The following is a 128,416-nucleotide window of genomic DNA, read 5'->3' on the forward strand; positions in this document are numbered from 1 at the left end:
CAGCCAAATCTTGCGATTGCGACTACGAAATTCATTATTTTGGCCTCAGAGCCTGAAGCGAAAAATACAAGCATATTTATTTCAAAAAGACTTCAGGTTTGTCGAACGGTGTTATGAGAATTTTGATAACAGTACTGCATAAGTTTTTCAGTGATGCCGCAAAAGTGTTGTATCTATCTTCTTTTATTGTGCAGTCGGCGGGACCGATTCAAAATTGAGTCATTGCTACTAAAATAGCAGCATATGGCGACAGATGATGAACAGGAAAAATAGTTGCGTAAATTTAGACATAAACCACCCCCAAACCATGAATATCTTTTGAAGGCACTATAGACGACCATTAACTAACTAGATGTGATGAAGATCAAATGTAATGAATACGCTCATTTTACAAAATTACATGCAAGTACCAAAAAGTGATGTAAGTACTTATTCAACGGTCATTTTCAGCGCTCCCCGCTAACGTGACTTCAAGTTGAGATATTTGCGGCAAGGTACCGAATTGAGCAAAATGGTTTTAATTTACATTGGCCGTTTTCACGACGGAATAGCAGGCATCTATTTAATCCCCATTTGATCCTTTGGTTCCTCAGGAATTTTAGTAGTTCTTTTTAGTAGGTTCCCCAGCTTTCGAATGAATGGCGCGTTAGTTTGCTATTTTTCTATTAAATATCACATCGATTTACTTTATCTAAGGATTTATCACTAATATCAACATAAAGCGTAAGCACAATTATAAAATTATGAAATTATCAAATACTAGTACAATAGTTAAAAAAAGATACTGAGTTGCCAGGCTACAAAGAATATATTCATTTATGGCGCACGACAGACATTTAGAAAGCAGCGCCCTGTTTTATTGCACGCTGCTAGCCGCTTCCATTGGGTTTTGCAGGCCGACGTCATTGGTCGTTACACGTATGATGTCACGCGACTTGTGGCCTGTCACGGCTCTTTAATGATCTCCACTAACCCCGCGTTCGATGTCTCTCGGACGGCGAAGATTCTACGCCGTCCGGCCAATCACGTTTCATAACCGCAGCCGAGCCCCCGCTGACCTTGGACGTTATTGGCCGGACGGCAAAGAATCTTTGCCGTCCGGGAGACATCGAACGCCGCCTAAATGAATGCAACATTGGCCTTTTAAGTTGATCTCTGTGGCCATCTGTCTATGGAGCGACCAATATGAAAGTTGGGTGAATTTACCGGGGTTACATGACTATGAGCAAGCAAATGTGTATCAGGAATGGATTTAGGTGGAGAATTGCGCTGGACCATGAGTGCTCGAACGCTCCCAATTCCACGCCGGTTTGGCTTTGGAGCCGAGACAGACGATGCGGGTCAAGGTCACCGCTGGGGTAACGGTGGATTGGCTGCGCCCGAGCACCCGTAACGCGGCACAATTCTCCATCTATGGATTTTCCTATTCGCTCAGCATTGTGATAGGCGTTCGTAATAGCATTTACTCTGCTCATGTACCTATCCCCGGTTATTTAAAAGAAGTTTTTGTGGGGGAATATCACGGCTTTAGGTACTCGGTGGCCCTATTCACGACTTTCAAAGAATGCTCCGATAACTAAACACCGCACAGACCTACTGCATTAGTGAATCTGACAGAAGGTCTGTGGAATTACATCCCCCCTCACCACACCCCTAAAAACTCATCCAGTGTCCAAAACCACTTTTATCGACTCGCCAAAAAGAAAAAAAAACACACACACATACACACACAAAGCATGGGGCATGTCAGCTCTCAGTTCATTTATCATTGTCTTTACCATGGTTCAATGGCATTGCGCGATTTAAAGCACGTGAGTGCCTATATAGTATATATGTAGAAAATAATATCTACAGCGAAACATCCAAAATTACAAAGGCTACAATGCTTAAAAAGTAGGTTCATCAAGGAAGCCCATTTTTACTTGCGTTGTGTTGCCAACCATGCGATTCCAACGCGGGCTATTCGCAACGTCTGTTAAGGCACGTTAACAACTGACAAGCCGCCACCGCTGCCACTTATTCATAGATGGTTGATATCGCAGCTTGGGCGTCAGCAGCGCGGCCCACAACGCGTCGGCGCCAGCGCACGCAGCTGTTGGCACTCGGCAGCCGGTGTTGCGACTTAACGGCCGGCCGGCTCCATGAAGGAGAAGCTCTTGGTGAAGCTTTGTGATCGCCTCATAGCCGCCTTGGATGTCATCTTTCTTGGCAGATCCATCCGTTCAGATGGTACGGTGCAGTCTGGATAAAGGACGAAGTCCAACGCCGCTAACCCCGCGACCGCCACCCCACAACACGGCGTGAGGGCCGTAAGGGCCACCCCGCCATCCGGTAGGTGGCTGAGCAGCCGGGCGCAGCGGCGCCTGGGCGGCGGCCGCGCTGAGATGAAGTCCCAAACCGCCATGTCGCCATCACCGCCATCACCATTGCTGCAGCTGTTCCCAACCGCCTCAATCGCCGCCGTTTTGCCAGCAGTCGCGCCGCGGAATGGCAGAAGCTCCAGAGTAGCCTCCAGCGCCCCTCTCCGCACGTGTGCAGGTGCACTGCGGCCGCCGGGTCCGACGTCTAGGCAGAACATGATATTTCCATGCTGCTCCGACGGTGGGCTGGTCTTGTTTGGGCGTTCCTCCACTGCGACGTCGGTCACGCCTGCCCCGGCCAGGGCGCAGAGGCCGACGTGTCACCATCCGGTTGCAGTCCTCAGTCGGGTCGCAATGTGTACCTCTTCCGCAGCGTGGAGCGCGCTCCCGCTGGGCAGCGATACAGCCAAAAGTAGCATAGCATGCGGGCGGCCAGCGCTGCGCCGGACAGCGGACCCATGCCGGGGGTATGCCGGTCTCGGCCATTAGCGGGGTCGTCGGGGCCGAGGCTGTACATACAGCTGGTGACCGCGTGAGCCGCCAATCGAAGCTCACGGCTTATAAGCTCGACGCGGGCATCACACGCCGTCCCGATGGGAGCTCCACGACGCCGCCGCGAACTCCAGCGCGGCTCGCAGCGCGAAGACCAGTACGGACGGCCGGGGCAAACGGCGTGCGGGAGTCGCAGGCGACGTTCTGCGGACAGAAAGGGTTGGGCATAAGCTGGTCGGCAGGACACTCTTGAGCCGAGCCTTTGATGTAATTACAGATGATCCAGAAGCATGCACAAAAATTCATGACACACTATTCTCATTTATGTATTTGCTACATATGATATGATATACCAGCTCATGATCAGTGACGCATTCTGGGCAATATGTTCTAAAGTGAAGTAACTGAAGTTACAGCTTAAAAGCTTAAAAAACAGCTTAAAAAAACACACACACATTCGATAGCTTATGAGAATAACATGCCTTGTGTGCTTAATGCAGGAAAATATTTTTTTTTTCACTTTTTTAGAAACAGCAAAAGAGTTGTCAACAAGCCATGTCAACTATCTAAACAATTTTTTATGGAAACTGCTCTAGCTAGCTTAAAGTTCCACAACGTTTCCGGAGCACCGTACCCAAACTCAGTTCATGTTACAAGAAAAAACAGTAATAATGCCTCCTAATATTGAATGAAATATAGGTATGAGTAATTTGATTTGGAAAGCAACAAATTTCCGCACATCATTTTAGCAAAATTACTATTTTCTTCAGCCATCAGGTTACACAAAACTATAGGTAGTAAACTTTATGATCTAGTTTACACAAAACCAAAGCCCCGATTTTAACAAATGTAGATAAAATTTAAACAATTTTAAAAAATGTATCGTGGAGAAAATGAAAAGTGTAGATTTGTAAAGCCGGGATATTTCAATTTCACGGATTAGGCACTTAACCCGCGCCCTGGTGGGGTCTGTTTATAACGCGACCTGGTGGGGGGGGGCTATTTTTTGCCCCCCCTCGTATCTCCGAAACCACTGGACGGATCCGCAAAATTCAAACGGCGTTCGAAAGGCCTGTCAAATTTGTCGAGGAAAACCAAATTTCATTGACCTCGGGGTCACCGATGACGTCACAGGTCAGGTCAAAGATGAAATGTTTCACCGTTCACGGGTCTTCTAGGGAATGCGCTATAACACCGAGGAAAACGCATTTTGTCCAGAATCAGCGATAGGGCGTCAGTTGCCTAGTAGATATATTACTATTAGAGGTCACTGACAATACCAGGTCAGGTCACAGGTCAGGTCACCAAGGGTCAAAGGTCAGGTCACATGAGCCCAACTTTACTAAGGTTGTGTGATGCATGTTTTATGGCCAATTTTTCATTTCCAACTCAATGGTATTGGTTATAAGACTATCAGGTACGGCTTAGGTCACTTTCTGGTGAAGTTCAGGTCAAGGTCAGGTCAAGGTCAGGCCAAAAAAGGTCAAATTTTAAAGTTGATAGTTTTGCATAAAATGGGTATTGATTCGATGCAGCTCGTCACGGGGAGTCTAATGGTGGTCTTTGTTTTGCGCTACGGGGTCTAGAATTGCTAAAAATTGAGTTTGAAAATTTGACGTCATCAATTTTGAACAGTTTTTTCGCTATAACTTCGCCAAAAAAAGAGGTATCGATCTCAAATTTGGTATGTGGATGGAAGGCGGTAAGGACTATCACATATATTCCGGTTTTTGCGAAATTCAAAAAACTTTTTGGATTTTTCGATTATTATATGCAAAAAAATTATTTTTTGATTTTTGGGGGTCAAAATCCAAAAATTTCAAAAATCATAGATAGCAGTTTTGTAGCCCTGTTGATTCTACAGCTTTTATGTCATTATCATTTTTCTGTATTTGCAAAGCTATAGGCCTGACAGCTCTTCCCGCGAAACCCTTTTTTGGGTCGAAAACGGCAGAACATGACGTCACTCTGACGTCATTTCCGGCCAACCTATCATAGCCTTTGGAAAAATTTTTGGTCACAATGTGTAAAATTGATGTCCGGGAGGGTACTGAAAGTTTGGTGACGATCGGCGCAGCGGTTCTGGAGATATATCAAAAAGTCTGGAGGGGGGGCAAAAAATAGCCCCCCCCCCCCACCAGGGCGCGGGTTAAAGAAATATCTTCACCTTTCTTTGAGCCACCAGCCTTCACCCAAGTTTTACACGAATGTAGTGAAGCAGACAATGTGGCAACTCAAAATTGTGATGGTTTGAGATAATTATGACGGTAAAAGAAAAAGCAACACAAGGTTCCTTACCCTCGTTTTTTCACATGGGTTCAGATGAGGCTTCAACTGTTGCCGACCTGAGGAGCTATAGGGACTTGAGCTTTCCAAAACTCAATTTCTAAGGGCACTGAGCAGTGTTTGGCTTTCACACGAATGCGATAGTAAGTTATATGAAGTTGACAAAGCAAGCAAAGCAAAGCATGATGCCCCCGCGCGTCCGCCCGCGACCACGCCCCGCGTCCGACTCCCGACCGCCGCGTGACCCGAGGCGCCCGGCGGTCACGTGACCTACCGGCCGGGACTGCAAACGGCCCTCACCACCATTCTTGTATGACGTCATATCCTACTGAGGTGCTGATTGGTCGGAATTAGATACCTGAAGGTAATGATCTGCCGTAGTTATTTTTGTTTCATTGTTTTGCGTGTTTTCTTATATGAAATGTAATTAAAAAATTTGTCATATTTTAATCACCATTAAAACATAACTGAATAGGTATAAAAGAGAACTCGATATATACTTTCCTTGTTTTTAAGAATTCCGGAATTAGATACCCGAGGGAGCAAGTTGCCACGCTGATTTAATACCTCATAGTCGAAAGATGGGCTACTAGAACCAAAAATTGCTGTGTTTGTAAATAAATAAGTGATTTGAGGGCAAAAAATGCCCGGATTTAAACTTCTAAAATTATTTTGAACATAAAATATTTCAGTTTGAGGGATGTTAAGGCCTCTAAGGGTAGGTACTTTTTAGGTATCAAATAAGTTCCTCTGCGAAAGTTCCGTCGTGAAAACGGCCATTATAACTTGTTGTGTTTTGTCAGAAAATGGTCCTAACTCAGATTTTGTGGAAAAAGGTCATAATCTCCCTTTAACCTGTGACCCACTTTCCGAGACCATGTTTGGCCAGAATCGTGGTTCGGCGTATGCCGGCTCGCATTAGCCGCGCGTTTGCAGTCCTTTCGTGGTTTCCAGCGTTCAAACATGTGATTTGATGTTGCTCCCATGCATGAGGGTGGATGTCAATGTCATAGGTCAGGTCATTGACCTATGTTGACCTCGGTACACTTTTTCAAGTTATGCATTTTCCTAGGCTAGTCTTTTGGAGCTGAATTCGATTTTAGCAACCATCTGAACATTTAAGAAGTAGTTCTGGTGCCCTCGTAACATGTTACGAAGCTGTCAGAGGCGGTTGACACGTACTACGAATACCCGGCGGGACACCTGCTGGTTGACCTGACCTGATCTGAGCCGACCTGGCCTAAGTGCATAAAGACATCATCTGTGATCAAAACTAACATAATATTCGTGATCAGTAGGTACCCCGAAAAAACCCTACAGCCACATTTTACGACGTTCTAACAGATTCCAATTTTCCCGACTTTTGGGTCATGGTCCTGACCTGGAGGGTCAACCAATGACCTAGGACCTTTAGATTGGAAGTCATCGGCTTCCTCTCGTCGCGGGCAATACGTTCGTTTTTTTCCGCGAAGCTCTAGCTCGATCATGGGCTAAACGCGCGAAGGGTTTGGCCCATGATCGGCCATGATCGGCCCATGATCGACACAGGTCGTACCCTCCTCCCTTGTGCCGTCGAAGGACGCAAAATGGCCTGTGCCGGCGAGGGTTAACGCGCTCACATGGGACATGTATTGCCTTGGGCCTGGTTTGTTGTGGTGTGGTGATGTGGTGACGTAGATTCTGTCTGTTACCGTGGTCCCGGCATGGTGTTACTTAGCGCGGGGTAGGTGCAGGCCAGACCGTTGCACCATAGTGCACTGAAATTTGCGCAACTTATAGAACAGGGATGGGCAACGTGCCTTTGAGGGGTCTCAGCTCGATCGGGTCGGTGGTGAGCACATGGCGCGTGCTCAAAAAGTGCAAATTCGCGTCATAGACTTTACATGTACTAATCGGCTTGCAAAATCGGGCGAAAGTGGCTAAATTTGCCCGACATGGGTCCGGTCCCCGTGCAGTATCTCGGTAACCGTGGGTCCGATCGGCACGGGGAACACAGTATCGTGTATGAGAATCGAACGGGCTATCGAATGGTGTGCGGTGCAGGGATGGCACGCGCCACGTGCACCCGTGAGGGCACTTATGCTTGAAAATTGGCGTTTCGGAAGGATATTGGACTATTTTGGACCACCCGACTATTTTCGGGTGACTGTCAGACGGAGCCGGTTCAAACAACGCCTGTTGGCAAGAGAAATGTACCGCCTCTCATGGAGAAATAAGAAATTGTGAAAAGCTAATTTATCAAAAACAAGGTGGAACAAATCGCTGGAGAAAATGGTGTTTGTTCATGATTTAATTACACGGGTTTTGCTGCATAACCTGGTACGTTTGACAATTGAAAATGGCATACGAAAGAGCATTCAATTTTGTCCAAGATCCAATCATCGCTTTTGCATGGAGCAAAAATATTCTTAAAAATATAAATGTTTCAAACCTTTACATAGTAATTCATCGATGGCTTTCATTTTCCAATAACCTATGTTATAAAATACACTTGGCATGTTCTATAGTAGAACGCATGGTTGGTTATCACACACGAGCACCTCGATGCGGTGGATATTTTTCCCAAACCAAAATGCTTAGCCGTCAAAAGGCAATCGACCGAAATGGATACATACCTAACCCACGGACACAAGACCATGACCAAACGCCCACCAATCGAAAATACCCCTTATTCGCGTTGCGGAACAAGCGGGTCACCCTAGCGGGCCCCATTCACCCGGAGGCCCGGGCCCTATCCACACGGAGCTCCGGGGCCCGTCCACCAGGGGGCCCGGGCCCCATCCACCCGGGGGCCCGAGCCCCGTTCTCCCGGGGGCCCGGGCCCCATCCACCCGGGGGTCCGGGCCCCGTCCACCCGTGGCCCGTGGCCCGTACTCCCGGGGCCCGGGGCCCGTACTCCCGGGGGCCCGGACCCATCCACCGGGGGCCCGGGCCCCATCCACCCAGGGGGCCCGGGCTCGTTCTTCCGGGGGCCCGGGCCCCATCCACCCGCAGTCCGGGCCCCGTCCACCCGGGGCTCGGGGCCCGTTCTCCCGGGGGCCCGGGCCCCATCCACCGGGGATCCGGACCCGTTCTTCCAGGGGCCCGGGCCCCATCCACCCGCAGTCCGGGCCCCGTCCACCCGGGGCTCGGTACCCGTACTCCCGGGGGCCCGGACCCATCCACCGGGGGCCCGGGCCCCATCCACCCGGGGCTCGGGGCCCGTTCTCCCGGGGACCCGGGCCCTCTCCACCGGGGGTCCGGGCCCCGTCCACCCGGGGCTCGGGGCCCGTTCTTCCGGGGGCCCGTTCTTCCGGGGGCCCGGGCCCTCTCCACCTGGGCCCCAGGCCGACTCCTCACCCGTGGTGTCCCAGTAGGTACTTTTCGAAGCGGGCTCGTCCGATTAGATTAGGACCTCTCTCTCCTCTCTCTCTCTCTCTCTCTCTCTCTCTCTCTCTCTCTCTCTCTCTCTCTCTCTCTCTCTCTCTCTCTCTCTCTCTCTCTCTCTCTCTCTCTCTCTCTCTCTCTCTCCCTCTCCCTCTCCCTCTCTTTCTCGAGCGGGCCCCTGACAGAAATTTCGGGGGGGTCAGCTGACCCTCTGACCCCCCCCTGGCTGCGCCACTGCCTAGGTCATCTAAGATTAATGCGTTTTAGGCAAGCTGAATTTACTTTTTGTGAAGTTTTTTGACTGCATTTTTGGTAAAAGCTTCTCAGATCATGATTTCATGTAATATGGACCCAAAAACAATCGGTGCACACATCAGTATACACACAGACACACACAGACATACAAACACATATAATTGACCTTGACCTAACTTGACCTGAAATGACCTCAGCAGCAAAATTCTGGTCGGGTAGTGTGACAAAGAGGTTCTAGCTGGCTTGGCACCAGAAAACAGCATCGTCATCGGTATTTGATAAGCAGCGCACTTGATATCCAACGGTGACCCAAAACAGCAACATTTTTTAGTTTGACCTGACCTGGAAGGTCAATGACTGACCTGAGAAGGTAAAACTGGGTATCATTGAATTCGTCTCTTCCCAAAGAATCTTTTTGGTCTTTACCGCTAAGCTCTATCTCCAACAGGAACGAAATGGCGCGGGAGGGTGGCAACCCCCCCCCCCCCCCCCCCATGTGCGTTCTAGGATGGGAAAATGGCATGTGCGGGCGAGGGTTAAGCGTTCAAATCAAACATGGGATATGATGTTGCAGAGGTGAAAAAACTCCAAAGCTGTCACCTACGCGATGGCTAGCTGTCACCAGTTTTTACACGGGTCAGCTTTAAACAGCACCACAGTTTTCGCCGTTTTTTCATCACTTGGGATCAAAATATTACATTTGTAAATGGGGCTAGAATTGAGCAGAAAGAAACTGACATTCGAAATTTCTGCCTATAACGCATCACCACATCCAGTGATACACCAACAGACAATGAATCACTGTCATTAAACTTACCTAACCGGCCTGATCGACTTCCTGGCTGGTCATGGATTTCTGGTCCAGTTGAATCAGAGCTCACTAATATTTAAGTTGTCACTGATTCAGTTGTCTTTGCTTCAGTAGTCACAGTACCAGTTACCAACGATCCTACCAAGTCTTTGGCTCCGACCGTGTGCTGGAACTCGCCCCAACTAGTGGCCCAGATGTGCCGTTGTCCCGTCCCACCCGGCCCGTCTCGTCTCCGGCGGCCAAGGCCACACAGATGTCCGCAGCTACAGGCCGGCGAGATGAGCTGTCGCGCTGTCGCCGTTTTTCCTGCGGTGTCTATGGGGATTCACAACGCATCGGCTGTCGCACCGGCGGGATTTTCAGCAACAGCTGTCTACACAGAGATGCCGCTGTTAAATTATTTTGCCGTGGTAGGTAGTAGCTCTCTGTGGCTGACAGTTCTGAGTTTAGCGGAAAACGGCTAGCATCAATCATCGATTTTGAATGCATCAACTGAAATACTCGAAGCTGTCTAATTGCATTCCTATGGCTGTCACCTACGCACGCAGGCGAGTAGCAGGTTTTTTCACCTCTGTGATGTTGCTTCCATGCATTAGGGTGGGTGGCAAGGTCACCGGAAGGTCAGGTCAGGTCATTGACCTTTGATGACCTCGGTTCACTTTTTCGAGTTTTACATGTTTCTATGCTGGTTTTTGGAGCTGAATTCGAATTTAGCAACCATTTGAACATTTACGATGTAGTTTTGGTGCCGCCTTCGTAACATGTTACGAAACTGTCAGAGGCGGTTGCCACCTACTACGAATGCCCTTACTGGTTGACCTGACCTGACCTGACCCGACCTGGCCTAAATGCATGAAGACATCATCTGTGATCAAAACTAACATGATATTCGTGATCAGCACCCCGAAAAACCCTGTAGCTGCCACGCTTTACGACTTTCTAACAGGTCCCGATTTTCCCGACTTTTGGGTCATTGACCTGACCTGGAAGGTGAACCGATGACCTAGGACCTTAAAAATGGGTATCATCGGCTTTCCCTCGTCACGGGCAATACGCTCGTTTTTCCCGAGAAGCTCTAGCTCGATCAGGAGCGAAACGGCAAGGGGGGGTCCAACGGACACCCCCTTGCCGTTTCCCTTATACGATCGCGACTGGAAAACACCAATAGGTACTGAACTGAACACCAAATTTTGAATAACTCCCACATTTTTTACCGATTCTTCTAAAAATATTGGTATGTAGGTGCACATAGACCACTTCTCTAACATATATTCCGGTTTTGTCGATACCTATAGGCACTCAAAATTTTGGATTAACCTTCGCCCTGGCAGGGGGGGGGGTCGATGCGACCCCCCCTAAGGTTTTTCGAAGATAGCGTAAAAACAGCGGCGCGCAGCGCCGCCAAATTTGGCACAGCCTATGGGGCAACCTTTCTACATATGACCTGAAAATTTCAGGTCCGGGTGACCTTGGGTCAGGTCCCCAGGTCAGAAAAACCGGTACAAGGTCATGGTCAAATTTCAATTTTTTTTTTGCGCCTGTCCAACTCACAGTTTTGGACTGATTTCCTTCAAACTTTCAGGATGTGCCAAGTTCACCGTGCTGTATAACATATAGTTCGGTTTTTTGAGGTCACTGACCTGAGGTCAGTTAGAGGTCATTACGTCGTAATGTTAAGCCTGTGGGAAAATACTAAATTCGGAAAATACTGGAGATATCCGCTTCGTTCTATCATTTTTGTGCTTTGAAACCACAGTACTTAACCCTCGCCCCGTTGGGGGGGGGCCATTTTGGCCCCCCTGTGGTTTTTCCTGAATAGCAAGAAAACGGCGGCGCGCAGCGCCGCCAAATTTTCAGTACCTTCCCGGGCATCAATTTGACACCTTCACACCAAATTTCAAGTCTTAGATCACCTTAGGTCAGGAGTTATTGAGGTCAAACTGAGGTCATGTTCGAGCAAAAATGAGCAAAAAACATGCAATCTTGAAACGCTCACCAAATCTACAGTTATCAAGCAATTTCAAAGTTCTTTATATGGTCTAGTAGACAAAAAGCGGCGCTACAAAACTGCTATCTCGGATTTTCAAAATTTTTGGTTTTTGACCCAAAAAAATTCAACAAATTGATTTTTTTAGAAAAACTTTGAAAAAATCCAAAAATTTTCCGAATTTCGAAAAAACCGGAATATATGTGATAGTCTCAGCGCTCTTCTATATACATACCAAATTTCAGATCGATATCTCGTTTTTTGGCCAAGTTATAGCGAAAAAACTGTTCAAAAATGATGACGTCAAATTTTTGAACTCAATTTTTAGCAATTCTAGACCACCTACGGCAAAACAAAGACCACCATTGAACTCCCCGTGACGAGCTGCATCGATTCGATACCCATTTTATGCAAAAATATTAACTTTGAAATTTGACCTAATTTGACCTGACCTTGACCTGACCTTGACCTGACCTTGACCAAAACGTGATCTAAGCTGGCCCCAAAGGCTGCCTGACCCATATAATCGCATTTGTCATGTAAAATGGACCATAAAACATGTATCACACGACACTTTCATATTGTAACGCCCCCGTGACCTGACCTCTGTGACCTGACCTGGTATCAGTGACCTCAAATAGCAAAATATGTGTTTGAAGAACATTTCCCCATCGATGATTTTCAATGAAATGCATTTTACTCGGTTTTACAACGCATTTCTTGAAGTGCCTGTAAACGGTGAAAATTGGACCTTTGACCTGACCTGTGACGTCATCGGTTTGACCTGGGTCAATAAAATTGGGTCACAAGGTAGTTCCCCGTTGGGGCTATTAAAAAAGTGGTGTCATTGTGTTCCTGGTGATCAGCCGAATCGAATGATATGCGATATGATGCAATTTGGTTAATTTTAACTTAATTAATTAATAAAAGTTTACTTAAAAATTAAGAAAAACTTTAAGTACACTTAAGTAAGCTAAAAAGTATACCTACCATTCGACGCGCCTTGACGTGCTGAGTTCACTGGTGATTTTCTTTTTGCTGTATCTTAATTAGATCAAAGGTTATAAGCGAAAAACTTTTGACCTGTTTTTAGCGAAATTTTTACATTTATACCCCCAAAACCCCCCTAAATATTGACCTAGAGCAACCAAATTTGCACAGGGGCGAGAACTCCAGGGGCCCTCCTACCTACCAAATTTGGTGTTTCTAGGTGCCATAGGAGCCAATCGCGAGGGGGGGTCGCATCGACCCCCCTGCCAGGCCGCGTTATGAAAAATGCCCTGCCGTGTATTTCACACACTTATTTCACTCTTTATGTGGATATACAGGTCGGCCGTATCACTTCCAGATGCAGTGTGAAATTCTCCTTGCTCTCATCGTCGCCCCATTTCCATTTCAGACTGACTTCATTGTCGCATTTCACTTCGGCATCATTTTCAATCCGCCATGACACCGTCCCAGTCTCATGTTGATTCCGTGCCATTTTCATTTCAATAGCCATCTCATTATCATTCCAGCGCCAACCAATTCCCATTCCGTCGCCACTTCATTTCAAATTCACTGCCGTCCCATTCCCACTCCATCGAGGTCCGTTGAGGGATGGGGTTTTGATTCCTAATCTCCGCTTATGTCTTACCGCTAAGCCAAAGCTTCCCTAAACTAACCCATCGGCCACCATTGTCCCAGCAACGTTCCATCGCATTCCCTCGACTGTCCCATCAACCCTACCGCCCCAGTGCTATCCCACCGTCTCTCCTCGACTGTCCAATCGACCGTCGTTGTCCCAGTCCCATCGACCATCGACCAACATTCATCCCACCCCGTTTCTGGGAACCCGCCGTGACTGCCCTGTCAGCAGTGGTACATGAGGCGAATGGACCGAACCGGGAACCCTAACCCTCGCCCGCACATGGGGGGGGGGGTTGCCACCCCCCCAGGTAGTCTTTCTACTCTGCACTCAACATTTTTAGAGCTAGAAGGCTGAGTTTTCGTATAGCTGCTCCTCTATCCTTTTTTGATGTTCACTGAAAATTTCAAGTTTCTGTGGTTTTTTGTTTCGGAGATATGACCTTGTTTTTCAGGTCATGTCATGACCCAAATGGCCAATTCTCAACATCTTGCATTGGCTATGGGCCTTGTGAGCTTTTGACACCTTGATTTCGGCCTTTTTTGCCAGTCTTACCTCCTACCTATCATGGAACATGTTGTTCGACGATGTACAGATGTCAAGGTCAAGGTCAAGGTCAAACTAGGTCATCTAAGATAATTACGTTTTAGGCAAGCTGAATTTACTTTTTGTGAAGTTTTTTTACTGCATTTTTGATAAAAGCTTCTCAGATCATGATTTCATGTAATATGGACACATAAACAATCGGTGCACACATCAGTATACACACAGACACACACAGACATACAAACACATATAATTGACCTTGACCTAACTCAGTGGCGGATCCAAGGGGGGGTCACATGGGTCATGGCCCCCCCCTTGAGGCCCGGGGGCCCAAAGACCTGCCAGAGGCACCACCGGCCTATCAGGGGTATCACAGTCCTGACAGGGGCACCACAGGACCGCCAGGGGCACCACAGGCCTAGCAGGGACACCACGGGCCTGGTGCCCCTGGGCCCTGACAGGACTGTAACGCCCCTGACAAGCCTGAAGTGTTCCCGGCAGGCACGTGGTGCCCCTGACAGGCCTGAGGCGCCCCTGCAAGGCCGGTGGTGCCCCTGGCAGGCCTGTGGTGTCCATGGCAGGCCTGTGGTGCCCTTGCTAGGCCTCTGGTGCCCCTGACAGGCTTGTAATGCCCCTGGAAGGACTGTGGTGCCCCTGGGCCCTGACAAGCCTGAGGTGCCCCTGACAGGCCAGTGGTGGCCTTGCTAGGCCTGTGGTGCCCCTGGCAGGCCTCTGGTGCCCCTGACAGGCTTGCGGTGCCCTTGGAAGGACTGTGGTGTCCCTGGGCCCTGACAAGCCTGAGGTGCCCCTGACAGGCCCGTGGTGCCCTTGTTAGGCCTGTGGTGCCCCTGGCAGGCCTCTGGTGCCCTTGCTAGGCCGCTGGTACATACCCCTGCGCCCGGAGAGGACTGGTGCCCCTGAAAAGTCTGAAGTGCCCCTCGGCAGGCCCGTGGTGCCCCTGACAGGCCCAAGGTGCCCCTGCAAGGCCGGTGGTGCCCCTGGCAGACCTCTGGTGCCCCTGGCAGGTCTGTGGTGCCCCTGGCAGGTCTGTGGCGCCCCTGGCAGACCTGTGTTGACTGGTGCCCCTGCTAGGTCGCTGGTGCCCCTCACAGACCTGTGGTGCCCCTGGGCCTTGACAAGCCTGAGATGCCTGGCTATGACAGGCTCGTGGTGCCCCTGATAGACCAGTGGTGCCCTTGCTAGGCCTGTAGTGCCCCTGGCAGGCCTCTGGTGCCCCTGCTACCCCTGCGCCCGGAGAGGACCATGGTGCCCCTGAAAAGCCTGAAGTGCCTCTCGACAGGCCCGTGGTGCCCCTGGGCCCTGACAGGCCCAAGTTACCCCTGCGAGGTCGGTGGTGCTCCTGGCAGGCCTCTGGTGCCCCTGGCAGGCCTGTGGTGTCCATGGCAGGCCTGTGGTGCCCTTGCTAGGCCGCTGGTGCCCCTCACAGGCCTGCGGTGCCCCTGGAAGGACTGTGGTGCCCCTGCCCCTAGGGGTGCTCATGGGCCCAACAGCCCCGTTGTGCCCATGACAGGCCTGTCGTGTATACTTGCTAGACCTGTGGTGCCCCTGCTTCCTGGCAGGCCTGTGGTGTCCCTGGCGGGCCTGTGGCGCCCCTACAAGGCCGTAGGTGCCCCTGACAGGTTTGTGGTGTCCCTGGAAGGACTTTGGTGCCCCTGACAAGCCTGAAGTGTCAAGGACAGACCCTTTAGACGCCAGGGTCAAGTTCGTCGGACTGACGATTTGCTTACCTGATAACGTTCCTGGTAAGTACTCACTACTCAGCGTCCGTACACATAGCACATTCATATATACTTGCTTACAATTGGTATATGTGGTTGTGGCTAAGAGTTAAGATACTGACTAAAAATAAAAAAAGAAAAAAAACTGAAAATGGGGGCACCACCAAAATGAAGTGGACGAAATCCGTTGAGTTTTTAATTTTGGGTATAGGTAGGGGCACCACTTCGATTCATGACCCTCCCCTTGGAGTTTTCCTGGATCCGCCCCTGACCTAACTTGACCTGAAATGACCTCAGCAGCAAAAACCTGGTCGGGTAGTGTGGAAAAGAGGTTCTAGCTGGCTTGGCAGCAGAAAACGGCATCGTCATCGGTATATGCTAAGCAGCGCACTTGATATCCAACGGTGACCCAAAACAGCAACATTTTGTAGTTTGACCTGACCTGGAAGGTCAATGACTGACCTGAGAAGTTAAAACTGGGTATCATTGGATTCGTCTCTTCCCAAAGAATCTTTTTGGTCTTTACCGCTAAGCTCTTTCTCCAACAGGAACGAAATGGCGCGGGGAGGGGTGGCAACCCCCCCCCCCATGTGCGTTCTAGGATGGGAAAATGGCATATGCGGGCGAGGGTTAAGTTAATTAATATACGATGCTGTCTTTGACTACCGGGGGCCTCCTGCCCACAGAGGGCCTCTTATCCACGATTACTTTACTAACCCTTAGGTATCTACAGAGGGCCTCCTCTCAGTACAGATTGCCTCTTATCTACAGAGGGCCTCCACTCTGCTGACTGCTGAGGGTGTCTTTCTCTTCAGAGGGCCTCCTTTACAGAGGGCATTCTCTCTACAGAGGGCCTCCTCTCTAGTAGGTACCTATCTACAGGGACCTCTTCTCTACAGAGGGCTTCCTATCTATATAGGGCTTCCTCTCTTCAAAGAGTCTCGCCTCTACACAGGACCTTCTCTATACCTACAGAGGACCTAATCTCTGCAAAGGGCCTCCTCTCTTCAGAGGGCCTTCACTCTACAGAGGGCCTCCTACCTACAGAGGATCTCCTTTCTACTGAGGGAGTCCTCTACAGAGGGCCTCCTCTCTTCAGAGGATCTTCTCTCTACAGAGGGCCTCCTCTCTTCAAAGGGCCTTCTGATTTCAGACGGTTTCCTCTCTACAGAGGGCCTCCTTTTTATAGAGGGCCTCCTTTTTGCAGAGGGCCTCCTTTCTAAATGGGGTCTCCTCAGACCTCACTACAGAGGGCCTCCTACACACAGAGGGCCTCCTCTCTACTGAGGAGTCAGAGGGGCCCTAGCGGTCAGACAGAGACACTAGTGGTTATTCACAGGAGGTGAGAAGGACCCTAGAGCTGTCAGGCTGGTCAGAGGGCCCTCGATTGTTCGGACGTCATTTTTTAGACTCCCGCGTGAATTTCGTTCACCTCCGACGTGATTTTGGCCTGATTCCATCCGGGGGCCTACTAAAACCCCAAGGGAGGGGCGGGCGCCCCTTCAGCCCCCCCAATTGGCTACGTCCCTGGTCCAACTCCATACCTACTCAGTACTCATAGTAGAGCTTTGCGGGACTCCTAACCCGCGCATGACTGGGGGGGGGGGGGCTCTACAGAGCCCCCTCATGTTTTTCAGCAATATCTTCTAAACCGTTTGACGGATCAACACGAAACTTGCGTTACCCTCAGAGGCATCAATTTGACACCTTGTTTTAAAATTTCAACTTTCTAGCTACCATAGTTTAGCCGAAAATGACGTCAGAGTGACGTCATGTCGGCCGATTTTCATGCAAAATACTGAAATACGGCAAACGCTCTCAAGAGCTCAGTTTTAAAGCTAGATCCATTTTCTTTGCATGAGTGGACTACAAATACACGTAGCTATCGAACTGCTTTCTCGATTTTCAAAATTTTGAAAATTTTGAAAAATATTGATTTACAATTACAAAAATATATTTTTTGATTTTTTTTTCAAAAAGTTTTTGACTTTTCGCAAAAACCGGAATACCTATATGTGATAGAACACACACTGATTAACTACATTTGCAAGTTTTAGCCCAATATCTTCAAAAATAGCCAAGTTTTTCGCATTATTGTCAAAATTTTAAAATTTTATGTTTTTTGAAATCCATTTTTCAGTACGTTTTTGACGTCGTACAGCAATATAAATGGCACCATCGTGTTCCTGAGCTCAAACTGCATCTGAAAGGCACCTTTTGTTGAAAAATTTCATTTTCAAAATTTGACCTTTTCTGACCTGAAAGTGACCTGACCTCCAGTAAATTCAGCTGACAATGACCTCAAATGACACAGACGACACTATTTTCGAAATCTACGAGTAAAATGGACCATAAAATATGCGTCACGTGACCGATACATGATATACAATTTTCGTGACCTAGGATGACCTGGCCTTGACCTTAAAAATTCGAAGTAAAAGTTCGGTAACCTCAGGGTATTTAAGGCATCCGTCAAGGAGTGCGTAAACCAAAAATGAGCCTGATCGGACCGGCCCCAGTAAACATGCCGACGTCGGCCCAACGTCGGTTCAACCTCGGCCCGACATCGGCTGGACGTCGGATATGCCCGCATGTTCCGACGTCCAGCCGAAGTCCAGCCGACGTCGAGCCGAAGTCCAGCCGACGTCGAGCCGACGTCGGGCCGAGGTCGTTTGCCGAGGTTGACGAGAACGTTGGTCGTTGGACCGACGGGGCCGACGTCGGCATGTTTATTGGGACAATGCGCCAAAAATATCAACCGGCGGCGGGATTCGAGCCCCCCAGTCGCCGACGTCGGCATGTTTACTGGGACAACACGCTAAAAGCATCATCCGGCGATGGGATTCGAACCCCGTGTCATTTGAACGCGAGATTAGTGCGCTAACCACTACACCACGCAGCCAGATAGCGATTTTGGTTTGTTTTGTTGGTTTATGCCCTTTCGGTCTGACAAGACCATTTCAGAGCCGGAAGGATGATAGGATGGAGACATTGGTCTTCTTGGCGAGCACCCTGGGTCCAGTTCATATAGAGTCCCTGGTCCCATTGCTGTTACGTGACACTTATTGGAAAGGGCGACCCCACAATGGATTCATATAGCCACTCTTACACACCTGCACCAACGTTTCCCAAAGTGTCCCTTTGATAAGCGGCACTTTGGCAAAGTGACACTTGCCGACTGGCCTTTCTATATGAACTGGGCCCGGCCCTGGTGAGTTGCCGGGGCTGAGCCTGACCAAAGGATAGGCCGAGCAGCCCCCAAGCACTCACCGCACTCGGCTACGGGCGAGCTCAGCTTACGGGCAATCCCAAATGGGATAAAGTTTCCCGTCCCGTCCGGATCAGGGGGTTGCGACGTGGAGGAAGATTTGAGTTTCCTGAGGATATTTTGAATACAGAAGCTCTTTATGAAACATGAAACATGCATTTTATATTATTTTAACGGTCAAAACAGCGGCCGATGTCGGTCCGACGTCGCCCCGACGTCGGCCCGACGTCGGGCCAACGTCGGCATGGTTACTGGGTCCGGCGGTCAGAGCCTAAATTGTGAACTAACAAAAATGTTGATAATTTTTACTTTGACCTGACCTGTGACGTCATCGGTGACCTCGAGGTCAATGAAAATAGGTTTCGCTCGACAGTGTTTCCAGGGCTATCAGACGCCGTTTGAATTTTGACGATCGGTCCATTAGTTTCGGAGATAGGAGGGGGGCTCTGGAGAGCCCCCCCCCCCCCCAGTCACTCGCGTTATGGAAAATACCCCAGTCATGCGCGGGCTAAGGAACATATATGGGCCTCGGCACTCAACCACCTCCCTGTCGGCTCTAGGAATCGGAATGGGCTCTTAGTCTTCCAGATCACCATGGGCATGGACGTTAGGGTGTGTCACTAATCGCAATGCAAGGTGCTCCATCGATTTTATTGTGCTCCACTCATGTGGAAAGGGCGTGGCATTGTTAATTTCCCGCAAATTTTAACCCCCAGGCGGCGCCGAGCGAGAGAAGTTTGCCCTATCTCACAACATAGGCGACCCTAGCGCCCCTGGCGGCTGTTTGCTAAACAAACAGGCCGTTGACTGTATGGGCTTATCCCTGCTTTCTGTAAGCGCGTCTAGGGACAAATAATAGTATGGGCAGATTGCAGAGAGTGCAAGCTAATGACGAATACCTATAATGAATACAATATATTGTCACAGGGGCCCAGGAACATTCTTCAAGTTGGGGTGCAAGCCCAAAATACCTGACATGACGCATATGAAATAGTAGCGTAGTCAGGGGGTCCCAGGAGGCACGTGCCATCTAGTCCCCCCCCTATCGCATTCAGAGGACCCCTCGGGTCGGAGGGGCTCTGTGGCACCAGTTTACCGCTCAGGGTCTATGCTGGCCATATTTCGATTCAGAAAGAATAGGGCTCGTAACAGCACCTCGTGAGTCCAAAGAAGCCTCACTAAATTGTCCATGAGGGTTACACGCCGGCTTCTGAAGGCTACTGGCGGCCTCTGAGGGCCCTTTACCGGCCTCTTATGGCCGCTAGCGTGCCTCTGAGAGTCCTTGCCGGCCCAAGAGGGGCCATATCTAGGGCCTTACGCCAACCTGTAATCAGTAATGGCCTCACACCAATGTCTCAGACGGCCCCATTACGACGACTGTGAGACTGAGGGCCCTCACTGGTGCTTCTGAGAGCCCACCCGGCCATAAAGACCCCTGCGGTACCAACTGACCTCTGAGGGTCCACGCTGACTATATTTCAGCTGAGAAAGACCTCACAGGTCTCGTAAGAGCACCTCATGAGCCCCTAAGTAGCCACACTAAGATCTCCGTCAGGGTCTACGCCGGCTTCTGAGGATCCCATAACGGAGACCGTGAGGGCCCTCAGCAGGGCCTCTGAGGGTTCACAACCAGCACCTCTGAGAGACCCACACCAGTGGTTCTAAGGGCCCATAAGGACACCACTGAGGGTCCCCCAAGCCAGTGCCACACCATTTATGCAACCCTATATTGGTGGCTCTGAGGTACCCACACCTGCGCCTGTGAGGGTTCGGCAAAAGCATATCTGCCGGCCACCTACCTGCAACTCTGAGGGCCCTACATCAGAGACTGAGGGCCGCACTAGCGTCTCAGAGTACCTTGTCGGTATCTAAGGACCCCACGGGGCTTCTGAAGATGCCGCCGGCCTCTATGGGCCCCTTGCCGGTCTGAGGTCCCCCTCCCCGGTCGTTGAGGGCCCCCTGCCGACTTTTAAAGGGTTCGCACCAGCAGCTCTAAGGGCCACACACCCACATGTAACGGACCCACACCAGTGTCTCTGAGGGTCCACAACGGCGTCTGTATTCTGTGAGGACCCTCACCGGTGCTTATGAGGGATTCACACTAGCACCTCTGAGGGGCCACACGGGCGTATGTGAGGACCCCACACCAGTGCCTCTAAAGGCCCCTAATTGGAGGCTCTGAAGGCCCTGCATCGGTGATACTGAGGGTCCTACCAAAGGCACAACACAAGCCATTAGTCTCCTTCTGAGTCCCACACGCCGCCCTCCCACCATAGGCGGCGGAACGGGGAGGGCACCGGGGCACCGTGCCCCCTCTGATTTGGGCATTTTAACATTAGCCCTATGGGCGTTGCATGGAAAGAATGGGACCAAAAGTCGGCAGTGCCCCCCCCCCCCCCCCCCTCCACTTAATTGAAGGTGTTCCGCCGCTACTGCCTCCCACCGGAGCGAGTAAACCTGTATCAATCAACGACTTTACCACCGTTGTACGTCATAATGTTCTCATCACGCCAAATCAAATACCATCCGGAACCAAAATGGTCCAGTATAAAATCTGACCTACCAAAGTTATGATCAAGTTCAGATAAAATCAAAGTGGGATGATAATAGCAGGTGTTCTTAAATCGATGCCGAGTCAGCAGAAACCATTCACTTCACATGCAAGAGAAATACCTTGTGCTGATGTTTATATAAAAACAGACATGTAGGTCCATAAAAGTGAGCAGAGATCCTTCATCGTTGCATCAATGTTGAGGGGGCGGCGCCCACTCGGCTCTCAAGTTGGAGGGGGGGCAAGCGCCCCCACTGCCCCCCCCCCCTGTTCCCCGGGGTCTATGCAGTGAACGACCCAGCAAACATGCCCACATGGTTCCCATATGGGGCCCACATGGGCCCCCCACCTCTTCCATATGGGTCCCACATGGGAATGGCAGTGGGTGACACGTGGGACCCATATGGGCCAGCCCACGTAGGCCCCATATGGGACCCACGCGGCGCCCACATGGGACCCATATGGGTAGCCCATCTGTAGCCCATGTCCCACGTCGGCCCATCTGGCCCATGTTCACCCCATATGGGACCCACATGGGATGCCCATCTCCAGCCCACATGCGTTTGGCCCATCTGGCCCATTTTTATCCCATATGGGGCCCATATGGGTAGCCCATCTGTAGCCCATGTCCCACGTGGGCCCATCTGGCCCATGTTCACCCCATATGGGACCCATGTGGGCATGTTTGCTGGGGACGCTACAAAAAAAAAAAAAACATGTGACACCTAATAGCAGGCACTATAAACATGCGCTCGTACGTATCCCGTCAGACCAGGACGGGGATCGGGGGTAGTAGGTACTATGCAATATATGATTATGTGTAAGCGGATTTCCGCTTACATGTTATGCGAGCGGATACTGGGCCTACCAGAAGTGAAAGTCGCAACTCTAAATTCGTCCTGTGCTGCAATAATGTCCTTGGTTTGTTGTCGCGTGTTTAGTGCTATTTAGTTATGATACTGATTTGTAATGACTATTTTATTATTTGATATTGATCGGTACCAATGTTTCTTTAGTTATGTGTCATATTTCTTGTTAGTTCCGGCATGTCTCCGTCCCAAAACAGGTGTAGTCAAACACAGGACCTTGTATTCATCTTGTCTATAGATCCGTTTCTGCAACACGTCAGAACAATCGTCACATATAGCAGCAGTGAGCTCTTCCCTAACACAACAACTGAGCCACACTCGATCTGACGATTAGACCTTGACATGACCCATACTCGTTCGTCCTTGACACATTTCGACTGCAAGTAGCACATACTAGGCACATACTATCATAAGACTGAAACGACCAGTTCAATCGGTTAAACTTACTGACTGTGTGCACCTCATGCCGGACTAACTGGGGGCTGATTCCCTCTGACACACGGTCGAAACAGTCTCTTCATATTATTCCTGCAGAAACAAAGTTATCAGTTTGGTACTCAAAACACGGACAAACCTGAAACACCTTTGGCTTGGCTATTCACAGCCTTAAACAAAATAACATTCTCAAAATACTTTCTAGTTTCTAGGCCTTATCGCGGACCTTTAGCTCTACATACATGAAATGCGGCAAACAAATACAAATCCAGCGCAGAGTTCAAGTGCTGATATCAGACAGAGATCACGGTAAATCTGCTAGTTTCATATCACCATCAACAACGGACATTTATCTGATTCAATCCACATAGAGTTATGCAAGATTTCACTTCCTAAACTCACTCATTAGCGCCAGGGAAATCAAACCATCCTCAGAAACAATCCTGAACAAGAATGTCGGCCGCACAAAACGGGCGTGGCAGGAACACGACAGTGCCCACCACTATCATACCGAAACTGCTGACACGTCACAATGTTTTAGGTTCTTAGATTCGAAAACGTGAAACACAAAACGCAGAATTATTTGTTTCGGAAAACGTTGTACAAAATATTGTTCATAGCATTCAAAGAAAACCGTGGAAATATTCATCAGAATGGTATTCGAGTATTTAAAGTACCTGCCACATTCGAGTACTTGTAAATACCCACGCGTAATCACACTCGGTCAATATAGATGTCGCGACGATCGAACGCCAAACTGCTGCTATAGCGTGACTATCGGCGCTTAACTAATATAGATGTCGCGACGATCGAACGCTAAACCGCTGCTATAGCGTGACTGCCGGCGCTAGACTGCTGCTATAGCTAGAGGGCAACTACACCCGCCCCCTTGAAGCCACCACGCAACACATGGCTTCAACCTTAGTCTACGACACGAACATGACGCACAGGAACATCTTCCATACAGAGTACACGATCTCGCCTACAGCTTGATCAGCTTAGTCACCGGTCGCTGAAGCGTGACGCCTCTGGTCTTAATCTCTACCGAGCGCACTAATCCGTCTGCTCCGACTCGTACTCGCTCCACTACTCCTAATGGCCACTGGCCTCGCGGCACAGCATCATCAACAACTAGAACCGCGTCTCCTACAACAAGGTTAGTCATTTTCCTTGTCACCCTATACGGTCGTTCCTGTAACAACGGTAAGTATTCTGCTCGCCACCGCTTCCAGAACAGATTCGCGAGATACCTCGCCTGCTTCCAACGTTTGACACTATCTGAGTCACTCTGGCCTACAACCCCGAACGGCATCACCACGCTGCCGGTACCAATCAGCAAATGGTTGGGAGTGAGTGGCTCGTGATCAACCGGATCTAAGGATACTGGGGTGAGTGGCCTACTGTTCAATATTGCCTCTACTTCACACAATAGAGTCAACAGAGTTTCTTCCGTGAACGTCTGCGAGTCCAGCAATGATCCCAGGATTCTTCGGATTGAGCGTATCTGTCGTTCCCAGACACCTCCGTGGTGGGACGCTGCGGCTGTGTTGAATTTCCATTCTACTCCTTGATTCAACAGCGTACGATGCAGCACATCTTCATTGGCTCGCAGTTTCTCCAACTCCTCTCGAAGCTCGCGACTGGCACCAACAAAATTTGTCCCCTTGTCTGATCTGAGCACCTTGACGTGACCTCTCCGTGCGACGAATCTACGTAAGGCGCACAGGAATGAATCTCCTGACAAATTTTCGGCGACCTCGATGTGGACGGCCCTCACCGCCAAACAAGTAAAAACGACTCCGTACCTCTTCACCTGCTTCCGTCCTTGTCGGACAAAAAACGGTCCGAAATAGTCGACTCCGGTTCGAGTGAATACAGGTTCTTCCGCTGTGACTCTGTCACTCGGCAGGTCCGCCATCTTCTGAGATTCTGGTGGGCGATGTCGTCGGCGGCATCCGAGGCAACGTCCAATCACTCGTCTGACGATCGAGTTCCCTTTCACGATCCAGAAACGTCTCCGTATCTCAGCTAACACATGTTGACGTCCAGAGTGTCCGACCTTCTCATGCACCTGTTGAACAGTTAGTTCGGCGAAATAGCAATCCGGGAGTACAATTGGGTGCTTCTGGTCCAGGGTGACATCAGCATTCTTCAAACGTCCGCCAACTCGGAGGATCCCATCACTCAGGAATGGATTCAGCTTACTGAGAGCTCCCTTCACTTCCTTCCCATTGCGGAGTGTCTCCAGCTCATCAGGGAAACTCTGCTCCTGTACCCACCTAACGACACAGTTCTCTGCTTCTTCGAGATCTATCAGCTGGAGTCGAGATGGACGCTCCGTTTTTCGACCCTGCGATTTTGTCGCTCTTTCCTGCAATCTCTTCTTCACCTTCAGCAGCCAAGCCACTGCCCTTAGAAGAGCCTGCTTCTTACTGTAATGACGAATGAGCACTTCGATTGGATCCTTCATCTTCTCTTCTGACACCTTCATTGCACAGACCTTCACCTTCTTCACTTCAGGGTCTTCTTCCGCTATCTTCACCTTGGTTGGAGGCATCATGGGCCACTGCTCCTCTGGAAGCCGAAGAAAGGCCGGTCCAGAAAGCCACCTCTCACTCTGAACACCTCGTGAACTGTCATCGGCCGGGTTTTCTTCACCTCTCACGAACCTCCAGTTCTCAGTCTTTGATCCATCGTGAATGATCGCCAACCTGTTGCTGACAAACGTGTGGAATCTAGTCGCAGTGTTCTGCACGTATGCGAGAACGGTAGTACTATCCGTCCAGAAGAAATGTTCTGTCTCCGAACCGAGCTCCATCGCGTCCTCTATCAGCAACCGAACACGTACCGCCGTCACTCCAGCCATCAACTCCAGACGAGGAATCGTTATTTTCTTCAGTGGAGCCAGATGTGATGTACCTTTCACGAAAGCGACATGGACATCTCCCTGCTGGTCAGTGAAGCGAGCATAGGTGACTGTACCATACGCCCACTCACTAGCGTCGCTGAAATGATGCATCTGGAGCGTCGCCATTCCACCGAATTCAGCTGGCTTCAGATGCCGTGGGACACACAGATCTTGAGTAGCATCCAGATGAGATAGCCATTTCATCCAGTCGCTGCGCTGTTGAGCTGGAATCTCCTTGTCCCAGATTTCTCTCGTCCTGCAGAGATCTTGTAGGATCTTCCTGCCACAGATTATCGTTGGCGAAACGAGACCGAGCGGGTCGTAAATAGAACTCACTGCTGAAAGGATGCCTCTGCGGGTCAACGGCTTCGCCCGCAGACTGGTCGCGTTGACAGATACCCTCAGCAGATCGTTCTCTGTATCCCAGACTACGCCCAGGGCGCGCTCTTCTGGTAGACTTTCACCGACTCCTGTACATGTCTGCATCACCTTTGACCTGTCGCCTGTCTGGATCGAGGACATAAACGCCGAGCTGTTGCTGGTGAACTTCTTGAGACTGAACCCACCTTTCTCCAGCAGCGTCTTCAGGTCGTGAGCCAACGAGATGGCCATGTCAGCGTCGTCAGTGCTCTTCAACACATCATCGACGTAGAAGTTGCTGTTTACAGTCTTCACTGCTTCAGGTGATACCTCTTCTGCGAAGTCCGTCGCCGTCTCTCTCAAGGCGTAGCACGCCACACTTGGCGAAGACTTCGCTCCGAAGATATGGACAGTCATCCGATACTCTACCACACCAGAGTCGGGGCGCCCGTCTCTCCACCACAGAAATCTGAGGAGATCGCGCTCAGACTCTGGCACCCGAACCTGGTTGAACATACTTTCCACGTCAGCCATGAAGGCGACTCGTTCCATCCTGAAGCGCATCAGGACATCGAGTAGCGAGTTCGTCATGTCGGGGCCTTGCAGTAAGCAGTCATTCAGACTGACACCGCCGTACTTCATAGCACAGTCATAGACGACGCGGATGCGATTCTTTGACGCGTGGCGCACTCCATGGTGCGCCAAGTAGTTCACTCTGCCGTCGTCACGATGAATGTCTGCTACTGGTACGGGCTCAGCGTATCCCTTGTCGATCATTTCTTCCACAGAATCTCGGTACTGCTCAGCGAACTCAACATCGTTCTTCATTCGGCGACCTAGACTCGTCAGTCTTCTCTCTGCCAGGACACGGTTGTTCGGCAGTACGACGTCTTCATCCTTCAACGGAATGCTGAACTGGTAGTGTCCTCTGTCAACTTTCTTGGACGCCTCCATCACCGTGAGCCACTTCTTGTCCTCCTCAGACAGGCCTCTCTTCATTGAGTTGAGGTTCTCTTCGTATTCCCGATTATACATTCCTTGTATCATATCTTCGATGTCATTCACCGACGTTCTGTAGACCTTTGTTCCGCTGTCTGTGGCTGAGGAAGACGTCACCCCACTCAGGATCCAGCCGAACCTCGTGCGCACAGCATACGGGCTTCCGTTGCGACTGGGTATCACTTGTAGCGGCTCCATGCTGAGAAACGCGTTGGCGCCGAGGAGAAGTCCAACGCATGTGGCGTCTGCCTGCTCGAATTCTACTCCTGTGAGATGTTCCCACCTACTGACATCGAGCTGGTGGCTGGGGAACTCCTCTGGGTCCACCGGGATACGCTCCAATTCGAACAGCGGAGGCAGCCGGAGCGCGTGCCGCCCACGTAGGTCCGAAACCGTTACTCCCTCTACTACATGTGTTTCCACCTTCGTGCTTCTGTCGACTGTCGTCAGTGAAAGCTGTTTGCGTGGCATGTTGTCAATGTTGAGCTCTTTGATCAACGCTGAGGAGATGAAGGAATGTGTCGAGCCGCTATCGAGAAAAGCGTATGTTTGACACGTACTCGTACCAACACGAACAACAACAGGCACAACAGGGAGAACTGGCTTGCTAGCCTCAGACTCACCCGCTGTTTGACATGTTGTTACTCTGGCGGCGTCGGTAGGCCCCTCTCGTTGCTGCTGCTGGGTGTGATTCAGCTCATGTCCACGTCCATGCTGATGTTGGACAACATGTGATGGGTCATGCTGACGGCCCTGTTGTCCTTCTCGTGGCTGTTGTTCCTCCCTTTGATGCTGAGTGTCGTCTCGATCCGGGTGCTGTCCACTCTGTTGCTGATATTGCCGCACGTACTGTTCAGATCGTTCCCAGTGTAGTGAGGTTGGATGTCGCCTTCCACATGTCCTGCACGACGCTCTTCGCCTGCAGTCGCGACTTCGATGTCCTTGCTTCAGACAGCTCCAGCACAGAGCCTTCTCCCGGACGAAGTTTTGCTTCTGTTGACTCGTGACTGCGGAGAGACTCTCACACTCACACACATCATGACCTCGTCGGTTACAAAATACGCAGTGGCTCTCCTCGGGACGCGGCGTGACATGAGTCGCCGTTACCACTGCTCGACCAGAGCTCATCCGTGGACTTGTTCGTGTCACCGGTGTCCTACTCATGGGGTTCCCGCCAAACATGTCCCTACCGTATGTGGGGTTAGACGCAACTCTCGCTTCCTTTGTTACAAACGCGACCAAATCGTCAAAGTTCGCTTCTCGACCTCCAATCTCTTCGATGTCATCAACTTTGTGTCTCCATTTGTTGATCAGTAGCCCAGGGAGCTTCCCCACGATTGTTCTCAGTGTCCTGGGGTCGCGAAGAGTCTCGTGTGTGCCGCAACTACTCAGAGCGTTCCTGCACTTGGTGAGCAAGATACCAAAAGAATCAAGTCCTTGTACATCATCCGCTCGAATCTGACTGTGATTTTCTAGACGAGCAATGAACGCCGCTGATACAGTACTAGGCCGTCCGTATCTACTATCTAGCAACCGTCGGGCTTCGTCGTAGCCCTCCTGAAGATACATACAAGCAGACACGATGTGGTGCGGCTTTGTACCAGGAACCATGTACTGTTCTAAGTAGTACAACTTCTCATCAGGGTCGTCTAACTTGGACGCGATCTTCAAGTCGAATGCTCGGATGAACTGGGGATATTCAGTGACGTCACCTTCAAATCTCGCTATCTCCACTGATGGAAGACGCATGAACCCAGCGAGAGCACGCTGAGCGCTCTCCCCTGACGAGTGTGAAACTGTGTGTGCGCCGGCCGAGCGGACGACTCGTTCGCCGACCTGGTGATTCACTGGACGCGAGGTAGTTTGATGGATGCTCTGTTCATCTATCGGTGGGAAGTGTGGAATAGCACCATGTTGAACGACATGTTGACCTGCTAATTGTGATGCCTGTGAACATGCAGCATACTGATCCGGGATAGCGTCTGAAAACCTGTGCTGGAACACCAAAGACTGTCCTACTGAAGTGAGTGGTTCCTGACTGGCGACCTGACCGAGAACTGGTCCTCTAGCGCTCACCGAAGTCGTCGGAGCTCCTTGAGCTTCCACGAACTGTCTTCGCTCTTGCATCTGCGGCTGTAGTACTCCATGTGGAGGCTGGGTCGTCAGTACCTGCTGTTGTTGCTGACAGTGCACTCCGGACTGAGGTTGAGTGATGTTCGCCTCTGCTTGCACCTGTTGAGAGCGTTCAATCATTTTCACTTGTTCAGACAAGGCAACTTCTCGAGCTTTGGACACATCAAGGGCTTCATTTATCTCAAGCAGCTCCTTTTCTTCCTGCAATCTGGCTAACTCCCTGCTCAGCTTTTGCTTTTCTGTCATACGCTTGAGCTTGACCTCCAACTCAGCTCTGTTTGCTGCTTCTTTAGCTATCCTAGACCTGACCGAGGAGGTAGAGGAACGGGATGCTCTGGATACATTGGATGCACTATCCTGGGGATGCACAACCTGTTCGTGCGAAAGAACATCACTTCTCACACCTAATTCAACTCCTATACTCTGACCATCAACATCAGTGACAGATCTACCACTATCAACAGCAGCAGGACAACCATCGGTTTTAACACCTGAATCCTTATCAGTCATGTTTGAGTTTACATTGGCTGCCACTACGACATGAGCACCATCAGATTGCTGTACACCTTCCAAATCACGAGCATCAGGGTCAGCACCAGCATCAACAAGTTCATCCCCAACTGCAGCTTCTAGTCTCTCACATAGTTCAGCTTTAGTCCCCTTAGTGTTAAGACCCCGCCTCTCCAGCTCAGCCTTCAACTCACTGGACTTCAGTTTATGCATTCTCAGTTCTTAGATGGCACTCACTGCGTTTCATTGAGTAGTCTCGTGGCAGGTGCACTCACTGCAGTCGGATGAGCAGTCTCGTGGTAGATGCACTCACTGCAGTCGGGTGAGCAGTCTCGTGGTAGATGCACTCCAGTTGCAGTCGGATGAGCAGTCTTGTAGCAGACAGTCAAAACTGTTAGTTCCGGCATGTCTCCGTCCCAAAACAGGTGTAGTCAAACACAGGACCTTGTATTCATCTTGTCTATAGATCCGTTTCTGCAACACGTCAGAACAATCGTCACATATAGCAGCAGTGAGCTCTTCCCTAACACAACAACTGAGCCACACTCGATCTGACGATTAGACCTTGACATGACCCATACTCGTTCGTCCTTGACACATTTCGACTGCAAGTAGCACATACTAGGCACATACTATCATAAGACTGAAACGACCAGTTCAATCGGTTAAACTTACTGACTGTGTGCACCTCATGCCGGACTAACTGGGGGCTGATTCCCTCTGACACACGGTCGAAACAGTCTCTTCATATTATTCCTGCAGAAACAAAGTTATCAGTTTGGTACTCAAAACACGGACAAACCTGAAACACCTTTGGCTTGGCTATTCACAGCCTTAAACAAAATAACATTCTCAAAATACTTTCTAGTTTCTAGGCCTTATCGCGGACCTTTAGCTCTACATACATGAAATGCGGCAAACAAATACAAATCCAGCGCAGAGTTCAAGTGCTGATATCAGACAGAGATCACGGTAAATCTGCTAGTTTCATATCACCATCAACAACGGACATTTATCTGATTCAATCCACATAGAGTTATGCAAGATTTCACTTCCTAAACTCACTCATTAGCGCCAGGGAAATCAAACCATCCTCAGAAACAATCCTGAACAAGAATGTCGGCCGCACAAAACGGGCGTGGCAGGAACACGACAGTGCCCACCACTATCATACCGAAACTGCTGACACGTCACAATGTTTTAGGTTCTTAGATTCGAAAACGTGAAACACAAAACGCAGAATTATTTGTTTCGGAAAACGTTGTACAAAATATTGTTCATAGCATTCAAAGAAAACCGTGGAAATATTCATCAGAATGGTATTCGAGTATTTAAAGTACCTGCCACATTCGAGTACTTGTAAATACCCACGCGTAATCACACTCGGTCAATATAGATGTCGCGACGATCGAACGCCAAACTGCTGCTATAGCGTGACTATCGGCGCTTAACTAATATAGATGTCGCGACGATCGAACGCTAAACCGCTGCTATAGCGTGACTGCCGGCGCTAGACTGCTGCTATAGCTAGAGGGCAACTACATTTCTTATCCGAAGAGTTTTAGACTTCCTGTAATGATTTCGTCCAATGATGTAGCTGCGCGCCACGCGAGAGCCAATCAGGTAACCGCTTATTCTGACCAATGAGAGAGCAGCCGAATTTCCGTTGAGCCCCCGTCGCGTCCAGAGCGGGAATTCGGTGCGCCGCGACATGGCGAGGATCGAGATGTGCTTGGATTGCGCCTGCTTGAACGGTGGGTTTCAACTTTCGTGATAATTACTGTTTATTTTATTTCACATTCTCTAATAACGGGTTTTGATATTTCGTGCCGGCTTTGTATGTGTCGGGATTGTGACAGTTGTTTGTCTTTTCTTTCTAGGGCGTTTCAGTTTGTTGGTTTGTCTGCTGAATACACGCTTGGTTGGCTCCGAGTTCGGCGTGTGCCTCTGACGCCAGCGGCCGGGCCTAGACGCTTACATCTGGTGACAGCGGTGGGATGCTCTGAGCTCGACGGCCTAAGCTTGACGGTCTGCATCTGGCGTCAGTAGGATTCTCCGAGCGCGACGGCCTGCATCTGGCGTCAGTAGGATTCTCCGAGCGCGACGGCCTACATCTGGCGTCAGTATAAGATTCTCCGAGCGCAACAGCTGACTGCTCAGCGTCTACACGCCGGTGAGACCTATCCAGTTCGGACTTATCCGATAGCGGGATGTGCCTGAATCCGATAGCGGGATGTGCCTGAACGTTTGTGTCACCCGATCTAAGCGATCGCCCTTTGACCATTGTTGGAGCGGGTAATCCTGCCTCGCGGTCCGAGGACTACCGGCCACTCCCGATGGAGACTGGGACGAGTGCACTCCCCCCTGTTGCGGACACGAGCACCTTCTGACCCCCCGGAGACTCAGGTGCTTCCCCCCCCCTGCCGAGGACGCCGTGCGTGGTATTCTCCGCGGTGACAATGCGCGCACTACCCCCCCCCCCCTTATGAAGACGCACGTGGACATTTGAAGCTGATGTGTGCCAAACTGGGCTGACGTGGACATAAACATTTGGTGGTTGGGGATATGAGTGGTGACAAGGGTGTTTCATTGATACTGTGTGTCATGTATGTGCTTGGTTTGGGAAGGTGTGATGTTGGTTGCTGGTAAATTGTTGCGGTCTCACTGTAACGAGGTAATGCTGGCTCTACGATTTCTTTTTCCATTGTAAAACGTCCTTTCCATCGCCTTTCTCGCAGTAATTTGAGCATTTAATTTTAGCGTAACTTGTTGAATTACTCTCCGTATTAACGACTCTGCGGTTCCCCTTACATCACCGATTTTTTTTTTCCGTTGGAAGTGTGCCAAATTTGACATTCAGCATGGCGACGCAGTCACTATCGGTCGGTCTGCCGTCTTTCGCCGGTAAGGGCAGTGTCTCTCGTTTCATCGCGGACTTTGACACGTTTGCAGTCCTACAAGGATGGGATGACGATAAAAAAGTAGCTCTGCTGCCTCTGTGCTTGTCCGGAATTGCGAGGGACGCCTACGATGCCTTCCCGACCGAGTGCAAGCAGAAGGTAGGCGACGCGTGCAAGAGATTGGAACTGGCTTTCCCCTCCGGCGACAAAGTCGAGGCACAGGTCCAGCTCCGGTCTTTGAGACTCACAACAGATGACAGCCTTGATGCTTTTGTGGTGAAGCTTCGAGGGCTAGTCAGTCGCGCATTTCCCGACACCCGGCATACCGATCATGACCCCTTGCTGTACAATTACTTCCTCCAATCACTGCCACCGACATATCAACAAGCGCTAATAGGCGAGGGCATCCAGACGTTCGACAGTGCGGTGGCAAAGGTGAGAAACCTCTCATGCGCCGCGAAGGTGGCAGCGAGCCAGACGGTTCGGCAGGTAGCGGCCACAGACGAGACAGACCTACTTCGTCGGAAAGTTCAGGAGCTGGAGTTGAAACTCTCGCGACTGGAGCGTCCGCAGGTAAGCGCTCGTTCTCCCCCAGTGTCCAGCAGCGGCCGTACTTGCTTCTGTTGTGGGAGGCCCGGTCACAACCAGGCGCGGTGTCGGCAAAGGCACCTGCCGTGTCATGTGTGTGGGACCAAAGGACACTTGGCCCGGATGTGCACGCAGCAGGTAAACCCCCAGCGGGCTGGGCCCGGCCCCGACCCCAGACCCGAGCAGCAGCGGACCCCAGTCTCAGGGTTCCAGCGGGGACCAGGTCCACATCAGTGGGATGCCAAACCACAGGACCAGCGGCCGCAGCCGTTGCAGCCGCCCCGGATGGCCCAGTCGTTGCAGCCCGAGCAGATAAGAGGACAGTCCACTTGAATGCTGACATGACATTTGACGCTGATGTGGGAGGTGTGACGTGTTCAGTGACGTTGGACACCGGCAGCAGCATTAATATCATTCACAAATCCGTTTTTGATGTGCTCCCCAAGGCCCCTCCCCTTTTCACTACGGCCACAGTGGCACACACGGTTAGCAGGGACCCCCTACCACTGATCGGTCGTACACAGATTGCCGTTAAAGTTGCTGGAGAAATAGTGGTGGTTCCATTCTATGTTTCGGATAAGATTGACTGCACTGTTTTGTTGGGATTGGAGTTCTTTGGCGTGTGCCCGTGTGTTCTGGATCTCACCAAGAGTCAGCTGATCCTCAGCTCTGCGAAAATGGTCAGAACCATCTCCGCTTCAGTCTTCTCGGTGGGTAAGGTGATTTGTCAGAGAGACATCGCGGTTCCGGCCGGACACGAGGTTTTCTTTCCAGGTTTTGTTCCAAACGTCGACTTCAGAGGGCCAGCACTGTGCGAGCCACTGCTTGAAGTCCCGGGACTCGAGTTGGTTCCTTCCATGGTGCAGGTAAACGGTCAGAGTGTTCCGTGCCTGGTGAGAAACATTACAACTGAGCCGGTCACGATCCCCAAGCGTGCGGAGATCGGTAGACTGGAAGTGGGCGTGGCTGAGTTTCCAGTCCCTTCAGGTGACGCAGATCCCAATTGGCGTGAAAAGATAGACCTGTCAGACACAGACCTCAGTAAGGAGCAGAAGGAGAAGGTGACCGAGCTGCTGACCAAATATAGTGACATGTTTGATGGTCGGTTGGGCTTCACATCCGCGGTGGAGCATCACATCGACACAGGTGACAGTCCGCCGATACGTTCAGCACCCCATCGCGTCCCACCATTCCTGGAGGATAAGGTAAGGGCCGAGATACAACGCTTGGTGGATCTAGGGGTTCTGGAAGAGTCGAATGGATATTGGAGTAGTCCGGCATGCTTTGTCGCAAAGAAAGATGGACGAGTCCGGATCTGTGCTGACCTCCGAAAGGTTAACGCTGTGACTAAGATGCCTGCTTATCCTGTCCCCAGAATAGACACGATTCTAGATTCCCTGGGTGGAAATTCAATGTTCTGTGTGCTTGATCTTCGCATGTGTTATTTTCAAATCGGTGTGAGAGAAGAGGATCGTCCTAAAACGACTATCGTCACCCCGTTCGGCGCTTGGCAGCACCTTCGGCTCCCGATGGGACTCAATGGTGCCGCGGCTAGCTGCGCCCGCATGCTCGATATTGTTTTGCGCGATCTTCCCAAGGGCACGTGTCATTCCTACTTTGATGATGTTTGTTTGGGTGGTAAGACGTTCGAGGAGACACTTGAGAAGCTCGAGCTAGTTCTAGACAGGCTCCACCGAGCCGGTCTCACGATCAATCTGGAAAAGTGCTCCCTGTTCCGTTCGAGTGTCAAATTCTTGGGACATGTGGTGGATGAGAGTGGCTTGTCTCTCGACCCCGACCGTGTGAGCAAAGTGCGCGACTGGCCGATTCCGCGGACAGCCAAGCAGCTCTCCTCATTCCTAGGGCTGGCTGGTTACATGCGCAAATTTGTCAAAAATTTTGCGAGCATCTCTGCACCGCTCTTCAAGCTGTTGCAGAAAGACGTGAAGTTCCAATGGTCAGAGGAGGCGCAGTTCTCGTTCGACCGGCTTCGCAAAGCCCTCAGTGAAGCCCCAGTGCTGACGCTGCCCGATTTCAGCCGAGACGCAGGTCCTTTTATTCTTGATTGTGATAGTTCTGACACCCAGGCGGGCGCCGTGCTGCTCCAGGTTCAGGGTGGCGTGGAGAAAGTGATCGCGTATGGGAGTCAGAAGCTGTCAAAATCGCAGATGAATTACGGTACCACTCAGAAAGAACTGCTAGCGGTAGTGATCTTCGTGCAAAAGTTTTCTGCGTACCTGGAAGGTAAGGAATTCAAAGTACGGAGTGATCACGCGAGTCTCCGATGGCTGCTCAATTTCCGCAACCCGACTGGCATGCTTGCCCGCTGGTTCCAGATCTTGTCTCAGTTCCACTTCACCATCGAGTATCGCCCAGGCGCCCTCCACACAGTGCCAGACGCTCTCTCCCGCAGACCAGACGAGCAGACTGATCAGTCATGTCAGACGGACCCAGAGACTGAATACTGCTTTCAGGTAAGGTCAGACGATTGGTCGACCAGCTACATTCGCTCGGAGCAAGACAAGGATGAGGATATCGCGGAAATATCGAAGTGCGTCTCCGCGGGAAACAAGCCTAAAGCTAAGGATCTACCCCAGTCGTGTCGCAAATACTTGTCGCAGTGGTCCAGATTGCGACTGGTGGGCGGAGTTCTGTTCCGCGTGTACAGAAGAAGGCCTGGCGATTCTGATCAGCTACAGGTAGTGCTGCCCAAGAGTCTGATCTCAGGGGCGCTGACTTCTCTGCACGCCGGACCCACGGGAGGTCATTTCGCTAGTGATAAGTTGTTAGCTCAAGCTAGGTTAAGGTTCTGGTGGCCCGGCATGGCTGTAGATATAGAAAAGTTCTGTAAGTCGTGTCACCGCTGCGGCGAGCGGAACAAGCCGGTTCCCGCCCCGCGAGCGTCCCTGGGCCAGCTGCCAGCCTCATCGCCCATGGAGGTAGTAGCGCTCGACATTTTGTCTGGCCTGCCAGTGACGTCGCAGGGGCACAGACACTTGCTCGTAGTTATCGATCATTTTTCGCGATTTGTAGAGTGTATTCCGTTGAAGACACAAGAGGCGACTGAGGTAGCTCAGGCGTTTGTCAGAGAGTTTGTGTCTCGATATGGGGTGCCAAAGACGATCCATTCGGATTTGGGTGGCTGCTTCACCGGGGAAGTTATGAAGCTCACGTGCCAGTTACTGGGGATAGAGCAGTCACATACCACGGCATTCCATCCGATGGGTAATTCAATCTGTGAAAGAATCAATCGTACTGTGCTTGGTATGCTGTCTAAGTTCCTTGAGGATCACGAGCACTCAGACTGGGACATCCACCTGCCCCTTTTGATGCTCGGGCTCCGCAGTCAGGTGCACCGCTCCCTCGGCGTGTCACCGTACTGCGTACTTTTTGGCAGGGAGCCAAGGCTGCCCGCCGATGCCGAGTACGCCGGTCCTACTCGTTGCAGGACCCGACCCATCACGGAGTATCTAGAGAGGCTGCAGACCAATCTGCGTGCTCTGCACAAAGTAGCACTAGAGAACTCGAACAGAAGTCATCAGAAGAACAAGGAGATTTATGATAGAAAGCTAAATGAGAATAGTTACCTACCCGGAGACAAAGTGTATCTGCATAAGGGAATCGTTCCGCGCGGTCAGTATTATAAGTTTTTGCGTCCTTGGAAGAGAGCAGTAGTAGTAGATCAGGTCGGTCCTCTGAACTATAGGATCAGACTAGAAGGAGCTAGGTCTACGCTCATCGTACACCACAACAGGTTGAAGCCTCGAGTGGATACCGGAGAAGGTGAGTCACCGGTGACCGCACCGACAGCGTCCGTCTCACGGGCGGACCCCGCCGCGAGACCACAGCCGGCTGTCGGGACAGCAGCAGGCGTGACCTTTCCGACAGGCAGAAGGAGGATGGATGGTGTCAGTGACAATCAGAGGGTAAGTGGTGCGCAGTGTGAAGGTAGGCCTAGTTGCCAACCAGCTGACGCCGCTAGTCTTGACGACTCAGGACCGCCGGCCCTGTCCCTGCTGAATCCGTTCGCCATATCTTTCGCCCCGCAGACACCCCCAGTTCAGACAGAGACAGCGCGTGAGACACGTGAGACGCCAGAGGGAGTCGCAGAACCGATAGCAGGTTCAGCTCCGATTGGAGCAGCAGAGGTGCCGCCCGACGTGGCGAACACTCAGGTTACCGCAGATATGCGCAGTCCCGAATTGCGTAGGTCAACACGAGTAGTCATTCCTCCCGACAGGTATTCGCCGTGATTTTCCGTTGTGGGTACCTACTACCTATCACACAGAGCTGCTGTGTGCTGCTGTCGTTTTTAATGTTTAATACTGGGTGAAAGGCAATGACATTGGGCGATAACTTGACTTGAGATTCCTATCGTAGTAAGAACAGCTGCAAGCGAGCCTTAGTGTTACCTCTGTACAATGGGCACCTAGGTAGTTCTCTAGCGAATGGAGAAGCGCACGAGCTGAGCTGCAATACGGAGTTATTCAGTTGAGACCGAACATGTTTAGCCGTCCAGTTAAAAAAAAAAAGTTCCTTTGTTCGTAGGTCGATGCGTTTTGTATGTGTAAATAATCGAGAAGTTTCTTCGCGTTAGGGAGGAAGGGTGTAAGCGGATTTCCGCTTACATGTTATGCGAGCGGATACTGGGCCTACCAGAAGTGAAAGTCGCAACTCTAAATTCGTCCTGTGCTGCAATAATGTCCTTGGTTTGTTGTCGCGTGTTTAGTGCTATTTAGTTATGATACTGATTTGTAATGACTATTTTATTATTTGATATTGATCGGTACCAATGTTTCTTTAGTTATGTGTCATATTTCTTATCCGAAGAGTTTTAGACTTCCTGTAATGATTTCGTCCAATGATGTAGCTGCGCGCCACGCGAGAGCCAATCAGGTAACCGCTTATTCTGACCAATGAGAGAGCAGCCGAATTTCCGTTGAGCCCCCGTCGCGTCCAGAGCGGGAATTCGGTGCGCCGCGACATGGCGAGGATCGAGATGTGCTTGGATTGCGCCTGCTTGAACGGTGGGTTTCAACTTTCGTGATAATTACTGTTTATTTTATTTCACATTCTCTAATAAAACTATAGGATCAGACTAGAAGGAGCTAGGTCTACGCTCATCGTACACCACAACAGGTTGAAGCCTCGAGTGGATACCGGAGAAGGTGAGTCACCGGTGACCGCACCGACAGCGTCCGTCTCACGGGCGGACCCCGCCGCGAGACCACAGCCGGCTGTCGGGACAGCAGCAGGCGTGACCTTTCCGACAGGCAGAAGGAGGATGGATGGTGTCAGTGACAATCAGAGGGTAAGTGGTGCGCAGTGTGAAGGTAGGCCTAGTTGCCAACCAGCTGACGCCGCTAGTCTTGACGACTCAGGACCGCCGGCCCTGTCCCTGCTGAATCCGTTCGCCATATCTTTCGCCCCGCAGACACCCCCAGTTCAGACAGAGACAGCGCGTGAGACACGTGAGACGCCAGAGGGAGTCGCAGAACCGATAGCAGGTTCAGCTCCGATTGGAGCAGCAGAGGTGCCGCCCGACGTGGCGAACACTCAGGTTACCGCAGATATGCGCAGTCCCGAATTGCGTAGGTCAACACGAGTAGTCATTCCTCCCGACAGGTATTCGCCGTGATTTTCCGTTGTGGGTACCTACTACCTATCACACAGAGCTGCTGTGTGCTGCTGTCGTTTTTAATGTTTAATACTGGGTGAAAGGCAATGACATTGGGCGATAACTTGACTTGAGATTCCTATCGTAGTAAGAACAGCTGCAAGCGAGCCTTAGTGTTACCTCTGTACAATGGGCACCTAGGTAGTTCTCTAGCGAATGGAGAAGCGCACGAGCTGAGCTGCAATACGGAGTTATTCAGTTGAGACCGAACATGTTTAGCCGTCCAGTTAAAAAAAAAAGTTCCTTTGTTCGTAGGTCGATGCGTTTTGTATGTGTAAATAATCGAGAAGTTTCTTCGCGTTAGGGAGGAAGGGTGTAAGCGGATTTCCGCTTACATGTTATGCGAGCGGATACTGGGCCTACCAGAAGTGAAAGTCGCAACTCTAAATTCGTCCTGTGCTGCAATAATGTCCTTGGTTTGTTGTCGCGTGTTTAGTGCTATTTAGTTATGATACTGATTTGTAATGACTATTTTATTATTTGATATTGTAACACCCGTCGTGTTCAGATCTTAAGTATATTTCGGCCCGGCTGTCACAACATCCACTGCAAAGCAAGGGGGCCATGCATTAGCATGCAGGAGACGTGCACACTGCAAAGCATGCGCCGGCACACACAACACAGACGGACACATCACATTTCTCCCCGCCCGACAGCATCCGTACCGCGTCGTAAGCACACACACGAAGCGCAAAACATCGAAACGGTTAACGATTAACGAATCCAGTCTCCGAACATATCTGGAGGACGTCGTGACCTACCACTCCTGCGTACCCCACTATCAGGCTCTGCAACTGGCAACAAAATCGAGTGGCTCTCAGGGACAGCCCGCGAATCTCGTCTCTCCTCGTGGGGCACAGCAGAGTCACTTGGGCCTCCAGCTGATTCCCCTTGCTCAGAAGGAACCAGCCCATCCCCAGACTCACCTTCAATGCCTGGGATCGACTCTGTCGCGTCAACATTCTCCGGCTGAGGCGAAGACGGGGTCCCATCAGGTATCGGACCACCGCTATGATCATCATCATCGAGTTCCACATCACGTGGAACAGTCTCAGAGGAAGCACCCGAACCACGGATGTCCAGAGACTTCGAAGCGGAATCCACTGGTAAGACCACATACTCTGGCTCTACGTCATCATGGACGTCGTCACGGCCACCGGGAGAACTCCCGTCCCCCACAGGGCCCCCCGGGGGCGGACGACGATCGACGGGCTGATCGACGATGCTCTCACTCTCATCATTGTAGGCCTCATCCTCTCGGACGACACACGGTTTGATCCTGTCGTGGTGGACCACCAGCGACGTCCGCTTACCGGCGACCGCCAACCTAATTCGGTAGGTTTGCGGTGACAACACCTCCACGATCTGGTACGGACCCGTCCACGGCCTCTGGAGCTTGGGAGACAGTCCCTTCTTCCTTACTGCGCGATGCAGCCAGACAAAGTCTCCCACGATGTACTGCGTCTGGTTCGACACAGACTCGTTCCTCTCCGCTCGAAGAGCGGCAGCACGTTTGATTGCGTCGACCACCTTTTCTCGAATCTCAGCTAGCTCGGACGCCGAATAAACCCCATCAGCTGGGCAATGTTCCGCCCCACAGGCCACGTCCAGCGGAAGTCTGGGCGACCGTCCATGGAACAACTCAAACGGAGTAACCCTAGTGGTTTGGTGCTTACTCGTATTGTAAGCGAAAACAACCTTCGCCAGAAAGAGGTCCCAGTTACGCTGGTTGTCAGCCACAAACATCGCTAGCATGGCACACACAGTTCTGTTAAACCTTTCCACCTGCCCATTCGATTGTGGATGGTAGCCGCTGGTTCGGGACTTCTCAATACCCAGGTGAGCACAAACTTCCCGAAAAAGACGACTCTCAAAATTTCTACCCTGATCGGAATGGATCACTTGAGGGCAACCGTATCTGCAAAACAACTCCTGAACAAGAACCTCAGCAACAGTGCCAGCCTCCTGATTGGGAAGAGGGAACGCCTCAACCCACTTCGAAAATCCACAAGTGACGACAAGTATATACTTGTTGCCTCTGTCCGACTCCGGAAAGGGCCCGGTGATATCGGTGGACACCCACTCCCATGGACGGGAGGGGACCGGCATCCTTCCGAAGGAGGCCCGGTAAGGACGAGTTGGACTCTTTCTCTGGGCACAGAGGTCACAAGACTTGACATATGCCGTAACGTCACTTGCCAAACTTGGCCAGAAGAATCGTTCTTTCACCCTTTCAAGAGTTTTCGCGACACCCAAGTGTCCAGACCAGGCGCTATCGTGTGCCTCTGACAAGACCTCCTGGACCAGCCCAGCAGGAATCACGAGCTTCCTTCGGCCATCGCTGCTGGCGTACAGCAGCCCAGAAGACGCGTCCACCTCTAGGGCATCACGGACACTCAAGAGACGTCTCAGCGACGCCGAAGGGCTAGCTGGAAGGGGCACATCGTACAACAAGCAAACAATCAACTGAAGAATGTCCCGATCACCACGTTGAGCTACAAGCATTCGGAGTTCGTCCGGTCTGAGCTCTATGTGTCGTACACTCGGCTCAACAACCGACCGGGACAGGGCGTCTGCGTGAGGAATGGCACGACCAGGGCGGTACACCATGCGGTAAGGGAACTGCTCGAGCTCGAGAATCCACCGAGCGAGTCTTCCTCGTGGATCTTTGCAGCCACGGAGGAAGGTCAGAGGACAGTGATCAGTCTGGAGAATGAACGGGCGGCCCTGTAGGTAAACAGCAAAATGACGGACAGCCCAAACAACGCCCAGACATTCCCGCTCTGTCGCGCTGTACCGCGCCTCAACCTTCGTCAAGCATCGACTAGCGTACGCCACTGGCCTTTCTACACCACCGATCCTTTGAGACAGAACGGCTCCCAAACCAATGGCGCTAGCATCCGTCGTTAGCACAAATTCCTCGTCAAAATCAGGGAACGCCAGCACTGGCGCTGTGGTAAGTAACCGTTTTAAGTCACTAAATGACGCTTCACATGAGTCATCCCAGGAAAATCTAGCTCGTTCTTCTGTGAGTCTCAACAAAGGTTTCGCCACTGTGGAAAACTCGGGAATGAATTTCCGAAAGTAGCTCGCAAGACCAATGAACCTTCGCACATCATGCACGTTCTGAGGTCTGCTAAAATCGCGCACGCAGGAAACCTTGTCGGGGTCCGGGGCCACACCACGACTGCTGACTATATGCCCCAAAAACCTAACCTCCCGCCGAAAAAAGCTACACTTTTTCAAATTGAGCTTCAGATTTGCACTTGCCACAGCATCCAGAACGTGATCGACATTCAGCAACGCCTCATCAAATGACTTTCCAAACACAATGACATCATCGAGATAAACCAAACATTCTTTCCATGTTAGCCCGGCAAGCACGGCCATCATCAAACGCTGGAAGGAGGCAGGGGCCCCCTTCAAACCGAACGGCATTCTCAGAAATTCCCAAAGGCCTGTGTGAGTCGAAAAAGCAGTCTTTTCCATATCTCGCTCATTTATGTCCTGCTGCCAGTATCCGGACTGCAAATCGAGAACGCTAAACCACACCGACCCAGACAAAGCATCAAGGCAGTCCTCTACTCGAGGCAGTGGGTGGGAATCGCCATGGGTAACATCGTTCAAACGACGGTAGTCTATGCACAGTCGCAAAGACCCGTCTTTTTTACGTACCGGTACGATCGGGGAGCTCCATGGGGAACAGCTCGACCGGATGACCCCATCCCGCTGCATCTTCTGGATGGTGTCCTCCACGTCACGCCTGTCATTGACATTTACCCTCCTCGGGGGCTGCGCCACAGGCTCAGCGCCCTCCACCAGTGGGATGGCATGCTTTACAAGACCACACTGTCCCAGCTCGCCATTCAAAGAGAAAGCACGCTCGTGGCGCATGAGTAAGTCGCGCAACGCATTCCGCTGGCTGTCTTCTGACAAATCAGAGTCACGAATCAACGGATCCACCCAGTCACAAGACGCACCACTCACATCGACACCAGTGTCACACAAGCTCGAATCAAACGCCAAGCGCGCCACTACCGCGTGGCTCGGCAGGCGCACCTCTCGAGACGTAGGATTTAGCAACATCACTGGAATCAAGCGGTCAGGGGGAACCTGTGTCATAGCTCTCGCGCACATCACAGTATGGCGCTCGGACAATAGGTCACTGGATTCCACGACCACATTACCGCTAACACCCGGTGGCACCGTACACAATACCACGCTCTGATGCTTAGGAGGGATGCAGACTTCCTTTGACAAACGAACACAATCTGCCATCTCAGAAACATTGCATCGACGCACGCTGACAGTGCTGGTTGAGAAGTCTATCGAAACAGAAGTACCCAACCTCTTCAAAACATCCGTTCCCAAAATACAGCTAGGAGCCAGGTTACGCACCACGTACAGAGGCTGGTCACGCAATGTTTGCTCACCTACAGTGACATCACAAATAATTACACACATGAGATCCAGGGCGCTCCCATCCACCGTGACTGGCTGTCTCACTGGAGGTATCTTCTTAACATCTAAACCTGATATCACCTCCGATGAAACAACACTACATTGAGCACCCGTGTCCAAAAGCCACTCCACCCTGCGATCGTCCACCGCGCCCGACACGAACACCTCAGCGCCATCACGACCTCCCATCCTCGAAGCTGAAGACACCTGAACACTCCGACCATCAGCAACGCGCCCCGCACGCGTAGCCGCGAGCGCGAACGGCAGCGCACGCAACATCCCCGCGCCCCTAGCGGGAGATGCACCCGGAACTGCAGACAAACTCGCCGCGCAGTCCGCCACAGGCAACGCAGCACTCGCAGACGGCGCCGCCACACACGGAAACGCAGCATCGGCAACAGACGGTACCCCGACCGGCGCACTCCCCGAAGGCGGGGTCCCCGCCGGCGACAGCGCAGCAGCATCCACAATCGGCGGCGGCCCAGCCGGCGGCGGCGGAAACGCGACATCGAGAGGCGGAATCGTGACGCCCGGAGGCCGCAAAACACCCACGATGGCTGGCCCCCCAGCGGGCGCGGGCGCACCCAGCTCCGCCGACGACGACCAGATCGGCGGCGAGGCAGCGCCAACGGGACGCGCCCCAGACGACGGCACCGACGCAGCGGCCCCCGGCGACGCCCCCACCGGCGGCCGCGCACCAGCACCCTCAGGCGACTCCCAAGACGGCAGCGGCGGCATCCCAGTCGGGAGCAACGGAACGGCGACGGCCGGAGGCGGCGACGCAGCACCGGCATGCGGCGCCCCCACCGGCGGCCACGCCATCTCCACCGGGTCACCCCCGAAAGGCGGCGGCTGAGCCGGCAGCGGCGCACCCAGCCCCGCGGGCGATGACCAGACCGGCAGCACCCCCGCAGGCGGCAGCGGGGCAGCAGGCAACACACAGGGCCACAGATGTGGTCCACCGACGGCGGACGGTCCCCAAATCGGTGGCGCCAACACAGAGTCCACAACCGGCGGCCGAAACGGCGGCGCACGCAGTCCCGCAGAAGACGGCCGGACCGACGGCACCCCCGCCGGCGGCAGCGACGCGACGACAGGCGGCGACGCAGCAACAGCAGCGCCAGAGGGCCGCACCCCAGACGACGACGACGCAGCGGCAACAGGCGACGCCCAGGCCGGCGGCGGTAGCCGAGCCGCGACATCGCCGTCTTCCCCACAGCGATGAAAATGTGGGGGCATATCAGGAGCAGCCAAGGGCAGCGCGACAGGCAGCCCCGCACCAGTCGCGCGCACTAGAAATTCGCACAGCCTCTTGCAAAGTGGCCCGGCTGTTGACACTTAAAGCAGACAATCTGCTCCTTCTTCCCACTGCTCTTCTTAGGGCACTGACGACTCCAGTGTCCTTTCTCACCACAGATAGGGCAAGGATTCTGCGGTTTGGTCGCTCCCCTCTGATCGACGCCCCTCTGAAGACTGTCCACTTTCTGTTCCAGAACTGACACCGCCTCAGTCAGTTTCTGAAGCTGGGTCTTCTCTGAGCATGCAACTTGAGGGGTGTCCGACGCCACAGCCCTCACCAGCGATGGAGCCAAAACCCGCTCCAACCTCCTTGCCCGGGCGATCAATTCTCTGTACGATTCATGCTCCCCAGCTCCCACCAACAACTGTACTCTCAGAGCTTCAGCCAGACCACCATTGATGAAATGTGTCTGACACAGCTTCTCAAGCTGTTCAGATGAGAAACTAGGATAGGCCTTGCGACCCAAACTCTTCAATGCTTCACCAAAATCCAGCAATGACTCACCCACTTGCCTCCGTCTGGATGCAAACATTTGCGCATAGTCCGATTCCAGAGCGCATGTCCCATACTCCTTCTCCAGAGCCAACTTCAGTTTTGAAACAGTGTCTCGCTCTTCAACTGGGAGGCTACGATAAAAATCGAACGCTGCACCAGTGAGAGCTGTTGGTAGCTGCAGGCCCTGTACAGCCAAAGTCCAACCATTAGCACGTGCAACCACCTCGAAGTGATCCAGGAACCGATGGACATCATCAATGCCATCAAACTTCTCCAGTCGAGCATGTCCAACAGCTTGTGCACCCAGGTGGGCCACCTCCTGCTTTGAGTCAGGCATTCTAACGTCGTTAGTTGACAGTTGCACTGAGGTTTGCACCAACACCCATGCAACAATCCCTTCGGAAACTTGGGTCCCAAGCCGGGCCGAAGGCTGCCACCAATGTAACACCCGTCGTGTTCAGATCTTAAGTATATTTCGGCCCGGCTGTCACAACATCCACTGCAAAGCAAGGGGGCCATGCATTAGCATGCAGGAGACGTGCACACTGCAAAGCATGCGCCGGCACACACAACACAGACGGACACATCACAATATTGATCGGTACCAATGTTTCTTTAGTTATGTGTCATATTTCTTATCCGAAGAGTTTTAGACTTCCTGTAATGATTTCGTCCAATGATGTAGTTGCGCGCCACGCGAGAGCCAATCAGGTAACCGCTTATTCTGACCAATGAGAGAGCAGCCGAATTTCCGTTGAGCCCCCGTCGCGTCCAGAGCGGGAATTCGGTGCGCCGCGACATGGCGAGGATCGAGATGTGCTTGGATTGCGCCTGCTTGAACGGTGGGTTTCAACTTTCGTGATAATTACTGTTTATTTTATTTCACATTCTCTAATAACGGGTTTTGATATTTCGTGCCGGCTTTGTATGTGTCGGGATTGTGACAGTTGTTTGTCTTTTCTTTCTAGGGCGTTTCAGTTTGTTGGTTTGTCTGCTGAATACACGCTTGGTTGGCTCCGAGTTCGGCGTGTGCCTCTGACGCCAGCGGCCGGGCCTAGACGCTTACATATGTACATTAACACAGAACTATTTCCTGCTTTAAGATCCATAACATCACATTTTCACCAACATTCTGAGTGCCAGACAAGCCAACAGCAAGGCGTCATTTCGGTAAAATGCATTTTATGATGATCGTAAGCTCACAAAGCATAGCGGGCGTGTTAGTTCAAAACATTGCCGCTAGGGGCGCTGAGGTCGCTAATGCTGAGAGATAGGCCAAAGTGTCGGCGGTCGGCGCCGCATGGGTGTTAATATTTGGGGGAAATAAAAAATGTCACACGGTTTCTACGTGTCTGGGGCACGATAAAATCAGTGGAGCACCATGTTTTGCGAAAAAAGTGCCCAAAATGACACACCCTAATGGACGTGTTCCCCAAAAACCAAAAGGGATGAAGTAAGTGAGGCATCAAAGCACAATAAAATGCTGCCAGATACAGGTTTACGAATACCAATCTGATGTCAGCTTCACAATTCCATTGCAAATGGCATGTTTATCTGCGCAGGATATGTCGAAAATTTTCACGCATTGCGACAATGCAAGATTTAAACGAAAGAAAGGTAAGATAATTATGACGTTTATGTAAAAAAGTAGTGTAGCTTAGGCTTAATTTCTACGCATTTATTCGAAAAGGTTGTTTACGCCATCAGAATTAGGATTAATCAAGAATCTTGGTCATGAGAAATCATTTCTTTCATTATCAACGTTATTTATATATCTGACGTCAATCAAACTTCTTTTATGCTTGATATCTGAAATATCAATTCCTTGTCCTTGACTAAGCTTGCGAAAAGAAATTTATAGACGTTCATGATAAATAAGGGCCCTGTTTCACCGGTGATAGCAGCAAGCTACTATCAAATTGCGCGAGCTGACGTAATGTGATGACGTCATACTGCTGACGTAAGGGGCAATTCTGGCGCACGATTGCCGCAATATTGTTTTACGTCATCAGCTAAATGTTCGAAGTTAATGTCAAAATTTTTCCTAAACCAAACTTCTTTTAAATACATCATATTGAAAAAAATATATATCAAAAATATATATACTATCATGACTGCGTAAACTCTTACTTTTAGGCTCATACGTCACTTAATGCCGCCGCCAAGGTCGCGGCAATCGTGCGCCGGAACTACCCATTACGACAACAGTATGGCGTCACGACATGACGTCAGCTCGCGAAACGTGATAGCAGCTTGCTGCTATCACCGGTGAAACAGGGCCAAGGGCCCTGTTTCACCGGTGATAGCAGCAAGCTACTATCAAATTGCGCGAGCTGACGTAATGTGATGACGTCATACTGCTGACGTAAGGGGCAATTCTGGCGCACGATTGCCGCAATATTGTTTTACGTCATCAGCTAAATGTTCGAAGTTAATGTCCAAATTTTTCCTAAACCCAACTTCTTTTAAATACATCATATTGAAAAAATATATATCAAAAATATATATACTATCATGACTGCGTAAACTCTTACTTTTAGGCTCATACGTCACTTAATGCCGCCGCCAAGGTCGCGGCAATCGTGCGCCGGAACTACCCATTACGACAACAGTATGGCGTCACGACATGACGTCAGCTCGCGAAACGTGATAGCAGCTTGCTGCTATCACCGGTGAAACAGGGCCCAGGCTCTCTCTATCGTCTGGATAAAAATAGGCCCCGCCCATCCCAATCAGCTGCTGCATGACGAGTTGATGACGACAACCACTACTTACCAGCAACCGATCTAGGGATAGCGTACGTGACAGTAATGGTGCAGCGGTTGCAAAATATTACATTGTTATTCAAACGGGCCCCCAAGTTTAACCCATCTGTGTTTGATTGTATTTGTATTGAGATATGTGATTAGATAAGGGGTGTTGATTAAGGCAGGTATTTTTTGAAATATTTTTTTTGACAATTTTTTGCCCTTTTTCTACTTAATAGCTGAACCCGGAACCACCTGAAGTCTAAACCTTATTTTAGATAACATGTCAATGCTGATGCTGTCTTGAAATGTGGAATTTAGACAATCAAATGGTAATAGGAATAATGAATAGCAATTTTACTAACAACTTGTTAACTCTAGGAAGCGCAACTAAAATTAAAATCACTGTCTGCCACACTGCTCCGATCCTGGTCATGCAACCAATATTCGTGGGTGGTGTTTCACGGCAGAGCACTGCAGTGCGCTGCGTGTGTCGGAGCATTGGGTTTCCATGGCAGTGTCAACAAACTTCACTCTGACGCTAAGCTATGACAGCATCCCAGATGACCCAGAACGCTAGCACGCTGCGGCGCCAGCGCCAGCAGCATGCTAGCAGTATTTGAACTCAAACCTCTGTTCTTGGTACTTGGTTTTTCAGGACCTCTCACTCTGTTCCAAATGCGATTCATCATAAACTAAGATATCACATGCAACGTCATTTGAGTGACGCTATGGTATGCCGTAGCTACCAGTGCACACAGTGTCTGGGTGGTGAAACAGGGCCATTATTAATCACATTTGCTTTGCTTTGTTTCAGCGGAAACCTGTCTGCACATGGGAGGAGCGCAACAAAAGCCCATCAAGTTCATGCATGGCAGTGGATCTCAACAGGAGAAAACCAGAAAGAACATAGGTGCTTAAAGATTGCAGTTGTACACTGCTGTTATCAACTGATGTGAGTGGCTGGCATTGCTCCTGGCAAGAACCACCTGCAAGTGATGAGATGGCGCCTCAGTTGTTGAGTGTGCTGCAGTGTGAGAGGCGCCCTGATCTCTACTTTGTGATGGGTTTCCATTGGAGGTTTAACTGAGAAGTGACAACTGACTGTGACCATGCTGGAGCATGTCAGTGGAGCTTTACATGCTTAGGGCAGCTTTTGAACAGATGCTGACCATGGCACGTCCCATCCAGTTATCACGTGCACAGAATGGTGGGGGAGGGCAACTCTGGGCTCTTGAGTCAGCCCTACTGCACAGGGGGTACAGATGGCCGCTTACGTTTGGTGTGTCCTGCACTGCATTATCAAGTCCAGTCTGCTGCCACAGGCAATGGGTCGGGCTGCACTATATAAAAGGCAGACTATCTTGCAAAGGAGGCTGGCATCCTCTCCCATAATGACACACCAATTGGCAATAACCGCTGCGATGATCACGAGAGTGTCCGCTTATCTGTCATGGTGAGGTGGAGAGCCAGCTGGCCTGAGGGATGGTTTTACTTCATCTGAGGCCCCCTTTCCCTGCCTGCCAGGCCCGGTCAAACGACCGCTTCACAGTGAACGACTTGCAGTGGATACCGTGCCGTCCCACAGCGCAACGAGCGCGCCGACCAGAGGCGGCGGCCAAGAGGCGGCCGCGCTCCCCCAGTCGACGGTCCCGGTGGACGTCGGCAACGCCCACCGCGCGACCATCAGATCGGCTCGCGACCGCGCCGTCGCCGACTGACCGCATGACTGGTATCTGTTCATATGAGGGACCGACTGCCACCGCCGGTCGCGGAAGGGCATCGCTCATCGGCCATTGACGTCCACCAGCTTCGCGTGGGTCACTGTTCGGGCTGCCACCAATGCACCGAATCGGATGGAACCCTGTCGGCGAATGCCAGCGGTGCCCCGACATCGACTGCGCGGCGGCCAGACGCCAGTGCATCGCGTGCCGGGAGGAGGCTGGCACCCCCGATCGGTCATCGGTCACAAACCGTGTCCCAGCTCATGACTGCATCCAGCGAAGCTCTTTGAGATGTTCTGCTGCAGTCTGCCGCGTGTGTTGAAAGAAGAATGAACATGAGAAAACCTCAAAACTTTATGCCCTATTAGTATTTGACCAGTATTGGAATAAGTTTGGATTTTGAGAATTTGTGTCCCTGTGCTTGTGCCTGTGTGGAAAGGCATGCTTTACGGTGTACCATCTCAATTTGTGCGGCTGCTGACAAGCCACCTGGGTGCCAACGTATGTGCGAATCCGCGAATACGTTGTGTTTCGTCAGTCGGTATCGTTCTGAAAATATTGACTGCAATAGGTTATATAGCGTATGACGGTTCAGCCCAGCAGTAATAACTGACCATTGATTGGGCGAATTTTGTGTGGTGGTTCGCTAATACATAACCTAAAGAGTGTTTTGCCGGAATCGTTTAGTAGCAGAACTGACCGGAATATAAGTAGAATGCAACGGTTTGAATAGTGAATTTGTTGAAATGATTGTTCTCTGAGACCACTGTGTAACTTTTGACCTGAGAACCACCAATTATAACGACAATGGTGGAAGCATTAGGCACTGTAGGCAGCACTAGTTGGCACACTTACGCAAGCACACGACTTACGCAGTGGACATCTGCATCATGCATGTTAAGGTATACTGGGAAGAGTGAGAAATTAGTCGGAATATAAGTGACTAAGGAAAATAGGCTATATTTCCCATTGAGCTGGGGCGGGAAGGGGAGGGGACTATGGTCAGCTATGCCAATAATTCATTCTCGTTATGCAGCTGTGTAAAAGGGCGTCCGTTTTTTTTTTGGTGAGACCTTCCCCATTGGCCATTTCCAAGCTAAATCGTGGTGGAGATTCTGGAGACCTCAGCCTCGCTACCCTGCGCGCTGCGCCACCTTGCGAAACATAAAGCAGCAGTCCTGACATCTACAGGGCTTACTTTTCATGAAAGCGCGGATGTGTTCGCGCTTATGCGAAGAAAATTCTTCCGAGTATGGTTGATAATGAGATTAATTGTTGTCATTTATTTATTAATTCATTGGCAAAAGTACCCTAATAAATCGGTAAAGTAGCTTAAACTGTATCGTATTTCCTTGGGAAAAAATGACGAACTCATCCTAAGACATCCAGATTATTGGATGCGTTCGTCAGTTGTAAGTAGTTCAAGTTTTTGGAAAAATTTGCTTGTGGAAAATCATAATATTTCAAAGATATGCCTATTTTTGAATAATTTATGCATTTATCTGCATTGAAAAATGATTGTAAAGCAAAAGTGCAAAAGATTATTGTCAATTTATTTTCTCAAATCACAGTTTACGAACGCACAAAACTCCAGCTTTTAATTTAGTGCGTGTGCGAATTGCGGTCAAGAAAAAAGATTTAAACTGTCTATATTCCTCTTAAAACAATGAAGGATGAATGAGGAAAATGCTGTTTTGAGCAATTGTATATTTATTTTTTCTCAATTAAGCAAAAGTACAAAATTTTCAACTATTATTACATTTGCTCTCACAAAACCCATCACTTTTAAGCATGACGTCATGTCAGCCAAACTTACTAGCGCCATCTCTGGAGAGCATCTTTCGAAACCTCCAGACGATAGAGAGAGCCATAAATAACATGTGATAGTTCAAAATCAATATCGACGGGGATTAATACACTTTGGTCACTCTAGTTGTTACTACTTGCTACGCATGCAATTTATATGGTGGTTCTACAAAAAGGTAGTTTAATTACAGCTGCAATTGATCTTGTTCTTGCTTCAAAGCAAGGTGAAGGGCCCGTGAATCGACAATGTCAATGTGTGCTTCATCGTCAGTTCTAGATCAAGTTAACACATTGTTCTGATGCTGGCTTTAAACATTTAAATAATTGATATCATTGTGGCATAAGACCACTATTTCATCTTTAGATATTAATGTCACTGATTGCTTATCATGGAAATGCAAAATCAATGAGTCAGAGTGGCACTTGTTATCGGATCATCTGCACCAAATTTAAATGTGGATTGTTTGGATCTGTGTTGTTAGCTGTATGCTTCATAACCTGGGTGACATCAGCCACCCTTTCTCAGTCAAACCATGGATGGGGACCAGACTGGAAAAAGCACATGCTATGCCGAATATTTCCGGCATGGCGGTACTTATTGCGGCAAAAATTTCACCTCGCGTCTGGCACAACTTTGCATGCACCAAATCCAGCACATGGCGGCCACTGAATTTGTCAGCGCAGGGCGGCTGCATAATTTTTCGGCGCATGGAAGTCACTGAATTTTGACAAGCCAGTCAATCTAGGAGCAGTTTCACCCTGTGGGTGGCTCTGGAGACGGTTTGGAATGAGATGTCCCTCACCCCGGTTGTTGCGTGCTCTGACTCGCAAACTGTTCTGAGTCAATTCAGCGGAGGAGCTTCCGCCCTACAGGTGATGCCTTCACCCTCGGTGCAGAGATGGGCATGGAAGACCTTGTTGAACATGGCCGAGCATTGTGAAGTAATCTTGCAGTGAGTTCCAGGCTCCTGCTCACTGTGGGATCGATGGGATTAAGAGCGCTGCCGCTGACGACCTGGTGAGACAAGCGACTGCCCTGCCATCGGACGCCAGCTCTCTGACCTGGGCCCTGTTTCACCGGTGATTATGAAATTCAAATTGCGCGAGCTGACGTAATATGATGACGTTATACTGCTGACGTAGGCGACAATTCTGGCACACAATTGCAGCAATATTGTTTGATATCATCGGTCATCAACTAAATGTTCGAAGCTTATGTCCAAATTTTCCTTAAACCAAACTTCTTTTAAATGCATTATATTAAGAAATATATTCAAGCAGCGTGCTGCTATCACCGGTGAAACAGGGCCCTGGGGAGTTCATTGTGCGGCCACGCGTCAATGGCGTAACAACTTGTCCGAGTCACTATTCAAGCCACTCCTCGGGAGCACCCCGCCGCTCCCTATCCCCGGAGAGGACCGAGAAGACGCCGTTTCGGTGCACCAGATGAGGGCGGGCCACTGGGACCGCTCGGCGCTCGCTCCATTATGTGCATTGAATCGGCCGTCTCCTCTCCGCGGCATGCCAGCAGTGGCCGAACAAGCGGTGCCCTGTGGCTCTCTGCGCCGTGTGCCAAGAAGAGGGTGATTTGTCGGAGCACGTGCTGCTCCGCTGCCTGACCCTTGTTGGTGCCCTCCAGTCTCGAACACATAACTCCGCAAATTTTTGTGGCCCTGAAACTTCCGTCTGGGCATTGTTTCACGGCACGACGCTACGGTACGCATTACGCGTATTGTGGAATTGAATTTCCATAGAAACATCAACTAATTCAAACGTTTAAACCCGGAATGCTCTGCCTGGTTGATATAGGCTTGGCTGGTAGATGTGCACACAAGCTTTATGTAAAAGTGGCTTAATTTTGGCGCAAATAGACACCCAACTTTCAGCTCAAATCATGCAGAAATTTCATCGCAAAATCGCTTGCGCCGAATTTCGGCGCATGAGGGTCTCACGGGTGTCCGGCGTAGTGTGTGGATGTGTTCCAGTCTGGGATGGGGATACTGCTGAATAGGTACTAGTACCTACTAGTGAAACTAGTACTAGTACTAGGTACTAGTGAAAATGCTGATTTTACATCATCGCTTGTCTGTTACTGTTTTCCAGAATCATGGTGGCCGATCCGATAGGTGCCTACCTGCAGAGCTCTCTGTCCAAGCACAGCAGCAATGGAGGGCAGCAGGCGGCCATACTGCAGTCCAAACTGCAGGTCAGTAGTGGTAGCAGTAGCAGTAGCTGCACTAGCAAGTAGCAGGTAGCATCAGTAGCAGAATTCGTAGCAGTATCCATGTTCGTTATCAGTGGTTGCTGAAGGTTTTAACTTTGTGCCGTTTATTCTACGTCAATAATTGACCAACCCCAGCAAAATTGGCTCACTGCCCCGTCTGTTCCAGGCGTCTGCGAAGCGCGCGCTGCTCACCCGAGTTGAGTTTGAGCCAGCCGAGAAGCAGCACAGCCACATGTTGCAGACGCTGCAGAACAAGTACATCGTGCTTGGGGAGCGGGACTACGCGGCGCAGGGCGCCAACGGAGCGGCCAACGGTGCCGCCAACGGAGCGGCCAACGGTTAGTAGTCGAATGTGTTTGCCAGAGACGCGGCTATTGGCGTATTGGATGACTGAGAATCGTCGTATCTGTTTGGGGAGGGGACACTCGGGGGAGGGGACACTCGGGGGAGGGGACACTCGGGGGAGGGGACACTCGGGATAGCTATATGCGTCTTGGCTGATGGGGCGAGGGGTATCAATCCGATCCAGTTACAGAAGTGTTTTGTGTGATGGTGGTACCACCCCACCTATGCAACTGCGCCTGAATGGGGGAGGAGAAGGGGCATACCATGTCAGTATGCCCATGGTCTTAATTAAATGTAATTAGTTTCTTAAATATAATTGTAGACTACTTGCTCTTTACTACATACCAGGTCAGACACCATATCTCTCCCAAACGAGAGGTGTAGGTTTGTTTTTAATGCGGGATTGTCGGTCTTCGGGCCTGTCTCTGTTCTGGCTGAGGTATGTGAGAGTTGACACCTTGCCCTGGACCGAGTGTGTGTCACTCTGTCTGTTTCTGCTTTGAGCCTGGATCTTATCGCCGCGTCCCTCCCCTGACCTGGGTTTTGTCACCCTGATTCTGAACTGACCTGATGTCTCTGTCTCTGGTCCAGGTTCTGTCACTGTGACTGTGTCCCTCCCTGACCTGGTCCCGTCACCCTGTCACTGTCTGTCTGCCTGACCTGGTAATGTCTCTGTCTGTGTCTCTGACCTGGCTCTCTCACCCTGTCTCTGTCGCAGGCTCGGCCCCTCCCGTCGGCTCCAACCGCCCCCAGCCGCCGGTGGTGCTCAGTAAAAAGTCCGACCTGAAGCTGGGCTGGGGCAACAGCAGCTACCCCACCGGCGCCGGCATGGTCAACATGGGCAACACGTGCTACCTCAACTCCAGTCTCCAGGTCAGAGGCGGTGCCAGACGCCCTGAGGCGCTGATGCGAGGTTCGATGGAGACTGTTGGGCAGGCAGAGGGTTGGTGTGGGATACGACCTGCTATCTGGGAAATGCCAAACCAGCAGACAAGCGTTTGGTTCTACGAAATTGTTGTGTCTGGAAATGGTGTTTTGGGCAATTATGATGTGCTACATGCAGCTATCGCGGTTGTGTAACCGTACTTTACCATATACAGCTGGCTTTGCTCCACACTTCATAAGTCCCCCCTCATGACCCATACTACTCCATCGAACGCTGCTTCACACTTGATGACACCCCTTCCCCCAGACGAGACTCATCTCCTCAGGCTATTCCTGGTCATACCTTTTATGACCCTTTACCCTCTCTTCGATTCAGGCACTGTAATTTACGTCTCTAGTGAGTAGTAGCCCCCTCTCCCCACACACGCTGTTCCACGCCCCCCGGCCTGGTGCGCTGTCTAGTACCTCTTATCCCACTAACCTCCAATTCTTACCTCTTTCTTTTCCCCTAGGCTCTGTTCCACGCGCCCGGTCTGGTCCGCTGGCTGCTGGTAATGACCCCCTCTCTTATCCCCCAGGCGCTGTTCCACGCTCCCGGGCTGGTGCGCTGGCTGCTGGAGGACGGTCGACACGCTGCCCGCTGCTCGGGCGCCGACCAGTGTACCGTGTGCTCGATGGCGCGGACCCTCCGCTCCACACACCAGAGACAGGGAGGCGTCGTCAAACCCATACTCATCTACTCCAAACTGAAACGTACGTAACAGTGCCTAATGGGAGGCGTCGTCAAACCCATACTCATCTACTCCAAACTGAAACGTACGGGGCCAAAGGCGTTGTCAAACCCGTACTCGTCTAATGCAAACTGAAACGTACGTGGCTGAATGTATTGAGTGTCCCAATGTCCTACTCGAAACTGGAGTTACGTGGCTTTATTTATTTATTTATTTTTTAGGGGAGGATAGGGTATTGTTTTTCTTGGGGGGGGGGGGGGGCAGGCTGAATGTCTTGTGCTTCTTGAATTAAGGCATGCGTGTTGGTTTGGTAGCGATGGAGTGCCCCTTCCCTAACCGCGAGTAATATTCTTGTTTTCTTCTTTTTCTGTGGTAAATTGTGGCGATCATTTAAAACCTCAAGTTCTTGTTCCCAGACATGACACTTTGTTGGTATGTTACCTATCAGTTATTCTGAGGTGCAGGTTCATTGCTTTATCTCGTGTTAACCTGCCTTGGGGTAGGGCTGTGGGCTTTAACCCTCGCATGTGTGCGGCGTTTCCCAGCTTCTAATGTGTAGGGGGGGGGGGGGTCGGTTGGACCCCCCCCTTGCCGTTTCGCCCCTGATCGAGCTAGAGCTTCGCGGAAAAAACGAGCGTGTTGCCCGTGACGAGAGGAAGCCGATGATACCCAATTTTAAGGTCCTAGGTCATTGGTTGACCTTCCAGGTCAGGTCAATGATCCAAAGTCGGGAAAATCGGGACCTGTTAGAAAGTCGTAAAGTGTGGGTGCTAAGGGGTTTTTCGGGGTGCTGATCACGAATATCGTGTTAGTTTTGATCACAGATGATGTCTTGAAGCATTTAGACCAGGTCGGGTCAGGTCAGGTCAGGTCAACCAGTAGGCGTCGTGACGGGTATTCGTAGTACGTGTCAACCGCCTCTGACAGCTTCGTAACATGTTACGAAGTCACCAAAACTACTTCATAAATGTTCAAATGGTTGCTAAATTCGAATTCAGCTCCAAAAACTAGCCTAGAAACATGTAAAACTCGAAAAGTGACCCGAGGTCACCCGAGGTCACCAAAGGTCAATGACCTGACCTGACCCTCAGGTGACCTTGACACAGACGGGAGTAACATCAAATCACATGTTTGAACGTTTGAAACCACGAAAAGCTTGCAAACACGCGGCTAGTGCGAGCCGACATACGCGAAATCGCGATTCCGGCCAAACATGGTCTCGGAAAAGAGGTCACAGGTCAAAGGTCATTTGGGTCAGGGTCATGAAATTTTCAGGGTAGGTGTCAAATTGATCAATGCGAGGGTACTGAAAGTTTCGTCGCGATCGGCCGCTTTTTACGCGAGTTATTCGCGAAAAACCATGGGGTCCATCCGACCCCCCCCCCCTACACATGCGAGGGTTAAGGTGTGCTGAATGCATGCCTGTTGTTTCCTTTCACGCTACTTGCCTTGTCCTGCTGTTAGTTCCTTTCGTGTTGGCCAGCCTTGCCCAGTTGTGGAACGACTGACGTTTTCTGCTGTCTGCCATTCCAGTGATCTGCAAGCACTTCATCCACGGCCGCCAGGAGGATGCCCACGAGTTTGTGCGCCACCTGCTGGACAGCATGCAGCGCTGCCACCTGGCGGCGCTGCGCGCAACTAAGCTCGACAACCTCAGCAAGGAGACGACGCCGCTCAACCACCTGTTCGGCGGCTACCTGAAGACGCAGGGTACGTGAGCGCAGGGGGACAGCCGATTCGCTGCCGGCACCACTATCCGCCACCTTCTGAGTGGTGTGTCACCGTGGGCCTTATCTGAAAACGTCTTATAATTTACCCAGCTCATCAGTTTCTTCGATTAACTCGTCATACTAACATGCCGTACTTCATCCAGACCTAGTTCTTGCTGGTTCCTTCTATTCCTCGCATCTAGTCAGCCGTGTCTCGCTGTACTTCTGTTTCTTTTTTTTGTCATGGTCGCAAAATGACCATGCCGGTCGGCGCGCCAATATGTCCTCATTGGTAAACAAGAGCGCAGGGGATGTGCACACTAGGGGTGTCAGGAATTGTTGGTGTTTAGTTGCGGCTAAAAAGCGTATACTTAGGCAACAGCCGGTGGGTCTTGATTGACTGCTGGATCAGCGATCGGCCATTGGCCACCCAATGGTGCGGCACCCAACCCAACAGCTGTCAGCTGTCAGCTGCCAGCTGTCAGAGGGACCAAGCTGTCAGTCGGAGCGAGTCGAACAGCTGGGACTCGCTCTGAGTCTGACAAGGCGCGGGACAGCTGAAACACGCGAGCATGACCGTCCCACTCGAGTGAGGGCGAGATTTGTCAGTCAACGTACTTAACCCACTGAGCGCTGAGACCTTAGCCCTATCTAAAGACCAGTAACACATATTTGTCACTTTGCCATGGGGCAAAAGGAAGGTATATAGGCAAGATATCCCCAATATTGAAAATTATTGCATGTCACCTAATAAAAGGGTAGATTCACGATTGTGAGTGCTTGAGAGTTAAGTGCAAAAGATGCTAAATGAATACTATAACTTGTACAAAAACGGCCTGGCCCGGAAAACCTGCAAGCTGCAAATAGATTCACCATATCACAACCGATTTCGTCCAAAACATCATCTTGAAGAAGAAAAACAAATGTATTTTACCAAAGACGTTTGTCTCACCCTAATTATACGATATGCTCCTATCATCAAATGATGTATTCGAGGACCGAGGACAATCTGCGAGCGAGCGGCCCCAAGTGAAAGCTGGCGACGCGTACTCGCGAGAGTCCGGTGGCTGCCATATGGCAGGGGGGCCAGCGATCTGAGGCATCCACGTGCTAACGGCAGGTCTAACACCTTTAGGATACAGTAGCGGAAGCCGGTGAAGGAGAGAGACGGCAGTGCGGCAGCGGCGGCGAGGCTCTGGCTGTTGGGCGCCAGTCTAGAGACGTCAATCGGATACCAACTTTTTGGTATACCGATACCAAACCGATACCAACTTGGTATTTGGTATTTCAATGCTAATGTGTTTGGTATTTTGTTGGTATTATGCAATCTTACTAATCTATAAGAGGCTAAGAAATTGGTAAAAAGTTGGTATTTCCCTCATCTTTCAATTTTGGTTAGGTTTCAGTATTTTCCCTTGGTTTTGGTTGGTATTTGGTTTGGTATCGGTATTCCGATTTTCTGTAATTGACATCACTAGGCGCCACCCAACGTGCCGCCCAACAGCTGACATCTGCCAGTCTGACAGATGGATTTATTTAGGCCAACTTTGAAGGATATACGTCGAGTACGTTAAGTATAATATAGAGCCGCCGATGTTTGGCGAAAACGACCTCTGAGAAACTGGCCATGGAGACGCCTCTATGCAGAATACAAACTATAAAGAAACCAGCAATGCTCCCAATGAATGTTCAGGAAAAGTCACCAAATTTTACGTCGCCAGCTCAAGCTGTTTTTCGTACAGAGCAGAAAATCAGATGGGAGGCGAAACGTCTTTCCCATCAGTAATATGGTTCTAAGCGAAGGGTAACCTACTAATTGTAAGATAGATCCTTTTCTAGACGACTTCCATCTGCACCATGATGACAAAGTAGGTGAGAACGAAGCTGAAGAGGGCGAGCATGGTGCCCTTCTGCACGGTGAGCAGACCCCAGCCCTCGAAGGCGATTGGCGAGCGAGCTCTCTCCAGTAGCAGCAGCTGCAGCAGCAGCCTCTCGCAGCTGGAGGCGCGGTCAGCCGGCCAGCGTGCGGCCGCCAGCTGCTCGTGAAGCTGCTGGCCCTGCTGGATCAGCCGACTCCCGGCAGAGCTGAGCAGCAGCAGGCGCAGCACCACGGCCATCGTGAAGATGCCGAAGCCGTACACCTGGGCGCTGATGCTGGCACTCAGGTGATACATCAGCAGGCTGACGTAGCTGCCCAGGAGGAGGGTGACGGTGACACATGCGTGGAGACTCAGGATCGGTATGGAGAAGAAGGCGTTGGCTTCCGAGGACAGCTGGCGGATGGATGCGTAGGTCTCCGTCAGCCAGTCGAGAGTTTCTTGGTTTGTGTCAGTGTTCAGGTCTGAAGATCGGGGGTACGCATCCGGACGAGCTACTGCAGGGTCGATGGTAACGATCGGAGAAACCTTCGCTTCTCGAGGGTTGACACGGCGTGTTGAGTGGCTTACTGCAACCGTACCGCCGCTGTTGGTGTTTTTACCAGCGTGATCGGCATAATCTTCAGAATCCCAAAGGTCAGACGTTTCTATGTCGTTCTCGTTCTGTGAATGCTGATTGGTCGACAGCGTGTGTAAAGCACGTCTCTGATCGGAAAATCCCGTTACGTAGCGTCCAAGTCTTTCCTGGAACGTGGTTAGAGCATCAATGAAGCAGAACAGAACAACATCAAAGACCAGTTGCATCGTGATCGACATGACGCTGAATGCCAACTGCACTGTGAGCGTGACGAAATACCAGGGCGCGGACTGCAGCGCTGCGGGCACCCACCACTGGACGAGGTAGTTTGGGTGGTTTAGCTTCTCGGAGAGGAAGAACCCAGCCATCCAGCAGAACAGCGCGAAGGCCGATACGACGATCAGCGTGACCGAGCGACGCTGAAGGGATGTGAAGTCGGAGGATGTGCCTCGCGCTGAGGTGAGCCGCGCCACATCTGAGACATCCCGGAGCAGTCTATGCAGCCGGCGCCGGTTGTAGAGGAAGTATACCGTTAGCAGGGTGGAGTGGGCCACAGTGGCGCTGCTCGTCAGACTGTACAGCACGTCCGTGGCGCTGTGGAACACGGAGACCAGGTGGCCTGCGATGGCGGCGATGGAGAGCGCGTAGAGGGCCAGTGGGATCAGGCGCACGATGCTCCAGACGGCCGGCACGTCCTGGTGCTCGATGTGAATGGGGCTGAGCGTTAGGATGGAGCCGACCAGGAGCGTGGAGCGCAACACTGCGGAGTGGTCCCACATGCTGACTCCTTTGCAGAGACAAAACTTCCCGTCAAGTTCCCGAAATATGCCGTTTTAACTGCTGATATGATTCGCAAATCACAAATTGGAGCCGTTTGGTGTACGGATTGTTTTGCGAATTTATGACGAAGTGAGTCCTCGTCCTGTCGACTTTCCTTCGCAAAGTGACACCATCGAATGGTAAAGACCATGTAATGCGCCGACCTGAACCTATCGCCTCCCCCCAACCCACGCCTTCCCCTACCCCACAGGCCACACATATACGCGCGTTTTGTTTGCTGAGGACATGCTGCCTTGTATCCATGGGTCGGCTCGAGCCACTATTATTTTGCGCTACTCAGTATATTGCCCACGACCAGCTGCAGTAGATCGCAATAACTTCGCTTACCAACACTGTTTTCTCAACGATCGATTGCGACGTTTGTGTACCCCCTGACGAACTGACATGCTTGTCAAATGGCGCAAACATAGTGTGAAAGGTGTGTTCAGGTGACGGCCATGTTTCGTCGTGCTGTGGGTGCGCTATGTTGGCATCCAAGTCGTTACTGTTGAATGTGATGTTTGCATATGGTTTTTCAATCCATGAACACATGTCGGGCTGAGTTTACCCCTCGAACACGCCTCGCTGCAAAGCAATTATAATCATTTAAGCTTCCTACCTCCATGTTTGTCGTCAAATTCGGTGTCCTAAGCACGTCCTAAAGGACGTAGCAAAAAAAGTAAAAAAAAAAAACGGTGGTCTGGTCAGGTAACTAAATATATTATTTAGATTTTAACCAGACTATCGGCTTGTTTTGCGACCCCGTTGACCTTACCTGTGGCCATCGCTACTGGACAATATAATTAATTGTGTCGAATTGTTGATCCAAATAGGTACTCCCATTTAACGCTACCTTTCCGAGGAAAACCATAGGGTAGGTTTCCTGTCTTTGTTCAGCCGTTGACGTCAGCTCTGATGTCCTTGCCCAGCCCACGACGTCAGCGCTGATGTCTTTTAACCAGCCGGTGACGTCTGTGCTGATAATATACTCTGGTGTCGTTCCAGTTACGTGTCTGCTGATAACATACCCTGGTGTCGTTCATACTGTGACGTTCGTGCTGATAGCATACTCTGGTGTCGTTCTAGTGGCGTGCCTGCTGATAATCACTGTGGTGTCGTTCCAGTGACGTGTCTGCTGATAACTCACTCTGGTGTCGTTCATACTGTGACTGGTGCTGATAACATACTCTGTGATGTCGTTCCAGTGACGTGTCTGCTGATAACTCACTCTGGTGTCGTTCATACTGTGATGTTCGTGCTGATAACATGCTCTGGTGTCGTTCATACTGTGACGTTGGTGCTGATAACATACTCTGGTGTCGTTCCAGTGACGTGCCTGCTGATAACATTACTGGTGTCGTTCCAGTGACGTGCCTGCTGATAACATACTCTGATGTCGTTCATACTGTGACGTTGGTGCTGATAACATACTCTGGTGTCGTTCCAGTGACGTGCCTGCTGATAACATGCTCTGGTATCGTTGATACTGTGACGTTCGTGCTGATAACATACTCTGGTGTCGTTCATACTGTGACGTTGGTGCTGATAACATACTCTGGTGTCGTTCATACTGTGACGTTGGTGCTGATAACATACTCTGGTGTCGTTCCAGTGACGTGTCTGCTGATAACGTACTCTGGTGTCGTTCATCTGTGACGTTCGTGCTGATAACATACTCTGGTGTCGTTCCAGTGACGTGTCTGCGGTGCCAGCACGCGTCCCGCACGTTCCAGCACTTCCAGGACCTGCTGGTGGATGTCAGACAGGTGAGACGCTGGCGGTCCTTCCACTCCCCCCCAGAGCCGCTCCTCCAGAGTCGCTGCTTTATTTATCCAGAAACGTGATCCCGCTGTCCTTGGTCACGCAGTCCATGAGCTTGTCCGTGATCCTGCCTCCCGTGATCCTGCTGTCTTTGCTCCTCTCCGTGCCCCTGCCTTCTATAATCCTGCCTTCCGTGATACCGCTGCCCAATCCTGCCTTCCGTGATCTAGCCTTCCGTGATCTTGTCCGTCACCCTGCCTTCCGCGATCCTATAGTCTGTGATCGTGTTGCCCTTGCCCTCATTCATGTCATTCGTGATGCTACTGTCCGTGATACTGCAATCTTTGATCCAGTCCGTGACCTTGTTCGGGGTCCTATCCGTGTTCTGTGATGCTGCTCTCCGTGACCCTACTTGACCTTGCAATCCGCGATCCTGCCGTCCATAATTCCGTCATCTGTGATTCTTTCCATGGTCCTGTCATTCAAGAATTTGTATAAGATTGCTATCAATGATCGTGCCGTACGCGATCTTCGTGATTTTGTCAGGCAATCCTGCCATCCGTCCCTGAAGGTTCCCCTGAAATCTCGCCCTGCACTCTGCACAGGGCCCCACTAGCCTACGATGCTACCGACTTGCCATATCATCCACATGCAGCCTACCCTTCACGTACTCATTTTGTTGGCGTATTCAGCCATTGTAGCGTGTTTTCGTTACTAGTCTGCCTGTAACGTAGCGGTTGGTGCGTAAGCTACTGAATGTCTGTTAGCGAGCGGAAGTCTTATAAATGGCAACTATAGAAGCGTTTGAACTTAATGCACCAACGGGGAACCCCGCAAAACTAGCGGGGGATATGTTCAGAGGGTGTTCGGAAGAAGGTGTGAGTGAGACGCCCGATTTAGAATTAACGACGACCTCGGTTGAACTACGAGTATACCATAGTGGTTCAACCGACTAAATCACATCAAAACAACACCCTGAAATAGACCGGGTACCTTTGCATTTTGCAATGTGCGGCCAAAACGGCACCTTGCCTGAACTTTGCGAGAAGTTTTTGTGTTCTTGGATTGGATCAAAATAGCTTTCAGTTCAAAATAAGTTTCAGTTATTTCCATTCATAACTTCTTAATTAGCTAGTGAAGTTTAACTTCAGTTGCAAATATAATAGCGCTATGCTCCAAATAATTAGTGCTATGCTCTAATTAGTAACTGAAACGTTTCATCCCGATTAAACGACTATAATATATGTTGTATTTATTAATATATGTTATATATTATAAAGGGAAACATTTTCCTGGCTGCTGATCTCATCTGATAGGTAATGTCAAATTTTCAAGATGCTCAAAAATTATCTTTCAATGATCAAAAATTTTCAATGATCAAAATTATGTCACTATTCTGCGTCTGTCAAAGATGCAGGCTGACTTTGGATGAAATATGAACGTTAAAAGAAGCGTTACCCGTGTTCGGATCTGCTGCCTAATTGATTCGACCAGTAGTTAGTGATGGGTATATCGTTGTTTTTACAGTTTTTTGTTCCAGTTAGGTAGCATCCAATCGTTACCAAACACGTTTTGTTAAGAACATTATCTATTGAGGATGCTGACTTCAGTCATACACTGTAAATGCCTGATATAATCCAACTCTTTCAGAGCGTGTGCGAAGTTTAGCATCTCTGAAGCTCTTAAGTCCTACGTACCAGTTTTTGTCCCTTGGTCTTAGAGTCTAGGGCAATAAGGGGCGCTACACGACATGCCATCGCATTCACAGAGTCTATCTTGGGCTACAACGCGCGTTGAGTAGGTACCGATGAATGATACTCAAGCTTGTTCGCTCCGCCAGCATCGTGTCTTGCCATTCACACTGTTTCATTCAGCAGCGTTATTGGCTGGCAGTGACGCACGATACGTGTTCTGTCAGTCGTATGGATTCCTGGGGGAAGCTACCGCTCTTATAAACATGCCTGTGCTCTATTAGAATGACTTATACGACCCACTTCATAACCTGGGGTTGACTTATTTATACACTAGTGCGCTCTTTCGTACAGTAATCGTATATTTGGTAATTATTCGTGCCTTCTTTCTCACGCTTACTGTTTAGTTTGACCGTCTTGCAATGTGCTTGCATCCGTGCACCTGACTTTTTGAACTCTAGCATTATATCACATGCGGATACAATTTTGTCTTATTAACCAAGTTATTAATGAAGAAGTGCCTAATGATGAAGTTTAAACACTGAAATATTTCGGACACGATTTCCTTATGATCCAGTGCCATGCCCCACCCCTCCCAGCCCAGGCTATGGCTTCATTCACAGGTTCAATGCCTTCTGTCGCTACCCATTGTTGCCCATTCGTTTCATGTTATCACGGGTTTTTAACCACCTGCGATTGTTGCTGCGACTGCGTAATGTTCATGACTGTTAGAAAACACCCGCCAACTCGTTTTCTGTAGATCTTGGTGTCAAAACATCATTGAAATTCGCCCTGCTACTTACAGGCACTAGGCAGACTGGTTTTTGATTCACCTTTTTTGGATCGATTCAATCATTGATTCATTTGATTTTTGTTTGATTCAATCACCGTTTGATTCCTTCAAAAAATTTGGTGAATCGATTCCTTTTGATTCAGAGAATCAATATAAAAGGAATGCTTCACGTTTGATTCAGCCAAAAATTTTTTGAATGATTCTTTTTTGATTCAATTAAAAAATAAAATATACAAAATATCAGGGATAGTATTGTATTTGTTGTGTTCTTTTTGTTGTCATGAACCTAATGGCAGTAGTGTTAATATTTGTTGATAATGAACTATGTTCGTTCACTTCAATTTTTTTTTAAGTTCATGAATCATTAATTTTTTTTGATTCAATTAACCCTGATTCCCAATGCGTTTGATTCAATCATGGCCTGTGAATCAAACAATCCTGACGGTGAATCAAACCTTTTTGATTCAACAAATTTTGTTTGATTCAATCCAATCGATTCAATCACAGATGAATCAAACACCAGTCTGCTTACAGGAGTACCTAAGGTGCAACATCGTAAATTGTAGAAGGTTATATGGGGAAGGTTATTATTTGGGTGACCCATACCGGGCCATACCTGGGGATCAGCGAGCGATTTGTCCACTTTTGGGTCTCAGGAACCAGGCGCACGATCCCTACGTCAGATGCATAAATGCATTCGTACATAATCTAACGGTTTTGTGACGTGTATTTGCCATACGACTATTGTCTACAACCCTCTCTACCGTGTTGTTTATGTGTCTACCCGGACAGGTATCAACGGTGGACGACGCGCTGCACTTGTACTTCAAAAAAGAGCGGCTAGATGGCGCTGACTACAAATGCGAACGATGCCGAATGAAGGTGCCCGCCACAAAGAAGTTCTTCATCGACGAGGCGCCTTTGATATTGTGCATACAGCTGAAAAGGTATGTGGTTGATGTGGAATGTGTTATGGCAATACTATATATGGCCTTGATGGCAATATTCTTACGGAATGCCTGAGTGTTAACGGACGTGACTTACGGAATGCAATATTCTTACGGAGTGCTGAAATATGCGTGATATTAGGTGACTGTTGGGCTTTTCATAAACAGTTCGTTTTTAATGTTCGACCATCACTGTAAAAAAATCTTTTTGAACATTGTGCGAGAATTGCTAGCTGAATTACTGATAAAACTGGTTAGCGCACAATGCACAGCGGAGGTATTGTAGGCATCAATATTATTTTCCAAATAAGTTTTGAACATCGATGATGTACCGTTTTGTAAAACGCCGTGCGATGTATTAATTACTTCAGTTATAATTCTTGACAAGTCGTCTATTCATGTGGAGCTGTAAATATAGGCAAATACGGGCTGAGAGTATGGGAAATAGGAGCCAGGTAGAAATAATTTTGATAAAGGTTGATCGTCTCTGAAATCAATGTGCGCCAACCAGTACTCTCAGTTAGCAAGTCTCGTGCTGTGTTCAAAGCGACGATGACATTGAGGATCGAACTTAACCCGCGCCCGGCTGGGGGTCCTGGATTTCCACGCCCTGCTGGGGGGGAGGTGTTTGAACCCCCCCCCCCTTGTAACTCGGCTCCTGGGCCACGTAGCGATACGCGGAAGGCGGCGTTCGAAAGAGCGTAAAAAATAATGACGAAATCACTTCGGTCAATTTTTTGGTCAGGTCAAAGGTCAGGTCACCAGAGGTCATTGAAGGCAAAATTTCACCGATTTCCAGGTCGAATGTCGAAAATTTCCTAGAAGCCCACGCATAACTCGGGAACCAATAGAGCTACAGCGCCGCGGAAAAGTGCATTCGATAGCCCTATTAACGCCCTTTCTGAGTAATTCTCTCAGATTTGACCTAACGTCAACGGTTTTGCCTGCAGGGGGCAAAAACTGCAAAAATAGCCGATTTTTTCGGAAACAATTTTTCTGCAATAACTTTTGACCCAAGCCTTGTACGAGCTTACTTTTACCGGCATCGTGTTCCTCTCGTCAAGACGCATCGAATGAACTATAACTTGACCTTGAAAGGTCAACTTGAAAATTTGACCTCAGGTCAAGGTCATGACCTGACCGGAAAGGGTCATATTGCATATCAGTCGATCCGTATCGTCGAGCTGAACACATATAAGGCGTTTTCATCGCTCTAGCATGCCTTTATCAAAAGTTATTTGCGAAAAACTGTTAGATGCCATTCGTGACCTAAGATGACCTCAGGGCACAAACAAGGGTCACGGACACCATTTTCATGTTCAGTGTGTCTAAACCACTTGTAATTCGGTGTTTGGGAGTGTTTATAATGTCTTTCGTCCAAAAGAGGCGCATTTCAATTTTCTCCCATTGACTTATAATGGATGGGGAGGTCGCAAAATTGACCTGACCTTAGGTCATCGATATCAAAATTCTGAGATATACATTTTGTACATGCTATTGCTCTTAGCAATCGCTGAAAGTTTCAAAGCGATCGGTTACTCGGTGTAGCTATGACAGACATTGAAACTTTTTATGAGTTGAGGTCACTTCAAGTGACCTGGTGACCTGACCTTGAATGACCTTGGTCTGAAATTTTCACAACATGTGTAGAATTGATGTATGATAAGGTGCCGTTTTTTAGATATTTGCGAAAAACCACAAGGGGGGTGTTCAAACACCCCCCCCAGCAGGGCGCGGGTTAAAAAAACAACAAAAGAAAACGAACTATAGGGGCATTCCACGTCAAATCAAACACCGAAATCCGTCATCCCCTTCGATTTTTCTGAAAATTTGTAGGCAGACTGGGCATGGTTCAAAACTGAGTTACGTATAATATTTTCGAAATTTGATAACGTATCGCCGAGATATAGGTCATCGAATATAGCCAAAAATGCCACACATCATTTTTTTTAAATGCTTATAACTCTGGTTCTTTTTTCTGGTATCAAAATGATATTAACAGGGTCTTGTAGGCAATTGATAAGGCTTTGCTTTTTAATTATAAAATTAAATTGAAGTGACCTTGAAATGCATTTGACCTTGAATTAAAACAGAAAAATGTAAATAGCAAAAAACACGCCACCTTCGATTTGAGTATTTTTTACATATTATGTCCGTCACAATGTTCCTAACCATCTGTGAAAAAATTGGAGTGGGCCATTCATAACTTTCGCGGCAAACGCCGTTTTCATGCATCAACATCACGCAACCGCGCGTGACCTTGAAAGACAGAGTCAAGACATGCTTGCTTGTGTACACTTTCTGAAATGAATGATTGCTGATTAGTGATATCCCAAACTCTGCGAGAATGGAAATGCATAGTCATCGTAGTCAAGCATTCACGTTCCATTGTAAAAGTGTCTCAAGCAAACGGTATTTTGCGGTGAATTTTGAGCCGTGTGGAAATGCTTCATGAAATAAATTCAATGAAAACATTATCACGCAACGATATCTTCACGTCTTTTGATCTTCACTATACGAAAAAAACATACATTTTTGAGTATGTATGGGGAATTTCTAGTTAATCCGATAATAAATATGGCAGTTAGAGTCCTGCTAAGAGTAACATGTCGCCGGCTGAGGCGGGATCGGCCGACGCGGGAAACGCAGCAGTCATAATTTTGTGTTTACACGTTCATATTTCAATTGTTTACCAACCTATTTTCAGAATTCTTTCACCATAAGATTGCCTGTACATTTCTTAGTCTTCTCACAAAATTTGACGCGAATCGAACGTAATCAGCGGTAAGGAGCGCGATGTAAAGACGGAACCGTTCCGTTCCGTCCCGGCACAGTCTACAATTCAGGCGGCGCTTAGCGGTCGGCGCCGGCTGCCGAGTCGCCGCGTCGCCGCGGCGACAGGATGTTCACTTTACACCGCTATTACTAGAACAGTTGTGAACCGATTTTCTTATTGCTTGCACGATGAGATGTGCAATTCAATTCTGGAAGGTAGCCATAAGTAATTTCGCATCAATATTATGAGATATTGGCGAAAAACAGGAGGGGTGGGGCGAAATTCACTCTTCCCCCTCCACTGCGCGTGCTAACATACGTTTGCATATGTGCCATTTTCTTCAAAACTTATGAATGGCCCACTCTAATTTTTTCACAGGTTGTTAAGAATATGGTAGGCAATAAAATATATGAAAATGAGCCAAATCGAAGGTGGCGTGTTTTTTGCTATTTCAATTTTTGTGCTTAAGAACAGAGTTAAGCAAATTTCAAGGTCATATATTTAAGTCGATGCAATTCTAAACAAATGCTTAAGAAATTACCTAAACAGTAAGGTTTATTTCATTCAAATCAAACAAGTACAACCAAAGTTATGGTCGTTCAAAAATATAAAGATGCAACTTTTTGTAAAAATTTGATGCCCTTTATTTAGAAGACCTGTGGTCAGAATGTGCAAAAAACATCAATGTAATGTCCGGGGCGACACAGGAACTCGCTCACAAATTTATAATGAAATCGCTGATGGTAAGGTGCAAAACAGCCGATTTTTGTTCGATTTGACGTGGAATGCCCCTATAGCTATATGGTAAAAATATGTGTACTGCGTGGTGGTCAACACAGTTATATGTATTCGAGATGATCGTCAAAGTCTGACTACTGTGTTCGAGCTAATGCGAATATTTTGGTAAGATATGAACATTTCGCGATTATTGGTATAAAACCTTTTTATAGGTCGCCCAAGTAAATAAGGACAAGGTTCCTTTCAATGAAAGTGACATCCGATATTGCAGGGCAATGTTAGCTAGACGTGCTGAAAAGATGATACGCGATCAACATCATGCAAATTCATGTTAATCGCCAAACGTACACTGTATGCACTTGGATGTTGTTTACCAATAACTTATCAGTTAAAATATTCTATCCCAACAATTTCGAATTCATTGTGATCCTGGTTTCCATTTATGCTATATATATTTATAGTTCCTCATTCCTTAACCCATACTGAAAGTTGGAGCCTTCCTCTTGGCATTCGAATGCAGCAATGTACGGCCGAACTTAATGACATTCTTACTGCCTACACGCGTTCGGCTCGATTGTCCATTACCTGTAATTTACTGTTGGCTCAGTGATGATGAGCAAATCAATAGAGGCGCTGAGTCTCTTCAATATTGGAGGGTGGATTTGATCTGGGCCCAATCTTATAAACGCCGTGAAATGGATATGGCAGCACTCTAAGGCTGGATATATAGTACGCAATCTTATAAAGCTCTGTGAAATCGAAAACACGGCACGCTCTTTACGGTTTTGGTAACCGCCAGTTTTGGATGTGCCGTAGAATGATTTCAGCCGTGAGCAGCTGTGCACATCTCAAAACACAAACAATAATCAGCTGATTGCGGCATCGTCGGCACCTATTTCACGCCAGAATTTGTGGCGTACTCTGACGAGCTTTTCAGACAGTTTAATTCATTTAAGATAAATTCAATGTTTTTATGATATAAATATGCAATATTTTACGTTATGATATTTTTAAGATTAATACATCCTCCACATATTAACTCAGGTTCATTATAATGATGCTTAATATACAGACAATGATCAATTTCAAAATACGTATTTTCAGGAACTAAATGCACCCTAAAACACATAAAAACGAGTGTTCATCGTTATATGGATTTATTTTTCAAATTAAAAGGGGATTTTTAAGAGGATTTTAGCACCAGTAACCATCATAGATTTTCGGCAGCCACTGCATTATAGAATCGGTATGGGTCTTTAGCCTATTCTCACGTCTCACGTATGACACAAATAACGGGCACTTCATGGCTTCCGATTAGATATTTAAATTAATGATGATATACCTTAGTTTGTCAAAAAATTGTTAATTCCTACTCACTATTCGTATCTCCCCACTTTCTGTCTGGCACAGTTACGGATCAATGTGTTGTTTCTTCTTTTCCTGCATCTCGATCTGACTTCTGAGCCGAGTATTTTTCTTGATATGCTTTGATATGTAGACTGGGTTCTTCAATCTTTTGAGGAATTGCTTTTTAGCTTTAGGTTAGGTAACAGGTACCTATGCTTGAATAAGAAGGAAAATAAGCTGTAACTTGACCTAATTCAGCTCATGTACGTAGTCTTCCAATTTTAGTAGTTTATCTTCAAGAAGGAAAATGTCCAGAGCTTATGACAAGAAGGAAAATAAGCTATATCTTGAATTGATCCAGTTAATGTACGATATCCTGATGCTCAAATTGTAGGAGCTTCATTGTCAACGGCATTACTTAAATTACTGAAACAGTAGCCGAGCTATAATTAAATGACTATCTAAATAATTCTTTAACAAATTTATTGCAATGCCTTAACAGCAAATAAATGCAAATGATAAGTAGAAGAAACACTTTATTCACTCGAATTTCTGAGCGCGAGAATGCCCTCGCTGAAATTTATTTGGTCGGCAATCCACTTTTCAGGAGAATTCTTCAAGCATGTTTGTTTTTTCCATAGTTTGCTATCACGTTTTCCATAAATAACTTATTCATTACACATATGTGTGTCTCTAAAAGAAATAAATGCCCCATAAAAATTAAAACACATAACTTTTGCTGTTCGCAAACAGTACGCATAATTTCCAATAGCGACGGCGACAAGACATTGACCAATCACGTTGCGTGTTTCCTGCTGGCGTTGATTTGTACTGTGGGCAAAATGGCGTGAATAGAATTACCATACTATTCTCTTTATAAGATTGCGTGAATAGGGTGCCGTAAATAGAGTGGGGTGGAATGATAGTACGCCATTTGGTAGCACAACCTTTATAAGATTGGGCCCTGGAGCTGTTTCAAGTTATCGTGAGTTTCTAATGGCCAAATTATGTCATTGCGCTAACCACAATACCTTCCAATACGCTGCCATGCTGTCGCCGTTTCTCAATGGAGCGACGAGCCCAGGCATGCACCGTGCTGCGTTTCGGCACTCGGGGACCATTTGAATTACTTATGTAACTTATGTCGTAAGATTCAGATTCATATTCTTTATTTACGACAAATCCATGAAGCATGGGTTTTCATTGCCACTCGTCATCTTGATAAAATAAGAATGGTATAGGCTTATAGGCAGTATTGACAGGCCAAGATCCACTTACTCTACCCACAACCATTTTGCTCTCTCAGGAGATACCGTCGCAGGTAGCGCCTAAAGCCTCTCGCGTCGACACGGAACGGCAGACGATCGTAGTCTCTGACAGCGTCATAGCACAGGCGTCGACGTCCCGCCTCAGTGCGTATCCTGGGCAACGCATGGTGGCCTACAGTACGCGTCTGGTACGTGTGCTCTGCTGTGCGCCCTATCGTGCTCGCAATAGCTTCTGGTCTTCCTGTGGTGACGACAGAATGCACCATACAAATCCGATGATACCTGACAAGGTGGTGAATGTCCAGCCAATGCAAGTCGCGAAGTACATCGTGAATGTGATCAAATTTTCGGCGGCCGCTGATAACTCGGGCGCCAAAATTCAGCAGTTTTTGAATTCTGTTCAGATTTGTTTCGCCACAATTTCCGTACACTGACATGCAGTACCTAATGACCGAGTTCACGAGAGCTTGAACGATGATTGACAGAGAGTCGGCAGGCATGACATGCTTTGCATGCAACAACCCAATCAGTATCCCAGTGCATTTGGCGGTCAGATGATCTACGTGAGCTGTGAAGCTCATGTGGCTGTCCATAATAACTCCTAGATTTTTAACCAGGGTTGTGCTCGACTCAAAAACATTTGCCGACTCGACTCATCATTCAACTTCAGAAAGCTTTGACTCAACTCTGACTCAAACAAGGAGTCGATTTTTCCCTTGACTCGACTCATGACTCAAGCGGCTCATGAAAATATGAGTCGACTCAAACTTGACTCAAATTTTTTGTTGAGTCAAGCGAGTTTACTCAAAATTGACTCAGATAAAAAAGTTGTTGAGCGGGGGGGGGGGGGGTGAAAAAATATAGCAGCAGGACCAGGGCTAAGTTGTTAAGCGGGGGGGGGGGGGTGTAAAGCTTTTAGGAATATATTGTTTCTAGAAAGTTGAGTCAGCTGACTCATGTTCCTAAATGTTTGACTCAACTCAATGCAAAAAGTTGTTTTACTGACTCAACTCTGACTCAACTCAACACCTTAATATTTTTGTCCGACTCAACTCTGACTCAACTCAACAGCTCAACATTTTATCCGACTCAACTCAAATCTGACTCATTTGAGTCAGAGCTGAGTCAAATTTCTGACTCGACTCATGAGTCAAGCACAACCCTGTTTTTAACTACTCTCGAGTCAGGTATGATAGCGCCCATGACATTGATTGCGATTGGTGGCAGTCCTCGCAACATAGCTGGAGTACCAAGCACTAGAACCTGTGTTTTGTCCGCGTTATAGATAGTGCTCACTGCTCACGTGCCCTCGCGACGGGGATCCAAACAATATCACGTGCTGTAGGCTCTTTAGATAGTCCTGGGGTCCCTACATTGAGAATGTTGGGCTCGCTATGATCTTTGGCCCGTGGTGCTTGTAGGACCTCTGGCTCGCACGAATATGTGAAGTGGCTCACATGTTTGGATGTTTTGCTTTTCAGGTTCAGCCTGGGTGGAGGGAAGATCACCAAACACCTGGCGTTTCCCAACAAACTGAACGTGACCAGGTTCATGACGCGACCTCCGACACAGGGACAGGTGAGCACTAGGACCTTTGGTGAGACCTTGGGTGAGAGCCATTGAGCGCCAGGGAGCTAGGTGAGCGTTGGTGATGTACCTGTGATCCTGGTGTCATCAGTGACAGCCGGCCAGCGCTGGGTCCTTAGGTGAGTGATTGTTCTCATGGTGATCGCCAGTGAGTGCCGGTGAGTGCCGGTGAGGGCTGGTGAGCTTTGGGTCATTGGGTGTGAGACTGAGCGAGTGGTGGCGTCGGGCCGATATGTTAAATACGGTAATCGATACGGTAATGCATGCTCAGGCATCACATCACAACAGAATGACATACCTACGCAACAGCTAAGCCTTTATATTTTGTCTTCACATACGATAGCTCACGAATCCGTGTTTGTTCGTGTCTAAATCACTTGTAAAATGATAAGGATGATCAGTTCGAGTGTACAATGATTCATCCGCAAATTTGAATCGAAATAGGTTATGCACAATTTTATAAAATGCGGTATTTAGTTTGCGTTCACATTGATTTTGATGTATGGCTGATTTTGTGCGAAAGAGCACACAACATTGCGCTTCTTCCTTTCTGCAGGTCTTTATTAAATCTACTCAATAAACTCTCAGACAATTCGATTTCTGACACATGTCTCGGCTGGTTTTTCTCGTTCCACAGGTGGTCTACTCGCTGGTGTCCCTGATCAACCACATGGGTCCGTCCCAGAACTGCGGCCACTACACGGCCATGGCCAAGGCGGCCAACGGACAGGTGTACCTCTTCGACGACGCCTCGGTGAGTGACGAGGGGCTGTATCCCGCGCCGTAGGAACTGTGACAGTTAGTTACTCACCCCCTTCCCTGGGAGAAGCCTGTGCCAGAGTCGGCGGTCGCTTCAAGAACCCCACTCCAGAGACAGAGTCAACCTTCTCGTCTTTATGCTGCCCAAGTGGCTTCTCAGAGCCCTGGCGTTAGGTATTTTTCTCGCAGTTCTCCATGCAATCTTATTCCCTGCTTTATGGGCGCCGATGACCACTGTAGTCCGGGCGCCCAAAAACCCCCAATTCATCATCATCATCATTATTCCTTGCTTTCTTCTTTCCGTTTTTCCTCTCTCTCTCTCTCTCTCTCTCTCTCTCTCTCTCTCTCTCTCTCTCTCTCTCTCTCTCTCTCTCTCTCTCTCTCTCTCTCTCTCTCTCTCTCTCTCTCTCTCTCTCTCTCTCTCCCCTCTCTCTCTCCCTCTCTCTCTCTCTCTCTCTCTCTCTCCCTTTCTCTCCTCCCCCTCTCCCTCCTCTTCCTCCCTGTTCCTTCCTCTTCCTCCCGCACTCTCCCTGCCTTTACCATTCACTATGTAGCTATAAAATTAGCGATCATCTGTACTGCGACCACCCGAAAAACGCCTTTCTCAGTGACGAGCCAGTGTGGGACTCGTGTCTTTCTGTGTGCTTCTGCTCTCAGAGCTGGAGAATTGTCAAAATCCCAGGGGTGATTTTCAGCACCTGACGAGTGGCAACGTCAAACGCTTGCGTAATAAAGCGCATGTAGGAACGCTTCCCAACAGCATCACTGTCCTTGCGACTTATGCAAAACATTTTGTGTCTCAGATAAAATGTAAGCAGCCACTGGAACATGATAAGGTGGTAATCTTTGAATTTCAGGGGGTGCTCGAGCACCCCCAAAATCCCTAATTCTCCACCCGTCTGCTGTGTGTCCTGACACCCACCCACGCGGTAATGCGATCTCAGGCATCACATCAAAACACCCCCAGCTCTGGCCCGCCGGGAGTCCTGAGTCCCGTCGGCAGGCTTCTATGGGCCGTCTTGACTGTCAGGGAGTCGGTAATGGTTGTAATTATCCGCCGGGTTGGTGCCAGTGACGTCAAAAGTAAGCTGGGCCGCTGAGGCTGTGTTGTTATGAGTGATTGGGCTGGTCGCAGATGCTGATTACATGTTCGTTAGTGTTTGGCATTATATTGCATCACTCCCACTCAGACAAAGTCCTTACAAAACGCCCGGCACAGCCCGGCAACGGAGGCTACTCTTTTTATATAGAACTCGAAGGACTACAAATGGTAATTGTTAGTCGATTGACTGACGAAATCTGCCAATTACTTGGGTTGCACGAATCGTGACGTCAATGGTTATCAACAGAAGGTCAACGATAGTTTTTTTCTTCAGTACCTGTCCCTCTATTGGCTAAGCTTGCGTCCAACCATCGGTTCCTAGCGATCAAAGGGTTTTGATCTTGTTTACCAGGATTGGCGGATACCTATCGAACCTCAAAGGCATTCGTTTGGCTTATTCCGGGACGTTGTTAGCTCATTAGCGGGGTACCTTTAGTTGCGAAGTCCGCGAAGTTCTGTCTCGTCAATGTCGGATCACGGATACGCTGGCACAGATGATGTGTGGAGCTTTGAATGATGGGGACGGGAGGGCTAGGGTTGGTTTTTTTTTGCTTCCGTTATGAAAAGATTTACTGTGGCAGCCGTCCTCGTTATGTGAGATTCTAGGCATTGTAAAGCCATTTGATGTCCTATATAATATAGATTGTTCAGTTCCTCACAGAATCGCTATTAATTCAGTGTGTTGCGATCGTGATGGATGAACTGTTGATTTAGAAAACTTAAGCAGTTTTCTGCTGATGTATTCCAGCCTCGGCATGGTAAGGTAAAAAGGGCACGTCTGACTTCAAGAAAAGCTTCCGAGAAAGCAGCTTCTTCATGTGATACTAGGGTCGGTTAAGCATTACTAGGCCACCATATCTTGATACAAAATATCAACCTGCAGGCTTAATTGACTCTGCGCTGCATAAAACGCCTCCGTGTGGCTTTGGCTTTACGTGATTTGCTAATTAGGTTGGTTGGATGCTGTTTTTGCTGTGCTCGTACAGATTGGCTCGTTGATACTAATCGTCATTTTGTTTTGATCTCCGTTCAGTGGTTGCCATGGTTACAGCTGTTTTCCGACTTTTTTCCGTCGAATGCCGGCTGTTAACCTTCATCCGAGAGAGAACGTCTGTAGCTCCAGTTTCCAGCTACCAGGACATGCCACGGAACATGTGGTAAAAGCCTTGAAGACATTCCGTCTTTTACTTGGGTGGAGAATTGTGCTGGACTGTTGGTGCTAGAGCTCTCCCGATTCCACGCCGGCTTGGCTTTGGAGCCACAACAGACGGCTGAGGTCAAGGTCGCCGCTAGGGCGGTGGCGAATTAGCTGCGCCCGAGCTCCCACCGTTCCGCACAATTCTCCACCTATGGTCTTGCCAACTTCGTACTTTGCATGTTCTCTAGTTTTGAGCTAGCAAGATACGCCATTGACCATGTGGTGAAAGCCTGGACGACATTGCTTCTTTTCTCTACTTGGTTATTTGTATCCTGATTCCTGCAAGTCCTATTTTGCGGTTATCACTCTCAGTGTAACTGAGATCAAATTAGCCAGACTGCCGCCACGTGGAAAGGGGAGAGATGTTTTTCGCATATCCCGAGGCATTGGATGGTGACTGCTATTTCATTTGCGACACCCTTTGTCACGGTGCATATGCGTCTGTGCTTGTCGGTAATGGAGGGAAGCGGTATCAGATGAGCTGAGTGCCGCTGGAACTGGAGCCCACGTTTCTCGGTAGACATAAATGGAATATAAGATGAGACGCGGGCGTCAGAAAGGAGTGCGATGCACGCGCAAATCGCTGCAGTGGCAAATCGTGGAAGTGTTTGCATAGAGCTGGTAGTGTGAGATCAAAGCGCTTTGAAAGCGCTGTCGCCTGCTGGAAGCTGTGTGTAATCCAAGTAGCGCAGGAATTGTTATTGCCTTACTAGAGTCGGGCTTTGGAACGGAGTTGTTATTGCCTTACTAGAGTCGCGGGCTTTGGAACGGAGACGGTGTTACCGAAAAATGAGGAATTTTTATTTATTTTTTAGAGTTGCTTGAGCCGCGAATACAGAGAGAAGAGTACAAAGCCCAACTCTGAACTCAAGACTAATTTACTCCGGCAATACAAATAACACACTTGTTTACACAAGTTATGTACAAAAATTGAACACGAAGTGTAAAATTCGTAAAATGGATGCTTGCTTGCTCTACCTGAAGTGACTATGCTCTTAACTCAGTTATTGGCCGATTCCTGAGGCGATTTATTTGAATAAAATGGCTGATAAACGAACTATATACAGTTGCTTTATTCAAGTGTTCAATTCGATTAGAAAGTAAGCAAGGTAATAAATGTATATTTCATCTACATAGTAATGCTACCATGCTTTTTTAACCCTAACCCCAATAGGTGAATAAAATAAAACCCAGAATGCGTTACAATATTTGCAACAACAACAACAACAACAACAACAACAACAACAACAACAACAACAACAAACGAACGCATCTCCAACGGGGGGGGTACCGTGCCCCCTTTGATTTTGACATTTTAACATTAGCCCTATGGGCGTTGCATGGAAAGAATGGGACCAAAAGTCGGCAGTGCCCCCCCCCCCTTAGTTGAAGGTGTTCCGCCGCCACTGCGTATCTCCCTAATGCGGAAAGAAAACCTAGTTTGGGTCTTTTCCCATCATCATAAGAAAAACATTGGTTAAATTTAGGTAAAGCTGTGTTCGGGCTACATTGACAGTCCCACTTCCTCTCAGAAACAGCCTTTTCGGGACCTGCGAATGTCTGTATGCAGGGTTGTGCTCGACTCAAAAGAATTTGCCGACTCGACTCATCATTCAACTTCAGAGAGCCCTGACTCAACTCTGACTCAAACAAGGAGCTGATTTTTTCCCTTGACTCGACTCATGACTCAAGCGGCTCAATGAAAATATGAGTTGACTCAAACTTGACTCAACTTTTTGTTGAGTCAAGTGTGTTGACTCAAAGTTGACTCAGATAAAAAAGTTGTTGAGCGGGGGGGAGGAGAATCCGGGGCAGCAGGGCCAGGCCTAAGAGAATGGAAAGCTTTTCAAAAAAGATGAGTCAGCTGACTCATGTTCCTTGATGTTTTTTACTCAACTCAATGTCAAAAGTTATTTTACTGACTCAACTCTGACTCAACTCAACACCTTAATATTTTTGTCTGACTCAACTCTGACTCAACTCAACAGCTCAACATTTTATCCGACTCGACTCAAACCTGACTCATTTGAGTCAGAGTTGAGTCAAATTTTTGACTCGACTCATGAGTCAAGCACAACCCTGTCTGTATGCAAGTAGCGGATGCGCGAGTACCTACCAATCTGCTGCTATATTACCCAAAGCCTTAGGCTCAACCATATACCTCTGTATACAGAGGTCTATGGCTCGACACTCAGCACATTGTTGAGAAGTTTCGACTTAGTCTGTGCATGCTTATCAACTCCCTCATTCCCCGCTGGCGAAAGCCATATGACCCTCAAGACGTGCGATATAGTTCATAATTGAAATGCGAGCTCTCCGCATAAATTAATGCATACTGATGAAGCTCCATATCCTCTGCTGTATTATTTCGAAGCGCTGACGTGCACCGCAGACGTGACGCGTTTCCCTTCTGAAAGAGAGTAATCGAGACTTCTCGCTCACATCCTGATGCCCATTTATGCTCACTATCGTGTAGTGAGGTGATCCCGCCCGCATTTCCATTCAGTTATTGATATCAGTTGCGCACCGGAGTTATCAATATTTATATATGCATCATGACGCACGGCATTTGCAGGAGGCAGTTCTTGCAGAGTGGTCCCGCCCCTTAGTTGGCCTAAACTACGCAGCGATGCATACCGGGATACATGTGTATTGTGTACCTCTTGGTTGTTGCATTTTTCCTTCATCGTCTATGTCGATATTGTTTGCTCGCCGATTTTCCGATATTGATATTGTTCGATATTGTTTGGTAGTTTTGGATCCGTTGATTTGATAAAGTGGATAGGACACTGTCCATCTAATTGTCTCGACGTTAAATCGGTGAATACATTAGCATGATGCTCGTAAGTAGGCTCATCTTTGCCACGGGGTCAACTCAACTCACCTTTACCTACTCACCTTGGGGTAGGCCGCCAAAGTCGTATGCTACAAGTCTTGGCTGAGTGTCTGAATCAGGCTCTCTAAGGTATGCTATTGGGTAACTACGTTTGGACTCAATCTTAGGCTTAGAAAAGGAGCCAAGCATTTTTCGCGTAAACCACGCTGATTGTATGGCATTACGTTTTCAGCGCATTTCAGCGCTGTGTGAGGCTAATTAACATGAAAGAACGGAATGTAAACAGTAGCACCAAACAAAGACAGGAACAGATATTAAAGTTTCGGGCGTAAACTAATCTAAGGTCTCATCAAAGTTCTTGAGTATTTGTCCTAAAATGTTAGCCCGCTTGTTTATAAAGGAATGTACTTGATATGGCTTCTGTTTTACTCGGCTCTGTCGTATTTTTGAAAATCTACTTTACTTATTCGAAACATACGCCAGATCCTCCATTTAGTCGTTAAACCCATCAGGAAGGTCAATGTCATATCAGAGTTAGTTGATGATGATGATGTTCGTTGCTGGTCGGAAGCCGTGTTTCATTTTCTTACATCCGCCTTTTGTTCAGAGTTGTGCCTCCGTGTCCGATTTTCCAGAACCACAACATCCACACCCGCGCCTAGTGCTCTGAATACCTGCCAAACACGAAGCCTTAGTGTGTGTGTGCGCGCCGTGGTAGTAGGGTCTCGTCGTGTATGAACACTATGAAGTGACGTGGTTATTTCTTTGCCTGCTAACTCGAAAGGTAACGCTGTGATCTGCTTCCGGATCCTGGCGCCACGCCTAACGCGCACTAATTTAAAGCCGACAAAGCTTTGCTTCGAGTCGCCGGGGCATTAGCTGTGAGCTAACAAGGTGTTTTCGATGCATTCGTTCTATTCTGGTGAAGATTGGCTGAGGTACTGAATTTTTCGATCTGAACTTCCCGCGTTCTCAAGCTAGCAACGCAAAATTCGCTGATTATTTTCGCTGATTAAATTCGCGCCTTGGCTCTCAAATCTATTAGTCTGTTCGTTTGGTATGTAAACTACATAGTAGTAGCATTGTGTTTTCATTTGGCGACATTCAAGTGATTTGTACATTCTCTTACGGTAATTGAAAATGGAAAATGATTCAGATCAGCACAACACGGACATGGTTTGTTAACAGTTTTCTGGTGCAATCAGCAGAGTTGTGCGCCGAGTCGCAACACTCCACTGTAAACAAGCAATATTTCAATACACAATAAGCAGCTCAACCGATGAATTCGTCGGTCGTCCTTGCCAATGCCCGCTGCCGCTATGAAGCTGTTGCCTGCAGTAGCGGCGGAACACCTTCAATTAAGGGGGCACTGCCGACTTTTGGTCCCATTCCTTCCATGCAACGCCCATAGGGCTAATGGTAAAACGCCAAAATCAAAGGGGGGCACGGTGCCCCGGTGCCCTCCCCGTTCCGCCGCCTATGGTTGCCTGTTGGATTGATGTGTCCCCTCTCAGTGAAGCAACAGGGGATCAATTGGTGAGCAGCTTTCTCTACTGCACCCACTAGCGGCAGCTTACTTTGTTTGCATCTGCTTCTCTTAGCCTCTGCTTGGGCTATTTGACGGCCGCCTCGGCTTCCAATGGTGCATCTAAATTAACGCTGTCGCCAGTTCAAAATTAATCTCACAACGGCCACCTCCCACACCCTGGAGTGAATGCTGGAAAAGATATTGCAACGGGGATCTAAGTTTGTTTGGAAGAAGGACAGTGACTGGATGCTATATAGGTCTGTGGAAAATTTTGCCGAGTTCGCAGAGAGCAGGGCGGAACAAACCGAATTGGAACGGATCGCTCAGCGATACATGTGTAGGTATAGGTTTCTGTTGGGATGTGGGAAGTCGAGATCAAACACACGTAATGATATAATTGTTGGGAACAGTGTAAATAATTTTCAAAGTCGTAATTTAGTGCCGCGCTAAAGCGCTTGAAATATGATCGTGTCAAAATGTGTTACGTCCGCCTGCGAATCTTAGCACAAATTCACAAAAGCGGGATTGCCTGTATGTCCTTGGTAAGTTGCCCAGCCCAAAGCCGAGTAAGGAATTGCTGTCGGTTTCAAGATTAGATTTTCTACGACCAGCAAGCAATACGATACAGTGCGTAACTTCTACCTGTTTCTATTATCGCATTGTGCAACTGCTAACACCGTATGCTTAGCCTGCTAACAGCTTATCCGTTGCCAGGAAAGAAGTTCGTGTAGCCGTGCCAATGAACTGCATTCGTGTGCAGTGAACGCTTATATAAAATGTTGTTTTAAGCTTTGTGACGCCGGCTGCTTGGTCTTAATCGCAATAACAACGTACATTCCTAATTAAAGTCGTACGGAAGTTTACAACACCCTTGGAAGTTAAACTGGAGTCGCTGTCGGCTTACAGTTCAAATGTCGTGCTAGACGGGCAGCGTTATCCAGCACCTACCTGGCAACTGGCAGCTCGGCAACAGGTCGCCTGTTGCCAGGTGACGCCGGTTCAGAGCTGCCAAATGCTGCCAGATCCTGTGAGTCGCTGCCGGCCGTTGTCTTGCGAGCAGGAAATGCGACAATATCGCCAGCAAGTTCACCTAATTTGGCTTGAGGATAACAGGCATGCCGTGTTGCTGTACATTACCTTTTTTATTTCTGACGCATTACTCTGTTTTGGAGCGTGCTTTATGAACAGGATTTACGTAATTTCATGTGTTATATCGGGTATGAATTTCAGGAAGTGCGCTCCCGAATTCGTGTGACTGAGCCTTACCTGCCCCCCCGCCCGGAAAAAAAACAAACATTTGGCATGCCATTCACGGTTCAAAACTACGAGACTACATTTTATAGTATATTGTATTGCATTGGATTGTGTATTGTATTGTATTTTAAGGATAGTGGTGATCTCAAATTTTAGTTGATAGATTGTAAAATTAGATGTCGATTTTAGCGCTATTGCGTCGTATGAGTATAAGTATGATCTGACAAGCGCTGCAACAAATTTCACTTTACCTACCAGACTTAAAGCAGCATGGACTTTCGAAATTGAAGACAAATACTATGCAGTATTTGGTCCAGTTCCTCTATCATCCTCTGAAGACCAGTGTAGGTTTTACCCTACTCCATTTTTAAGGCTGATTTCAAGCGCTTTGGACGCATTGGAGTTATAGTTTTGTGATGCCTTTGTTACCACCAACGCCTTTATTCGGCCTTTTCTTTCTCTGTATACGAGTAATAGTTAGGAACAAATTTGTGTTCCATTCTCTCGTATGTTTTGTATGGGTTATAACGAGTCAGTGAAACGTGGTGTTGAGTGTTGAGTGATGTTTGTGCATCCTTTTGTGTTTATTTTTCTTGCACTATCCTTATGCGGCCCTGGCACTATCCCAGCTCTCAAGTTGGGTTGAGGTGTTCAAAACACACGCATTTTTGTCTGCAATGTGGCGTTATCTTGCCTTTAATTGATATTTGAAACTTCATTGTATTAGTGCAACATAATATGGGTGGCATATCACCTATTATCGTCAAGTTACAGCATAATTTGGAAACATAATAGGCCATTTTCCATCTAATTTCTTCCAGAAAATGATATTCACACTGACATTTTTACTCAAACAGTGTCCCTTTCGCAAGTGTTGTTCAATTGTTCTAACACATTATTACATTAAATGCGGCGATTGGCTGCATTCTGGAAATTATTGACATTCGGTATGGTAATATGATCTTCCATTTGGTGTTTGGTCTTCCTTTTCCGCTCTCGTTCCCCGTTTCTTAATCCTGGTCTGTAGCTGTGTGCGAGTCTATGTCCATGACGTCACCCTCCTCGTCCGCAGGTGCGTATGACGTCACTGAGCAACATGCTGTCCACCAATGCCTACGTGCTGATGTACGAGATGACGGGATCCACGCGACAGCTGCTGCTCGGCCACTCGCCAGGTGAGGCATGTCAGGAGGTGAAACTCATTGTACATTGTATATCATACGCCAGGTGAGCTAAAGGAATAGGTAGGTGAGGCTCATTGTATAGCATACGCCAGGTGAGCTAAAGCAATAGGTAGGTGAGGCTCATTGTGTAATGTATAGCACACGCCAGGAGAGTTATAGGAGTAGGTAGGTGAGGCTCATTGTATAGCACACGCCAGGTGAGTTATAGGAGTAGGTAGGTGAGGCTCATTGTATAGCACACGCCAGGTGAGTTTTTTTCTGTAGCTCTTAAAGACTCGTCCAACGCTACTCGTTCTATATCGGTAACCATAGACATCTCAATGATCTGCTTAACTTTCCGACCAAGTTGGTCTGTAATGCTATTCGCCTGTCAATGAAGGTATAACTGTTAAACATGCTGTATCCAACGGAGCCCGATCGTCTCTCGGTATTAGATCCGACACGGATGCGCCGTTCTCGGTTTGGCTGATAGGATTAGTGTTTTCGTCACCGGGCGCCTCTGCGTCGCTGGTTCCGGCTCTGTTGCTAACTCTGGTCTGTATCTACCACCCGGGGCGCCCGGCAGCGGTGCTCCGCCTCTGTGTCCCGGCCTAGGTAACTCAGGGCGGACGTTGCCGCTCGTACAAAGTTGACCAGAGCTCACGTTCTTTGCCGCCGCCAAGGACTTAGGTACCATTGCTACACGGCCCAACGACAGTGTCGCCTGGGTGGTGTTTTCGTTGTTTATTTTTGTCGCAAAGTTAGGTTCAAGCTCACATTCGTTTATATGTTTGCCTTCTAACGTGTTTAACGTGTTGGAAAAGTTCGACGGAAGTTTCTCAGCGAGGTAATGCAGAAGTATTTCTGGTTGTAAAAAGAATCGTCTCGGATAATGTTACCGGCGATATGCGACTTTCAGTCGCGCTTTTCAGACTCCCATTTACCCAAATTCAGGTTTTATCAGCTTGCTCTTCTGGCATTGCAGCTGGCGGCGAATGATATCAGTTCTTCTATATAGTTTACATGCGTGACATTACACCAAAGTCTCGCCTGACGCTGTCTTCTTCCTTTCACAGGAGCGCCGGCCACAGAGACGAATCGCGCGGCCTCGCCGCCGCCCCCTCCCCCGCCCCCTCCCCCGCCGCCTGTCCGGGCCCCGTCAGTTCCAGCCGCGACCACCCCGCTACAGCCGAACGCCGCGCTGACCAACGCCGCCAACAGGTGGGAACTAGCCCCTCAGGCGTGGTAGGGTGGGAACTGGCTCCTCACACGTGGTAGGGTGGGAACTAGCTCCTTAGACGTGGTAGGGTGGGAACTGGCTCCTCACACGTGGTAGGGTGGGAACTGGCTCCTCACACGTGGTAGGGTGGGAACTAGCTCATCAGGCGTGGTAGGGTGGGAACTAGCTCCTCACACGTGGTAGGGTGGGAACTAGCTCATCAGGCGTGGTAGGGTGGGAACTAGCTCCTCACACGTGGTAGGGTGGGAACTAGCTCATCAGGCGTGGTAGGGTGGGAACTAGCTCCTCACACGTGGTAGGGTGGGAACTAGCTCATCAGGCGTGGTAGGGTGGGAACTAGCTCCTCAGGCGTGGTAGGGTGGGAACTAGCTCCTCACACGTGGTAGGGTGGGAACTAGCTCATCAGGCGTGGTAGGGTGGGAACTAGCTCCTCACACGTGGTAGGGTGGGAACTAGCTCATCAGGCGTGGTAGGGTGGGAACTAGCTCCTCACACGTGGTAGGGTGGGAACTAGCTCATCAGGCGTGGTAGGGTGGGAACTAGCTCCTCACACGTGGTAGGGTGGGAACTAGCTCCTCACACGTGGTAGGGTGGGAACTAGCTCCTCACACGTGGTAGGGTGGGAACTAGCTCCTCACACGTGGTAGGGTGGGAACTAGCTCATCAGGCGTGGTAGGGTGGGAACTAGCTCCTCACACGTGGTAGGGTGGGAACTAGCTCATCAGGCGTGGTAGGGTGGGAACTAGCTCCTCACACGTGGTAGGGTGGGAACTAGCTCCTCACACGTGGTAGGGTGGGAACTAGCTCCTCACACGTGGTAGGGTGGGAACTAGCTCATCACACGTGTCACGCACGGCGGGTGTGAGCTTTGTAGACAGGGTAGACCGCAGGGCGGACGGGCTGTCCCGCACCGCAGGGGCAATCGGACAGTTTTCTTCCTCGTGTTTTAGTTATTATGTGACCTCATCAGCAATTGGGTGCCACCCCGATGATGATGTGTTAATGAACTAAACTAAACCAAGCTGAAGAAACTTCTTTCGAGGAGTATCATATGCGTAGGATTAGATCTTTGAATGTCTCGTTTGCAAGTATTTTATTTATTGTTTCTGATATCTAGCAGAAAGCGAGACCACTGCTGCTGGTAGGCATTGCATCAGATTTGCCGTTTGCTTTTCCTACCGTTGGCTGTAGGCATTCAGACGAGTGGCCAGATACTTGACTAATGTTGCCGCTTATGATGCCGCTTTCCGGTGCCACGCTATATTAATGAAGCACTAACAGGAACGGAAGTACGCATACGGTGACTGTGCGGCACTAGAAAGGGGCAACTGGACCCAACTTGGACAGGCTCCGTTTCTTATTTGCATCATTTGCTTATACATGCATTCCTAGAGACCCAGCAGCAATGAAAATGCAACGTTGATGATGAAACGTAGGAATTGCAGAAGTGCTTGTAAAAGAACATTTCCTGCCAGATGAATGAAGTTAATTTGGCGCCTTCAATGCTTTTTTGAACTAGCTGGATATCATTTTCTTTAACGAATCTCATGTAGTTGGGTATATGCTCTCTGGAAGAAGCATGCATTGAAGCATTGCACATCTAACTATTTTTGCTGGCTCATTCCGATGTGATCCGATGTGATTGGTTTCATTACAGCTCTTGGTGGTTTCGTTTTACCCCCATAATCATTATCTAGGGACGGTTAAGATAGAATAATTTCCTGATTGGATGCCTGATACGCCACTTAGGTTGTGATAGCTTGTGTTTGGAGAAAAGAAAGCGGTAATTTGGATACGTGAGACCTTGAAGTGGATGCAGGAGATCTTACGTAAAGAGCGTCAGAGGCGTGTTTCCGTTACGCGCCCACGACGTGCACCGCTTCATGATAGTTCAGTTTACTAAAAGCAGTTCTGTAAGAGATAAATCGCTGGCTGCTTTTTCTTTTCGTAATGTCGCCCCTGAATTTTGTCATCCACCAAAAAAAAAAACCACAATAACTTGATGTGAAAGATGATACATATACCAGCGTAACTGATATGTTTTCAAATCTGCTCTCATTTTTTCTTCTCGTGGCTAGTTAGCTCGTGGCGTGGCTAACTTTTAGAAGACTTGTGGGTATAAGATTATTGGCGGTCGGCGATTTTCCAGCTGCTAAGCTCGGCCTCTGATCCTTCATCTGATGGACTAAAATGCGTGAAAACCATTTTGCACTTGATAGCCGTTTCGTGTAGCTGAATTATGTCCTGCTAAATCCTATTTACACAATTAGGCATAAGATTGGGCTGAACTTCACGGCGCTCAGTCGGCGGGCCAGGACTTCCCGAAACGGGCACCATCTGATAAATGTGCCGTCATTTCCTTCGAGCAATCATGACGCGTGCGCGTACCTAGTTCTACAACGTAGGTATATAAAAAAATGGATTCCGTGCCCGTTAAACTCCAGATCACAATGCTTAGAGTAAAACTTGCACTTCATTCATTTTTTTTTGTAACATCTTCACCTAATCAAACATATTTCCTTTTTTCTTATCATAGCATACCACGATTTGAATGTCGTACCCAACTGCCATCCGTGATCCACCCGTACCCTCTCAGTAATTCTCCTCCCTTCCCTCCCCATCGCCCACCACCCTCCCCAGAGACCTGCCATTAGCTACCCGCCCTTTCCCGGGACGTGACGCGGCCGACCCCGATCGGCTGATTATAGCCACGTTACGCAGACCTGCCCCGATCAGGTGGGCTAACCGAAATGGATGGGCACGCAAATAGGACCTCCAGCCCACGAGGTACGACCATCGCGCGCTGGCCGGGGACTGGGTGTGATCGTGACCTGTGGCCGCCCTGATTTCGTGGCATGTTTTCAGCAGTTTGTTATTTGTATGCTTTCTAGCCGTGTGTTTTTCTTATTTAAACGTTAAAACTTAACATAAGTCAAACGCAGTTATTTTTTGTTAAAAGCGAGAACATGACCTTTCTTAGCTCTTAAGAAGAACTTATTTAACCCTCGCCGGACCTATTGGTTTTCTACATACGCGCCGGCCGAGGGGGGGGGGGCGGGTACGACCCCCCCCCCCTCGCCGTTTCGCCCCTGGTGGAGCTAGCGCGTCGCGGAAAAAACGAGCGTGTGCGCCGTTACGAGACGCAGAGATTGGTACCCGATTTTAAGGTCCTAGGTCAACCGGTGACCTCTGAGGTCAGGTCAAGTGCCCCAAGGTACGGTTCCGTTTTTGGTGAATAACTTCGCAAAAAACGGCCGCAGAGCGCCGATTTTGGCAGCATCGTGTTCGTCTTGCTCAGGCGCGTCGAATGATATACTTTTTGTCCGGGTCAGGTCAACTTGGGGTGTTGACCTCAGGTCAAGGTCAGGTCAGCACCCCCAGGTCACGAAGTTGGTCGAAAGAGGTCATGTCGCATATCATTCGATTCGGCAGGTCTTCCTGAGTCCATTGGTGGCTTTCCCGACTCGCTAGCTCAATTTGATCAAGAGTTATTGACGAAAAACTAATATGACCTTGATGGTCACGCAAGGTCAACATTGCAAAAGTGACGCATCTAACCTTGCAAGGAGTGCATCAAATCACGATTCTGTGTGCTTGAGATAGTTGGAGATCGTTCCCGGCGCCAGAATAGCAGTTTGAATTTTTCCCCATTGACTTATAATGGTGAGGTCACGAAGATGACCTGACCTCATATGACCTTTAGGAAAAATCCGAGATATACAAGTTGTGGGACTCATAATGGATACTAGATCCTGCAAGTTTCAATTCCCTGTGACATCTCCTCTGGCAGTGAGGGCGTTGCGAAGTTGCGACATCTGAAGACCGTGCAGAGGTTCACTTATGACGTCATAGGTCAGTGACCTGACCTGACCCAAAAATGCGGTTGGTGTCAAAAGATCCGGCTTGGATCAAAGGTCAGGTATGCCAAGTTTCAGCTCTCTATCGCCAGCGTGTTCGGAGCTATCGCGAAAAAACCCTATGGGGGGGGGGGCGGCACCCGCCCCCCCCCCCTCGGCCGGCGAGGGTTAATCTTCTGTGTATAATCTTTGAAACACAATTGGGGAATGGGGCACTGATCAGATATGTTCGTGTGTAAAAATCATCAATGACTTACATCACCATACAAGCCTATGATGAACTTCCCTTGACGTACACTTACTGAAACTACCGAAGATGGCGCTGTTGATATGAAATAAAAGCGGTTTATCTTCTTAAAAAGCTGAAACTCTGCTTGAGGCTCATGATGAATAATAATAATATAAGAATAACCAGTAACCTCATAATATAAATCAGAAATAGGAGCCAAAAGGTTATATTTAAAGTTATCGAATATTTCGCTCCTGGAGCTTCGTCAGCGATAATTACCGCTGACGTAATTATCGCTGACGAAGCTCCAGGAGCGAAATATTCGATAACTTTAAATATAACCTTTTGGCTCCTATTTCTGATTTATATTATGAGGTTACTGGTTATTCTTATATTATTATTAAAAGCGGTTTATTACCTACTTTGGTGCTAGGCACGTCTTTTTTTGTGCGTGTGTATAAAAAATAGGGCTGTTATAAGAAATATCATATATAACTGTTATAATATTAAAAATAGGGATTGCTCCATTTGCTTATTTCCTTCAAGCCACACATGTTTTATTGCACAAAGACAACCGTGAATAGCACTGTGAACTCAAATCGCTGCTGTTCAACTTAAGAAGTGTGGAACGCAGTTTGAAGCATGTTTATTATTTGGAGGGATTGAGAAGGAGACAAATCATGGTAGAGCTTCACTTGTCCCGCCCGGGTCCTGCCGCGCCATGTAATGTGAGCATAAGGTCAATACTGTCAATAGTTAGTTTCAATCAATAGCTGAGAAACTACTGAAGACATTATCTAAGTGCTGGTATAACGACTGTTTTAGGCAAAACTCCGGAGGAAGATATCAGCGGCTAGGTATGGGTGGACCAAAAAGGATGGAAACATTTTGAACTCTCATAAAATATGTGTTATTGCATGCAGGTAACTGAAAATGATACCAAACGAGAGCACATTTCGTGGAAATTCATAATGACATCTCTCTCATCTGCTTTCTCTCGCTTTCAGTCTCCCACAGCAAATGTTCGAAGAGGCCACTTTTGCGAGACAGGCACAGAGCGACCAGCCTGGCTGCTGACGCGATAGCCCGATAACACATGTCCGCTGGTTTGGCTCGCACAGCCTTGGTGATCACTCTCTTCAGGTAACAGATGCCTTTAGAACCTTCCTTGTAGACCTGGACTGAGGTGACCCCACAGGAAAAAATCCATCGGGGTCAGGTCAGGTGATCAGACAGGCCAGTTCCGACAGGCACTGCGGGATATCAGCCGGTCACCAAAGTGGTTCTCGATCCACTTGAGCGTTGTTTCGCGATGTGAGGAGGCGCACCGTCGGGTGGAATCACATGAGGTCCATGAGACTGCCATACTTCGTTTGGGCTACTTCAAAAACTTCTTTAGCGTCGCTTGGTAGCGCTTTTGGTCGTCAGCCACGGTGTTGTCGCTCCCATCCTCGAACCGAAGTGGAACTGGCCTGTCTGTCTTTTCATCTGACCTATGGATTCCTTTCCTGTGGAGTCATCTCAAGGGCCAGGTCTACAAGGAAGGTTATGTAGGCCTCTTTTATCTGAAGAGAGCGATCACCAAGGCTGTGCGAGTCATACCAGCGGACATGTGTCGTCGGGCTATCGCGTCAGCCGGCAGGCTCAAGGGCCTCTTTGCCTGTCTCGCAAAAGTGGCCTCTTCGAACATTTGCTGTGGGAGACTGAAAGCGAGAGAAAGCAGATGAGAGAGATGTCATTATGAATTTCCACGAAATGTGCTCTCGTTTGGTATCATTTTCAGTTACCTGCATGCAATAACACATATTTTATGCGAGTTCAAAATGTTTCCATCCTTTTTGGTCCACAAGTACTACAGTTTATTTGTCGTGTTCTTTCAGATAACGGCTTGATCTCAGTTATGTGGTAAAAGTCGTATTTTATCCTTCTTTTTCTAGTGAGATATCTACTAGAGATGTCAATCGGATACCAACTTTTTGGTATAGGTACCGATACCAAACCGATACCAACTCGGTATTTGGTATTTCAATCCTAATGTGTTTGGTATTTTGTTGGTATCACGAACCCTCGCTAATGTTTAAGAGGCTAAGAAATCGGTAAAAGGTTGGTATTTTCCTCATGTTCCCAAGTTGGTTTGGTTTCGGTATTTCTTCACGGTTTTGGTTGGTATTTGGTTTGGTATCGGTATTCCGATTTTCCGTAATTGACATCACTAATATCTACGAAGAAAACATATTGCCAACTTGAAGACAATGCCTTTATATTCCGCGTATTTTCGGCTCGGAAAGCAGCTGCCGAGTTTAAAAAAGTGTTACCATGTTAATGCCATTATTTTGATTTTGTCCGAACTTATTCGGTTCCATTCGTACTGGTCTTTATGGTGAAACTGTAATCGAATATCGACCGGTGTGTAGGAATGTGTAGTGGAGAGCTGCGTAGTGCCACCTGCTGAAGGCTCACAAAGGAAATGGGAGACAGATGTTTTCCTCCGCTCCATCGCGCCTCGCCCGTTCTGTTGACATCTCTTCAGTTCGGTTCGATCGGCTGAAAGCGCGTCCTGAGCTGTCAGAACTGTCAAGCAGTCTCATTAAAGCGTGATCTTTGAGTTGAAGCACTGCAGCGCTGCTGCGTCGAACGCGCAACTAACATTCACAGTTTCAGAGTCCGATGGGATTTACATTACTGGGAACTGGCTCTGAGCAATTACGCTGCATTGCGATGTTTCAACGGAAGCCTGTCCCGCGCGAGTGATTGCATTTCTCTGGCTCGTGGCACATCTGGGATAGATCTTTGCTGAGCTCTGGCTGTGTGTGTGTAGGCAGATAGCTTCGCTGTATGAAGCGCGACTGAAGGTAATGAGTTGATGCTCTGAATATGGATCTATTATTGAGTAATTTTGTTGTTAAATGTCGCAAAACAGATTCGCTGCACTCAGCGGTTATGACATGCGTTGAACCAAGCGCCTTGAATAAATAGAGAGGTGTGTAACTAATTTCCACATTCACGTCATATTTCATCGCATTGCAGATAAACAATTTAGTCGGATTCCTCCTGTTGACGCAGGTAATCTCTCGGTTCGCATTTGAATGCTGGATTGGGTTTGATTTTGCTAGTCAACCAACAGTCTGCTTAACTAGAACAAAGCGATACGCAGAATTCCACCTTTCTGGTCCCATTGTCGTTTCCAATGTCGAAACTGATTATCCAATATCACTTTACTAGAGCAATATGCCAGCGCGCTGTGCTAGTTTTATAAGCTTTTGTCCAACGTTTTTTTTTCCACAACACCACATCTTTTTTAATCAAATTTGTATTTGCCTGATGCATTTTCTGTTGTCTCAACAGCACCGTTTCCGGTTTTCTAAACACTTGCCAGCCTCTAGGGGTTGGAGCTGCTCTCGTTTTGGCGTATCTAGCCCGAAATAGACCATTTGTTGTGTGTATCAGCCACTTCTTTCAGCTTTAGCCGGAGGCGGCAGCCGTTTTTCGCTAAGTACATGCTACTAAGTAACTACAGCCCACCGCTAAAGTAATGTGTGGTTTTACCAATCTCAACGGATGGCTTTGACCGACGATTTTTAAATGCGGACTGATTGAAAAGAAGACGTCAATAGATAAAGTTGTAGCTGCAAGGGCGAAGATACATGTAAGCTATATTTAAAGTCTCGTTGCAGTCTGGCTGATCGTTCCTAGGCTTCAGAAGCTGAACATATCCATGACTGAAACCACACTTTACTTCTGCTGTGGACTGTACATACCGTGCCGGAATCAGCGACGTCCCAGTCCCGCTTCAGCCTGCCTGCGGACATTCAACATTGATCCTCGCAACAGCAACGGGTGCAAGGTCGCCTGCCTTGGTGTGGAAGCGAGATTCAGATTCGGTCGACGCCAGATTCGTTGGTCAGATTCAGCTCTAATTTAGGATTTTAGGACAGGTGCTGGCGCGCAGGACACATCAGTAGCTGCGGTTTTAAAGATCTTGCTACCCCCCACTGGCGGATCCAGGGGGGGCCACCGGGGCCATGGCCCCCCCCCCCAAAAGCCTGAAAGGGGGGGCCAACATATCTTTTGGCCCCCCCCCCAAAACGCTTGGAGAAAAATTAATGTGAGAAGGTTGCGTAGTAGATACCTACTAGAATCAGCAGCGTGATTCAATAGCGTAGAGAAAGTCAGGGGCGCGGGAACTACTTTCAGACTGGGGGAGCACACCATAATAGAGATCAACCTAGGGTCCCCCCAAATCTAGTTTTCTCACCGGTTTTAGGCCACTTATTTTTCATCCCTTGGCTTTTTCAACAAAAAAAGAAACAGTTGCAAAAAAGGACGGTATTCCGTTTGAAAGTTGTGGGGGCACCGCCCCCACTGGCGGATTCAAGGGGGCCACCGGGGCCATGGGCCCAAAAAGCCTGAAAGAGGGGGCCAACATATCTTTTGGCCCCCCAAAACGCTCGAAGAAAAATTAATGTGAGAAGGTTGTGTAGTAGATAGTTACTAGAATCAGCAGCGTGATTCAATAGCGTAGAGAAACCCAGGGGCGCGGGAACTACTTTTAGACGGGGGGGGGGGGAGGTCACACCATGATAGAGATCAACCTAGGATCCCCCAAATATAGTTTTCTCGCCGGTTTTAGGCCACTTATTTTTCATCCCTTGGCTTTTTCAACAAAAAAAAAAGAAAACATTTACAAAAAGGAGCGGTATTCTGTCTGAAAGTTGTGGGGGCACCGCCCGCACGGCCCCAGAGTTGGGGGGGGGGGGCAAGCTGCCACCACTGCCCCCTCCCCCCGGTTCCCGCGCCTATGGAGAAACTACCGGGTTTACTAGCTTCCTTCATAAAGTGTCGTCATGTCTTATCGTCACCCGAGAAGGTCTTATTGCATAAATATCGATTGAGCTGTCAAGTTAACAAACTTGCTGTGGCAGCCTGACCTGACATGACCCGGCAACTTTTCATTCACGGAATATGCGCAATAAATTTTTTAGGAAAACTCACTGAGTTTTCGTTGAAAAAAAAAACTTGTTTTGTTTCGTAATTGTACAAGAAGCATATGAGGGACCTTTTTGTCCCTTCCTGCGAAACGGTAAAAGACTTATTTCGGTCACAGCTCAGGCCAATCTCTAAGGGTCAGTCGGGTCACTTATTTCTTAAAAGGGTCCTTACGGCACCCAAGGACCAATTCCGGCTTTTGAGTGCGCCACATCAGCATTTGATGCTACGACAGATGTCGAAATCTGAATATATGTTACAGGCCGTATGAAAATTCGGTCCGTTTGCAAACGGCCTGGCCCAGTCAGGCCATATGAAACTACCTGAAAACACCGGCCGTTTGCAAACTATGACCTGAAATATCAGACCGTTTGAAAACGACCTAGTTAGTTTCGGCCTAGCGGATCCAGGGGGGCCACGGGGTCATGCCCCCAAGCCTGAAAGGGGAACAACATATATTTTTTGTCCCCAAAAACACTTAAGAAAAATGAATGTGAGAAGGGCGTAGTAGGTAGAGAGAAAATACCGTATCATTAAAAATCTGTGAGCTTGATAAAAGTGTTGGTCTTGTCTTCACCCAAGAAGTTCTTATTGCACACTTTAACCATGGATGAAAGAACCTTCATCCCCTGGTTCTCCTTCATCCATGCTTTAAAGGGACTATCCCACCTTCTAAAATGTTGTTAAAACCAGTTAAATTGTGCCCGACTTTATAGATTGGATGACCAGGAACACGGTTCTGGCATTTATTTTTCATTAAACATCTTAAGCTTCCCATATTCCAAACACAAACTTTCAAATATGTGACGTCACAGCCCAAAATTACCTCCTTCCCCAGGCCACATTACTGTCATAAAGCTGATTCTTTTTACTCTGTAGGCACCACAACAAAGTTCAGACCAAGTTTTAAGCGATTTGTCAACGAACAAACCCGTTTAAATCAGAATGACTAAACGAGGTGACGTCACACTAACGGTCGCTCCATGTTGAAGATAGGGCCTTGTACAAGGCCCATTTTCAAATGAAGGGAACGAATTTCTTCAACACCAAGAGGCCGCGGGGGTTGCAACCTAGATAGATAGTGGTTTCTGAACCTCGCCGCAAACTTGGCTATCTCAACTCAAACCCCATGTTAAAGGTGGGATAGTCCCTTTAACTCTCGATCGACGTGTGAAGTTATCGTGTAAGGTATCATGAAGCCGATCGCGACGAAACTTTAGTACCCTCATGGTGACAAAGTCTGAAAATTTCATGACCCTGACCCAAGTGAACTTTGACTTGTGGCCTATTTCTCGAGACTGTTTGGCAATGTTGGAGGCCATGTTTGGCCGGAATAGCGATTCGGCGTATGTCGGCTCATATTATCCGCGCTTTTATAGTCTTTTCGTGGTTTAAAACGCTCAAACATGTGATATGATGTTGCTCCCACGCATTAGGGCGGATGCCAATGTCACCTTACGGTCAAGTCAGGTCATTGACCTTTGATGACCTCGGTGCACTTTTCCGAGTTTAACATGTTTCTAGGATAGTTTCGTTTAGCTGATTTTGAATTTACCATTTTGCAACCATTTGAACATTTACGAAGTAGTTTTGATGCCTTCGTCTCATGTTACGTAGCTGCCAGTGGTAGTGGACACCTGCTATACGGACGCCCATAAGTACTCCTACTGGTTGATCTGACCTGACCTGCCCCGACATGGTCTAAACGCTGAAGACATTATCTATGATCCAAACTAACATGAAATTTGTGATCAGCACAAAAAAAAACGTATTACAGCCTTACTTTAGGAGGTTCTGACAGGTCCTGATTTTCCCGTCTTTTGGGTCTGTGACCTGACCTGGGCGGTGTTTCACGGCACGCTGCCAGCCGCTGCCAGCGCTGATGGCACTTTTGGTTTCAATGGAGACATCAACAAGCCAATACCCACAACACTACCGAAGGCTGACCTTAGCTCGCGGAATGCGCTGTCAGCGGCTGTCAGCACGACCGTGAAACACCGCCCTGGAAGGTCAACCAATGACCAAGGACCTTAAAATCGGGTATCATCGGCTTCGTCTCGTCACTCACGGGCAACACGCCTGTTTTTTTTTTCCGCGAGCTCTAGCTTAATCAGGGGCCGAACGGCAGGGGGTCCAACCGACACCTCCCAGCCCGCGAAGGCTGCGCCACGCACCGACCCGGAGCGGGCTAATTGGTCGACAAAAGCAATTTGAAGTGTTTTCAAAGTAATATTTAGGCTCGGGTTGGGTGGGCTACCATTTCTATTTTTTTATTTTTAGTTTAAAAAAAAATATCGTTTCAGGGCTGTGACGAAAAAATAAGTGGCCTAAATCCGATGAGAAAACAGGATTTGGGGGTACCCTAGGTTTGGTTACTTGCAGGAGTTGGCCCCCCCAAAACGCAAGTCTGGATCCGCCAGTGCTACCCCCCCCCCCCATGCTTAGGTCACACCTTGTCAGGGCTGGTGAAATTTGCTCAGAATACTTTCAGTAATAGATCTGTAATCTTCTGAATCTGCTGCTGGAAGACGAGACACACACGTTTGATGAATCTGCTACCGGTAGGAACGTACTCTGGTTCGTCTACTGACAGTGAATTCAGGAACTTCAATTTCCTCCTAGACTGACCAACGCGACGCTGTCCTTTACAACTACGCCAAACAGGAACATCATCTTCAGCCTTGCCGTCACCTTCTACCTCAACTTCACCGTCAACCTGACTGTCGCCCTCTTCTTCGGCAGGTCTCGGATCTCGTTCACGATGACGTCACCGGCCATCGTGGTGAAGCGCCCTCTTCCTGGCAACAAGTCGGCTGTGCTGGGTCGGGCGGCCACCGCGCCTGCCGCCCCCGCCCCCGCCCCCGCCCCAGCCGCCGCCGCCGGCGGTGGTGCCACCAAAGCAGCGCCTCTGGTGCCGTATGGCACCGGCGACTCGGCTTCGGACGACTCGGACTCTGAGAACCGCGCCGCCGGTCCTGCCAAGGGCTCTGCGACCTCCTCAGCTCCTGCGCCTCCGGCGGCTTCGTCAGCTGGTTCAACAGCTAAGGGGTTGACGGCGACCACAGGAACACCAGCAGGCTCAGGAGCGGCAGTGAAGAAGCCGGCTGCTGTGCCCTCCCCGGCGACTCCTGCACGTGTTCTGGGAGAGCGGCAGCCCCGGGCGCCAGCGGCCACCTCACCCTGGCTGGTGAAAGAGGTGCCCGCGGTGCCGGGCTCGCCGTCTCTACACAGTGAGGAGAGTGCGACCAGCCACGGGAGTGTGGGATGCACCAGCCCCTGGCTCGTTACGGAGAAGGTGAGAGAGGGGAGGAGAGAGAGGGAGAGAGAGAGAGAGAGAGAGAGAGAGAGAGAGAGAGAGAGGAGAGGAGAGGAGAGGAGAGGAAAAGAGAAAGAGGGTGAGGGGAGGGGAGAGGAGAGGAGAGGAGAGGTGAGGGAGGGGGAGAGGAAGAGGGAGGGGGAGAGGAAGAGGGAGGGAGAGAAGAAGAGGGAGGGAGAGAGAGAGAGAGAGAGAGAGAGAGAGAGAGAGAGAGAGAGAGAGAGAGAGAGAGAGAGAGAGAGAGGAGAGGAAGATGAAGGAGGAGGATGAAGTGAGAATGGTGGATTTGATTTGATTTACTTATGACGAAGTCATTTCCGATCTCCTTTTGGATGCTATCTATGCGCCTCAATGTATCAATCAAGTTGATTAATTGTGTTTGGGCTCTTAGCTTAACGGGATTGTTTATCGAAGTGTGAATTGAAGAAATGTGTCATAAATCAACTTTGAGCACCATAATGTACTTTTTGAACGTTGTCTCTCCTTTATGCTGTGCATATTCACATGTCTTTTCGTCGTCACCTTTCTCATAGTCTATCGATATGACTGACCGCCCTTCCAGCAAACGTCCGGTTGGGCTCAGTATAACTAAGTATATAACTAAGTTGGGCTGAGTATAACAAAGTATAACTCTGAGACGTATTTTGTTCCCGTCCACAGGAGGGCGGCCCGGCGGTGCCCCTGAAGGCGGACCCCACCCCGCCCGGCTGGAAGGTCACCCCGTTACCCGCCAGGTCACCGCAGAGTGACACCTTTGACCCGAGGTCAGAGGTGCGCCCCTCGCCTCCGCCTATACGCAGGTGATCAGGTGGACGGGTTCAGGTCAGGTTAGGTCGGTTGGAGACACTGCTCTTGAGCGGATTGGTGGGCTTTTAGACGCTTTAGGTCGTGTGTCCTAGCTCATCTTTTGCTCTTTTTATTGTATATGCATTTGAAAATCGATATTTTTGCTGTGGAACGCATTACTACATTCAAATAAGTAATTTATTTTTATATGCAAATATTTGTATTGCCATGCTTGTGAACATGAAGTAAGAGGTAAATGGCGGTTAGGTGTTCTTGCTTCACGTCTTTCTTACACTTTTACGTTCATCGTTATAAATACAGAGGTCCAGCTACGTATAATCAACTAGAATATTTAATTTTAGAGCATGCAGAAAGCTTGTAAAGAGCTTAGAGTTTGTAGAGAGCATCCGATCATAAGGTAACGTCGCAAGTGACGCCTTGCGTCTAATCGAAGTTTTATGTCTATTTTTGCACTATTTGCATGGTCCTCCCTCAGCCTCGGAACAATCCCTTATGGGTCAGAATGAGATTGATTTTTGCCTGTTCCGGCTCCGGGCTGAGCATCCCACTCTGCGTCATTGGGTAGGGTTTTACGAGGACTAAGACGCAGTTGAGCTGCATTTGATTGCTATTTGTTCTGCTGAAAAGGTCTTCTTTAGCGACAACCGATGTCGATGACGATACAGACAGATGCCTCCAGTCATAGATTAATCCAGTACTGAGTGGTTATATAAGAACTGAGATTGCCCTCTAGGAAATGATTAAGAGTATACACACCCTTAGTTATTTGCTTGTAGAACATATTCCTTTTTTAAATATTGTATCGTATTATTTATTATGCACGTGTATTTTGGACGTGTTTGAGGGTAATGGAAAAATCCGTCTATTGTTATGGCTTTGCAGCGTTTAGTTTTGACCCATTGCTAAACATATCATAACTTTCGCGCCAAGCATGAAATTCAGCAGATTTTCTTCACTTACATATTTTGAACCAATAGTTGTAAGAAAGCTAATTTTATGTGATCGTTTTCGTATAATAAAATATTAATGGATGAAAAAGTCAATAATCATCGCTTTAATAATGATTAAACATCCTTAGCCAGCGTGTTTGTCTGTTTTTTTTTCTGTTCAATCGCCATCCCGTCCGTCTCCCCAGTAGCCGCTACATAGTGTAAAGGACCGTTCTTATTAGCGGCAACAACAGAGCCGCACGGGGGCGGGCCGTCGCCGCTCCATTTCGTACGTAATTCGGCGCTGAACAAACAACCGGTAGCACTTTGTTTTGCCCGTCCCGGCCGTCTTTCTGCCAGAGCCTGCTTTCGCCTTGAGTCTGTCGATAACATTGGCAGCGAGACGTCAGCTCGGGGAACTAGGCCACGGCACTGGATAAAGTGATTCGGAGAGGGGTGAACGAATGACATAGCGGATTGGGGATGACACGGGTGGATGTCTTGTTTTGCGCAGACGAGGCGCGGGTGTGTGTTTCAGAAATGGTGGCGATAAGTTTCGCCTGACAATTGGCTACGCGATGTGTTAAAATTGTTGGGTTTTTGCCTGATATTTTACGTTGGTCTGGATGAATACTTCTTAGCATCAACTGCACTATTTTCACTTCGTTGACTTTTCGATGTTTGTGTGAGGCTGCACTGAATTTTTTTGCCAAACACTCATTGACTTCAGATGTGCCCAAATTTATTTTGCATATTGACGTTTTTTTATATTAATCGGCCAATGTTGCGATGCAGGGAGGCAATAGAGAGTATGATTGGCCCATTTCTCACGGCATTCTCGCCTCTATTGGGAGGCGCTCGTGCGTTGAGGCGGCCGATATTGATGTGTGGCTCACGGCGGGTTCGCAGTAGCTGTAGCAGGCGATAGGGTTTCATGGTTTTCCGCCGCCTCCGCGCCTCTATAGAATTCGCGCGGCGCTGCTTGGGACTTTTCTGGGCGCCGTTGCCAGGCAGAGATGAGATCCTGCAACTTCGGGCGATGCCCGCACAGCAGTGCAGTGGTTGCTGGGTAAAAAATGGTGTGAATAGGGTGGGCTGATGGTCTGAATGAGGTGTGGAGATGTCCTGAATGAACGTCAGACCGCTTTTGTTGCACAGTGGTAGGTGGCGTGAAATATAAATCCCTTGCTCTCTGTGTTCAATCAGATGTATCCGTAACAAAAGAGCATCTTCAAAAGTCGGCAAGAAGAGGAGGGTATCGAATGCTGTCATTAGTTGTGTTGGCATCGAGCGAGTATTGACGTCATTTTCGCCGATAATGATTTGGTCGTCATCTGATATCGCTGCGTTCTGGACAATAGTCTTCTGGCGTTTCGATGCGCCGCCTAATTGTCATTCCTTAATGTTCTGTTTTTCCTCAACGTAATGTAATTTTCTTGAGCATCTTGAATTCTGCCATTCCAACGTCCCTTTAATTACCGAATTTTGAAAGCTCCTATTGCTTATTTTAATTGCCTAATAGTACATGGTGGCTTGTGCGTCTTTGACACTGGCTCCCCCACGCTTCCATCTCTGTATCCTATCTATCACTCTTATTTGTTCGTCTTTTGTCTTCGTTCTATTCCTCCACTATTTCTTCTCTTCTTCTCTACCTCTCTGCTTTTCCCTTCTTCCTCTACTCTGTCCCCTGTCTGCTCTCTCCCCATCCTCTACATCTCTCCCCTCTGCGCCCCCTCCCCTCCCCCGTCACCCATCTGACCCACCCATCCCTCTTCCAGGGCTGGGAGCGTCGACTCCCCAGACGGGCCGCGGCATATCCTCAGCAAGATCTCGCGCAAGCTGAAGACACTGACGTCTCGCCCGGAAAAACGGGCGCTCGGTGAAGACGTCGGGAGGCCGGCCAAGCGGCCCCGCCCCGCCCCCGCCCCCGCCGACAGCGGGGCGGGGCGGAAAGTGGGCAACAGCGTCTTCTTTGATGAGCAAGAAAACAGGTTAGTTGGAGAGGGGGGGGGGTGTGAATGCGCCCAGGTGCATCCTCTTTGACCTTTGGGAAAAGAACGCTGTGTAATGGAACGGACTTAGAGGCATTTCATTAATAATCAAGTAGGGATCTTTTGAGCTGAAAGTTTAACACAAGGCGCCTTCGCCTGTATCAACAGCTTTCCCGCGACGTGCTGTGTTTCTTGTGACATACATTTTCTGTTCACCTTTCCTACCATTTTATGTATTGACATTTTAATCTTCCGTCTCAGAGGCATACGTGTAGCTCGCTGAACGGGCATTAGACGCTCCTAAGCCCCAACTACCTGACTTTTCCACCGTCACTGTGATCCGATTCTAAGACATTTCCAGTGGTATGGTCGTGTCCGGCTCAGGCCATAAGCTCCTGGTGTCTCTCGTTCTGCCATGGGTGTAACTTTGTATACTTTTGAGGTCCCATGTGGGACCCCAAAGCGAACATTTGGGACCCCAATTGTCATTTTGGGACCCCAATAGTGGAGGCCCCCGAGACGCACCAGGTACTTTACAAACGGAGGTCCGATGTTCATATAGAAGGTTCTCTAGAAGTTTCTCTATAAATAGGAGGCCCCTTGGACAAATCGGAGGCCCCCTGGACAAATAGGAGGCCCCCTGAACAAGTAGGAGGCCCCCTGAACAAGTAGAAGGTCCTCCGGAATACAGGAGGCCCCCTGGAGAAATAGGAGGCTCTCTGGACAAGCAGGAGGCCTCCTGGACAAATAGGAGGCCCTAGACAAATAAGAGGCCCCTAGACAAATAGGAGGCCCCATGGACAAATAGAAGGCCCTCTGTACAAATAAGAAGCCCCTTGAACAAATAGGAGGCCCCATGGACAAGTAGGAGGCCCTCTGTACAAAAAGGAGGCCCCCTGGAAAAATGGGAGGCTCACTGGAGAAATAGGAGGCCGTAGACCTAGACAAACAGGAGGCCACTTTCACAAAAGGAGGCCCCCTGGACAATTAGGAGCCCCTGGACAAATAGGAGGCCCCTTTCACAAAAGGAGGCCCCCTGGACAAATAGGAGGCCCCTGGATAAATAGGAGGCCCCCTGAACAAGAAGGAGGCCCCCTGGATAATGAGGAGGCCCCCTAAAATAGGAATAGGAGCCCTCTGGATAAATAGGAGGCCGCTTGGAAAACAAGAGGCTACTTTAACTAATAGGAGGCCCCCTGGACAAATAGGAGGCCCCCTGAACAAGTAGGAGGCCCGCTGGATATATAGGAGGCCTCTTGGGCAAATAGGAGGCCCCCTAAAAAAAATAGCAGGCCCCTTGGACAAATAGGAGGCCCCCTGTACAAATAGGGACATCTTGAACAAATAGGAGGCCCCATGGACAAGTAGGAGCTAGAAGCACTCTGTACGAATAGCAGGCCCCTGGACAAATAAAAGGCTCCCTTAATAAAAAGGAGGCCCTTCAAAAAAAGGAGGCCCCTGGACAAGTAGGAGACCCCTGCACAAATATGAGACCCCTGGTCGAATAGACGACCTCTGGATAAATCGGAGGCCCCTGGACAAATAGGAGGCCCCTGAACACGTAGGAGGCCCCCTGGAAAATAGAAGCCCCCTGGATAAATAGGGGACCTTCTGGACAAACAGGAGGCCTCCTGGACAAATAGGAGGCCCCCTAGACGAATAGGAGGCCCTTGGACAAATAGGAGGCGCCATTAACCAATAGGAGGCCCCCTAGACAAATAGGAGGCCCTCTGTAACACGAGGGACTGCTCTCTGTACGTACAAATAGAAGACCGGCGCTCGACCTGTAGAAGCTTCGCTGCATGTACAAAAAGGAGGCTCTCTGTGCAAGTAGTCGAAGTAGGAGGCTCTCTGTACTGTGCCTACAAATAAGAGGCCCCCTGGGCAACTTAGATGCTACACAAATCGGAGGTCACGTATAAAAAGCGGGACTCTATTGGAATACCTGTTTGAATAAATTATTTTCCTGATATTCAAATTATTTAATCCTCGCCCGCACATAGGGGGGCAGTGATTACCACCCCCACCCCAGGTAGTTTTTCTGCTCTGCACTTAACATTTTGATTGCTAGAAGCCGGATGTTTTGTATAGCTGCTTCTCTAATTCCTTTCTTAGTGTTCACTGAAAATTTCAAGTTTCTGTGGTTTTTGGTTTCGGAGATGTGACCTTATTCTTCAGGTGATGTCATAACCCAAATGACAAATACCCGATATCTTGCGTTGGCTATGGGTCTTGTGAGCTTTTGACACCTTGATTTCGGCCTTTTTTGCCAGTCTTACTTCCCACCTATCATGGAACATGTTGTTCGATGATGTAGAGATGCCAGGGTCAGGATCAAGGTCAACCTAGGTCATTTAATCATTGGATTCGTCTCTTTCCAAAGAATCTGTTGCTCTTGACCGCGAAGCTTAAAATCTTGTAAGAAAAAATTGTGATGATGTCGAATAAAATACCTACACAAGCAGCGGGCCAACCCATCATATACCGATGACGCTGCCGTATTAGTGCCAAGCCAGCTAGAACAGCTCTTTGTCACACTATCCGATTAATTTGCTGGCTATGGTCATTTCACGTCAAGTTAGGTCAAGGTCAATGATATGTGTTTGTATGTCTGTGTATGTCTGTGTATGTACTGGTGTGTGCACAGATTGGTTTGTGTGTCGCTGCCTATTACATGAGATCATGAACTGAGAAGCTTTTACTAAACATGCAGTCAAAGAAACTTCACTAAAAGTAAATTCAGCTTGCTTAAAACGCAACAATTTTAGATGACCTAGGTTGACCTTGACCCTGACCCCGACATCTGTACCTACATCGCAGAACAACATGTTCAATGATAGGTGGGAGGTAAGACTGGCAAAAAAAAAAAACGAAATCAGGGTGTCAAAATCTCACAAGGCCCAAAGCCAACGCAAGACATTGGGTATTCGTCATTTAGGGCATGACATGACCTGAAGAACAAGGTTATATCTCCAAACCCAAAAGCCACAGAAACTTGAAATTTCCAATGGACGCTGAGAAAAGATAGAAAAAAACGGCTATACAAAAAATCAGGTTTCTAGCTTTTAAAATGTTCAGTGTAGAGCAAAAAAAAACTAACTTGGGGGGTGGCAACCCTCACCCCAGGTGCGGGCGAGGGTAAGCCCTCACACTTTCTGGGGTCGGTTATGTTCCTTGCGCAATGCTGTGCAGTTAAATTCTTTTTTATAATAAATGTATTTTGTTTTATTGTCGTAAGTGAAAAAGCCAGACATTTTCGTCGATTTCGGACGCCGCGGGGGAAATTTACGTACAATGTCACCCTGCTGGCCTGGAACCACCAGTAGGGTCAGGTGACCTATCATTTCTTTATTGATATTGAAAAATTAAATCATGGCATCAGAGCTGTGACGAAAAATAAGTGGCCTAAATCCGATGAGAAAACTGGATTTGAGGGTACCCTGGGTTTGGCTTCTGAGCCTTTGGTCCCCCCAGTGAAAATTTCTTAGAGGAGGCCCTGGCGTGGTTCGTAAATTACCGCTTCCACGATTGGAGGCCCCTAATTGCTTGGAGGCCCCCCCCACTAAATGGAGGCCCCCTTGGACGTTTGGGACCCCAATGGTAATGTCAAAGTTTCACCCATGCGCTCTGCAGCATGTCGCGCTGCCAGCCTCGGCGACTTTTAGCCGATTCAGGCCTTCAGCACCCTGTCTGCCCGCATCCGGTTGTTGTGTAATGTCTACGGCGTGCCAGTCTGGCGTTCCCTCAGGGTGGAACTCGGTGTCTCCCGGATTTCGGAGGCCTTTTGCGATGTTTCAGTCTGGTTTTCCTCTGGCGTTGAAATCGGCGTATCCCCGTATTTCGGAGGGGGATCGAGCATTTCGTGGTGTCTCAGTCTGGTGTTGTTAGGTATGGAAATCGGTGTATCCCCGTATTAAATTTTTGGAGGGTGATAAGGCTTTTCGTGGTGTTTCAGTCTGGTGTTATTTAGGATGGAAATCGGTGCATCACGTGCTCAGAATGGTGATAAGCGTTTTGCGTTGTCTATTTGTCCGCATAGAAATGTCGGTGGGAAGCATAGAAAATATGGTATTTTGAAAGCGTTCAAAAGTGTTGTGTGTGTGGCTGCCACTACCCACTGCTAGTAACCTGCTGGCTAATGAATCATTCGTATGCTTGTGGTATGTTGGTGTATGGGTGGTGGTGACTAAATTCCTGGCGCCCGGAAAACCCAAAACCGTCAGCATCCTCTGTTGTTTTTCGCTTTATTCCAGTTCCACCATTTCTGATCAAGTTATTTTGTTAGTTTTGCGACACGACTGGTGTGTCTAATTGTTATTATTATTATTATTATTATTATTATATCGTTATTATATCGTTATTATCGTTATTATTATCCATAAAATTAGTATTGTTTATGTGTATATATGGACATATACATAATCTCATTTACATTTATGACATTTACATGTCAGAAAGACCAATTTCATTAAATTAAAGGGAAAGGTTAAATAAATATAACAGTCGGGCAAAACAAAAATTTGACTCTCCAGTTTAGTCTTTAGAGCATGGTTTTGTCTAAACGCGAGTTAATTTATTGCCTTTTGGTCAGTTGAGTGAGTTGTTTGGTAGTGTTGATCAATGATTCTATGCTTCGTGCGCTACGAGTCTGTTATTTGAAATATGAGCTGTAGGCGTGGAATTAGAGCATGTGTTTCGCCATTGAGCGATATCCTAGACAGAATGAGGGAAAACACAGTCCTCGTCGATGAAAAGTTAGGCTTCGCTTTGCGTACTTCACTTTAGCAAAGCATTTTCCCTGTTACTATCAATGTATTTTGTGCATCATGTTGACCATTAATTTGCGATCATCTTTGGTAGACTCCTTGTGCTTTTCGCTCCCTATTTTTACATTCCTTTACATTACCTGAAAATACAGAAGCTGCACCGTAATTCTCACCTTGTTTGGATTACAATTCCTCGCCAAAAATGCCACAAGTGAGTGTAGCTAAGCTTTTACAACCTCAACATTTTGATAACCTTTGCTATTGTCTTTTTTCCCAGGGCGGCAACACCGGCCGACTCTGTGGCAAACGGCGGCGCGGCGGCGGCAAACGGCAACCCAGCGGTGGCGAACGGCGACGCGACAGCGGCAGAAGCGGCGCGTCCGCCCGGCCGCTCTATGCCTCTGGTGACACCGGATGGACTGCAGGACTGCGGATCAGGCGACGGTGCCGCGCTGGCCTCGGCCCCGGCCGGTCCGATCCCGCAGAAGGAACACGTGGTAAATGGGGAGAAGGAACACAAAGCCAAGGCGCCGTCGGACAGTGCTAGGTCGTCTGAAGTGGACTCGAAGTCGTCAGTTGGGAGTTCAGCATGTTCGGGATCGACAAAGGCACAGTCTGAACATGTGGAATCGCTCAATGGGGAGAGACATAAAAGGGACTCACACAGGCACAAGAAAGACAAGAGTCGCGGGTTGGGCGACCGGGGAGAAGTCTCAGCACCGGGAAGTCGGTCTATTTCCTCGGAGAGGTTCTCCCCACCATCGGAAAGATCGAAATCTTCCGAAAGATCGAAATCATCAGACAGGTGTAAATCCTCCGAAAGATCTGACCGATCGAAATCTTCGGAAAGATCAAATAAATCAAAGTCATCAGACAGCTCAAGATCGTCGGACAGATCGAAATCATTAGAGCGAACCAAGCCATCGAATCGACCGGCCTCTCCAGCTCCAGATCGACCCGCCGCCTTTACGAAGCCTTCCTGGCGTTCTGGGTCTCAGGACTCTGGGCTTTCGCCTACCAAGCGGTCTGAGCGTCCTCATCACAGACATCAGGAGCGTCAGTACAGGAGGAGGAGTCGCTCCTCGTCCTCCTCCTCCTCTGAGGACGACAGGAGGAGGAGGCCGTCCTCCGCGCCGGCCGCGGCCGGAGGAGGAGGGGGAGGGGATGCGCTGGCGTTCCTCACCTCGGGAGCTGGACTGAGCGGATATGGAAGAGATGGTGAGTGGAGGAGGGAGGGGGAGAGAGAGAGAGAGAGAGAGAGAGAGAGAGAGAGAGAGAGAGAGAGAGAGAGAGAGAGAGAGAGGAGAGAGAGAGAGGGAAGAAGAGGGAGGGGGAGGGAGAGAGAGAGAGAGAGAGAGAGAGAGAGAGAGAGAGAGAGAGAGAGAGAGAGAGGAGAGAGAAGAGGGAGAGAAAGAGAGAGGGGGAAGGAGGGAGGGAGAGACTGAATTACTGATTTATCCCAAATCATCGTTATTATTTAATTTGCATGTTAATCTTAATCAAACGATTTTGCCAATTTACTCACCATCCCAACATTGTGTCATGTGATCTGGAGTGGACACGCTGTAAACCGAAATATGGAACAGGTTGCCCCTTTCTTCCATTTTCACTGTTTATTCTATGTTGATTGACGGAATCGATTGAGCTGACACCTGTATTGATCGGCCCTGGTCTAAGTTACGGGCGACTCGCAGCCCGTATGACGGGCAGGTCTGTCTTGAATTCAACCATTTTCGGTATGCTTCGTGTTTCATATGTATTTTATTTTTTGTCAATACGTCTAGATGTGACCCTTTTAAACTTCATACAAATCGTTTTCTTAGATAACAATACCATGTCAAATTTGGTAAGGTCCAACATGATCCAACGAATAATAATTATTACCATCTCTAACTTCGGCTTCTATTTTACACACGTTCCGTGTCATGCACCTGCCAACAAGTCGTAACATAGTCTCTGCGGAAATTACCACTGTTGTCACTTCCCCATCGTTTCAACACCCTGTCCACCCAGTCTGCATAAATGTCTCGCTGGCGGACAGCTAAGGGCTCCTCTGACCCCAACACACCCACAGCGCATGCATACGGGTGGTTGGAACGGCCGGCGGCTCGGTCCCTGCGGCCTCGTTCTGTTTTGTGTCCGGCTTGTCGTGTTAGTGCACCGCTGGTGCAACCCGAATGGTTTCCTAGCGATACCAGTGGTTTTCTGGTTCCAGGCTGGTAGTTTGCTGGTTATGAGATCGTAATTTGCCGGTAGTTGGCTTGGAATTCGTTTGTATTTCGCTGATTATCCTCTGGTTGTTGATTTGCTGATTGTTTTGTTTGCTGTTCGCCGTTGTTTTAGTTGTAGTTCGCTGGTAATTCAATGATAATTCGTCGATCATAGGGGCCGAACGGGGGGGGGGGGGGGCACCGTGCCCCCTCCCTTGATTCTGCCATTTTAACATAAGCCCTATGGGCGTTGCAGGGAAAGAATGGGACCAAAAGTCGGCAGTGCCCCCCCCCCCCCCTCCTTAATTGAAGGTGCTCCGCTGATACTGTCGCCGATAGTTTGTTAGTAGTGCGGTGGTAATTCAGTGATGTTTTGCTGATAATTTGCCAGTAATTTCCTCTATATTCTCTGACGAAAGTCTAGTTGCATGTTTTTACAGTTGATTTAATGTCTAGCTGTCACTCAATACGGGAAGAACTTCAGGCAGAACTTGAGGCGAACTTTGCTGGCTGTCCATTGATTGCAGGATTATTCCTTTTGTGGAGTTCGGTTAGGATTTGTCAACAAAGCACTCGAAAGGGAGGAAGTGTGTGAGTTAGAATGTGTGACAGTGCCTTCAGCCGGATGTGTTTTGTCCGCATCGCTCTTTGTAACAAAGTCCATAATTTTGGCAGGGCAGATATGATGTCGAGATTTTTGCACTGTCGCACTTCGTTTTACATTATAAAGACATTTATCAAAGGTGCCCCTACTGGCATTTAGACGACTTTTAATTCAATAACTCCTGCTCTTTTGTTGTTTGCTCCTACTCCTGCTCCTGATGCCGAATTTATGAATTTCTTAACGTGAAAATTGTCTCGCGCTGGATGTATAAAGCATTAACTTTTTGACTGTCAGATCTTCGTCAAAAGGTATTCACTAGTAGACAGACCACCGCCGTTTGACAAGTGCTAACTAACGACGCCTTGTCACATGAATCTGTACAAAGTTCGGCTCCGGATTCGCCGTAGTGATTAAAGGCCCAGTGAGGGCCCTCAGCAGTGGCCGGGCACTGCCTGGAGCACAGATAATACGGGCGTCTACGACCAATTCCGCCCGTGTATCCCGTTCACTGGGTGCGTCTCAGAGGGCAGATAACGCCTGGGGAGCGGTTTCCCGGCAGGGACTCCAGCCGGAGATAGCGCCGCGGCGGGGCTGTTTATGAGGTGCTCCAGGGGAAGATATTGGCACGACAAGTGGGCGGGATTGGAGACAGATTTACTGATCAATCGGAGGAAGTCTGTGTTGCACAGACAGGTCACTTCTCCGTACTTTCAACGACTAGCTTGTCTGTACCAAACAATATGTGCTGGGAAACTAAAATTGAATAAATATAAAAGAATCAATAGTGGGGTAACCAAGGTAACCATTCAACCAAACAAACAAGTACAGTAGTTGTTTCTTGTGTTTGTCATCCGGCTCGCGTAAGCTCTTCCTAACCCGCGCACCGACGGGGGGGGGCGGATATCCGCCCCCCCCCCCTGAGGTTTTTCGCGAATAGCGGGAAAACCGCGGCGCTACGCGCCGCGAAATTTGGTATGACTATTCCCTTATCAATTTTACACATGGTGTGCAAGTTTGAACCTCCTACCTTTCAAGGTCAGGTCACCAGGTCACTTTGAATGACCCAACCTCAAGTCACTTTTTTGCAACTTTGTCACCGTGCCAGAGCTACAGTAGATGTCGGAGGCCTTTGAAAGTCGGAGGATGTTATTAGGTCATTAGTAGCTACAATTTGTTTATCTCGGAATTTTGATATCGGTGACCTAAGGTCAGGTCAATTTCGCGACCTCCCCATTATAAGTCAATGGGGGAAAAATCAACTCCCTGTTTTTACCACTAAAACGGGTCGGAATGGCCCCATATACTATACATGACTTCATATACGATCAACCTTCACTACCTTGAGGTCTGTTTTGCTGTTGGGCAGCTGTGAGGTCATGTGACGTCATCAAAGGTCACCAAAGGTTTTTGGCCAATAACTCCGTACATGAACAAGATACAGACGCGTGGATGGTCTCATTGTGTTCAGCTCGTCAAGACGCATCGAATGATATACATGATGACCTCGAGGTCACGTGACCTGAGGTCAACCTTTGACCTTGACCTTTCGAGGTCAACATATATATCATTCGATGCGGATTGACGAGAGGATCACGATGATGCCCTTAGTTTGTTCCTATCTTGACTAATTCGAAAGTTATTCGAGAAAAACTCTCCATATTTAGCGCCGCCATTTTGACTTTTTCGACCCCTGTGACGTCATCTTTGACCTGACCTGAAAATGACCTGAGTAAAAATTGTAGATCTTGACCGTGCGTATCCGATGCCGTTTACCGCTTGTCGCTATCTTGCTTCGTTCTCGAGATCTCAGGGGGGGGCGGTCATCCGCCCCCCCCCCGTCGGTACTAAGTTGGCGCAGACCCCCGTCGGTGCGCGGGTTAATCATATTGTAAGACGTAAAATGTTAAGCTTATCCTTAGATCGCTGAATGGCTTATCCCTGTTTCTGTGAATTTGTCCCCAGTAAAAGAACTTTAGACGGTAGCGTTTGCCTGGTTGAGTCGCGTATCCTGACGGGCCAATGCGCCATCGCTGTTGACCGACGTAAGGCCTGATGGGGACGGCAAATGAGGAGGCTTTGAAGACAAATTAAAACGTCCTATTTTTAGATCTGTTGTTTGCTTAGAAGTTCGCTGTAGATATGTGTTTTCAATCAGCTCAGCATTATTTCCGTTCCACCTGTGTATAAGAACTCGCCTTAGAGGTGAGTACTTACTGCATCTCAACATGTGACCCATCTGCTTATCCAGCGCAGCGGCCACGTGACCTGCGCGCCAGTCTAGTGGAGTGAGCACGTGACTCATCTGCCTGCCCAACCACGCGACGCGTGCGCCTGTCTGTTGCAGTGACCACGTGGTCTGGAGAGAGGCCCGGCCTGGAGAGAGAGCGGGAGAGGGACAAAGAGGAGCGGCGACGACGGGAGGAGCTGGACGAGTACAATGACGAGCTGGACGCTGGACGGGTGGGTGGAGTGGAAGAGAGAGAGAGAGAGAGAGAGAGAGAGAGAGAGAGAGAGAGAGAGAGAGAGAGAGAGAGAGAGAGAGAGAGAGAGAGAGAGAGAGAGAGAGCGGCTTTTGAAAATTTTGAAATACGATACAAAATATGTGTATTGTCCTCTGCATGGGTGGGATACGTGTATTATTTGTGTTGCTCCGGTATTCGAGCTAATTACATACTTTGAAGTCATTTGTAACTCACCTTTCTTCATTTTTTTTATCATAAATCAATAGTTGTTTGACCTTAACAAGTGGCAAGTCGGAACAAACTGGTTCATTTGCAATTACATACAAGTGGCTGCAAGCTGGAAACATAGTTGAAACGTTTTTCGACTGCCATCTCATTTGGAATGCTAGTGTGTTTCTGAACACCGCCTTTATTAGTGGATACATTAGTATATATTATTAATGACCTTGTGCGCGCTTGGCGTTCCATGTAACCCTTATACAGAACAGGAACAACTTACATTCCTTATCGCCTCGCTTCGCCTTTCCTGCTTCAGTTAAGTCCTATATTTATACGTTCATTAAAGCTCTTCCGTGCAGTTGCTCAGTAAGTTCGTCGCTATGTTCTGTGGCAACCCGGATTGCTAATGCAATTACGAGTAGGCTGTGTTTTCTGCTTTGTCGACCGCCCAGTACTGCAGCTCGGGTTACCGTTTCAACATTCAGCCTTATCAGCCGGCCGGGTCGAAGCGCATGATTGCAGCTAGACCTCGGCAATCGGCACTAATGACTTGATTTAATTGAGTCGGCACTGTGCCTTTGGACTGGAAATCCGGCGTAAATTGTCAACAGACTGAACACAAATCGATAGTTGAGCAGCCTCTATAGGCATTTGTTTGAATCAACCAATTATGGCGCCTTGTTTGGAATAGTCGCAAACAAATGTTCTACTCAAACGGCTTTCGGAAGGAGCCATTCTTCTAAATCAAGGAATAGAATTAAACTACTCAATAACCATGCAGATGATTCAATGCATCTCGCTGCTAAAGCGCTCGGACAGGAAATCTCCCATGATCTGGCGGCGTTTTAAAATGAGATATCGCGTCTCTTAACGTCCTTATTCGACGATCCGTCAGAAAGGCGCCCATCTGGATAACTTTATGACAAAGGTCGTGACTCCTATTGACCTTGGCGATCGGGGCAGGGTGTGGGTGGATTGATTTTTGCATGGAGGAGCTCGGGATGTGATTAGCTAATGGTACGTCTTGAGAAGGAAGGGGGAGGGAGAAGGGTAGCCAGACAAGGATGAAGGGGAGCAGGGGGGGGGGCGAGGGAAGCTCTCAGCTCCAGCTTCAGCTCTCAGCAGCTTCTTGGTGAAGAAGCTCTCAGCTTCTTCAACAACGGAAAAAGCTGTGGAGTGGTGTTGGGTGAACACAAATGCAAGTCGGATGATGCGTAGAATGGATTTAAAAAATTGGGACACTCCATACAAATGTTTGTCAATCTGACGATAACCAATAGTGCCTTACGTACCCACTCCACCAAGCAGTGGAAAACAGGTATACAACTGTATTACGGTGAAACGCTGTCAGCCGGAGTCGCCGTAGGCTGTCAACTATCTTCAGGTGCTATTCTCGGTTTGACAAAAACAAGTCTCAGTCGTAGGGATTCACATCCGTCTTATCACGGAGCACAGCTCTTGCTTGAGATACAGCAGTGGCACTCATATTGCTCGCCTGTATGTAGACATTAGGCTACGCACTTACATTCGGTAGGCCTTTGTGCATCCTGGAGAACCAATAACGTCTTGTGTTGACATGTGGTCAAATATGTTTGACGCACCCAAACATAATAACTGTCCTGTGCGGGCATCGCGCGTTGTTTGTTGTGATCCTAACCAGCGTTGGAATTCTCATTTTCAGTCCTAGATGATAAAATCTGTCCGTAGAACAGTAACCTGACAGACTGCGGTAACTTACCGCCACCTCATGTCTTGAGAGATATTGTTTCGCTTTTTTACACACGAGCTGAATATTTGGACAGAAAGGAAATGGAAGATTCCAGATACAGGAGTATATATTTGTTAGGGACCATGAATTTAGGACCCGCTAGAGACCGAAATATGTTTATTTCTATCACAAATATTGACCTGTTGCCTTATCCTCCAACAGGTGAAGAAGGTGCGCGGTCACCGGGAGCGTCCCGTTCTCGACCACAACCCGTTCCAGCGGCTGCAGGACGACCGTCGGCGGGAGCCGGGCGGTCGGGAGAGGGACCGCAGCCCGTCCCGACACCGGAGGGACAGGAGGGACCGCCGGCGGGACGACCGGGACCGACACAGACACCGCCACCAGCGCCGCGACAGCCGCGACAGGGTCTCCCGGTGATGGGTGCGCACTCGGCGAGACAGACTACATCGAGAGAGTTGGGGAGAGGGAAGGTCAGTTGATGGAAGTGATTGCTGACGGGTGAAGGATACATAAAGAAGGTTAGGAAGCGAGAGGGTCAGACGGTGGAAGTGAGAGCGGACGGGCGCTGATATATATCGAGAGAAGTTGAGTCGGTGGAAGTAATGGATGACAGTGGTATGATCACCACGTCAAGAAGTCTCGCAGTTCTAATAATGTCCAATATGTCGGCACGAGGGCCTCTCTTTGATGGCTGTCGAGCGCGGAGAGCCCCTGCCTGCCTGCCTGCCTGCCTGCCTGCCTGCCTGCCTGCCTGCCTGTCTGCCTGCTGGACGGGCAGATGGGTGATTGAAGTACGCCGAGCGGAATGAGTGGATTTCCACGAGCTGCAGCAGCCGGATCCAAAGCTGATCAGTAACGAGACAGATCGGCAACGATACAGGTTTGAAGAGCTTTGTGCCGCCGAGTGTGCGGCAGTTGAGTGAGGCGGAGTGTGTCAGCTCCTACCGCGGGATTCTGCGTAGGTCGAGTGCTGGTGATGATTACAGCGAGCGGGATTGTTAGGCTGGAATGGTACGCTCAGAAGTGTTGGTGGAAAAGTCAGAGGTGATGGTCGTTTGTCGTTATGAGCTGGTCTGGGAAGCTGGCAGGGATGAAGCGATCGCTGTATATCAGTGAACAGAACGGAGGGATGTCCGCTGGTTCGCATCGTGCCGTGGGGCGCACGGATAAGCCTGACAAGTGAAGGGATTGAAGACCAGCCACGTAATGGAACGCTGCGGCATTTGTACGACGTTTTGACGGCATGAGCTCACGGGCAGACTGCGTCAGTGGATGTGATTAACGCTGAAAAGTCGTTGCAGATCCAGCCGCCCGTGTCACTATACTGACAGCGTCGCGTCGCTCGCTTCTGCAGAGCCCCATCACCTGTCATCCACAGTTAGTCAGTGAGGGCTGACATCCCGCGATTTTGAGACTGATCAGACTGTAACGGGAATGAGTTGCCCCGGGCGTTTGAACTCGATCGCCTCATTAACTGTACCGATTCATGCTGAGCATGAATCATTGAAGCCACGTGGTAGCTCTCTGTGGGTGAAAGCCACGTGCGAGGGCGACTTTTTTCGCGGCATATTCTCGTGGAAGAACGGTTGTGTGTCTCAAGTGTGTTTGACATCAAGTGTTGGATGCAGTTGACATTCGCCGACTGGCAAAAGAAATCGTTTGCCAAACGCGGGCTATGGGGGCATTGTGGTGGTGGTTTGCAAGTGTTTGTTGTTTTACGTGTTTTCATCGACAGAAGTGGTGACCGTATGTTAGGCTGGGCTACGTTGCGATGTTTGTGGAGCTCTGACCTGCGCACAGTGGGGATTTTTCCGATCTAGCACGTATTTATTCGTAGAGGGCAAATCATAGGTAGAATTGTAGCCAGATTGTGCACAGATGTTGGCTGGTGTGTCCTGGTGAGAATTTTACCTGTAAATGTGCATAATCAACATAGTATAGGGGGTTCAATTGGACCCCCCGCTCAGCCGTTTGGCCCCTGATCAAGCTAGAGCTTCGCGGAAAAGTCAAGCGTGCTGCCTATGACGAAATTAGGCCGAATATATCCAATTTCAAAGTCCAAGGTCATAAGCTGACTTTCCAAGTCAGTTTAATGACCCAACTAAAGTTGGGAAATCGAGACCTCTTGAAACTTCGCAAAGTTAGGGTGTTACGGGGTATTTTGGGGTGCTGATCACGAATTTCATGTTAGTTTTGATCACAGACGATGTCTTTATGCATTTAGGCCAGGTCGGGTCAGGTCAGGTTAGATCAATTAGTAGGCGTCCTGCCGGCCATCCATAGAAGTGTCACCTACTACTGATAGCTTCGTAACATGGAACGAAGGCACTAGAACTACTTCGTAAATATTCAAATGGCTGCTAAAATCGAAATCAGCACCAAAAACTACCCTAGAAACAAGTAAAACTCGAAAAAGTGAACCAAGGTCATCAAAAAGTCAATGACCTTGACTTGACCTTCACGTGACCTTGACACCCACCATTATGCATGGCAACAACATCATTTCACATATTTGAACGTTTAAAACCACAAAAAGACTGGAAACCGCGGATAATGTGAGCTGGCATACGCCGAATCGCGATTCCGGCCAAACATGGTCTCGAGAAATATGCCACAGGTCAAAGGTCAGTTGGGTCAGAGTCATGAAATTTTTAGGTTAGATGTAAAATTGATGATCTCGAGGGTACCGAAAGTTTCGGCACGATCGGCCGCTTTTTGCGCGAGTAATTTGCGGAAAACCATGGGGTTTTATCCGACCCCTTCCCCCTCCCCCTCCCCACAAGTGCGATGGTTAATAAGGTTACGGTATGTATAATTTACGCTTGTCATCCTATTCCTAATGAATGTGTCTCAGAAAATATGCATCATATAAATCACGAAGTAAAATTATTCGCCTATGTCCGGAACATACCTATATCGTGCTGTTTGCCCTAGCGCTCCTCGAGTGGGGTGTTAAGATACTCTAATGTGAATATTCCGTGTTCAGGCAAGTTTCGGCAGCCAAACTAGGCGTTGTCTTGTGCAGAAGAAAGTGGCGAATTCGATAGGATATATTTCGGAGTGGAAAAGTGTGGAGAACATTGTTGATTTCCTACATTTATTTAGAATACCATTCCTTCAATATGGTGTTTGTAAGGGTTTTTTGTAAAGGGCATTTTTGTGACCTTAGTAAGGTTGTGGCATATTTTCTGTTTGCCATTCCATTCCTAATAAAGGTGCCTTTCAGACGATATGCAACTTTAAGACCTCGCAAGATTAAAACCAACAGGACAGGACAATGAAATTGAGCTATACTTTCTTGCCTTGCTGAGCCCATTGAGTAATCACGCATGAGTGTGAACTTTGGGCGCATTTTTCCTAGTTTTGCTGTGGACATACAGATAAAACAATGCCATATATGAAAAATTCAGACATTTCTTAGCCCTACTGACACAAAAAATAAACAAAAATCCAAAAAATATTTTTTGAATTAATAGGCGCTAGATCGGAAAAATCCCCACTGTGCTGCGGTGCGATGTGGTGTTTGTCAGGGCGAAGTGTTTGTGATCGGTCCGAGGCAGTCGCCGCTGTCTCGTGAAATGTGATCTGGGAGGGGAAGGACAGACTGAATGAAGAGAAGGGTAACGATATGCGCCGGGTCAACTGCAAGAGGTGTGGCAACTTGGAGTGGGTTTCGCGGTCGCGTTCTTCGCTGCCTTGGCCAGTGAATGTTTGGACGGTTTGAGCCGGTATAGCACTAAGTATGGGCGAAGTGCACTGACAGGTTCAAATCTTCCACACTCACACACTAATTCCGGCGATACGAAACGGGCCATGAAGACTTACAACGGACGACAAAGCGAAAAGGCAGTGTGGTTTGGTAATATTTGTGTTTGCTTGTAGGCGCTGTCTTGTGTTTTGATATCGATAATCTTACAAATGGGTCTGTTTGGGTATTTTTGGCGGTGAACTACGCGAGAAACGCTACATCCGGGTTCATTGGCGTCTCTCGTTGGCGTCTGCGTAGATCACTGTGTGGTTCTACCAGCTGTTTCGCCGTTTTCGATGCGTGTTGATGACAAGTCAAGCTCGGTCGGACGAGGTAAAGCGTTTGTTGTAGTTTTTCTGGTTGATTGCCCGGCTCTGGTGAGCTCAGTGGTAGTTTGGAGGGGAGTTTGGTCACATGCCGGGCTGACGCCTTGTCTGACTGCTGCCTCTCCCTTCCTTGGAGGACAGAGGTGTGATGTGTTTCATAAGATTGTGACGGAAATATGTGACTTCACATATGTAGTTTGAAGTCCTCATCGTGTGAATGAATTGTGTGGAAAAGAAAATCGTGATGGGAGCTGACGCGTTTTGTGTGCTGGTGGTTCTACAGCGGAAGGGTGGATTGTGGAATATGTTTCACCTACGTCTACATCTGCTTTTCAACTTTCTCGAACTTCCTTGTCGAGGAATGGGGTCTGAAAACACGACGTGACTATTACTTTTTCGACAGGGTGACGAAAATGTGGTGTTTTGCATATGCTCGCTCAGTCCACGCAAAAAAAAAGATCATTTATAAGGTTCCACTGCGTCGAATTCGTTTCGAAGATCTTCCCTTTCGAAGGTGGTGCCTAACGATGATCGTAGATGTTCCTTGATGATCTCTGACCACGCGATGACATAATTTGAATTCGTCTCGGTCCGCATCAATTTGTCACTGCAGGCTGCAGCTTAGGTTGGACATTATGCAAAAGAATGATTTCTGAGCACGCGACCGACTTGATAAATGGTCCCGAATCGACGGGGCCGGTGGAAAATGAGAGCAGGCTCTGATTTATGAAAGCTTACTGGACAGCGACTCACTGCCGATTTGCCGCGCATAGGTTGGGCGTGTGATACGAGTGAGTGCCTGTGCTGTGACACGAAATTTTGAATATACTAATTGCTAGTCGCGAAAGAAAAGTTATCAGGCACGTTAACGGAGTCAGTGCAGTGCCCTACGGCATCTACGGCATCATTGGGCCGAATATCGTACTGGAAGCACAGATCAATTTGGAATAAGACACGCGATACCATGCGTTGGTCGGAGAATGTTCATGACTAAATTTTCCTACATGCCGGGGTATGTCTTAAGCACAGCACGAGCCGGGCAGTAAAACTATGACCAAGAAACTATCGGTGTCAAAATGCCATGTTATATGATAGGCCGGGCAGGAAACAAAAGTTTACTGCCCGGGTTTACTGCCCAGGGCGATGACCTTTAAACTACAGTTTATCGCATTAGCCCAGAGGTATAATTGACAGGGAATATATGACTGACATCATTATTACATGATGTTTGCCGCGTTAAGTTAGAAAACTAACATTTTTTGGTAAAAAATATCTGCTCTGCTTATCAAGGGCTTTGAAATATTTAATATTGGTTACAAAGCCGAAATTATGGTAAGATATGCGCCTATTAATTAATCGAAATCCGTTATCGCTTGTTGTCTTATTTTCGTTTGATATGTCCACAGATACCTTGGGCCTGAGTTTTTGCGTTATTATTTGACAGTTGTAGTCCTTGCCTCGAAACAAACATGTAAAATACGGAAAATATAATGTATTTCACGAAAGTTTAGCCATACCATAGGGCATCAACAAAGTACGATTACATAAATAAAGAAAAGATTCTTGCAAGAGCACTGGAAAATTCACGTTTAATCACTAGGAATATTATGCCTTCTTCTTCTTATGTCGTGGCAAATTATTTATGTTAATGTTCCTTGGATATCCAGTTTTTGTGCCATTCTGAGTTGATATTTTCAGACGCGATTCTTTTTGAAGTAAGGTATTTTGATGCATTTTCTTCTATAAATTTCCTTCCACAGCAGTAGCGCAATCACTATTAGGAAATTATGGACAAAACAATTGTATAAAAGTGTCACCAAAATTTGGCAAAACCTGTCGAAACTACTTAGCTATGCGGCATGTAGGAAAAATCTTACTGACCTCAGCCGTACGAAATTATTTGGAAACTCGGCTTGCAAAATTTGACTCCGGCCCTCGTGCTCCGCACTCGGGCCTCCGTCAATTTTGCAAACCTCGTTTCCAAATAATTTCGTCGGCCCGGTCAGTAATATATAATGAACCGGTACGCGATCAGATTCGCCGCATCTGTGACATGAATACGATAGCAGGGAGGAGCTATCCGTGGGTTTCCCCGCTCATTGATATTTAATTTCTACTAACAGCCGAGACTTCTTATGACGCATGTTTACAGCACATATTGCAATTTAGCTCAGCTCCGCCTTGGGACAAGATAACAGCGAATGACATCGTGTTGTGCTTTGCTCTCGGAAGTGATCGTTGTAAAAGTCACCGAAAATCCCTGACCACAACATCCGCCGTTTAAAGGTAGTGTGCCAGCTTTCTTGGACCGTATGGAGTTAATGGCCCAGATAAGGAGAACCGGATTTTTAGAACTTATCCATACCTTCAAAACTCATGGAAACGTCTTAAATTCTTCAAATTTTGAGTACCCCAGTGCGAAATTCGCCCCGACGGGTTGTCGGTCGTACCCCAACCACATTTCACACCACTATGAACAATAAATGCACACACTGAAATCGCTATTACCGATATGCTCATCCAATCAAGTTTCGATAAACCCGTTCATCATCATCTCCTGCGGTTTCGAACACGCCTGTTAGGTGGCTTCTGATGCTCGTCGAGGTCGGAATTTCCCAATACGCGTGGTGCGTCGGGCCGCGCGCTCTGACTTCGGCCAAGAAAAATGCGTCAGCTGATCATTGTCATTTCTGCCACTTGCGTGTGGTGAAATGGGGTCATAACTTATAAGACGGCTTTTTCATATCAATTATTTTACATAAAATCATATTTCAAACCATAAATAATGTTCGACAGCCAAATAAAAGAAACAATACCAATACGGGCTTACAGTTTAAGGCTCGACATTGTGTTGTCTACGATTAGACAGCTGATAACTCATTCCCGTACGTCGTATGGTCGTAACACTATAATGACCTTTGCTTATTGTCACAAGTGCGCCGCATTCGCGATTGTTGCCCGACGCCTGTTTGCAGGTGAGCCCACTACAGTTGTTATACATATCTAAAAACCGAAAAACTTTTAGGCGAAAAAGGCACTATTCCAGGCCCATTTTGGATTTTTTTGCGATATTAGGTAAAAACAGAAGCTTCTTATCCTAGGAAAAATAAAATGGGAAATCTTTCAAAGGTGGCACACTACCTTTAAGGTGACCTAGCCTCGGCTGTTCTGTTCGCTATCTCATTTACGGCGAGTTTGTTCTGCGGCAGACGGTGCTAAAGGTCATTTTGCTATCTCGTCACACGCGATTGACGCCTCTGTGACAGCGCGTTTAATCCAGCCGTGGACGTCAAACAGACCTGGGCGCTCTGCTAACGCGCCCTGTTGACCGGCTGTGATCGCTGTTGACTCCCGATGTTGACCGGGCCCTGTCCGAGGCGGTGTTAATCTCCCACCCCCTCGCGGCAGGTTTGTCAGAAACGCCCGTCACCCGGCTACCGCGATTGAAGCTGACATGTGTCTCCGTCCTGCGCCACTTACGTAATGTGTGTCGGCTGCAGACGTCCGCGGCGGAATCGGCGCGCCATTGGCGTTAGTGGCGCGCTGCTCCCTGTCTGCGTGGCGTAGGGGAGAGTGGGGATAACTGGGACGCGGGAGAAGTGGGACACCTTCAATATCTTAGTGACCGATTGGACAAACAATTTTGTTTTTGCATATTTTCTCATGAATTTAGTCGGGGCACGTCACAACCAAGCGGTTTCCTTTTCCGGTTGCCTGTCTCTGAGATATTGAGTTAGGGTCTAAAATGTGATTTTTTGGCATTTTACTCTAATTCAATTTGCCGCTTATTCAGCGATGTGAAATGTTCAGGCCGTTCACCTTTGGATATCAGTGAAGTCATCTTAATTGTGCAGAAACACTTTTTTATGTATCTGTTATACTTTTTGTGTGGGAGAGCAGCTGAAATAAAAATGACCATAGAGATCTTATATACATATATAAGATCTGTATGTATATAAGATCTCTATGAAAATGACGACTTGGGGAGAACTGGGACAACGTGCCTAAACCCTGTCCCAGTTCTCCCGCATGCAAATGCATGGGAATTTTTTCCAGGATACTCAGTGCTGTCAGTGTAATTCAAAAAAGATAATCGGGGTGATTTCTTTAGGTGTCAACTTTAAAAACACCTTCATCTTCGTGATGGATGGGTCATCAAATTTTTATTGTATTCCATTTAAATCACATTTCTCGACCAGTCCCAGTTCTCCCCATGATCTGTCCCACTTCTCCTGGACGTGTCCCAGTTCACCCCATTGTCAACCTTTCCTAAAATTTAAATTTGAGAAGTAACACGTGAACAAACACTCATAAAAACAGTAAAGAATGAAGAAGAAATAAACCGTTTACCAGTAAATGCAATCCATTTACTTAAATCTTAAATATTCTATTTTTTACCATTTTTCAAAGTTGACATCAAAATAATGTCCCACTTCTCCCCAGTCTCCCCTACGCTTCTGGGTAACGCCTCCAAACTCCGCGAAACGTACCGTGGGCAGATGGCAGATGGAGAACCTAGGGAACTATAGGTAGGTATTGGTAATTTTTCATGCCAGATGTGAGCACCAACCGCGCCAGTGCACGGTGCAGTGAAACTGCTTCACTGAATGCAGCCATATTGACTGCCTTGAAACGAAACACGTGATTGATACACGACTTATTGCGATAGGGCAGCGGTGCGTTTACCACCTACGCTCTCTTTCCGCCGCGGTATACCTAAGCAGGCGCGCCAAATCATGTAATGTGCATTGTGCATTGTCACGTGCTGCATTAGGTATGCAAGGTGCCTACCTAGCTGAAAGCTGTCGCAAATACATCGATCTGTAGGTAGGCACTGATCTCTGGCAGCTTCTGCTAATTGCCCGGAAACTGTTTTTTTTTTAGATAATGTTTTATAACTTTTGAACTGAACTGACCCGGGTCTTGAACTTTGACGTCTCAAGTACGGCGTCTACTTGGTCTTCCTGGCCTGCAGAAGCCTTCTTCCTAGTCTGAATTCCGTCCGATAGCCTGTCCTCCATGGGGGGACTGAAAGCTGATGGCAATGCAAGTTGAAATTAGTGATGACACGATCTTGACCTAATGGGTAGCGTGTTACCAGTTCAACTCGAGAAAAAAAAAGTAGGTATGGCTCACTAACCTACATATTTGTTACGTTTTAGTAGCTGATTTGATTATTAAAACCGCCGGTATTACAACTTAAAATCAATTAAATCATACCTACTTCTGAGATAAAGTTCATGTCCTATACCTACATATCATATAGGTAAATGCAACGTGCACTTGTAGCCTCAGAAATTTTGTCCAATTTGGTTCCACTTGGTGCCTTCGCGCATACAAATCGAAAAATAGCTTAGATATCGTGAAAAGAGCATGGATCCTATTTTCCGTTTATGACGGCATACCAACGCATTTACGTCAGCGATACCTTCTAAGTATCCACCAGTCACCACATGGATAGCATAAATAAAACCTCCCGCAACGGTGACACAAACGGTCAACGGACCCTTTACCTCCATAAGAAATTATATTACTGACTGATTACCAGAGCACCCCCGACATTTTAGTGACGTCACTGCGTCTGACGGCGCTGACGTCACAGAGCTCTGGCAATCACGTGACCCTGTTGCTGACGTCATTCACGTCTGTGAAGGCTGTCGGGCGCAGCCTCCGCCCACCGCTGAGCCGCTAGACACGTAAACAGGGTGATGGCGGGCCGATTTCTGCTCTCGCCTCTCAGCTGGGGCAGAGTATCGGGAGGACGGGGGAGAGAGGTGCGGCATGTAGGAGAATCCCCAGCCCTCGGGTATTTATTTTTTTTAGCTCAGTGACGTCAGTCATAAGTAGATGAATTGGAGCTACAGACATATGGATACATAGTGGCCAAAAGCTGCAGCGCGGTAGCCTGGACAATGCGATCAAATGGCATAGGCATACGTATGCAGAACATTAGCAGATGTGTTCAAATTTATCAAGCGAGTATTCTGATTTCGTCACATGACCTGCACTGCCAAGCGAGCCATATCCCATTCTAAAGCAGGAATTTCTAAAATTGGAGTCAAATTAGGCCGGAATTGTGACTCGCTTGAAGCGTGTGACCCAGGAAACCGACCGTAGAGGCTGCAGACTCATAGGAATCTAATCTTATTTAGGAAAAGTAGCGGTACCTACGCATCTTTTGGTAATTCATAACTATTTAATTGCATGAATTACAATTGTAATGAAGTCCCTTATTCTACCCTACGGTCATTATATTTAGATAAAAAACTCATTACCATAAAATGAGGGTCGGCACATGTAGAACAATTAACCGAGTGTAGCCTTATCTAATCACGTACCCGACAACAAATTAACAATCATTGACGGCAACTGCACGGAGCAGTGGGCATTTCGCTTCCTTCCGCAGGGCATATTTTAAGGCACTTACTGCGTCCCATTCTGGGACGCAGCCCCCTCGCCTTGGGACGTAGCCCCTGCTGATTTGACCCACTGCGTCCCTGCCCTGTGCCCTGTCCGGTTTCCTAAACTGTGCCCTGCTGTGTGCCCTGACCTGTACCCTTTCCTCTAAAATGTCCTGTGCCATGCGCCATGCCCTGTAACCTGTCGTGCCCTACTTTCTGCCCTCCTCAGTGCCCTACTCTGTTCCTTGCCCTGTGCCCTTAGTCGTAGCACCTGCCCTCTGCTCAACTTTGGGACGCAGTAAAAATTTGTTAACTTCCGTGTAACATTTAACGATGGTATGACGTTAAACTCCGCAAATCACGAAGCTTGAGGAAAAACGTCATCCTTTGGTAGCTGTCACGGCAAATAAAAACACCGTTGGGCGGCGTTAGCAATTCGCAAAGAACAACATCATAGGTACCTATAAAGCGCTTTATCTTTAACTTTTGCTACCGAAGATGATGATACAGTGACAGGGGCTCCTGTCTATCTATATTGATTTGAAGAAATATCGCACCGTGCAGAATGCTAAAAAATAATACAACTGTTCTTATGCCCTTTGCCCTAAGACTAGCGGATTGGGAGCAGACTTTCAGAAAAGATGCACCCGGTCTCCGTAGTACGCAGCTGTTCCGAGAAAGTAGACAATTCCTGCGCGGTAATTACAAACAGCGTGTTCCAGGCGCGACGCAAACGTCAGCGGCAGCCAGTGGATCGTCGGACCGTGGCAGTGGCACGCGCAGATAACAAACATTCACGGACACTTGTAAACACGAGTGCTGAGAAGTTGTCAGCACGGCAGCACCCGTCAGACAGTGACTCAGACTCTGTTAGCGCTGCGCAAAACAGGGTGACGCCGACGCATTCAAGGAAACATCCAGACTCAAGACGGCGGTATTTGGCTTCGTAGTAAAGGACCATGAATTGGAGCCGGTGCTAAGCTTTATTAAAGGTCCAGTTGTTATGTTTGCTGTGATGGATAAGTTCATGGGCTTCTACTGAGCTCAAGGGCGGTGATCTTGCATGTGTAAGTTCCTCTGAATTGCACATTTTAATGTTGCGTTAGATGTCGATTCAAATGGGTTTCCTATCGCTAGCCAAACACGTATGTAACACAGTAGTAGTAATTAGCATTAGTTGTTTTCACGGCGGGATATCTGGCGAATCAGCACTTATTTGACCAAATATGCACCAAATCTGCACCAAATGTGTACCAGATGGTCGTCGTGAAAACGGCTAATATATATTCCTGGGGCCATGCGGAGTCGGAGCGGAGCCGTGAAGTCGGAGTTGGTCGGAGTCGACAACTCTGACCGGAGTCGGAGTCGGAGTGATGCGAGATCTAAAGGGGATGCCTGGAGTTGGAGTCGGTTTCAGAGTCAGTGACCGAAAACTGGCGACTCCTCATTTCCGATAATATTAAAAATGCACTATCGCTTTGTGATACTTTTAGGGAAATTCGCGCATGTTTTGACGACATTCTAATGATGTTCTAAACTGAAATAGAAAGCTACCCCCAGCAGGGATTACGCATACCACAAAAATACCAAGGATAAATGTAACATTTGAGCACATAGTATACCTACCTGTTAAGCATAGGGTAGACCGGGGCAAGTCGCCCCGCCGAGGTAAAACGCCTCACCGATGTTTCTCGGAACTGGCAGGGTTCTGGGGAAACATCATCTCTTCTATAAAACGTGCACTATATGATCATTATATGAGCAGACTGGAAAGAAATTGTGATGACTCTTTCGGGAGATATAGCCAAAAATGTGTTTTTTGAGTGATTTTTATGTTTTGTTGTCAGATTATGAATCATGGCGTTCTTTTATGGTCCACATTAGGTTAACGACTTTTGTGTATTTTGAACAACTATTGTCTAACGCTTATCATGCCGGGTTGGTTCGTGTTAAATTATGTCTTACTGGAGTGCAAGGCGTTGTTCTCTGACCGAACTACGTGATGGGGTAAAACGCCCCAGTAGGTCGCGAGGCAAAAAGCCCCTGGGGCGTTTTACCTCTTGTGTTATTGGGGCTACCCACTTTCTAATGTTCGGTAGCTGGCGAACAGTAAGGTTCTATGCCTTTATGTGTATTTTTCTCAGCAACTGGATGGCAAAGGAAGTATTTTGTTAACATTTGCATTGCAATAATTTATTATTTGGTCTTATGAGGTAGGTGAAAAACCTGCTCATACAACAGTGTCATATGCTGAGCACCTGACAGGATGGAATGTGCGAACTTCAGTGCCGTGCCTCCAGAGGTCTAACGGACCTCTCACATAAGATTTAGCCAACTACCATGTTAAATCTTTAATCTAAGGTATGGGGCTACTTGCCCCAGGCCGTGGGGCGTTTTGCCCTGGGGTTGGGGCAAAATGCCCCATTTGCAGTTGCTTCACAAATCACTTCCTAGCTTGGAGTCCGATCATAAGTGAATCAATTTGAGGGGTGCAATTTAAAGTAAAATGTCCAAAGAACGCATTGAGCACAAATTTGGCCTTTCAGGTGATGTGGAACAAAATTTATGTAGCAAAATAAATTATCTGGGGCGTCTTGCCCCAGGCTACCCTACTAACGTTCCATGCGTATACTCGAAGTTGACTACCGAATGATATTCCACTCGGCAGAAGCATCATTTGACTGGAACACTAAGTTGCGCCGTTTATCACGCAATTCAGCGTGTCGATGGTGAGCCTTGGGTCAGTAGCGGTGGAACACCTTCAATTAAAGGGGGGGGGGGGCATTGCCGACTTTTGGTCCCATTCTTTCCATGCAACGCCCATAGTGCTAATGTTAAAATGCCAAAATCAAAGGGGGCACGGTGCCCCGGTGCCCTCCCCGTTCCGCCGCCTTTGCCTTTGGTCACAGCATCAAACTGTGAGCTCAGCTCGTGTGATGCGGCACAGCCTACCACTCCAGGCAACTGATTGCCCGTGAAAAGAGGAACACCATTATGTATTCAACTGTACAATACTACAGCATGCAAGCAAAGAGATGATCAATGCAACAACACAAAGTCCTTATCCATTGTTAAGGGCTTGCCTTACAAGCGTTGTACTTACATACATGTAGGAACTTCAGGCAAAAGAAGGGCTTACATTCGATTTTAACCCTCGCCCATGTAGGGGGGGGGGGTTGGTGCAACCCCCCCCCCCCCCCCCCCCTGAGGTTTTTCGGAAATAGTGCAAAAACGGCGCGCCAAATTTTGGGTACCTTATGGGGCAAACCTTGCGCATCTTTTGATAAAAAAAAATTTGACCGGGTCATGTCAGGTCACGGAGTTATGACGTCACAAAGGGAACAGCCTCCGGCCGGATTTTCACAAACTGAGTGCCAACGCTCGAGGTTTCCTGCCGGTGGTACGGACATCGGTTGATGGATCGTGATGAAACTTCCCATGCATGTTGGGGCAAGTATTGGCTATCATATGGTATAAGAAACTTGACCGGGTCAGGTCAGGTCACGGAGCTATAACGTCACAAGAGGAACAGCGTCCGGTACTATTTTTGAAAAGCGCCCGAACCACTATTTTGCTAATTCTTGTCACCTCAATGGGAATATACAGCAATATTAGCTTCTATAGGGAGCAAATGGACCTCCCAAATCCAAAAATACAATCAGATTTCAAAAATTTAAATTTTGATTTTTCGAATTTCTGCCGCCGACTGTGACCTTGCCGACTTCCGGCGCTCCCAACGCGCCATTTTTAGAGCTAGGGAAACGAAATACATACCAAACGATAGAGAATTGATCAAGGAACACGATAGTGAAGGTTTCAAGTCGATATCTCCCACCGTTTTGCCGCAATCGCCGCGGAAAGTTGAAAAAAGTCTATTGTTCCGAAAATTTGACCTTTGACCGGTCAAAAGTAGGTCAAATGTTGACCTAGGACCAAAAAATATACCACCAATCGCGAGATCTCGTCGAGAGCAATCCGTTGGTCTTTTCCGCTAAGCTCTACGACGCTCCGTTTTCAAACGCCAAGGGGGGGGGGGTCGCACCAACCCCCCCCTGCATGGGCGAAGGTGGCAGATCGCCGTTTACGGGCGAGGGTTAACCCGCGCCGTGCTGGGGGGGGGGCGTTTTTACGCCCCCCCCCCCTCAGGTTTTTCGCGAATATCTCAAAAACGGCGGCGCTGCGCGCCGCCGTTTTTGGTACACGTGTTCCTACATCATTTCCGCACATGTTGTGAAAATTTCAGACCTAGGCCGTTCAAGGTCAGGTCACCAGGTCACGTCAAGTGACCTTACCTCAGAAAAAGTTCAAAGGCTCGCTATAGCTACACCGACTGAACGATCACTTTGAAACTTTCAGCGATTGATATGAGTAACAGTATGTATAAAATGTATATCTCGGATTTTTGATATCTGTGACCTAAGGTCAGGTCAATTTTGCGACCTCTCCATTATAAGTCAATGGGAGAAAATTGAAATGCGCCTCTTTTGGACGAATATCGTTCAAAACGCTCTCAAACATCGGTTCATAGGTAAACATGACACACTGAATAGGAAAAATGCACCTGTGACCCCTATGTGTGCCCCTGAGGTCATCTCAGGTCATGAACGGTCGCCAGCAGTTTTTTGGCTATAACTTTTGATAGAGACGTGCTAGAGCGGTGAAAACACGTCAGATGTGTTCAGCTCGACGATACGGATCGACTGATATGCAACATGACCCTTTTCGGTCAGGTCATGACCTTGACCTGAGGTCAAATTTTCAAAATGACCTTTCAAGGTCAACAAATAGTTCATTCGACGCGTCTCGACGAGAGGAACACGATGCTGGCAAAAGTAATGTCATGGCGCTTATGAGTCAAAAGTTATTGACGAAAAAAACGTTTTTCATAAAAACGGCTATTTTTGGAGTTTTTGCCCTCTGGAGGCTAAACCGTTGACCTGAGGTCAAATCTGAGAACATTACTCAGAAAGGTCTGTAAAAGGGCTATCGAATGCGCTTTTCCGCGGCGCTGTAGCTCTATCGGTTCTCGAGATAGCCGTTGGCAGTTTCCAAAATGTTGAAATAGTCAACATTTTACCTTTGGTGACCTCTGGTGACCTGACCTTTGACCTGACCCAAAAAATGACCGAAGTGTTTTCGTCCTTATTTTTGACACTCTTTCGATTGCCGCTTACCGCGTGTCGCTACGTGGCCCAGGAGCCGAGTTAGACGGGGGGGGCGTGAAAACGCCCCCCCCCCCCCCCAGCACTCGGCGGAAAGTTCAGGCCACCAGCACGGCGCGGGTTAAGATGCCTTTGAGGCTGGTATCAGCACGGCAGATGCCTAAACTTTTAGCCATAGACCTATCAACTCGTGTGCGAAAAAGCGCACATAATGCCAGCGAAGTTTTAAATAAATAGAATATGCCATATGGAGGCTACTATAGGCTAGCTTCTAAGAATTGGAAAACTACTTGTCAGGTAATTAAAGTTGGTGACTTTG

The 128,416-nt window shown here is 48.5% G+C and overlaps 2 protein-coding genes across 8 annotated transcripts; one reads left to right on the plus strand and one right to left on the minus strand.

The window, feature by feature from the left end:
- Positions 1-22,359: 22,359 nt before the first annotated feature.
- On the minus strand, positions 22,360-31,039 carry LOC122373483. Of its 5 annotated transcripts, none has more exons than XR_006255053.1 (3): positions 30,568-31,039; positions 29,816-30,258; positions 22,360-22,685 (listed from the first exon to the last, which is right to left on the minus strand). XR_006255053.1 is itself a non-coding variant. In XM_043351590.1 (3 exons), the coding sequence occupies exon 1, from the start codon at positions 26,905-26,907 to the stop codon at positions 23,575-23,577; it is 3,333 nt and encodes a 1,110-aa protein (XP_043207525.1). In that variant the 5' UTR covers positions 26,908-27,046; the 3' UTR covers positions 22,360-22,403; positions 22,605-22,685; positions 22,995-23,574. The 5 variants fall into 5 exon arrangements, 2 of the variants coding, with proteins under 2 accessions (XP_043207525.1, XP_043207523.1); XR_006255052.1 differs by having other exon boundaries at positions 29,778-30,258; XR_006255051.1 differs by having other exon boundaries at positions 29,740-30,258.
- A 15,449-nt stretch (positions 31,040-46,488) lies between these two features.
- On the plus strand, positions 46,489-116,784 carry LOC122373484 (ubiquitin carboxyl-terminal hydrolase 36-like). Of its 3 annotated transcripts, none has more exons than XM_043351593.1 (19): positions 46,489-46,540; positions 53,304-53,406; positions 53,591-53,762; positions 54,488-54,642; positions 55,167-55,190; positions 55,257-55,407; positions 56,919-57,095; positions 62,060-62,133; positions 65,405-65,559; positions 73,170-73,266; positions 73,913-74,029; positions 83,025-83,127; positions 84,192-84,336; positions 96,170-96,722; positions 97,404-97,543; positions 100,258-100,470; positions 105,514-106,454; positions 110,395-110,510; positions 112,662-116,784. In XM_043351593.1, exons 2-19 carry the CDS (start codon positions 53,308-53,310, stop codon positions 112,875-112,877), a joined length of 3,648 nt encoding a protein of 1,215 aa, XP_043207528.1. In that variant the 5' UTR covers positions 46,489-46,540; positions 53,304-53,307; the 3' UTR covers positions 112,878-116,784. The 3 variants fall into 3 exon arrangements, with proteins under 3 accessions (XP_043207528.1, XP_043207527.1, XP_043207526.1); XM_043351592.1 differs by lacking the exon at positions 46,489-46,540 and adding an exon at positions 51,266-51,376; XM_043351591.1 differs by lacking the exons at positions 46,489-46,540; positions 55,167-55,190 and adding an exon at positions 51,273-51,376 and having other exon boundaries at positions 55,233-55,407.
- The last annotated feature ends 11,632 nt before the right edge of the window (positions 116,785-128,416 follow it).

The sequence above is a fragment of the Amphibalanus amphitrite genome, unplaced genomic scaffold, assembly GCF_019059575.1.
Source record: "Amphibalanus amphitrite isolate SeventyFive unplaced genomic scaffold, NRLGWU_Aamphi_draft 001503F_arrow, whole genome shotgun sequence".
Classification (NCBI taxonomy): Eukaryota; Metazoa; Arthropoda; class Thecostraca; order Balanomorpha; family Balanidae; genus Amphibalanus; species Amphibalanus amphitrite.

Excerpts from the sequence above, each read along its gene's own strand:
- LOC122373483 (XM_043351590.1), bottom strand. The coding sequence starts at position 26,907 with ATGATACAAGGAATGTATAATCGGGAATACGAAGAGAACCTCAACTCA.
- LOC122373484 (XM_043351593.1), top strand. The coding sequence starts at position 53,308 with ATGGTGGCCGATCCGATAGGTGCCTACCTGCAGAGCTCTCTGTCCAAG. Across the intron at positions 53,407-53,590 it reads TACTGCAGTCCAAACTGCAG|GCGTCTGCGAAGCGCGCGCT; the intron begins GTCAGTAGTGGT and ends CGTCTGTTCCAG. Across the intron at positions 84,337-96,169 it reads CTGACCAACGCCGCCAACAG|GTCTCGGATCTCGTTCACGA; the intron begins GTGGGAACTAGC and ends CTTCTTCGGCAG.